This window comes from Papio anubis, chromosome 10 (assembly GCF_008728515.1).
Source record: "Papio anubis isolate 15944 chromosome 10, Panubis1.0, whole genome shotgun sequence".
NCBI classification, from domain to species: domain Eukaryota; kingdom Metazoa; phylum Chordata; class Mammalia; order Primates; family Cercopithecidae; genus Papio; species Papio anubis.
The window spans coordinates 70,308,974-70,435,900 of record NC_044985.1 but is presented as its reverse complement, the minus strand read 5'-3'; the positions used below and the strand labels follow the sequence as shown (position 1 = coordinate 70,435,900).

Genomic DNA, 126,927 nt, shown 5'->3' with positions numbered 1-126,927 from the left:
ATCTGGTTGTTTAAAAGTGTGGCAACTCCCTTCTCTCTCTCGCTTGCTCCCTCTCCTATCGTGTGACACTCTGGCTCCCTTTCACCATCCACCATGATTGTAAGCTTCCTAAGGTCTCACCAGAGCAGGTGCCGGCACCACAGTTCCATCGTACAGCCAGCAGAACTGACCCAAAGTAAACCGCTTTTCTTTATGTCACTGGGCTGACATAAAGAAAATGGACTGACACAATAACCATAAATAAAATAACAATAGGCATTTTGCATATATTATCTCATTATATCTTCAGATCATCTCTACAAATTAGCTCTCATTATCCTATTTAGCAAATGGAAACACCGGAGATCAGAGAGGCTCCGTGTCTTGCCAGAGGCTACATTTACAGTATGTGACTTTACCTTTCTGCACCGTTTGAGACTTCTGCTGTGAGTTTATATTGCTTTTTTAGTGATTTTTAAACAAAAATATGGTATGTGGACCACATAATTTTGGGGAAAATAGACACTAAAGTGAGGCCACTCACACTAAGCATCATTTTCCATCAGGACTTTCTTTCCCTGGTCTGTGTGAGGCAGGAGCCCTTGGGGGAGGGGCTCCAGAGCTGAAGGCAGCAAGCTTCCATTAGTCTCATCAAGCTGTTTTTATTGCAATCTCTTCCAAGTTACCTCTGCTCCTGGAGAGAAGAAAGGAGAAAATGGAAATGGCTCCAAAAACCTGACTGGTGGATGAGAAGTAAAGGAACACTGCCAGGATTTCTGTCATCCTGCCTTGGGGTAGCCAAGTTATTTTTAATATAGTAGAAGCAGATCTTCTGGAGGCAAAGCCAGTGGGTCATGGACCCCAGTAGAGGGTGGACCTCAACTCTTTCACTACTATGGACTGTTTCAAGAGATAAGTGTTGTCAATCAAGAGTATTTAAATGGTTTTTAAGTGCTTCATTATTTGTGTAGTTTATGCTTAATTTCTGTGCAATATAAAAAGCCATATTATCCGATGCAATTGGGGCTAGTACTTGGCAAATGAAAAACATTAATCAAGAGACCAAAGTCAATACATCCTAAATATATCTTAAACCACCTATTTTACCCGAGATAAATAAATATATATTCGTTCACGAATCTTTTGATGTAGGGCCAAGAATTTTTCTTTGAGTATTCAACCACATCCTAGAGTCGGAAGTCATAAACCACAATTATGATACACCACTATAATTTGCAGGTTTAGTTTAAGTGGAAGTTCTCAAAGACCCTTGCCACACAATCAGAGTGCCAAGTCATTCTATGTTCATTCTATGTTAAGTTGTAAGGAACTCTTACAACTTAAAACGAAATAACAAACAACACAACAATATTTAAAATGGGCCAAGGACTTGAATAGTCATTATTTTCAAAGAAGATATAAAATGGCCAATAAGCACATGAAAAAATGCTGAACATCAACAGTCATTAGGAAAATGCAAATCAATCACAATGAAATACAACTTTACACTCATTAGGATGGCTATAATTTTTTTTAATGGAAAACACGTGTTGGCAAGGATGTGGAGAAATTGGAACCCTCACACATTGCTGGTGGAAATGTAAACTGGTGCAGCTGCTGTGGAAAACAATTTGGCAGTTCCTCAAAAACTAGACTAAAATTAAGGGTTATATAGCAGGGAAGAAATGGAACTATGTGTTGGAAAATGGGGATTAGGGAAGAATAAGGAAGAGAAGTTGGTCAACAGGAAGCAGGTGGTTGGTTAGGCAATCATGACAAGTAAGAGGTCTGAAATCTCATTGTCCAGATGCCATGATCTGTTACGTTTCAGTTCCTTGATACTCTCTGGGAGGCCTGCTGGTGCTTTCCTGAGAAAGGAACTCAGATAACACAAATGTAAATTTTTCAAGTTTTAAGACTGGTAGGGTCAATTTCTATGTTTATTAAAAATAAACCATAAATATCAGTTCTATGGGACAACTGACCTCGTTTCAGTAGACATAAAAATACCCCCCAAAGATGTACATGAGGTAATTCATAGAAGCTGTGAATATGTTACCTTACACATAGTTGGACTTTAAAATCCAAAGTGCCTTAAAAGGATTTGTCAGCAATGTAAAACTAATTTATCATTCAATACATGATAAAGTAATGAAGTTTATCCAGTGACAAGACTGCATGCAACTAGGAGAGGATAGAGAATTGGTAGGGAGAAGAGCTGGATTTGGAGAATTAAAAGTGAGAAGATGGGATTATTTCTGTATGGTAAATAAACCAGATTCTCAGTTCTGTCATTGAATCACTGCTATACTGCAGCTGCTTTAGGGTTCCCTTGAAAGGCTAGGGCTGTCCATTGGAAATAAGTAAAATTAATTACTAGTATGTCATCTCTATTTGTTGGGAATCATTAAATACTTGTGGAATGATTGAGAGAAGACCTTTCTGGTTCAGTTTGTGCTGGTAATTTAGCACCACATGGTGGTGAAGTGGTTGGTTCTGGTTTAATAGTCAAGGTGCAAGTCAGAAAGTCAAAATTGGTATTACAAAATAGGAAATTTACTTATTTAATACTTTTTTTCCTTTTTGTTTCCTCACTAAAGTATACTGAAAAATTCAAAATTACTGATTTGTCTCCAGAAGAGGTGATAATATCCCTGAATTTTAAAGATGTTTATGTCACTTATAATCTCAAAAACAACTTTATCTGCATTGTTCAAAGATGAAAAAAAGTATAAGCCACCAGAATTTTCTATGAAAAATTTACCATGTACCATACACAAGATCGAAAATAATTTCTATTACTCTGGTGAAGAGCATAATTCTCCAAATTGAAAACTACTAATAATAATGTAGATCAGTTGACACTTTTTGAATAACTTAGTGGTAACTAATTAATATTCTGAATACAGGATTAACTAAAAAGTAACCCCTAAAGACTCCATTTTAACACCTAATATCTGAGAAAGGAAGTAAAATAACTTTGAGATTAATTACTTTGAAACAAAGTAGGCATTTTTAAATAATGTGAAGGTAAATTACTATGTAATGACCAAAGTCGAAACCTAAATACTACTTTTATTAAAACTGATTATATATTTGTCATGCTTCAGGAAAATGGGGTTGACAAGGAAATGGTATGAAAGGGACCATAGCCAAATAACTTTCTAGGAAAGTCAGAACACTTTAGAGAGTGAATAAAACATTACTTGGAAAAATATTGTTGTTGCACCAATTGATATTCAGGCATTGCAACGTATTCACTAGATAACAGCAATTCTATTTTATGAGCTATGTTTAGTAATCTAGGTAATGTTGCACAGCAGAAAGCATCCTGGACCAGGAATTTGAATGTGTAAGCATTAGTCCCAATCCTGCTAGTAACTGCCTTGGCCAAGTAATGAATTCTCTGGGCATTGTTAACATTAAGAAGGGGTGGAGTCAAACTTCTAACTTATGACTTTTAGGAGTTTGACCTTGATGTGCCTAAAAGTTGTCCTGTTTAGGGTTCACTGAGCTTCCAGAATTGTAGGTTGCTATTTTTTTAATCAAATTTGGAATTTTTGACTTCAAATAATTTGTCTGCCCCATTCTTTCTCTGAGACTGTTTTCCCACCTAGTTAGGTTGTCCCACGAGTCATTGAGGCTATTAATTATTTTTTCTTTTTTTTCTGCTCTGTGCTTCAGTTTGGATAAATTCTGTGTATCTAAATTCATTGATCTTTTATTCTATGCTACCCCACTCTATTTTGATCCCCCCTCCAATGGATTTCTGATTTCAGATATTACTTTTAATCCTAAAATATTCATTCAAGTGTATTTAATTGGTTTCCCAATCTTTCCTGAAATGCCCATCTCTTCATCCATAATATTCATGTTTTCCTATAGACTTTTGAGGATTTTCATCATAGTTATTTAAAGTCATGTCAGCTATGGGTACACAAAGGCATACAGAATGGACCCTGGAGATTCAGAAGTGGGGAGGGTGAGAGGGAGTGAAGGATAGCAAACTACACATTGGGTATGATGTACACTGCTCGGGTGAAGTGTACACTCATATCTCAGACCTTGCCACTATACAATTCATCCATGTAACCAAAAACCACTTGTACACCAAAAGCTATTGAAATAAAAACAAACTGAAAGATAAAATGTTTTTAAATATAAAAATAACAAAATTAAAGTCATGTCTGCTAAATTGTTTGTGGGTCTGTTTCTATTGACTGATTTTTCTCAAAACTCTGGGTTATATTTTCTCACATTTTCCCATTTCTTCCCATTCTTCCCCACCCTCCTCCCCTCCACAACATTGTGAATGATACATTGCAGAGTCTCTAAGTTGTGTCATCTTCCCCTGAAAGTAAGTCTTTACCAGCAGTCAGTTAAATTACAAGTGTATCATAAACTTGGGGAAGCTTGGTTTTATGGTTTGGTAGGGTGGGCCTGTTTTGGCTTTGCCCTTCATCCTAGGGTGAATTAATTAATCTTTGGATGTACTACTTATTCCTAAGGCATAGATCCAATGGGGTTTCAATGGAAAGATAGGTTTTTCCAAGCCCTGTAACTGAGTAAGACTTCAACTTCCATCTCTTGTTTCTCGTGCAGTGGACAGTAGTAGCTGGAATAACTGCCCTGTTCTTTCAGCTCTCCCTCTGTTGTTTTCCTCTGGGCCCCTTATAGCCTCACTCAGTGCTGGGTTCAGCCAAGGATTTGAGGGAAATATTTCCCACCTCCCACGCTGTGGCTGCTTCCTTTCGTGGAATTTTCTCCTCAATTTCTAGCCATAGTGGCAGTCTCATCATTCCAGGAAAGAAAGACAGCTTTCTGTTGTATTCTATCCGCACCATAGGGAGTAACTTCAGGGGAAAGTGTAGCTGCCTTCTTTAACAGTTAAATCCCCTTCAATTTCTGCCTGCTTTCAGTAACTTCAATGTCTTCAAAGGATTGTTTTCCACTGTATTTTGTTCAGAATTTATCATTGTTACCTGACAAAGCTATCCTGCCATTATTGAAATTAGAAACCTCTATTAAACTTTAAATGCCTATGGTTCTGTTCTTGGTCACTAAAATTATTTGTAATCTTTTTTTCTAATCAAGCATATCAAAGTATTATGATACCTGTCATCAAGTTGCTTTGTTTACAAGAAAGTTTTTAATTAAAAAAAATTTTTTTTGTAGACATGGGGGGTCTGTCTTGCCCAGACTGGTCTAGAACTCCTGGCCTCAAGCAAACCTCCTACCTTGGCCTCCCAAAATGTCAAGATTACAGACATGAGCCGCTGTGCCCAGCTGGTTGCCTTGTTTTTAGATCTAGCTTATGTACAAGTAACAGACTGAACAAATGCAAAGGGTATTTGGGGTATAACCTAGCCAAAGAGTGTTTGGTATGGTAAACTCAGCAGGTAATTCTGACCCATTCATGATTTCAGCAGGCTCTTCATCAGGAGTTACAAACTCAAATTCCTACAATGGCTAGGCAAATGAGTAATGAGAACTTGGTCTCATGAAATAAACAGAAGTCTCTCTAGGATTTATGGTAACCCCAAAATTGCTTGACCATCTTAGTGCAGACCTTGCTCGGTTCCAACGCTGTATTCAAGCAAGAACACAGGCTCCTATCCTCAAGAATACTGCAGCTCTTAGAATTCAGAATATCTGTCTTTGGGGTATTCATAATACATTAATGGTGCCAACTAGTTCATTTATTTTTAAAATACTTTGAGGCCAAACAAAACATCAGGCCACTGTTTTCAACTTGTGATTTTGCTCCTGATCCCAGATACTCCCTGGGATTGTGCTACCTCATCTCTTGATGCTAATTCTGACCCTCCTTCTCCCAATATGTTCTAGATCTGCTTTCCTTCTTTCCTTATCCACATCATTTCATTTAAAATGTATTTTGTCCCTTAATGTATAAAACTGCTCAAGTATTTTCCATCTGGAAAATGAACTTTCCTACTTTTGCTTTCACCTCAAACTACAGCCCTTTCTCTTCCTTTCTAAGCCAAGCCAAGCCTAATGCCTATCCATTGCTTGACCCACTGGAATCTGGGTTTAGTGCTTGACCACGCCACTGAAATGGCTCTCTGTAAGGTCACCAATAACCTACTCTTCTTCATTCATCTTACTTCATTTCCCTATGGTCTTGTGTCACAGTCTTTCTTGACTTTCTTTTTATTTCTATAGCCAATCCTCGCGGCTCCTGGCCATCCCATCCTCCTTTCAAATGTAAAAATTCAGTGCACTGCCTTCTTCCTGTCTCCTTACTTTACACATTTCTCCTGAACCGTCTCATCCAATCTCATCCATTAACTTCTACTAATACCTATATTATTTCTCTGGCTTTGATCTTTCTCCTGAATACCAAGGCTTATGTTTACAAGAACCTGCTGGAAATTTCCATCTAGATATGCCATAAGTACCTCAAATGTAATGTACCTTTTCCGCTCCTAAACTCTCTGCTCTTCCCTAAATCTCTGCCCCTTTGCTCCTATTTCCTGTCTCAATTCTTAGTCCAGCCAATCACCTAACCCAGAAACCTATGGATTCTACATCATACATTATCCTAAGTGTCTCCTTTCTATTCCCAATTGTTACTAGCCTGGTTTATTTAAGCCCTTATCACCTCTTTTTGGCAGTAGTATGAAAATATTGCCAGCCATCATTCTATCTTCTAGTATGTTAATATACTAATATATGTAAGTACTTTGCGTATATTTAATATTTCCAAAGATAACACTACATAATGAGGTAGATATCATGATGTCTATTATAAAGGGTATAATAAAAAGGTATGGAGGGTCTAGGTGGTTTGTGCAAGGAAAGACACTACTGTAGAACACATTAAGAGAGAACAACCCGGGGGCATAAATCTCTACCACATGCTAGTGTGAGAGCTTAATCACTCTCTGAGCTGATTTTCAAATCAGTAAAATGGGTATCAATATAGTATCTATAATATTAGCTGTTATGATATAAATTATTCATAATAAATAGACGTATCACCAAAGCAAAAAAACAAAGAAAGCTACTTCCTAGAAATAAGTGGTATAATTTCTCTTTCTAAAATGCATACGGTTCTGTCACTTTTTGCCAACATGGCTGCTGGTGGTTGAATTTTATCATATTTCAGGCCTGTTCAAAAATGTTTCTTCATATGGTTTGGCTGTGTCCCCACCCAAAATCTTGTCTCAAATTGTAATTCCCATAATCCCCACATGTCAAGGAAGAGACCAGATGGAGGTAATTGAATCATGGGGGCAGTTTCCCCCATGCTGTTCTCTTAATAGTGAGTTCTCACGAGATCCAATGGTTTATAAGTGTTTGGTAGTTCCTCCTGCATTCATTCTCCTTCATGCTGCCTTGTGAAGAAAGTGCCTTGTTTCCCCTTTGCCTTTAGCCATGATTATGTTTCTGGAGGCCTCCCCAGCCATGCTGAACTGTGAGTCAATTAAACCTCTCTCCTTTATAAATTACCCAGTTTCAGGCAGTTCTTTATAGCAGTGTGAAACAGACTAATACAACTCTCTATAATGGCTTTCTTCATTAATGATTTATCACCATGATAAGGTTCAAAGAATGTTTAAAATTAATCTGGGAAAAGAGAATTCCATGGTTCAAAATTTTCTTCTTGGACCAATCAAGTGAATGATGGACGAGACTTACTGGATAAGCACTTAACATATGCCTTTGATAACCCCTTTTCTGGCATTTTCACAAAATCCTCACAAATTGACCCTCTGTGGACCAAGATACTCCCACAGAGGGTAAACTTGCAAGTGACTGGGAAGAGCTTTGAACTCAAGTGGTTTGAACAGTTTTCAAAATGATTTCAGGCAGGATGTGGTGGCTCACGCCTGTAATCCCAAAACTCTGGGAGGCCAAGGCAGGTGGATCACTTGAGCTCAGGAGTTTGAGACCAGCCTGGACAACATGGCAAGAACCCGTCTCAAAATAATAAAATCATTTCATTTGTGTTATCTCATTTGATCCTTAAGAGCAACTAGTAAGTCAGGCAGGACAGAAAGGCTCTGCCCATTTTCTAATTCTCACACTCAAAATACTTCCATGTGTAGGTGCTGTACATTTTACATCTTAATTACAGCCAAAATATCAAGTATAGTGGTCAGGATAGGGGTAGTTATGACTTGCTGGTCCAGGGGAACTATCACATCTAACTAAGCATATAATGTTAGAAGCAAGGACAGTGGTTACTTTTGCAGGGCAGGGGTGAGATATGATTAGAAAGAGACAGAAGGGGGCTTCTGGATGCTGGCAATACTCTTATTTCATTTCCATAGGAATTTATGGTGGTGTATTATGCTACTTCAGTGTAATTTCCCAAGCATCTCAAAACTTAATTTTCTTCTTGGTACTTTTCATTTATGAAAATAGGTATTTTCATACTAGAATTGCATATGTATATTGCAATTGCATATATGCAATGGCATATATACACTATAATTAAAAATTATAAAAGAAAGATGTAAATGTGCATTTTAAAAGCAATCTGATAATGTACAAATAATAAAGGTTAGCATAATGAATTTAGAAATGTTTGTTTAGAAATAAAATAATTCTTGTATTTCAGGCAGATCCATATTTGCCTTTCTAAGGATGGCTTTTAATGTGGTACATTTTGCCCTTTTTGTGTTTCTTTTCCTCAAATAATTGACATTCAAGATTTGAAGTTTTAGAGAAAGTTACCTCTCTGAGGTCATCCTTTTAGCTCATCATTGCTAGCTCATGTAATTAAAAAACAAAACCACATCATAGAAAGGATAAACCCCATACACAAAAGTGGCACCATATGCTTATGTTTATTGTACAGTCACAAGTTACATGTTGGAAATAAAGCAGAACACTGCACCAGTTTTCACTAACTCAAATTAAGTTAGCAAATGACAAATTTTAGAACAGATTCATTTTCTGTCTCACCCAATGTGGGTGACCACAAACATATTTACTTTCTATGTTATTAGGTAGCAAATTAATTTGATACACTACACAGCTTCCAAGTTACCTCAGGATATTTCAAAGTGTTTCAAAACTAGTAAAGAATAATTCATTTCCAGCCTGAAATACAATGCAGAATGGACCATTTAGGGGTAAATAACCTCACTTAATCGCTCTTTCCTGCTAACAAAAATAATACAAATATTTGTTTATATTAGGCTTACTACATTAATGACAACTTTGAGATTAACTAGATTTGGTTACATTGTTATATTGCACTTGAGAAAAATGACAAAAAACATCAAAGATTCAGTACCTCTCCCAAGAAGTTCATTATATATCAGAAATTACAATGAAATATAAGCATATATTGCATGCTGCATATTTCTATTGCTCAAACCAGTCAACCAACAAACTAAAAGGAATAATCTCCGAAACACTGAGTATTAAGTAATTTCATCTACCTTTTTTGATCCTACAATCATGTTTCAAATTTTAGGTGTTTTTCTTTAAATTAGTCATCAAAGTACTATATATACCAGCTATCCAAGAATACAAACAAGGTGATACTGAGATGGGTAGTGGCTGCACACAGGTATTCCAAGAACGACTCATTCTTCTCCACCAAGCTCATCATTACATTTTGCAACTTAGGAAGTTCTACCAACTTAGGAATTCTGTTTGCCTTACAAAAATCACTAATCTATTATATATACAATGCTTTTATCACACAAATCTCTCCTTTAGGGTCATGATTCACTATCAAAAATCTTTCACAGCCCTCTTAAGCCAGTAAAGTCTCTTTTACTAACACTTGAGTTTTCTTTATGGAAACGTAAGTGTTAATGAGAATTAACCACGAATAAGTAGTTTAATAACACAGGTAGAATGATGGCAATAATATTTTGACTAATTGTTTTACCTTTCAGATTCAGAATTACAGTGATAATCGTTAAGGGAAAAGAGAAAGAGAAAAAATGATTCACATGTATTTTTCTCAAAATATCAATTTTGAAATAAATACCTACATAAAAATCAAAATCAGTATATTTCTTAACAATGTCAAATGTTTTCAATATCTTCTAGTTCATTTATATGCTTTCTTAAAACTGAATCAGATTGTAAGAATTTTATACTTCAAAATGGATTTTTATTCTCAATAAATCATAAATACAGTAGTATTTCAAATGTTTGAGAAATTTAAAGTTTTCATAGGGCAAGTTTTTGATATTTAATCATGATAAAAAGAATCCCAACATTTTCTTCAGAAAGTAGGCTTTCAAATTACACTTTTCCATATTTTTGTAGATATATAAATGTTCATTTTTTGAAGGAAAATCTATGCTATTATACAAAACTATATTTCATAAAGGTAATTTAAGAAATCATGTTAATTTCCAAATTACAGCATCCTTCAATATCCAATACAAGATTATTTTCAAGATAGATGCCATAAAATGAATAGATGGCACAAAAGCAAATCCTAACACATTTGTCAAAGAGTGACTTTCTATCCAACATATTTTCAGAAATGACTGTTACTAGGTGGTAAAACTGTTAAGGTAAAATTTGTTATAGACTAACTTACTGATTGGTGGCAGGCAACACTTGGCCCTAGGATAAAAATATTTTTCTTAAAAAAATTTAAATTTATTGGTAATAAAAATATTTACTGCATGTGATTAAGCTTTTTCAAGCTACTAATACAAATCTATACTTCAAGACCCATTACTTTTGAAATTCACTAAAGCTAAATAGAGAGTCTTGTCTACAGTCCTACCTTGTATACCTCAACTAAATGTGCTCCTATTTTATGAATATTTTCTTAAGATTAGCTCAGTCATTTCTGCAGGAAATTATGAGATATGGCAAGATAAATTTCAATTATTTTTAAAACACAGCAAAATAGTCAATTATTTAAGGGAAATATTTATCATTACCTAATGAGGACAGCAGTTAAAGAGCTATTAAACTCTCTATTTCTAATGCACAACATGATGTAATTGCACAAAAATAGGTATAACTGATCAGCATCCCCAGGCCTTGAGGAACTGTGAATAAATCATATATTCCTCTAGAAGGTTCACCACTCTACAGAGCCATATAAAACTACAACTTTCTACCTATGTGGCTTTTATTAAAAATTCTAGAAAAGTAATTTATACTAACAAACTTCAGAAAGCTTTAAAAGGTTTTCAATAACTTGAACTGCTTATAAAAATTTTTTTAGAAGTTATTCTGATAGCTAAGACTGATTTTACACATTACCTTGCTTAAACAGGGGTAATATTCCTGTAACATTATGCTATTGCAAGAAGTAAATCAGTGAGTCACCTTAAGAGTTTTTATTCCAAGCATTACTCATAAAGTTGGGGTAAGGGGTCCAGGTTCCTGTCAACTGTAAGGATTCCTCATTGATATTGACCCATTCTCAGTAACAGTTTTGGAAATATAAGGAAAAATACATGAATAGGGGGAAAATAAATTAATACTAACTAAAAACTCTGCTCTACTCTAAGAATGTACTACTTACTATAAGCATAAGCAACTATCTCAAAGGACTACATAGTATTTTAATAAAAATGCTTTTTTTATACTGTAAATAGCCAGACTAAAACAATGGAATAAATATGCTTTGAAAATAATTTCCAACTCCATATGGCTTTAAGCATTATGATATTCAGTTGAAATTAAACAATTACACAAAAGAGGCATTTGTGATTATGGAACTAATTTTTAGCATAGGTTGGCTTGAAGGATTTGACATAAAATTTATACAAGTTAAAATGTAATAAAATATTGTGGATTTAATATAAACAAAAGTGTTACAGGATCTACCCAATTTTCATATTAAGACAAAATATTGTACCTTTGTTATTAAAAGCAAGAATTTTGATGGTATCATGTATATGTTTATAAAGTTCCACGATATAAGGGATTAAAAAAATCTAAGTTCATGCAGTTATAAAGTCTTTAGTATCCTGAAAAGTAAACTGTAGTGTAATATGTATTAACATTAAGTACCTATACAAAAGACATGATTGCTGAGGTCCAAATTTGGACTGCTTTAAAACAACAACAACAACAACAAATGAAATTCAATACATTAAATCAGAAACAGTAACTGAAGGAGGTACTATTTTATATAAAGTAGTAAATCAGGCACTGTCTGTCTTATATACATTGAATAAAAACTATCCCTTGAAATTTTATTATTTAAATACCTAAAAACACAAGTCACTCTATGTTATTAAATGTATGTCTGAACTTCTTTATCAGGAGAAGGTTGACAAATATAATTCTCATGTCGTGGTGAATGCCAATTAGCACTATCAGCAGTAAAGCCTTGGATTTTTACTCCTCATGAAGAAAGTTTAAATCTATAATAAAGTTGCTAATTCTAGTGGGTCAAGATGTAGTATAACTTAAAAACTGCAGTTAAGTTTCTGAGTTTCCTTCACCATTTTCATGAGGTTGAAGTTGTTCCCTTTCTTGTTCCTCTTGAGGTGGCCGGACCCGTTTAAAAAAGCCCATCTGTCAGTTGAAGAAAAACCGTTATTACTGTCACATCAGTGTAGAATACGAAAAGTATTTTCTGAGTGACTATATTGCCACTAAGAAAATTTAAATTGTATTTCATAGAATTTATCTTCCCTCAAATAATAAGTAATGCTCATCAAGCATCATTCATTACAGGTCCCTTTCTTCCTTCCCTTACTTTTCATTCTTCTTTTCCTTCTGCCCTTTCCCTTTTCTTCTGTTTTCTCTCTCTCCTTCTTTGTCTCTTTCTAAGTTTGTTACTTACCCTGTACATTACAAATACCAAAACAGCCAGTAGCAACAATCCTGCAAGAACTGCTAAAATGATCACCCACACAGGCACAGGCATGGGTGCTGGCTGAATGCCCCAGGTGACATTAGTGGTAACCTATCGAGGAATAAAGATATTAGTTTTAAAAACAGTGCATTGACTTAATCAACAAATATCTGAGAAAATATTATATTTTATTTTAATGGAATTCACAGTATATTCTTTTCCTGCATATGATAATTTAGTGATTTCACATTTGGTATCAAGAGCATGCACATACACACATGAAACTCCCAATGACAGGTTGACTTCTGATTGCATCTGAAATGCAATCTTTTTTTTTTTTTTTTAGACAGTCTTGCCCTGTATGTAGCCCAAGCTGGAATGCAGGGGCATGAACTCGGCTCACTGCAACCTCCACCTTCTGAATTCAAGTGATTCTCATGCTTCAGCCTCCCCAGTAGCTGGAATTACAGGCATGCACCACCATACCCAGCTAATTTTTCTGTATTTTTCGTAGCGAAGGGGTTTCACCATGTTGGTCAGGCTGGTCTTGAACTCCTGGCCTCAAATGATCCACCTGTCTCAGCCTCCCAAAGTGCTGGGATTACAGGTGTGAGGCACCACCCCCAGCTTGAAATGATTTTTAAATAATCCAATCCAGTTTATCACGTGCTGATCCCATTTTTACTCCTTAAATATCTCCAAAATGCCTCACTTGTTGCAGTTAATTTCCAACTTTCTAACTTTGTAAAGGAAAATTCCTAAAATTTCCCCAATATAATGTAGTATATACTAAGAAATTTCTTACACTGGACAAGATGCTAAACTGAAAGGTCTAGCTTTAATCATTCCAAGGTAGGGGAGTAAAATGATAATATTAAACTAGGTAATAATGCTATCATGTAATTTCATCAGTTTAAATTATTAAAAGAGTTAAGCTGTCATTTTTTTAAAAACAAAATAAAAGCAGGTACAGCATTTGAATTGAGTACATTTACTGTATTCACCTAAACCAATGACTTACCAATGTGGAGTTGGTGATATCCTCAATTGGAAGATTTTTATAAGGAAACTCTATGACATTAAATGAAGCAGATGACTTCAGAGAATAGGAATGATTCTGATTTTCTTTCTGTTTGGAAATAACAATTAGATGATTTTCCAGATATCAGGCCTTTTATATTTCTTTGAAAACATTGGGTATGTTTGCTAAATGCTGCACCTGTCTACTTACATTCATAAAGGTCTCAGTCCACAGTAATGACTTTACGTACAAGATTGCACTCTTTCCTCTGTCTAATCTTCCAACTTGGCAGACAATCTTCAAGCACTGAGCGACTCCACAACCCTGCCAAAACAAATCCTTCACTTATAAGCAAAGGTCATTCTATCATCTCTTCAACATTTGAAAATTCACCATTTTTTTTTCTTTTTGTGTGATGGTCAAAGAGATTATCCAGATTCTTTTGTCTTGTAAATAGATAGGCTAATAGTTGAGTCTATGAATGCTTTTTATTGTGAAGGGGTTGGTATGTTTCTTTTCTTTTCTCTTTTTTTGCCACACATGTAGTTCCTTGTAAATGAAAGGGTTGGTTTTAATGTGATTTGTTATAGAAGGATAAGATCCATAATATTAAAAGATTCATTCTATGACTAGAACTCAATATTCTTTAGGCAAACTCAGAACATGGTGATATTTGTAAGATATAAAAACCAGATCTCAACATCCCTGTGGAAAAGAAAACAGAATTTTTAATGGGTATTCCATGGAGGGCCTACAAAAATCAAATCACATGCTGATGGCCTCTGACGCATTTAATGTTGTAATCAGTAACTTCAAGATTGACAGGCAAAAGAAATAAATATTCAATACCTTCTATATGCTTCTATACACTGTATTAGACATATCACATGTACACACCCCACGACAATGCCGCCCAGTAGTGATACCATTTGCTGATGATCAAGAATAGAAAAGAGTTTCCTTGACCTGATAAAGGGCATTGATAAAAAGCCCACAGCTAACATCATACTTCATACTTCTTTTTCCCTAAGGTCACAAATAAGAAAATAGAAATCAAGTCATTTCTACTCAATATTGTACATAATGTTCTAGCCAGTGCAATTAAGAAAAATTAAGGCCAGGTACGGTGGCTCACTCCTGTAATCCAAGCACTTTGAGAGGCTGAAGCAGGCATATCGCTGCAGGTCAGGAGTTCGAGACCAGCCTGGCCAACATGGTGAAACCCCACCTCTACTCAAAATACAAAAATTAGCCAGGTGTGACGGTGGGCATCTGTAATCCCAGCTACTTGGGAGGCTGAGGCAGGAAAATCACTTGAACCTGGGAGGCAGAAGTTGCAGTAAGCTGAGATCATGCCACTGCACTCCAGCCTGGGTGACAAAGCTAGACTCTTTATCAAAAAAATAAAAATAAAAATAAAAGTAAAAGGTATCCAGATTAGAAATGACAAAGTAAAGCTATCTCTTTGTAGATGACGGGATCTTACATATAGAAAACACTAAATAATCCATATTAAAACAATTTACGCTAAAAAAACAAGTACAGAAAAGGTACAGAACACAAGATCAATATGCAAATATAAGCCATATTTCAGTATACTATCAATAAGAAATCCAAAAAAGAAATTAAGAAAACAGCATTGAGGTCAAGAGCAGTGGCTCACACCTGTAACTCCAACACTTTCGGAAACCAAGGTGGGAAGGTCACTTGAGGCCAGTAGTTCAAGACCAGCCTAAGCAACATAGTGAGATCCTATCTCTACAAAAATGAAATTTAAAAATTAGCCAGGGGTGGTGGGTACACTTATAGTCCTAGCTACTCAGGAGGCTGAGGCAGGAGGATTGCTTGAGTCCAAGAGTTCAAGGTTGCAGTAAGCTATAACTATGCCACTGTCCTCCAGCACAGGTGACAGAATAAGACCCTGTCTCTAAAAAATAAAAATAAAAATAGGCTGGATGTGGTGGCTCATACCTGTAATTCCAGAACTTTGGGACGCCAAGGTGAGTGGATCACCTGAGGTCAGGAGTTCGAGACCAGACTGACCAACATGGTGAAACCCATCTCTACTAAAAAATACAAAAAATTAGCCAGGCCTGGTGGTGAGCGCCTGTAATCCCAGCTACTCGGTAGGCTGAGGCAGAAGAACTGCTTGAGCCTGGGAGGCGGAGGTTGCAGTGAGTCGAGATCATGCCATTGGACTCCAGCCTGGACAACAAGAGCAAAAACTCCTTCTCAAAAATAATAATAAATAATAATAAAATAAAAGAGCATTGAAAAGAATACACAGAAATCATGTAACCAAGGATGTGCAAGACAAGTACACTAAAAATGACAAAATATTGTTGAAAAAATTGTAGAATAAATAAAAAGAAAGACATACCATGTTCATGAACTGAAATATGTAATGTTAAGATACTCCCCAAATTGAGACAGGCTCAAGAAAATTGCTACCAAAATTCCAACTACCTTGTTTGCAGAAATGGACAAGCTGATCCTAAAATCCATAAGGAATCACAAGGGACTCTAAATAACCAAAATAATCTTAAAAGGAAGAAAATGTATTCATATTTCTCTATTTCAAAACCTGAACTCCAGAGCTACAGTAATCAAAACAATACTTGTATTAAGGATATACATATAGGTCAACTGAACAGAATTGAACATCTAGAAATAAACCCATATATTTATAATCAATTCATCTCCAACAAGACTGCCAAGACCATTTAAGGGGAAAGAATAATTTCTTCAACAAATGATGCTGAGACAAACAGATAGCCACATACAAAAGAATAAATCTGGACCCCTACCTCACACCATACACAAAAATTAACTCCAAATGAATCAGGGATGTAAATGTAAGAGCTGTAAGTGTAAAACTTATAAAACCAAAAAAGCCTAGGTATAAATCTTCATGGCCTGTATTGAGCAATGGTTTCAAAAATATGACAACAAAAATACAAGCAACAAAAGAAGACACAGATAAATTGAACTTCAGATTTAAAAATTTTTGGGCATTAAAGGACACCATCAAGAAATTAAAAAGACAATTCACACAGAATGAAACAAAACCTGTGTAATCATAAATCTAATGAAGGTAGTATCCAGAATATATACAGAACTCTTTGCAACTCAACAATAAAAGGCAAACAACTCAATTTAAAAATGGGCAAAAAATTTGAATAGGTATTTGTCTAAAAAAGATATACAAATGAAAAGATGCTGAATATCATCAGTCAATAGGGAAATGCATATCAAAACCACAATGAGTTACCTCTTCACACCAACCAGGATATCCTGATTATAAAAATTTTAAAACAAACAAAACCAGAAAATAATAAGTGTTGACAAAGATGTGGAGAAAATAGGACCCTCATATATTGCTGGCTGGGATTGTAAAATGCTGCAGCAACTTTGGAAAATAGTTTGGCAGTTCCTCAAAAAGTTAAGCATAGAGTTTCCATATGACCTAGCAATTACACTCTTATGTTTATTCTCAATAAAACTGAAAAACATGTTTACATGGAAATTTATGCACGAATGTTCATAGCAACACTATTCAAAATACACAAAAAGTAGAAATAATCGAAATGTTGATCAACTGATGAATGGATAAACAAAAGGTGGTATGTCCACACAATGGAGTATTATTCAGGCATAAAAATGAAGTACTAAGGCATGCCACAACATAGATCTTGAAAACATGCTATGTGAAAGAAGGCTAGACACAAAAGGCCACATGTTGTATGATACTACATTTATGAAATGTCCAGAATAGGCAAATCAGTAGGAATGCAGGTTAGTGGTCACCAGGGGCTGATGATAGGGGAGGATGGATAAACTGCTTAATGGGTACAGCATTTCTTTTTGGGGTGACAAAAATGTTTACAATTATAGTGGTAATGGTGGTTCAATGTTGTAATTATACTAAAAAACACCAAATTATACACTTTAAAATCATTAAACCGGTTAATTTTATGTAAGCTTTGTCTCAATTTAAAAAAAGCAGATTCTGAAAGAGGACAGAAAGTGCAAGATCAAAAGTGGGGTTGGGAGGTAGAAGGCAGTTTCTATTTCCCATGGGTTGGTCAGGGAATTCCTCTGACATAAGTTTACTTTTAAGGACATGAGAAGGATATGGGAAAATAAGCTACAAGGATATCTGGACAAAGAATTTCAGGCAGATGGAAGAGCAATTTCAAAGCACTGAGGAATAAACATGCTTGGGGCTATCTGCTCAATGAAGAGCAAGGTGGAAAATTTGAGAAACAGAATAGTAAGGAGAGGAGATGCAAGCAGAGAGGCAGGAAGGGCCTGTTAATGTTGGGCTTAAAGGTCATTGTAGCCTCTTGCTTTCTCATTGAGTTAGACGGGAAGGCACTGGAGTGACACAACCTGACCTGTATTTAAAATGATCACTGTGGCTTCTATGGCATACAAAGTATAGTGGGGAGAAAGGCAGAAATACAGAGGCCAACCAGGAGTTTGGCAATAGTACAATTGAGAAGGGAAAGTAGCCTGGGTTAGGTTGTGTTAGTGATGAAACTAGTGAGAAGGGGCCAGATTCCAGGCATTTTGAAAGTAAATATTGATACAATTTGTTGAAATACAAGACGTGAGATTTGAGATAAAGAGAGGAGTCAAGCATGAGGTCCAGGTGTTAGAGAATGTAGCTGATATTTACTAAAATTAACTAAGAACTTTATGGAAAGAGCAGACTTGGGAAAACCCAAGGGTATATATTGAGAATTAAGTTTGAGATTCCTATTAGATATTTAAAAGCAGTTTCTAGTAAGCAGTTGGATATTGGAATCTGAAGTTCAATGCAGAAGATCACACTGGAAATATAAATCAAAGGCATCTATACCAGATGGTATTTACAGCCATGAGAGTCAATAGAAGGAAGTGATTAAGTGAACGAAAGTCACTAGGCAGTTGAACTGGATGAGAACTAACAAGAACCACAGAATTTGGTGTTGTAAAAGTAACCAGTGATCACTATTAAACATAAGCAGTGCTGGGCCTGGTGGTTCATGCCTGTCATCCCAGCACTTTAGAAGGCTGAGGTGGGCAGATTGCTTGAGCTCAGGAATTCGAGACCAGCCTGGGCAATATGGTGAAACCTCATCTCAACAAAAAATACAAAAATTAGCTGGGCATGGTGGTGAGCACCTGTAGTCCCAGCTATTTGGGGGACTGAGAGGGAAGGATTGCTTGAGCCTGGGAGGTCAAGGCCTCAGTGAGCTGTGTTTGTGTCATTGCACTCCAGCCTGGGTGATAAAGTGAGGCTCTGTCTCAAAAAACAAACAAACAAAAAACACTATACCAGGTTCTCTACTAGAGATTTGGAGATTTGTTGATTAAAAGAAAAAAAAAAGCAATCGCCTTTAAAAACATTATAGCCATTATATAGGCTAACTCAACAAAGGTTAATCAAATGCTAATTATTATTCCAATGTATTTTTGTTGGGACCTTCTGGATTTTTTAGTATCGTACTAAAGCCTCAGAGATTAGGAGGAGGCCAAGAAAGAGGACAGTTAAAGAACTAGAGTAGGAAAATTAAGTTGGGACATAAACTAGTTCTATTAGCCATCTACAAAAATAGATCATTTGAAGAAAATATGGCATTAATCTGACTAGGAAAAAGGAAAGTAAGAGGAATGCATGGTATAAAAATAAATGTAGTTGTTCAAGCACAGCTGTTGTTATTTTTGAAATGTTCTTTGGCGTCAGTTCTATAGTCACATATTTTTAAATGTCTATAGTGCACGTACTTGAAATGGCACTTACCAAAGTGTGAATATCTCCTTCACTGAGGGCAAGATCCCGCTTAGTGATGATATGGTCCCGCTCACCTTGCCCAGCAACTGTGTCATTCTTTTCAGATGCTTGCAAAGATGAAATCTAATGCAATCACATTAACAAAATGGTGGTAAATGATAATGAAAAACATTTTATATCAGCATTTTGATATAAACTCTTAGATACGAATAAAAAATAGTGAATGAGCCGGGCGCGGTGGCTCACGCCTGTAATCCCAGTACTTTGGGAGGCCGAGGTGGGCGGATCACAAGGTCAGGAGATTGAGACCACGGTGAAACCCCGTCTCTACTAAAAATACAAAAAATAGCCGGGCGCGGTTGTGGGCGCCTGTAGTCCCAGCTACTCAGGAGGCTGAGGCAGGAGAATGGCGTGAACCCGGGAGGCGAAGCTTGCAGTGAGCCCAGATCGCGCCACTGCACTCCAGCCTGGCGGACACAGCGAGACTCCGTCTCGGAAAAAAAAAAAAAAAAATAGTGAATGAAAATTTAGTATGATAGAATATTTACCACTCTGTATATGGTGAGCAGTAAGGACAGAAAATAAAGATTAGTCTTTAATATGTACCAAAAAGGTTAGCTCTCCCTAACCATTATTTTCAGCCCTTGCTTACCTCGAGGTAACACACAGAAATGGCCTGAAATTCTACAGTACATTTGTGATGTCAATCATGGGTATATTTTTTATTTTGTTTCTTTACCTTTCCTTAGACCATACTGTATAATTGTTTCTAGTAAAAATCTATGGAGATGACTATATCCAAAAGTCAAAAGAATCATGAGTAAAACGGTAAAGCTTATCCCAAAGTAGCAATTTTAACAACAAAACACCCTTGATGTGATATTACGCCCTGAACAAACAACAATGTGATGGAGCCAAGGTCAAACTGAGTCCCTGAAGGACATCTCATGAGGCTCAGTAAGCACTCCATGAAGATACGGTTCACTAGGACGTCACAGAATTAATTCTTACCCATTATACAAATGAACTTATCCTGAGTGTACTGCTGATGAACTACACAATTTTTTGCAGAGTGGGTTTTATATTAAAATAGTTGTTTTATTTTATGAATTTCTTTTATAGGTTTAGAAAGAAGGCAATGAAATATCATTATAATGAAGAGCTGCTATTAAGCACATTACCTTAATTCTCAAAGGGTTGATCTCCATATCTGAAGTGCAGTTCATTGGTCCATCAATATCATAATGAAGGATATACAACAGAGTGTTATTGTTGTATTTATAAGGCCACTGAAGATGGAGCATTGCCTTGCTGAATGAACTTGGACCATTGTTTCTCAGCTAAGGAGAAAAAAGAAAATGTATCTACACCTTGGGCAAAAATCTATTCCATAATCCTTCCCCTACATCAACTTTAGAAATCATGTTAGCAATAGGTTATGAACAACAGCACAGTTTCCACAGTTAACCTCTAATTACAATGTGGCTATTTTTATGCAAAAATTATCAAACTCAACATTTGTCTCTAACACAGAGTAATATGTGTCAGGATAAAAATATAAACAAGGTTGGGCACAGTGGCTCACACCTGTAATCCCAGCACTTTGGGAGGCCGAGGCGGGCAGATCCCTTGAGGTCAGGAGTTCATGCCCAGCCTGGCCAACATGGTGAAACCCCATCGGTGAAACCCTGTCTCCACTAAAAATACAAAAATTAGCCAGGCATGGTGGTGCACACGTGTAATCCCAGCAACTCGGGAAGCTGAGGCAGGAGAACTGTCTGAACCCAGGAGGCAGAGCTTGCAGTGAGCTAAGATCGGGCCACTGCACTCTAGCCTGGGCAACAGAGCAAGACTCCGCCTCAAAAAAAAAAAAAAAATATATATATATATATATATATATGTATAAACAAAAGGTGAAATATTAAAAAGTTATTAATGAAGGATGACAAAGAAAATTTTCTTCTATAGAAATACAGTTTTGATTATTTGCCATAGGTATTTTCATTTTTAGCCAGAACTACAAAATGCCCATGAGAAAGTACCAGTGACTTATTTCTTTTATTCAAGTAGAACAATTGATTTTAAACAACAAATTATATAAACTGCTTTATTTAAACAAAGCTATTTGTCAAATAAAAATGAATTTATGAAAAAGGAAAATATTCAAACAAATCTCTGACACATAATTAACCAACGTAGAGTTTACATAAAAATTACATAGAATTTTTTTTTTTTAAGTAGCTTAGTTGTTCCTCTCTTCGTTGGCTCGTTCACTAGGTTTGGGTAAAATCCAACAACTGCAAACCTCATAGATGTGCTGAACAACTGGCCCAACGTCTTCTTCAGTCTCAGGGTTCTCCTTGTGCTCCCAGTTTGGAATCGGAAGAAAGATATGATCAGGACTCGAGACTCTAAACAATGACCAAAGAAAACCTACCATGAATATCAAAATGATATAGTCAGTCCATTTTCAAAAGTGCCCTGTATTCATTACTCAAGTGAATAAAATTAGATCTAATTTTTAAAAATACTTCAAGAGAAAACTAATGAACACATACATGCACAAAAACTGCTCTTATGAAATGTACATGTAACAGGTGAATTGATAATTTGTGTAAAAGTTCAATAAACTTATTTTGTGCATGTTGTTGCCATGTTTTGTTCCTTTTGAGGATCACCCAGTATTGGGGATTTGGAACATACCTAGGATTTTATTTCTACAGGAGCTAATGCCCTAGTAAAACCACCACTAAACATGTAGTGTCTACTGTCCAGAAGAGGCTAAGGCCTGATAGTTACCTTTAAAAAGCAATCATGAGAATGAGATACTCAACTAAGTATTCATACTGACCCTCTTATCTCAACTGCAGCTAAAACAGCAAGGTCAACTTTGTGAGATACAACTGGGCTTACTTTGTCAAATAGATTTGAGCTGAAAAAGAAAAAAAAAAATACTTAAAACTGAATTAGGCATAACCACCAAAAACATACAGAGGCAAATCCAGTGAAACCAAAAATTAACAAAAGAAACAAGTGTAAAGCTTATACCTCAAAATAGTTATTTTCATTAACATTTAATTCCAAGAAGATGAACGTTTTATTTCTGGATTTTAAATTTCGTTTTACAAACTCAAACTTGACAATAAAGTTATTCTTATAACGTAAATATTGATTTTAAAATGCTATAATCAAGCAATAAAATTTAATCTGTGCTATTCTATATTTAAAATATATTACATAGTATATTTACAACAAATAATATTTATTTGATAGTTATAAGTGAATATAAGTTGTTTTCATACCTTTGGATCTGTAAGTCAAATTTCACAGAAGTATCCATCTCTGACTGCTGGTGCACACTGAAACGAAGACCAGCTAAGAGCTGAAGGAGAGAGGAAAAGATAGTAATGTTAGTCAATGTCTAATTAGCAAAATTTCAAATCCAATGTCTAAATAAAAAATAATGTTCTAAAATGGGGTTTTTCTGAGCTTACAATAAAACTGAACAAAGATAATTAAATCTTATTTTCTATCAAATCTGTTTTACTTAATATACCTGGGCCAATCCATAAGACAGCCTATTTAACAATTATTAATCATAATTATACCTCCTTATAATACTATCTTTCTAAAAAATGCAAAAGTAAATGTTTGTTGATCCAGTGAAAGTCTAGCAACTAGGTGCAATGATTTGATAACAGGAAGCTAACAACCAAAGTATGTGCTGTGTTCATAGCCCAGAAAAGAAGAAATGGATGATTTACTAGAGTAAGAGAACCTGGCTAAAGAAGGCATGAGTAGGGCCACAACCAGAATTTCTCCATACACTTCTCATAACACTCCCAACACCAAATATCCTAACTCCTGCAGGCAGAAAATTGGTAGATTTTAAATAAAACAACTGAACCACCAGGTACAAAAAAGGCTTCTTGGGGATCAATGACACATAAAAACAGTACTTCCTGGATACTGCCTCCCACTCCACAAAGTCTGGAGTTGGCTACCTGGAATAAGCAGAAACTATATAATAACCAGAAAGCTAGAGAGAATGAGAATATGAGAAAATAAAAGGCATGCTCATTGTTAATAAAACATGTAATACATGTGAAAAATTGAACTTAGGGTAATTTGTTTAAGTTCTCTTCCCTAAGATACCGTACATCTAGAAATAATAATGACTTGTAATAGAAGACATACTAAAGAAACATGGAATACTTAGAACTATATTACTACATATCTTCAAAGTACCCGTATCAATATGTCATTAATTAAATTCTATTGAAAAAGTCACACAGCATATACTGCCATTTTGTCCTTGCTACTAGGAATTCTACAAGGTATATTTTGTTTACTTTTTAGAGGATTTGGAAAGTGAGCCATTGGCTGCTGCTTTTCAAGCTCCTGGGCACCCTGCTCTACCATCTGAAGGGGAGCCTTATTCAACTAACCTTTGCTTTGATCCTCTGTGTGGGGCCTGTGATGGAATCTAGCTCACCTAGGATTGACAGTCTTAGTAGTTGCCAGAGTAGCTTTTCAGGATCCATTAAGGCATCAGTGAAAAGAGCAAAATTATTATTTCAGTCCTTAGTTTAAACCATGTTCTCATCCATTTACTAAAGTGAAGGAGGCGTACAGAGCAGCTGATTGCAAACCATGTAAGAGCACAACCAATTGTTTCGTATCTTAGTTAAAACTAAGCAAAACTCTGCTAATCATTTAACTGTTATATCGAAACCAATTTAAGGACATTGTTTTGAAGTGCTTATTTTTAAAAATTACTATGAGCCCAGAGAACAATATGCTTTTCTATTTGCTGGGGAGAAAAAATCTGTTTAATTAAATTGTCTTACTTGAGTTCCAGCCTTCATTGGGTTTCCAAGGTCACATACCACCTGGCGAGTTTGGTTTTCTGTCTTAAATGCACAGGAAAGTCTTGCTAAGGCCTTTGATAGACAAAGAAAAAGGATACAAAAGGAAATAAAATATCATGCAGTTGGGTATTTCAGTTTCTTGTCCTAAGCAAATAAATCTAGTTGAGCAAACCAGGAGGTAAGGAAAAAGCCAGAATTGGGTACAATTGCCACATGGAAATGCAGAAGTGTTTCTAAAAGATCCCTAGAGGGCTACCATACATAACCATAAAGCCTCTGACAAATAAACTGATGGACAGGCTTAGACACTTTATCTATCTAACCTCGTTTCCAGGCACTTAGCTTGCAATTCTAAAAATGTCATATCAATGCATTATGCAAAGTATTAGGCTTAAAAGGAATTATGTAAGAGAGGCACTCCATTGTCTAGCAATTTAGCCTTAGGTAGAATAGCTAAGCTTGTGCTTCACTAAATAGGGGAGCAACTCATTAATGTTAATAAGATCTGTGAGTGCATTTCGATTTTTAAAGAGGCAGTCTGCTTACTTCACTGTTTCGGACAACCCCGATGAAATCAGCCTGCAGTGGAATGGAAACGATGAGCTCAGCTTCATAGGCACCTTCTCCTTGATTCTGAGCCTTAACAATCAATGTCAGAGGGTTGTCATCCCCAATATAGATCTTCTTTTGATCACTACAAGTTAACAATACAAATCCAGACTAAGAAAAAAAGACTAGATGGGGAAAGTATGACTGTTCAAAGAAACAAGAGTTAAATACACAGCACCAACACGTTCAACAGTGTCTCAAGATATTTTAAGACTACTTCACAGCTTGATATAAAACAGTAAATAGCACACTGGGTGCAAATCCAATGTTCTCTCAGTAAAAATAAACATTGATGCCACTAATAGATCACTATCATTCATATCTATTACTGAAGTGAATTATATGTACTTTGTAATTCCCCAATATTTTTCTAAAAGCTAAATTAATCATGTGTCATAATTCTCACAATATTCTTTATAATTCACATACCATACAAAATGGTAAGGATATTCCTTGAGTTCAAAGTATATTTGCAATGAAATGTATCTTTAAAATGATACAATATTACTTTGTGATATTACCCAACGTTGAATGCCTGTCAACCTAGGCAACTAGTGAAAACACAGTAGATATTTTCTTTAGAAGCTCAATATTGATAGCTTTAGTATTACAGAAACTCACGCATTACCCTCCAGTATAACTAATTCTCGTTAAAATATGTTAGTTCTTTGAATAGAAAAATGTACCCTTCCATTTAAATTTCTTACTACATTATTTATTATTTCAAGCAAAACTTACCTATCTACAAAAACTTCCAGTTTGGGTTTACAGACATTGTCTTCACCACAGTCAAGTAGAATGTGAGCCTAGAAAAAAACATTTTATTTTTCTACATGAAAAATACCAATGCAGGCGGCATAAGCAGTGTTTATCAATATCTATGTGGTTATACACGTATGTACACATGTACATATTTTCATGTACTCATCAGCTTGTTTGTATACCTTAATGCAAAAGAGACCATGGCCACTTATTTTTAAACAGGTCAGTGTAGCCAGTCAAGAATGAGAAAGAAGAAAAAGATTCATAGGATATAACACAGTTCCTTGGAACCTTTCAGTTCTATCTCAAATTAAGCTGTTATCATCTTTGAATGAGGACTGGTGTAAAAGAGAAAGTAATAGTCAAGAAATGAGGGTTCATTTTTACTCTGCTGCTAGCTAAGTTGTGAGATGTCGGGCAAAATAGACTCCCTTCTAGAGTTTCTCATTATGGACTGTGCCTCCACCAATATCATGGAAATAGGGCTGCAGAGGATAAAAGAATAAGGAGCTGTACGTATTCAGCAGACAGGCAGAGAGACGAAGGGGCAAAAGAAACTAGATAAAATGAGTCCAGCATTGCATGGTCATTTGGAAAAAGATGAAGGAAAAGGAGCTTGAAGCATTATAGCTAGCCAATCAGGGTAGGTGAAAAAAGCAAAGACCTGAACTTTTTTCCCTTCTAGATCTGGCCAGAAGAATGTTCCAGCTAGAGCAAAATGGAAAAACCCAAAAGAGAGAAACACTGGGAAAAAAGCAGAGGAGCTGGGTAGGATGTGAAAGAAGAAACATAAAAATTAAGAGAAGAATGGAAAATAAAGATGAGGCCATTTTTGCTTCAAGCACAGAAGTAGACAAAAAGAAGAGAGAAAAAGATTTAAAGGAAAAGAAAAACAGAGTCCCTCAAAAAAAGGATGATGATTGATGATGATTGTACACTTCCAAGTAACAAGGAATGTCTGGAATTAAGGCTTCAACATACACATTTTGGGGGAACACAGTTCAGCCCTTAGCAATATTTAAAATATTGTCATTTTTACATAGAATCGCTTAAAATTATCAGTGGAATATTTTGCATTCTATTTCTTACTGTCTTCAAAATCCAGAATGTATTATATACTTTCAGCATATCTGAATTCAAATACTTAAGTTTTATTAGAAATTTTTTTATATTTAGAATTCATATAATTCACAGTTGAAAAAGTAGATTCAAATACTCAAGTTGTTCTAAAGATACTAAAAGTTTTGCAGTAAGAGAATTAAGCATCAGCTTTTAACATTAAATTAATTAAAATTAAATAAAATTTTAAAATCAGTTCCTCAGTGACACCAAGCCCATTTCAAGTGCTCAGAAGCCACATGAGGTTTGCAAGTGGCTGTACATTGGATAGAGATTCTTAACTGTCGTTTTAATTTGAAGGAAACACAAAAATATATGTGAATTAATTCATTTACCTAGATATATGCAGTTGCTATAAGCCTTTTTCAAAAAGGACCATTAGAAGAACTATATGGTGATTCTTTACATCATGCCAAATATAAATCAAGGCTTGATTAGATTATATCAGGAAGAAAGTGTGGACTTTGCAGATAACAAATTAACTAGTGATAAGGTATGTATGTATAACATGCCCAGTTAGAATGTTAGATGAGTATCTTAAGTTTGCAATGAGACATATGTATAAAATATTAATGAAACTGTAATATAGAGATACTTGGCTAACATCACTCTATAGGGGAAGAAAAGGATTTAGCTGGCATTGAAGCAGCTATAGTATTAAAATATGCTGTCAGGAAAGATAGTTTCAGAAATGGAAAAGCAATGTCTTCCATGCTCAGACAACCAAATCTCTACAGTTATATATATTATATCTTGCACAAAGTAAGAAATTAATATGTATTTGAGGCCGGGCATGGTGGCTCATGCCTGTAATTTCAGCACTTTGGGAGGCCAAGCCAGGTGGATCATGAGGTCAGGAGATCAAGACTGTCCTGGTCAACATGGTGAAATCCCGTCTCTACTAAAATACAAAAAATTAGCTGGGTGTGGTGGTGGGTGCCTGTAGTCCCAGCTACTCAGGAGGCTGAGGCAGGTGAATCGCCTGAACACGGGAGGCGGAGGCTGCAGTGAGCCAAAATTGCGCCACTGCACTCCAGCCTGGCAACAGAGCAAGACTTCACCTCAAAAAAAAAAAAAAAAGGACTTAATGTGTATTTGAATCAAAAACATGAGAGGAAAAAAAACCCAACTCTTTCTGCAGAAAACACTAAATCTCTAACACCAAAGGATCAGGGAGCAGAAAGGGAAACACTAGAACTGCACTGTCCAATATAGTAGCTACTTGCAAGCCTCATGTGGCTTCTGAGCACTTGAAATGGGCTTGATGTCACTGAGCAATTGATTTTTAAATTTTATTTAATTTTAATTAATTTAATGTTAAAAGCTGATGCTTAATTCTCTTACTGCAAAACTTTTAGTATCTTTAGAACAACTTGAGTATTTGAATCTACTTTTTCAACTGTTAATTACATGAATTCTAAATACAAAAAAATTTCTAATAAAACCTAAGTATTTGAATTTAGATGTGTTAAAAGTGTATAACACACTCTGGATTTTGAAGACAGTAAGAAATAGAATGCAAAATATTCCACTGATAATTTTTAAGCGATTCTATGTAAAAATGACAATATTTTAAATATTGTTAAGGGCTGAACTGTGTACCCCCAAAATATATATGTTGAAGCCTTAATCCCCAGTATCTCAGAATGGAACTGTATTTGGCAATATAGTCTTTCAAGAGATTATTAAGTTAAAATATCTTTAGGGTGGACCCTAATCCAATGACTGATGCTTAAAAAGAGATTAGGACACAGACACACACATGAAAGGAAGACCATGTGAAGACACAAGAAGGTGACTGGTGACCATCTACAAGCCAAGAAGAGAGGCCTCAGAAGAAATTAGCCCTGCTGACTCTTGATCTCAGACTTCTAGGCTCCAAAATTAGGAGAGAATAAATTTCTGTTGTTTAAGCCACCCATTCTGTGGTACTTTGTTATGACAACCCTAGTAAACTAATACAGATATATTTTTAAAATAAATTTCACCTATACGTTTTCTACCTTTTAAAAAATGTTGCTAACCAGCAAATTAAAAATTACAAATTTAAAATTACAATTAAAACTTTATATTTCTATTTGACAGCAAAAAGAGAGTGCAGAGAAGAGTTTGTAATGTAACCAGCGAAATGAAGGATCCGTTTTAGAGAAAAGGAAATGATAAAAATGGTGGAGTAATTAACATAAAAACAAGAGTGAATAACAAAGCTAAGCATGTAGAAAGAAACATACCTAAAAATTAATATGTCACTGATGGAACAAATGTAGGACACAGAGAAGATCAAAAAAAATTTTTTTTCAAACAACGAAGAATGAGAATAGGTAGGAAAAAAAGGAAGTCAAATATTACTGCAGTTATTTTTGCCCTCCAAGAGGTTTCAAAAGTTAGCCTACTTGATTAGCCGGTTTTAACACGGTATTGGCATTAAAGAGATTGGATGGGGAGTTTGGAAAACTAATCAGAAGTAGTGATAACAATGATAATAAAAGATTTCTAAAAAATTATAAAACTATAAACAGAAAATAACCATAACCCATATATGAAAGCACATTATATAAAGGGACAAGTAACAATTAACTTTTAAAGAAAGTATAATACTGAATGACAGACATTAAGAGGCTCAGGTGGTCATTATTAAACTATTAATCAACATAATATGGTACATTCAATAAAAATAAAAAATGTAAAGAATATAAACACAGAAGTATGGTTATAAGTTCTGTGTTAATGAATACTAGAAAATGGCACATATACCACGATTATTAATGTACAGAATGAAACTGTTAAAATATAAAAATTAGAAAAGACTTTTAAAAATATTTTAATTTGCCTTTTGTTACCGTCACATATAGTAATGTCAAATTACAAAAACAGAAAACAAACCAAAAAAAAAGAGCTTATGGGATCTTAGAAAGACAAAAAAAAAAAAAAATGACAACCTAAAAATTTAGGGCAAAGAGTTCTATGAAAGAAGAAATATTAATGTAAAAACACGAATATGTAATTTAAAAAGGAGAAATAGTAATTAGAATTAACAATATTTAAATACATTATACATAAGATTTTCTAAAACTAGAATACCACCTATCAAATTTTGTTGCTTTCTTTGGTTTTCTGAAAAGAATTATTTATTTACTATATATGCACTTTTTAAAATTAAAATATCAAAGATAACATAGACATCAAATATCTTTAGCGAAATACTAAAATATGTAAACAAACTGGCACATTGCTGTTCTCCTTGAATTATTTTCCTATTTCACGTATATGAAATGTGATCCTGTCTTTCTCTGTATATCTATGTTAAGTGGCTTTAAATATCTCTGACTTGAAAATTCCGATTCCCAAAAAAATAAAAAGAAAAAAGAAAAAAAAATAGAAAATTCAGATTCCTAACCTTCTGACTTTGACTAAACATCTATCAACATAATAAAGGAAATTTCCTCTAATATTTAATAACATGAATTGTAAAGAAAAATCACAAAATATCACATTAGTGGTAAATTGAGTACAGTACCTGTCGACTAATGTTAGCAGGCGTGAACTGGTTAAGAATGGGTTGCAAGCCTGTTGTATCAGCAGCTGTTCTATAATCCAACCAATATTCCATAAAAATGGTAATTGGAGTGAGTTTGTCTCTAAATTCAGATTCATCCTAGAAATAGAAAGGCTTTGAATTAATGATAACATCAACTTAAATTATCTGGAGAAATCCGTAAGTGCACATTACAAAGCCAGCTGTATTCATCCCTGAGCCTTCAATTCTAACAAAATTATCTGGAAAATTATACTTATGTAGAAATAGAATATCCAAAAGATTATCCTTATCAAGTGAGAACGTTTACTCAATTTTTGTTTTACAATGTACTATTTGATTCACACGAAAGTAGGAGACATGTTAACATGAGCACTCACACACACCCAACATAATAAGAACATTATTGATACTGCTTAAGCTACCCAAATACTTCTTTCTCTTCCTCCCTCTGCATTCCTTCTCAATAGGATCACACGTAGGCTTCTGTGACTTGCTTTCTGTCCTACACTCTCATTAAGATCCATCCATTCTATTGCATGTAGCCTACGTTAATTTTGTAGTGTTGAGTACTATTTCGTCATGTAAATATACCACAATTCATTTATCCATTCTGTCGAAGGCTATTTTTATTGTTTATGGGTTATGTTTTTGCTATTACAGAAATTGCTGTGATTATTCTTACACATAGTGACAAGTATATTTGTCAGCTCCATAGTAACACATCATTTTCCAAAGTCTTCAAAACAATTCACACTGCCGTCAGCAAGGTATAAGAATTCTTAATTCACATCTTGGCCAATTAATAGGTATTCGCGGACTTTGTTTAAATGTAAGATTCTATTTCTTCATAGCCATAACTTGGGATATTTGTCTTACTTCTTAAATCATGAAGTTTTTAAAATTTAATCTCAAACCTTTTTTGTACTTAAGACAGTCACGTTTCTTCTTTAATCTATTCATGTGGCAAATTACATTTTTAGACTTAATATTAACCCACTCTAGGATAAACAATAAGCCCAACTTGGTTTATGTATCTTTTTTTACAAACTGCTAAGACTTATTTGCTTATAATGTCTTAGTAATCTTACATCTATTGTAACATTAGAATGAAATTCTCCCTTCTGGTACTATTTTTGACCAGTCCAGGAAACAATTACACTAGTTTCACAGATTGACTTTGAAATATTTTGTTTTTTTATTCTTTCAAAGAGCTATATAAAATTGAGAAATCTTATTCTTGAATGTTTGGTAGATATTGCCTATAAAACTATCTGGGCTTTGTTGTTTTGTAAAGATTAACTGCCAATTCTATTTGTTAAGTGTTCAGAGGATTATTCAGGTTTTCTGTTTCTTCTTATGAGAGTTGCATTGTTTTACTAAGAATTTTCATGTTTTGTCTAAAAGTTTTCCTATGTACTAGCCCAAGGTTATTCATAATATTCTGTTAATTCCTCCCTTATCTGTAATGCCCCACTTCAATTCTTAAATTTGTGGTGTTTTCTTCTTACTTTCATTTTTTCTTAACTTTCATTTAAATTAAATAGCATTTAAGGCTACACATTTATCTTTGTATTCTACTGTTGTGATAGCCTATACATTTTGATATGTTATATTTTCATTGTAATATAGTTGCAAGTAAATTTCCATTATGATCTTGTTTTTGACCCATAAGTTATTTAAAAATCATACTTCCCAATTCCCAGTTGATCTTTTTGTTATAGATTTCTAACCACTGCACTGTAATGGCATGTATTCTATAAAATTACTTTTTCAAATCTGTTTAGACTTCCTTTATGGCCTATGCATGGTCAGTTTTTATATTCTTTAATTATTAGGTGTAGATTCTATATAAGTCTGTTAAATCAAGTTCATTAATTATGTTGTTGTCTAAATATTTACTGATATTTTTGTCTTGTTTTGTTTTTTTCCTTTAAATAAAATAGAGTCTCACCCAGGCTGGTCTCAAACTCTTGGCCTCAAGGGATCTTCCTGCTTTGGCCTCCCAAAGTGCCAGGATTATAAGCTTGAGCCACTGTGCCCAGCCCCTTTATTTCTTTAAACATTTTATACAAATTTGTACTCTGTAACTGGACTTTGCGGGTCTAAAATCTGATGCTTCTTCTAGTGGCTTCTTTGTGTGTGTGTGTGTGTGTGTGTTTAATGAATTCATATTTCATCAAACTTAACCTGTGGAAATCCTGGGGCCCATACTGGATAGCTCCCCTTCAGCAAGGTTTTACATTTGGCTCTTGCTGGAATCAGGACGCACCTCTGTCGTAAGAACACTCAGCCTTATATATATGTTGGAATTCCTGTGCTGGTGTCTGCAATTACCACCTGCCCTCTCCTTCAGCTTCATCCTTTGCCAGCAACTCTGGCTCATATATTTGCTTATAATCCACAATTCAGATTTTTGCAACTGGAGTTTTTTAGTTGATTGATTATTTTTTTGGACCCTGATGATTTCTTTTACTGTCTTGAAAGTCCAGTTGCATTTAACAAATATGTTTTTCATAATTTGTTCAGTAGTATTGTTGTGGAAAGGCCATTTGGAATATCCAATCTGCCAGAAGTAGAAGTCCATCATTCAGGTTTGACACTTTACAAAGCTAAATTTCCTTTGTGTATTTTTCTGTTTTTCCTTTTGATCTAACACTAATTTACAGAAAGTGAAAATCATTTAGATAAAAAAGAAAAACTAATGACTGAAAAGGAAAAACAAGCTAGCAGAAAAGTTATCTCTTACCCGCAGATACGCTATCAATTCCTCACACTGCATCAGTCCCCCCCTTGAAATAGTCATGTTCTTGGAGTGACTTGGGGACCTGCTGTAGAGAAACAGTGCTCGTCGAATTGCTCCCTTTTGCTTGAGTTTATCCAAAAGAAGTTCCACCTGGAAATCTACGTAAACCAAAGGATTTATAACCAACATATTCTTTATGGACACCTATCTATTCTACTCTAGAGTTTTCATGTAAACAGAGATCTTTATTCCTTAAGAAGTAAATTGTTTCTAATTAATTTAAAATGTCATTACATTATAATGAGACTATAACATATTAATTCTGAAAAAAATTTAATAATAATTATTTCCCTAAAGTAATGTCATAACTAATTCCCCCAAAAATGATAGTAGTAAGCCAATTATCAGACAGGAGAAATGCTATCATTTAATTTAAGCTGAGAGGAGGAAATCCAGAGGATGAAACATGTGAATTAAGACTTCCACCATAAATTCAAGTAGCAAGAGTCTTGCTGATTTTGATTAAGAAGTATTTGCTCATATGTACTCATACCATCATATTAAACACTATGATGAATGAACAGTGTGCCCCACTTGAAACTCCTGCTTCCAGTGAAGCTATCATATCAAATTGTCAGATGAATACGCCTTCAGGAAGCAAGTGATCAAACAGAGTTAAATACATCAAGAATCATTGTAAAACAGGTATGTAGCAATTAGGGTTACTGCCTTGTAAGATTCAGTTCTTTAAGTAGTTTCTTAAGAGAGTGCAAATCTTTAAAACCAGAAGTCACGTTGCTAGTTTCTCTAAAAGTTGACCATTTCAAATTTGGGTGAACACCCGGGGTTATTTTGCTTCATGTTCTGCTCTACTTGGCCACATTGTCCTCCACGCTCTTTCTCAACCACTGAGCATATCTCCTGCTTCAGGCCTGCTGAAACTGCTAGTTCCTCTGTGTCAAACACTCCTCCACACATCCCAAAGCTCCCTCATTTCCGTCAGGTCTCTACTGAAAAGTTGTCTCCTAGGGAGACCTTGCTTGGCTGCCCTGTGTAAACTTTTACACACAAACACACACCCAACAGTTTCAGTTTCTTCTCTGCTTTATTATTATTCTTTACCACTTGCCATTAACATATTGACAAACCTTTGCAATAATTATTTAACACTACTATCTTCTCTCAGGACCACATCAACCATTTTAGGAAAAGAAGAGTAGAGTTTGCTGTGTGAATTAACTGCATGACCAAAACTTTTTCTCCTCCTTCTCACTATTTCTAAACCACCTCTACTCCTGAGATTGCTGGGGGCTGCCCCAAGACATAAAACACAGACTTCTCAGCAGATCATCTACTTACAAACATAACATTCATGCCTCCCCAGAGTTCATTACCTCACATTTGTAACTGCTTAAACTTCCAAAGGTCATGTTTCCCATTTTGTGGGCTATTTAGCTCATAATGTCCATAAATAAGTGTATTAGTTTTGAATTAGCTTAAGAGTTACCAAAGAATATAATAATTATGTTGAAATCTTAAATGCCTTTAAACATAAACATTCAAATAAAAAATTATAACAATTCAAGTAACTATTTGAATATCCTAAAATATTTTTTAAGTGCTGTGTATGCAGTATCATTAAAATAATATTATTTTTCATAGAACACTTACTAAGTTTTCTGGGAAGTACTCCTTTGCCATCTGCCTTTAAGCAGAACCTAACATTAAAGCTGTGGAAAAATAAAAAACATACATAAATCCTATAATTCAGTTTAGACATATTTTTTATCATCCACATCTAATATTTCTAATACATAGTTTGTATTGTGAAGCCTTACATCTTTCTTCATGTCTTAGTATTATTCTAAAAACATGAAACTCTATACACTAACCTAACTCATCCTTCAGTAATTTAAGCACACTTCCTTTCATGGTACCTTGATGAGAAAAAGAGAAAGAATGTCCTAACTTCCTCTCAAGCTTATAGAACCTGTTGATAAATCTAAAGGCGGGAAATGACAGTTCAGATTTTTATTTATTTATTTATTTATTTTGAGTCAGAGTCTCACTCTGTTGCCCAGGCTGGAGTGCAGTGGCACGATCTCAGTTCACTGCAACCTCTGCCTCCTGAGTTCAAGCAATTATCCTGCCTTAGCCTCGCGAGTAGCTAGGATTACAGGCATGCACCACCACACCCGGCTAATTTTTGTATTTTTAGTAGAGATGGGGTTTCACATTAGCCAGGCTGGTCTCAAACTCCTGACCTCAGGTGATTTGCCAGCCTGGGTCTCCCAAAGTACTGGGATTACAGGCATGAGCTACAGTGCCTAGCCGACAGTTTAGATTTTAAAAATTGTCCCGTTGATAAAAGGACCCACTAAAGCTTTCTTTAATTAGCAATCTTCTTTACAGCAGTGTTCTTCACATTTATTAGCAGGTTTTGAAATCGGTTGAATGAGTTGTGTTCAGCATCTTAAGAAAATTTTTTTTTTTTTTGAGACTCAGTGGCGCAATCTCGACTCACTGCAAGCTCGCCTCCTGGGTTCACACCATTCTCCTGCCTCAGTCTCCCATGTAGGTGGGAGTACAGGCGCCCACCATGGCACCCGGCTAATTTTTTGTATTTTTAGTAGAGACGGGGTTTCACTGTGTTAGCCAGGATGGTCTCGATCTCCTGACCTCGTGATCCGCCCGTCTCGGCCTCCCAAAGTGCTGCGATTACAGGCATGAGCCACTGCGCCCGGCAAGAAAAAATTTTTAATAAATAAAACTGATTTAGGTATCGAAGGTAAGTATGATTTTCTGAAATGCTTGATTTAATAACTTTTATGTGTTTATAATGCAAAATGTTATTTCTTACTATGTGCCATACTCAAAAATCATATGATGTTACTGCTCTAGTTAGTGCATTTGAAGCCTTCGAATTACTAACATAATTAGAAGCAGATTATTGGCAACTTCGCAGAGGTATGCAGGGTAGAAAAGCAGAAAAACTTACAGCAAAATCTTGAAAACAACTTCACTGCCAATCAATAAAAATGAAGAGCAAATATTACTGAATTTTTAATGTAATCCAATTAAAGAAATGAAAATTTCAAAACTGTAATAACTATAACAATAATTCAAAAATATTAAAAAACAAATTCAGGAAAAATATCTTTAATTGGCTCTTTTGATGTAAAATTTTTCTAGGTACCAATCATTTCCTCCTTGATCATAAGTTCTCTGCAACTTTTCTGTGTAAGTAAGGAACATAAATAGTGTTTCCCAAAGTGGGAACTCATGAGTGACTACTCATGGTGATTTTGGTAGTATATGGGTCAAGATTTTTCATTAGTTTTATATTTATATTGATATGTATGAGAAAGATACTCGTTTCTACATTTTGCTTTTAAGTACTGTGAGGTAAAGCATGAGACAACTTTAAAAATATCTATAATGGGCCGGGCGCCGTGGCTCAAGCCTGTCATCCCAGCACTTTGGGAGGCCAAGACGGGCAGATCATGAGGTCAGGAGATCGAGACCATCATGGCTAACACAGTGAAACCCCGTCTATACTAAAATACAAAAAACTAGCCAGGTGAGGTGGCGGGCGCCTGTAGCCCCAGCTACTCGGGAGGCTGAGGCAGGAGAATGGCGTGAACCCGGGAGGCGGAGCTTGCAGTGAGCTGAGATCCGGCCACTGCACTCTAGCCTGGGTGACAGAGCGAGACTCCATCTCAAAAAAAAAAAAAAAAAAAAAAAAAAAAAAAAAAAAAATATATATATATATAAAATGAAAACAGAGCAAAAATTACTGAAGTAGCATACAAATGACAAAGATGAGAGAAAGAATGGAGTAGAGAAGAATTCAGACATTTAACTTATGAAAAAATATTATGTTTTTCTTTGGAAATTAGTAAAGGAATAAGCAGAAAATATACTAGAGCAAAATAATTTTTTTCAAACAGCTGCTGTTCACAGATATTAAATCTGAAAAACAAGATATCTTTTAAAAATTTAAGTGTTCATGGGCCTGTTTGGAATTACATATAAATGAACTGAGATCTTATTAGCTTTTCTTTCTTTTTGAAAATATTCATTGACCATGCATAATTCTTTAAAAATTAATTTCATACTAATTTACAGAGTATCTTTACAGCTCTTTTTTGGAGCACTATTTCTATAATCCAATTTATAACATGAAAATAGAGTATAAGGCCAGGTGCAATGGCTCACGCCTATAATCCTAGCACTTTAGGAGACTGAGGCAGGATGACTGCTTGAGCACAGCAGTCTTTGAGACCAATCTGAGCAATATAGGGAGACCCCATCTCTACAAAAAATTTAAAACATTAGCTGGGTATGGTGCCACACGCCTGTAGTACCAGCTACTAGAGAGGCCAAGGTGGAAGGATCACTTAAGCCTGGGAAGTCGAGGCTACAGTGAGCTGTGGTTGTGCCACTGCACTCCGGTCGGGGCAACAGAGGCAGACCTTGCTTCAAATAAAAAAGAATAGAAAAAACAGTATACTCACAGAAACTGTTTTAGCAATATTTCAACCCTAGCACCTTCACTTTTCAATTGTTCTTACAATGCTTGAACAATAATCACAATAATAACTATTATTAAACAAATACCCTTACCAGGAAACTTTGAGAGCTGTTCCAGGCAGTGAGCAGGTTTTATTGTCTTGATTTAAAATGCTAGGGTACACTTCAAGACCAGCATTTACAGTGATAACTGGTCTGGCCCTAGTGGGGGAAAAAAAGAAGATGAAGAAAAAAGTTATTTATAAAGTTAGGTTGATCCAAATATTTTTGGTTCATATTCACTACATATATAGTACAATGTCTACTAAAAGTATTGTCTGTAATAGTAAAAGGAACAGGAACAACATAACTGTAGGTGATCAAATGTCTCAGTTGCCCAGAACTGTCCTAATTTTAGCACAGAAACTCCTGCATCCTGAGAAATTGCTCAGTTCCAGGCAAAGTGGGACAATGGCTGACCTATATGAATTCAGTCACTAAAGCAGGATGGCTAAATAAGTTGTGAGATATCTACCAAATTCACTGCACTACCATGGAGAAAATGAGTGCAATGACCTCTAAGACATAACCAACATATAGTTTTAGTGAGAGAGAAAAAAAAAAAACACCCCAAAATGTACAAAGGATGTCTACTGATATACATACATACATACATAATATGATTTTTTAATGCATAGAATATTTCTAATAGAAGAAACAAATAAATTATTAGCTGGTGTGAGGGAAAACATTTTTTAATATACCCTTCTTGTACTGTTTGCATTTTTACCACATACATTATATAATTAACAGCAATTTAAAAAACTAAAAACAATAAATTAAAATAAATACAGTTTTCCTGAGTTCAGATACACAGGTTGAAATCCTATACAAAGATACAGCTGGCTCAAGTCAATCAATGTGCCTGTCTCAAAATGATAAATCTCTGAAATCTGTTAAGTATTGTATAGTTACAATTACTATAGTATATAGTTATTGTATAGTATACAATTAAATTGACCCATCACAAACTCTACACAGCACTAATGTTAATATTCCTGCCATTTATAAACTCAGATCATAGATATGTAAACATCTTAACTACCTGGGATGCCAACTGATATTCTAAGTCATGAGGAACTGATGAAATACAGAGAATAACTGGGGATATATAAGAAATTGGGAAATAGAAATATATAAATTCATACATATTGCTCTAATAAAAATATTCATTTCGGGTTTCATTAGATACTAACCTTGTGGTCAGAGAATACCAAGACATAAGCATGAGCTTAATTTCCTGCTTCTTATAGGAAAATGTAAACCCAGACAATTTTTAGAGAGATTAAAACTACAGGAGAATACCTTTGAACATAATTTAAAAGACAAAGAACGGGCGAGCATAGTGGCTCACACCTGTAATCCCAGCACTTTGGGAGGCTGAGGTGGGTGGATCACTTGAGGCTAGGAGGTCAAGACCAGCCCAGGCAACATGGCAAGACCCTGTCTCTACCAAAAATACATAAAATTAGCCAGGTGTTGTGGCGCATGCCTGTAGTCCCAGCTCCTCGGGAAGCTGAGGCATGAGAATCACTAGGACCTGGGAGGCAAAGGTTGCATTGAGCCAAGATTGCACCACTGTACTCCAGACTGGGCAAAAAAAAAAAAAAGAAAAAAAGACAGACGTTCTAGTGTTCAACAGCACCACAGATTGGCTATAGTTAACAATAATTTATTGTACATTTCAAAATAGCTGGCTGGGCATAGTGGCTCATGACAGTAATCACAGCACTTTGGGAGGTTGAGGTGGGTGGATCACTTCAGGCTAGGAGTTCAGGACCAGTTTGGCCAACATGGCAAAACCCTGTCTCTACTAAAATTACAAAAATTAGCCGGTGTGGTGGCATGTGCCTGTAACCCCAGCTACTTGGGAGGTCGAGGCATGAGAATGGCTTGAACCCAGGGCACAGAGGTTCCACGGAGCCGAGATGGTCCCATTGCAACGAAACTCTGTCTCCAAAGAAAAGAAAAAATCAAAATAGCTACAAGAGAGGCTAGAAGAGAGGATTCTGAATGTTTCCAACACAAATAAATGATAAATGTTTGAGATGATGAATATCCTAATTACTCTGATTTGATCATTACATTGTATGAATGTATCAAAATATCACATGTACCCCATAAATATGTGCAATTATTACGTATCAATAAAAATAATACTATTTGCCTGCAGCAAATCATGAATAGAAAGAACAAATTTTATCATTATTTCAAGAAAATTAAACTAAAATTCAAACACTGACAGTTAAAAAACGTTCAAATAATTCAGAATATTCCTATATTACAGGATACAGAAAATGCTCACCTGTATAAGATAGCTCGATCTACACCAAAAGCTCCTACAATTAAGTCTTAAGAAAGAGTGGAAAAACATGTTAATAATGATAATAGTTTTTAAAATGTATATACCATTCTATAAAATTTTCAATGAACATAAAAAGGCTTGAACATATTCTCAAAACTATTCATTAAGAGGTTGTAAGATATCATATAAAAGGCTAAAATATATGAAAACTGTAAACAAACTACCATCAGTGGAAAATGCTTATTATAAAGTAGACTTTCATCTAGGTGGAGATAAATCTTTTAAATGAATATTTAGTAAAAAGTAGCAACGATAAGCATACACCTGCCAAACATACATACTGCCAAAGGAAAAAGCTTTATAGATGCCTGTGGATTTTACAATCTTATTATAAAATTTCTTTTCTATTTCCTATATATATTATATATGTATATACATATAAATATAAAATATGATAGCAGCACTCAAATCAGCAAGAATGAAACGCATTAGTTTTCATATGCCACTGGTTCAACTGGTTCACAGTTCAGGAAAAGAAAAATGAGAGCTCTATCTCACAGTATACCCAAGCTAAATTCGAGGAAGTCTTTTCTAAACAGAAAAGCACATGAAAAAAAAAAAACATAAAAACAGAGAGATTTGATTACATAAAAGTTTAAAACTTTAAGCTCAAAATGCAAATGTGACAAACTAGAAAATACATACAAGCGTTAAGGAGTTAATATTCGTAACATTTAAGTTACTGTGAAAATTTAAAAAAAAATGAATGAATGAAAGAAAAACAAAATACCATCCCAGTAGCAAAGAAGAAAAAAAGACACAAAAAGGAAATTCACAGAAGTAAATATGTATATACACAAATAACAACATGAGGTTGATTCTTAACTATACATTAGATTATTAGTAAAAATAATCATTTTTATTTGCGTATAGTGAAGAACCAACCTCATGGCCGAGCATGGTGACTCATGCCTGTAATCCCAGCACTTTGGGAGGCTGAGGCAGGCAGATCACGAGGTCAGGAGTTGGAGACCAGCCTGACTAAGACCAGCCTGATCAACAAGGTGAAACTCCATCACTACTAAAAATACAAAAATTAGCCAGGTGTGGTGGCGCCTGCCTGTAATCCCAGCTACTCAGGAGGCTGAGGCAGAAGAATCGCTTGAACCCGGGCGGTGAAGTTTACAGTGAGCAGAGATCACACCACTGCACTCCAGCCTGGGTGACAGAGCGAGACTTAGTTTCAAAAAAAAAAAAAAGAATCAAACGCATGCCTTATTTCTAGAATCACAAACTGTTAGTTAAAATACCCAGTCCACCTGTTATACAGTTAAAAATTATTTTAAAAGAGGCACAAGTGTGGGAAAACAATGACTCATTGACTGCTGGTGAGTGCTTTAAAAAGTTGACAAAAACCTTCCTGTGGAGGGAGTGGGATGGTAACTTGACCATGTGTATTAACAACCTTAAAAAAAGAAGTGCACAAACTTGACACAGTGATTCTTGAATTTGTCCTAATGACATAATCAGAGATATGCAAAAGAATTATAAAGAAAGATAAAAATGCCACAAAATAAGGTAAATAAGATACGATACAGCTATCTGTTACAAAGGGAAACAAAATTCATGTTTTAGAAGAATAATAAAGAAATGTTCCTGAAACGTTGAATAAAACACACTATAAACAGCATATAAAACCATGATTTCCTTTTTAAAAAAATCTGTGTGACTGCATAGGAAAAAAATTAAAAAGATATGCTTTGATGTATTTTCTAAAAGTTCTATAATAAATATATTGCATTTATAACAAAAAAACTCTAAAATAATATTAATTTATGAGAATCAACTTCATGTCTTATTTCTGGAAACAGACCAACATACTTGTATATTGAGCTCGTATTAAGTGTTTCAACACAAAGGTCATCTAAATTTTCTACACTGTATTTCATTTAAAGAAAAGATCTATTTTGATCCTAGATACATTTATAATGCTTCAAAGTGTATAAGAACCAGAAAAAGGTCTTGCTTGCTCTATTGGACCCATGCAGGGGGCAACTTGGGCAAACTGCCTTTCTCAGTCTCTTTTTACATTCAGAAATGGTATAATAATGAGCTACAAAAATGAGCTTAAATTAACTCATGTATTAATTCCCAGCACTTTGGGAGGCCACGGCAGGTGGATCGCTTGAGCTCATGAGTTTGAGACCAGCCTGGGCAACATGGCAAAAACCACTCTTTGCAAACCATACAAAAAGTAGCCAGGCATGGTGGTGCGTGCCTGTAGTCCCAGCTACTCAGGAGGCTGAGGTGGGAGGATGGCTTCAGCCTAGAAGGTGGAGGCTGTAATGAGCCAAGATTATGCCACTGTACTCCAGCCTGGGCAACAGAGCCACACCTTGTCTTAAAAAAAAAAAAAAAAAAAAATCACAACTATTAGTCAAGTACATAAATTCTACATAATTAAAAAAATAAAAAAGATAGGTAACATTAAAACAGCTTAGAATGAGCATTTAGCTTTTGTTTATAGCTTCTGTAATACTCTTCTCTGACATTTCATTAAAGACTACAGGAGAAACTCAGAGTGTACTGTATACACTCCCAGGAAAGAGAGCTGACTTTTATTCATATCCTCTTAGGTGATGGGAATGATGCCTTGAATATTTTAGAGGTTTGATCAACACATGAAATACTGAATTGCAATAATGTATAATATAAATCAAGAACAGTAACTAATACTATTTGCTATTAGGACTGAAAAATCTAAGGGCTCTATGTGTTGATAAGAAAGCACCTGGATATCCATTTTTGTCTATATCTGTGGCTCCTTTCATTGAATAGCCAAAGCTTGGTGGCATGCTTCGAGCAGCCCACTGCCCTTCAAGGATTTGAGATGGGACTGCGTTCAAGCCAGTTGATCTTCCATTGAAGATATAAACAATTCCTTTTTTATCTTCACCCCCATATGGAGCAGCAATTGCAATATCTGTGGGGAAAAAGAGGAGGGGGAAGGAGCATGACAGAAGTAAGCAGGAGGAAAAGAAAGGGAAGAATGAGGAAGGAACGAGAGAAGAGGGGGAAGAGGGCAAGGATGAAGAGAAAAATGTTTCAGTACTTGTAATTATTTGTACAGATCTTAATATTTATAGAACCCATTTATCATGATAAATATTAATTCGAAGTTCAGTAGGGTACTCTTTATCCACAAGCAATAATCTAATTCAAGGAAACTCAAGCAAAACTGTACAGAAAAGACATTAATTTAGAGCCAGATGATCTGGCTTTGACCTTAAACAAATCACTTAAACTTTCTGGACCACAAATGCTTCCTCGTTAAAACTAGGAGGTAGGGGATGGGAGAAGGACACATCAAAAGATTCATCTAAAGTTTATTTTCACTCTCAAAATTCTAGTTAATTTTTTTACGGATGGTATTGTTTTTTCTGAACAGAAGCCTATCTGCTCAGAAATTTGAAAGTTGTGATTTCATCTTGATCTTGCTCAACTTACACTGAAAGAAGATAAATGAATAACATTTTAAAGCTTTAAAAAACCCCAAGCACCAAATGATCTTTTCTACCTCTAAAATATATTACCAATCTGCCCACTTCTCTCTGCTGCTGCTGCCACCCTACACAAGTCATTGCCGTATTTTGCTTTTAAACAGCCTTTTAAGAAGCCTCCCACTTCTACCCTTGCCTCTATAACTTTCTCTTCTAAAGGGCCAAATATTCACCATATCATGTCACACTCATCCCCTTCTTAAAATCCTTCAATTAGTTCCCAAAGCATTTAGAGTAAGTTCTAAACCCTACCTGGTATTCCCATTATTTACTATGCAAATCTCATTCTTCTCCCCATCCCCACCCCCACATCATCCAGTTTTTTACCCTTATTTACTCTTCCCAGCAATCCTGGCCTTTTTTTCTGTTTCTTAAACACCCCAAGCTAGTTGCCAACTATGGACTTATATTTGCTGTTCTCTCTGCCTTAACAGCTTTTGCTCCAGAGCTTTTACAAATCTATTCCTTCTATTTGTCCCAATGATAGATCAATGTCATTGACATTAGATCAAATGTCATTCTGTCAGCAAGCTATTCCCTAGCTACCCTACGCAGCAGTGCGCCACCCCTCTCAACCCCCTACTTTCTCTATCACCCTCTCTATCCCAAAACTTATTATATTACCTTGCCTTCTAAAAAAATTCACCATCTTTATCACTATCTGGATTTCCCCATTGTTTACTTATTCAATGACCACACAAAATAAGTAAGCTATAGAACATAAGCTTCATGAGACCAAGGACATGTCGTATCTTGCCTATCACAGACTCTAAGTACCAGCCATAACAAATTGCCTCAATTTCCTTAATGTACACGAGCTGTCTCACAGCTCCTTAATAAGCCATGCCTCACTGTCTCATGGCTCCTCTGAAACATCGATAATAAGGTACCTTGATAACTCATCCTTTATATGAGACCATTAAGCCTGGGATCTCAAACACTGATGATCACATTGAGGTGCCTTTTTTTTTTTTTTAACACATATATGCTGTCCCCATTGGATATTGAGTTGCTGAGTTTCTTAAAGACATGAGTAGACTCTGATTTATGCTCATTTTTACCACCTAGAAGAGTGCCTGGCCTGCAGTAAATACCAACTAAGAATTTGTTATCCTTAAAAATGAGTACCTCAGTTACGTAAAAGTATTCTTTTTATCCTTTTTTAAGCCTTAAAAGGTAAGTTGGCCGGGTGCAGTGGCTCACACCTGTAATCCCAGCACTTTGGGAGGCCAAGGCAGGTGAGTCACGAGGTCAAGAGATCAAGACCATCCTGGCCAACATGGTGAAACTCCATCTCTACTAAAAATACAAAAATTAGCCAAGCGTGGTGGTTGGTGCCTGTAGTCCCAGCTACTCAGGAGGCTTAGGCAAGGGAATTGCTTGAACCCAGGAGGTGGAGGTTGCAGTGAGCCGAGATGGTGCCACTGCACTCCAGCCTAGCGACAGAGCGAGACTCTGTCTAAAAAAACAAAACAAAACAAAAAAAAACAAAGATAAGCATAACTTCTATACTGACATATGCATTAATAAAGTATTTATTAAAACAGGCTGGCCATGGTAGCTCATGCTTTAATCCTATCACCTTTGGAGGCCGAGGCAGGCAGATTGCTTAAGCCCAGGAGTTTGAGACCAGCTTTGGCAACATGGCAAAGCCCCATCTCTACAAAAAATACAAAAATTAGCCATGCATGGAGGTGCACACTGGTAGTCCCAGCTACTTGGGAGGGTGAGGTAGGAGAACTGCTTGAGCCTGGGAGGTCGAGTCTGCAGTGAGCTGTGATCGTACCACTGCACTCCAGCTTGGGTGACAGAGGAAGACCCTGTCTCAATAAATAATAAAAATATAAAGTATTCGTTAAAATATAATTTTCCAACAAAAGATGGCTCCAATGTTGAGTGATTGTTTAATAAAAATTATCTGCAACTTTCTAAACCCTTCATTATTTTATACATGTTAATCATCTTCTCTCTTCACTATCATCTGTTGAGTCTGGAAGATCCTATACTTTCACACAATCAGTTTCTTCCTTTGATCATTTTAGTTGCTCTTTCCTGTTTTTCTTTATTTCCTCTGCTTTTCCTGGAAGAGTACTGATCAAAACTGCACATAATTACCTTTGGGCTATATAAAATTTTGGAACATAACTTTATTGTTTTGTTCTCAATATCCCTCTTGATGATGCCTAGAGTGCGGGTAGGTGGAAAGATAGGAATATAGGAATACAGGAGCAATGACACTTAATGTCTTCATGTGTGAACAACAACAAAAGATCTAACTTATAACTAATAGAACATATATATGCATAATGTAACTATATTTACACATATGTATTAAATACTACACATAAATACAGCTCAGATAATTTTTCACTAAAGACATTATCATTCACAGTCTACTGTTTGGTACAGTAAGACCCAAGGAGAAACCCTGGGAGACCATGATCATCCTCTATGGTATCTATCTATATTTTACCCCTTTGTAAAATCATTGTAAAACTTCACATTTTTTAAGCTGTTGTCTATATTTGTTGTACTGACAGATAATACATTATAACAAAAACTTAGAAAGCTGGAAGAGATGTTGGCTAGATCATGATAATGAGAAAACTTTCTTTAAAGTAACTGGAATAACATCAAGACAAGGTGACAGCAAATATGACCAGGCTTCCCAGAAAACCTGGGCGACAGAGGCTCAGCTACATAGCAAAGAATTCATTAACTTTATTCATGGTGGAACCTCAAACTTAGCCCTGTGTTTCCTATGTAGTTTTTGTTATGATTAAGTAATGATTTGGTCTGTTCTATAGTGTTCTTTTCACATTTTATTATGAACTTCATACCGTAGCTCCATTTGATTTATGCTAAGTTCTCTTGGCGGTAAAAATCTTCAAGCCTCTATTTTAGGTAGCAAATGTACCTTTGAGTAGATGTTCCATACCACTGAAACTTCTATGGTTGGCCAGGCACAGTGGCTCACATCTGTAATTCCAGCACTTCGTGCTGCTGAGGCAGGAGGATCACATGAGCTCAGGAGATAGAGACCAGCCTGGGTAATATGGCAAGACCTCAGCTCTACTAAAAATCAAAAAAATTAGCAGGGCATGGTGGTAGGAGCCTGTAGTCCCAGCTACTCAGGAGGCCAAAGTGGGAGGATCTCTTGACCCTGGGAGGTCGAAGCTGCAGTGAGCCATGATTGCACCACTGCATTCTAGCCTGGGTGACAGTGAGATGCTGCCTCAAAAATAAAAACAAAATAAAAAAATAAAAAAGAGAAAGATTAGCATCTAGGGTTAATCTTCCAGATGACACTTCTAGTAAATGATATCACCTACCCACAAGACAGGTGTGAAATCTTGAGGGCAAACAACATTTACCTTTCCACTATTATTTGAGACATACAACAAGTCATCTGTATTTTTAAAGTTTTCTTCTTAATGTATACCTTTCCTTTAAGTTTTAAGGAGGCATATGCTTACTATACTGTTGATTACACAAACTAGTTCAACTATCCATTCTGTGGTCTCTAGAAAGGTTTTTAATAGATTTTTTAAAAAAATTCTTGGTAATTTGTAACCAATATTTCATGTTTCTGAAAAGAGTTCTAAAGTAAAAGCAAACTTTCCTTTTTAAAGATATCGACAACTATTAAAATGGTACTATTATAAAAGAATAGGCTTATACTTTCAATATGCCACCATGAAGGGAGATATAACATCCCTCAGAACATTTTGGACAGCTACAACAAAGTTATGGCTTTAAAATTATTAATGGGAAATCATATCTTTGAGGTATGCATTAGTCAGCATTGCCTTGACAATGTGCCTAGAAGCATTTTTTTAACACTTGTAGCCAAATGAACAGAAGAGGGCACTGCTGCTAAGCAGGATGCAGAAACACATGAAGCCACCAGCTAGCAGGAGGTGCCAGGGGAATGAAGGTTCATTTCAGAAAGTAATCATTCTGACCTTCTAATTTGAGGCTGAGTGAATAATAACTCATGAGAGTCAATTTTTGAAATCTTTGCTCTGATTTTTAAAGAAAAATAGCAATCTGTCTTTAAATTTGGTGTGTTACTCACTGACACACAATCCACCTTTCCAGGAAGGAGATTTGCTTGTGTAGACTCCTACAGATGGAGTTACAGGACTTTTCCAGGGGGACACAGATAATCAGGGACCTGCAGCTGCTAAACTTTGATCTTACCATTGAAACCATCCTGGTCCAGATCTCCCAAAGGAGCGATGGCACTGCCAAACCGTGCAAAGACCTCAAACCCATTCAGCTTTGTTGTCTGGAAGTCTCCTGAAGCTCTCTGTAGAGACACTGAGACCTGCCCCACCTCCTGGAGTTTGCCATCAGAGCCACGATCCATGAAGAGAGGTGCTCCAATAAACACATCTGCATAACTAAAAGAACAGAATCTTCTCACCAAAGCAAGATCACATTTCATATCTTAGTAGGCATTTTCTTTCTTATTACAACTCACTTTTCCTCTTTCTGCATCTCTCACACCCACAGTGAAACACAAAATGATTACCAGAGCACCCATTTCAAATTCAAACCTTCCTTTAATTCTTTTAAGAAACTATGAGTAATTCATACAATTATTTGTTCATGTTATAAAAGCTACTGAAAAAAACAGAACATACACAGAGGTTTTCTTTTTTTTTTCTATTTTATTTTATTTTATTTTATTTTTGAGACGGATCTCATTCTGTCTCCCAGGCTGGAGTGCAGTGGCGTGATCTCGGCTCACTGCAAGCTCCGCCTCTTGGATTCATGCCATTCTCCTGCCTCAGCCTCCAGAGTAGCTGGGACTACAGGCGCCTGCCACCACGCCCAGCTAAATTTTTGTATTCCTAGTACAGACGGGGTTTCACTGTGTTAGCCAGGATGGTCTCGATCTCCTGACCTTGTGATCCGTCCACCCTGGCCTCCCAAAGTGCTGGGATTACAGGCATGAGCCACCACACCCGGCCACAAACATAGAGGTTTTCTAGAATTCATGATTAAGGTTGCTTCAAATTGTTTCCTTAAACAAAAAGATTAGCAGAAAAGGAATACAAAAACAGCAGAAAAAAATGTTTAGTTTGAGTAAAGTATTCATAAACATGAGAAGATAACTTTCTGGAAACATTTTTTTAAACTTACTCATCTCCATTAATGTCAGTGGCAGCTACAGAAAACCCGAAATATGCAGCCATCTGGATGAAAAGATGAAAATGAAATGTTTATATTTCATTCAATTAGTTTAGACAATTAACATTTGTAAGATATGTACCAAATAGAAAGGGTTATTTTTTTTCTCTGCATATAGTGCTTCAATCTAAATGTCTTGTCTTTTGTTTATTCTACCAACACAATGACAATCAGGTAATGAGGCTTGTTGTTTTCCTAGACACAATATATTCCTAGGACACAATATATTACATGTATATCATTCCAGTGTTGTTGACATATGACATTTAAGTCTAAGGACTATCAATTCTCCTTGGGCCTACCCTATTATCTCCCTTTCTCTCCATTTCCCAAAACATATCAGACACAAGCACACTAACAAAGATATATAGTCACAGACAAATGTTGTGATTGAACCCAACAAGTTTTATATGGATGCCTATGTCATGAGGTTAATAAATAATTATTCATAATAGATAATAATTGGCTCCCCTATGTGAAACTACTACTACTGTTTAAAAATTACTATTTGGAAAGATATTGAAAGGAGCTCATTTTTGTGTCATACCTCTATCGATTACTTGCCACATGGTTTTGCTTTTGAATTACACACAGTACAAATGTGTTTGGGTCTATTATGAGCTTATAATGCACAGGGAGCAGAAATGTCCTTTTCCCTACCACAGGACACCACTGGCTTTCATAGGGTGAGCAGCTTAGCTGTAAATAAATGTGAAAAAGGAAAGCTCTAAAGAGAGCTCAAAGTGCAAAACAAAACTAAAAGAGATGACAGATTAAATACAAAGTAAGGTGAAAAATGAGTCAACAAACCAAACAAGGAAAGTTAGCAATGCTTCTCAAATTTGATTGGCTCAGCTATCAAGAGAGAATGATAAGGGAGATTCCTACATTATCTATTTTGGGTTGATACAGTGTAATTGGGAAAATGAAAGGTGTGTTCTGTTTTAAATGACAAGATCAAAGCTGATGAAATAAAACATACTGTGCTTGGGGTACAAGGTTGATGTGCTGACTAGAGTGTAACAGAATAATATTCATGGGCCTTAGTGACCTACAGTGTTTGGCTTGGAAGTGTAAAGAAAGGATGGCATTTACTGAGACACATTTTGTCCCGGGCACTATGATTCAAATGTTTTCTTTTGATTCTCACAACTGTCCCATGAGGAAGTTGCCAGCATCCCTATTTTTATAAATAAGGAACCAAATTTTCAGCAGCAAATACCTTATCCAATGCAATAACAGACTGAGCATGGAAAACCCAGGTTTGTACCCATATAAAAGCCAAGTTTCCCACTCCTCCCTAGTCACCCCCACTTCCCAACAGTAGAAGAAGAATAAAGCAAGTATCACTGACTGCATGCAGTAGGATCCAGACTCATACATAGTCACCAGACAGGAGAAGCTGCTTGAGCTGGAGAAGTCACAACTGAACAAAGGGAACACCCCTGCAGCAACCCTAACTGCCTGTCAACTGCAGGGCTCCCCAGGTTGTGCCTCAATCCTGACTGCCACAGAAATGGGAAGAGGTTTCTGGGGACCATGAGTCTAGTCAGTCATCCTATCAATCCTATCCCAAAGCCCAACAATCTCAAGTGAACAAAAAGGCTTGGATCCCAGATCTGCAAGCTTTGAGAAAGATTTTTCTCTACCTACTGTTTACATTTTTCTTCATCATTACCAACTTATGGTATAATTATCTGAGACATACAACAGAGAATATTATAAAATGCCTGAACTTGCAGAGAATGTCTAATACTTAAAAAGCACTAGCATTTTTTAGCTGAGAAATATCTTATTTCATGTAGTACAAATGAAGTTCACTTGTAATATCTATAATACATACCTGTGCCATGCTTTCTGTTGCATCTAATAAAATTATAAGGCATAGATCATCCTTAGAAAAGAATTTAATGTTACCAGTAAAGAAAAAGAAAGTCTTTGTGGTTTTGTGTGTATGTGATTTTGTATTTCCTAAAAAAACAAAAAGGCAGACAAAAACAAGCCAAAATATCCAAATTACTTTGGCTAAAGCAAAGATGAAATATGTAAAGCCCATCTTATATGTAGAATATTGAATGTTATGGAATCATTAAATCATTCTGATACTGCCAAAGAAAGTTTTAAGACATTAGGAAACTCTGATAATAAAATATTGAGTGAAAAAGGCAAGACAAAATGAAAAATACAGAGTAAACCAATTTTTGTTTATACACACACACACACACACTCAAAAGAAAAATGATAATAGTTTGACCAAAATGATAAGAGTTGGATGAATTATCTATTTGATGAGATTATAGTTCACTTTTACACTTTTATATTTCACAAATCTACTCCAATGAGTACATACGGCCTTTATAGTGGGAGAGGGCGATCATATTCTGGAAGCATACCTGATCGCCAGTAAAATTGTATATGGAGGACATGTTCTTCCCATCATAAATATAAACCTGTGAAGGAAAAACAGAAATATATGAAATCTAGTAAAATAGAAGATAACTTAGAGATTTTTTAAAAAATACCTTTTAACTGTCCTACCATTCCCAAAGTCCTTGCTGCTCTTGGAACTCCTGAAACAAAGTCTGAAACAAAAAAACAAATTATTCATTTTTTAAGACAACACTGGAAGTTGCAGACAAGAAGTGACTATGTCAGCAAGCTTTAAGTTTTACTACTTCAGTTCAAAACAAACAATCGATTTAGAAAAACTGGTACTCTGTAATAAATAGCCCAGCATATTTAAACTATAAAATCAAAATTTACCAAATACAAATTCTTGAAGGCTCTCAAACATATGCAAATAAGCCTTCAAGTCATTTGTAATACTGTTAAACAAGAATAGACAAGATAAAGTAACCTAAGAACAAAGAAAAACTAAATGTACAGTAATGAAAAATAATACAGAGCAAACTGAAGTGGGGTAGATATGGCCGTGGCACAGAAATGTGATCAAAATCTGGTAAAGTCTGTGATTCCGAAATGCAGCTCTGAAGGAAGATGGATGGACAATGAGAGGATGGGATAATAACAGTACAGAGATGGCCCAGAAGGCAACAAAGGATGCCTAACGAAAGAAGAAACTAAGCCTCTCCCAGAGGAATGAATTTGCTGAAGGCAAGGAGGAAAACGCTAAAGAAATGACTAACAGTGTTGGGGGCTAAAAAGCAGCAGAAAGGAAAGGCACTGAAGCCAAGTGTAGCCATCTCAATTTCAGCAGCCACTAGAAGAAGTTTAGCACAGACCTAGCCTGGACTCTCGCCAGTGTGCCAACATCTCTCTCATTTCTTCTGTTACATTCCATAACAATGGTTTAAAACTGCTTAAAATTTTCTTTTTTTCTTTTTTTTGAGACAGGGTCTCGGCTCTGTCACCCAGGCTGGAGTGCAGTGGCAGGTGCAATCACAGTTCATGGCGGCTTCAACCTCCTTGGGCTCTGGCGATCCTCCCACCTCAGCCTCCTGAGTATCTGGACACTGGTGTGCATCACTGCCCCCAGTTAATTTTTGTATTTTTTCTAGAGGCTTGATTTTGCCATGTTGTCCAGACTGTTCTCGAATTCCAGGGCTCAAGGGATTCACTCGCCTTGGCCTCCCAAAGTGCTGAGATTACAGGCTTGAGCCACAGCACCCAGCCGCTCAAACTGCTTAAAATTTTCTTTTTTTTTTTTTTGAGACAGGGTCTCGGCTCTGTCACCCAGGCTGGAGTACAGTGGCAGGCGCAATCACAGCTCATGGCAGCTTCAACGTCCCTGGGCTCTGGCGATCCTCCCACCTCAGCCTCCTGAATATCTGGACACTGGTATGCGTCACCGTGCCCAGCTAATTTTTGTATTTTTTCTAGAGGCTGGATTTTGCCATGTTGTCCAGACTATTCTCGAGCTCCAGGGCTCAAGGGATCCACTCGCCTTGGCCTCCCAAAGTGCTGAGATTACAGGCTTGAGCCACAGCACCCAGCCGCTCAAACTGTTCAAAAATTTCAATGCCACATGTTTCAAATGCTTAATCTAATTTTTTTAAAGATTATAGTTCGAGAACTTCATACCATCTATGCCATCACCATTGAAATCTCCGACAGCCACAGAGTAACCTAAACAGGAAACCAAAGGGGAGAAGCGTCAGGACAAGGAAGTTATCTTCAGCAGGCTTGTTGAGTAAGCATTCCTTGAAAATATTTTCAAGAAACTCCTTTAATTATGTAATATTTTGTCCCCTAGTCATAACAGATTCATATGTATATGACACATAAATTTTAAATGAAACAACTCAGTTAAATACTCAAATAGGCTATTGTTATTATAAAACTACAATTGTCTTATTAACTTTACAAAGGAGTCTGTTAAAAATGGCAAATTTACAATTCATCAAAAAGAAGCAACAAATAAATTCTCTCAGCAAGTACTATTTCTGTCATATATGACTTGTTTTAATATATCAGAAAGAAATTTAAAGAGAGAACACATGTTAATAAGTCCTAAAGACCAAAACTTTTATTTAACATCATGAATAAAACTTCAGGAGTTCGAATGCCTCCATTTGAATCTCTGAACAGCAAGTTACAAGCGAATGACTTTGGGCAAGTTATTTTGCATCTCAGTGCCTTGGTGTTTTCACCTACAAAATGAGAATAATACAATATGCTTGACTTGTGAGGATTAAATGAGCGAATACAAATCAAGTCACCTTGAGGAATGCCCAGAACACAGTAAGCATATCTTAAAAGCTAGCTATTATTATTATCACTGCACAAATAATCGCTCTCTTCAATTTCAATTACTGAAATGTAACATAACCAAAGTACTCATTAACAATTTGAAATTGTATATTCTGTATGTTTTTAAAAATCCTAATCTATTTCACATAAAATATTTTTCTGCTTAGAAGACCATAAGCAGATAAAAGCAAATATACCACAATTCCAAAAATGAGTAAATGTTGGTTTTACCTACCCAAATAACTGTCATCAAAAATAGCTTGTGCAGTCCGAGTTGCTAATTGGTTATTATACTTGATGCTGTAAACATTGGGGTCATATTTAGATACGATTTCTGCCACTTGATCCGAAATAAGCTGACCTAAAAAGAAGTATATAGATGTGTATATATATATAAAATAAATAACCTTCGAATGGGATCTTTATGATTTTATGATGCAGATAATGTACCTGCATGAAAGAAAACAATATTAGATATTAGTGCTTCTAATTATTAGCCTTACATAATTCTCCTTGATCATACTCAATTTGAAAATGGATATTCTTAACTTAAAATTATTTCTGTTTAAGCCAGTACTTAAAATCAGTCTCCGTTAATAAAAATTTAAGAAAACAGGATTTGTCTTAAACCACTAGAAAGCAATGTTAAATATATGGAATAATGAAATCAAAGGCTATCACCCAACTAATCCATTAAAACATGAAAAATTTACTGACACAATACTGTTACCTTTATCATCAGAATGACTGCTTCAATTGATATCTTTTTAACTAGTAATTTAAACATCTTTAGGAAACAACCTGAATGGATGAGTTCACCTTTGTTCACAACCTTGTTGTTAAGTAGACAAGAAATCTAGATGACTAAACAAAAATCAGCTTGCCCTCCATGCCAAGAAAGGATAGCTGGTTTATTAAATGTTATCTCCACAATATGGATACAATAATCTCTTATCATTCCTGCTGTTTTAGAAAGAAATGTGTAACAGCTAACATTTTCAGTCCTGTTCCCATCTGTTCAGTCACAGAGATTGAATCTACAGGACAGAAACACTTTCTCTGTCTTTATCACTACTTTATCATCTGGGCTTAAGCAGTACCAAGAACATATGAAATTCAAAAAATATTTCCTGAATCGAAGAACAGAGGAAAATTCATTATTTCTTCTGAATAAAACATTATTCTTTTCCCCATTCTAACAACTACAATTCTGAGATCTGTGGAAAAATTCATTCTAACGTACTTATCCAGGGTGACATCTGCTGATTTTAATGTTATTAAAACAAAATACTATCTGCCAATTCACTGAGTCTGCTAGCTATATATTACATAAAACTTGTAATAAAATTTTAATAAATATATTAATAGTACCTCTCTGTCCTAATTTATTACTGTGTCCTAATTATTGCACATTCCTATTTATATTATTCTTATTTATGCAATACCTATGACATTAAAAAAAAATTCATACATGTTCACAGCTATAGCTCTTAAAAAGACAGAGTTAACAAGTAGTCCTAACTGAGAATCACAAAATTTAGTTTCCTTGACAGTTTTGCTTCCTAGGCATCCGCATCAGATACTTCCTTCCCCTCCACTGAATGACATAGTCAGCAATAAAGAAGAAAAATAAATCTGTATTTCTATACCTAACTAGAAAGTATTAATATCCCCTATTTTCTCATATGTACTTTAGAACTGCTATTTTTGTTGTAAAACAGTAAAACTCAATTATAATTTTTTAAATCATTTTATTTCCCAATAGATGTATAATCCATAGAAATTCCAATTTTTCAGTTTTGCTATGTTTTAGAAAGAGACAGGGATCACATTCTGATCCCTGTGATGCCTGAATTTTCTCTTTTTTTATTCCCTCCTTTGCCTTCTCTTTCAACATTTTACTTATTCCTATTTTTCATTCCTTCTTATTCTCCTTCCATTCTGTCATCCTCCAGCAAATCTCCTTCTTTAGCTTCCCTCTCCACAAGACAAAAGCAAGCATGAGTTTTTCTACAAAGAAGCAATTCAGGAAAGCATAGTGTAGAATACAAGAGTAAAATTTGAAACTTTCAAATCAATACAGTCAAAGGATTTCTAATTCTTCCAAACACTGACAATGCTTGAATATCAGAATGCTAATACAAAATAGTTCAACTTATAAATAGTACTTTTTAGCAGAAACTAAACATGTCAATATATTAATGAGATAAATAACTGTATATCTCTAATGATACACAAAGAAAGCAAATATTCAGTTATCTATTTTCAAACTGTCAGCAATAATCTGTTGTACATATATTCGAATGACAATTTAATTAGGCCTCCCAGAATGACTGAAGAATAATATAATAATGTATCTTTATATCAATGCCAGTTTAACATTTTTTAAAAACCTAATAAGATTCTCTAATTTTATTTTATTTTATATATATATTTTGAGACAGAGTGTCTCTCTGTTGCCCAGACTGGAGTACAGTGGTATGATCTTGGCTCACTACAACTTCCTTCTCCTGGGTTCAAGTGATTCTCTTGCCTCAGCCTCCTGAGTAGCTGGGATTACAGGCCCCCACCACCATGCCCAGCTAATATGTGTATTTTTAGTAGAGACAGGGTTTCACCATGTTGGCCAGGTTGGTCTCTAACTCCTGACCTCAGGTGATCGCCTACCTTGATCTCCCAAAGTGCGGGGATTACAGGCGTGGGCCACCACACCTGGCTTTATTTTTTAATTTTTTATTTTTTTGGCAGAGACAGGGTCTCACTTTGCTGCCCAGGCTGGTTGTGAACTCCTGGCTTCAAGTGAGCCTCCCGCCTCAGCTTCCCAAAGTGCTGGCATTACAGGCATGAGTCAGGGCACCCAGAAAAGATCTTCAATTTTTAGGAAGTCCACAAACACCTAGAGATCATTCTCAATATCAGTAATAAGAAAATAATCACTTAAATATCCTAATGAGCAACTTCAAAATACTTTCAAAACCTGCAACTTTTAGAATGCTACAGTTGGCCTATACAGATTGGTTTTGCACACTGCCTAATGATTGTTTCATGGCCCCTAGAGTATAGATATGAAGAAGTATATATCACACACAATAAAAATAAATTACTTAAAATTACTATATATATTTACTTTTAAAATATATTTAACATAAAAGTATGTATTTACTCTTTAAATATTTAGTTTATTTTCTTCTAGGAATATACACACATTTAATATATATGATATATGTTATATTCTTTTAAAAAACACTGTGTAAAATGGAGTGTTTGTATACTTTAATTGTATTTCCATTTCTTTCTTTAAAATAATTTGTAAAATGTCATAGGCATACAATAAGCCAGGTGAATCAGTGACACATAGTCAATAATTGTAATTTAAAAAATATTAACCTACCTTGCCAATAAAAGCTACCAGGACCACCAAGAAGTACTCTGTCAGCCTAGATGAAATCACACAACAAAAAGGTATATATTTAAAGAACAAGTATCTCTCAAAATAGAAATCAATGAAAAACATAAGATATATATGTATTTGTATATATGACTGACCAATACAGTAATGTATCTTTATATCACTACCAGGTTAATTAAGATGCTTTTTTTTTTTTTTCTCCCCCGTATAAACAAGGTCTTCCCTCACCTAGGCTGTTCTCAAACTCCTGGCTTTAAGCAATCTTCCCAGCTCAGTCTCTTAAAGTGTTGAGTCTTATATGTACCTGTCTATCTGTCTGTCTGTCTATCTATCTATCTAATCTATATTAAGGCAAACAAAATCATAAATCTCAAATTCATCTAACTCAGTTTCAGTGGTTTGCACTGTATCTTTTCTAAAACAAAATTTAAAAGAAAAGTTATAATGTATTCATTTAATATATGAAAATATACAACTTCTTGTGGATCTTGGCTGCTTCACATATTTGAAATGAGGTACTAATGCAATGTATTATCAGGTTACAATTTTTTAAAGTCACTTCTTAATTTTGTATATTAAATTTGTGACTACATATAGCAAATTTTCTTTCTATAATCACTGAAGAATTTTCTGCTAAAGGAAATACTTTTAGTGTCTCAGATCTAAACAGGAGTGAAGTTGAGAATAAAATTTTCAGGGTGTATTATACATATACAAATTATGCTTGCCTAGCATTTCTTACATTTAACTAACTAAAAGTGTCTAATTCTAGGTATATTGTGTTTGAGCACAATATTTTAGAAATCTCTTCTTGCTGGAGGTAAGATACATTTTTTTCCCCTCCAAATGTACATATAGCCCTTCCAAGTTTTCAACAGACAATCTTTTGCCTTGGCTATGTAAAAGACACTTCTAAGTCATCTGCCCTAAAAATACATCCTTTTCTCAGAAATGTGTTTAAGAAGGTGAACACCTAATTTAGCAATGACTTTCACAGTATGAGAGTACTTTTGGGGTTATGGTTGTATAGGCATAAATACAGAAAAGATGGACATTATATATTTTAAAAATATATAATACCTATTTGGAAATGTATCATACAAGTTTAAACCTAATATTTATTAATATACTTTATCTCCGGCTTACTTACATTCTGAATTTTGAGTAATATAGTATGAAATTTAGAGTATTAAAAACAAATTACCTAGTAAGGAGAGTTAACTATAATTATCAGTACCTAGTCTAGAAAAAAATTAATAAAATACAAATACAGATAAAATATAATTTGTTTTTAAAAATTGAGACGAGGTCTTGCTCTGTTGCTCAGGCTGGAATGCAGTGGCATGAACATGGCTCAATGCAGCCTCACTCACTGCAGTTCAAGCAATCTTCATGCCTTAGCCTCCCAAATAGCTGGGACCACAAGCACATGTCACCATGCCTGGCTAATTGTTAATTCTTTGTGGAGATGGTGTCCCACTATGTTGCACAGGCTGGTCTCCTGGGCTCAAGTGATCCTCCTACCTCAGCCTCCCAAAGTGCTGGGACTACTGGCATGAGCCACCGCACCCAGCCTACAAATTTTTAAAATAAGAAAAATGTTTTATTAGTTCTTATGCATCATATTATTTCAATTTCAGTTGTTTTCATACATTTAAGGCACTTCTCTTTGCTCACATTTCTAAGAAAGCCTACATATAAGCTTTCTAAGGAAGGGCTACACACAATCAATCAACATATTTTTTAGATTTCTCTAGAAAGAATACTCTCAATTTGATATTCAAAATGTGCATACTTCCCCACCATCAAAATAAATAAACACACAAAAGAAAAGTAAATAAAGAAAAGTACTTCAGAAAATTTACCTTTGAACATTTAAATGGAATTCTTATTTTCAGAAAATAGATTAAAAATATCAATTCTGAAGAGAATATTAATTTAGTTAAAAATATATAGAGCCCTGCCTATGAGATTTCTTACAATTATTACACATTACATAAGTGAAGTCAGCTTCACTTAGTGCCTATAGGCACATAATAGATGGCAAACATGCATGTTTTCCAGCTTTTATGTAACTCTAATTTTGTAATAAAGCTCTCATTAACAGCTTTTGTAAGAAAAACAATTTTAATTAAAAATATAGAACTTTAATATGCTATAAATTCATATAACTGGAAATGTTAATATTAAGTCATAATAGTTACCTATCATTTACTGAGGAGATTGTCTACTTTCCTCCATTCCCAGAGTGATGGGGGATGTCTCCCTATTTCAAATAAGCAATGTTTACTAGGGAGGGAATAATATAAGACAAAGAATGTCAAAATGAATGGATCGTTTTATTAACTGTTTTCATTAAAGAGGTAACAGCTGTAAAGGGGCTGAGCGACCAGTTTATTTTTAACCACAGTTTAGTCAGTAAGGTAGGTCTGAATCTCTTTCAGTCTTAAATGAGAACTTACTTTAGTAAAATCAATGCTGAATCCTCCTTGACAAAATCCCTGTCCATCAGCATCAATATCTTCTAAAATAAAAAGATTGGAAATATACACAAACCCAAAACAAAGAACACAAAACAAAACATGAGAAAACCTGGTATCACTAGAATCATAAGATAATGTACTATTTTCTGAGAGTGGTCATTCACTCGGGCACTTAGTTATTACCACATTCCAAGAGAGTGAGTATGCATGTTTATCAGCACCATTTACTCAGATATGGAAACAAAGATTAAATACCTGAACCAGTCACCAGAGAACAAAGAAACCAACTAAAATGATAAATTTCAAACCCTTTTTTTATCCACAATCCACAAAAAGATTATAATTTATATCACAACCCAACACACATTGTGTGTATAAAACATATAGAGACAACTTAAAATCTTACGAAACAATATTTGTATTATTGCATAGAATACACTCTAACATTTGCTATTTTATTTCATTCTATTTTTTTAGAAAAACTATTGCGGTTGTGACCTACTCCACTGATTCCATAAAACACTAACAAGTTGTGATCTGCAAGTTAAAAGTTCTGATCTGAAATTCCTTTCTTCCTATTACCCTAAGACCTTTGTTATTATTAATAGCAGCAAAGAGATACATACACACCTATACATTATAGCCAACAACAAAGATGAATAACATAGCTCAGAATTTCAGGAAATGGACAGACCAGAACTTAATGCTCTTCAAAAAGTAAAATATAAAGCTCTCCTCACACGTTTAGTATGGAGATCTAATTAAAGTAACCATCTTTTCATGACACTTTCGGGTATTTTCCAACCATAGTAGGCTCAATAGTTTTGCTCTCGTGTAGTTGTTCCCTTTTTAGTAGTTCTCACAGAAAGGGACTAATTCTGAGCAATTAGCCAATTAATTTAAATTAATTTAAATCATGAGCAATACAGTACCTAGAACACATGTAAGGATGAATCTGAACACTTCCCCCTTATTTTACTTTGAGGATAACAGAGAACAATGGAAAACACTATCCTTCAGTTATCAAAGATTTACTGTGGCCAATGTTACAAATACATTAAAAAGTTGTACTGTTACTTTATTTGCCACCCAAATACAGGAACCAAAAATATCTGTTTTCAGTCATAAGGACAAACTTCTAAGGACTTCTGCCAAATAATCCCATCAGAAATTTTGAACCCATTTTTAAAACCTGGAAACCGCCCAAAGATTACATATTTAATATCTAAATTTTTTTAAAGTTTTTTTTTTTTGTTTTGTTTTTTTTTTTTAAGAAAATAGCCTCAAGAGTATAATGCTAAACCAACGTAAATTTTTCTAACCAAAAGGGAGTGGGAAAATGTGGGGCTGGGGTTTCCAGCGTCCAGTGAATCAGACTAAGGATTTCTGCTCTAACCTCAAGTTAGAGCAAGTCAGCTATTTATTTCCTTTATTCAAGTTGCATCTGGGGAACTATTTCAAGCTATTTATAAAGACATCCTTTTTTTGATTATCATACTGTACAATTATCTGCTTTATTTGGTTTCCTAGAATATCCAGTTAAAAAGCATGACTGTCCCTTAAAATTTTCTTAACAGGTATATATTAAACTGAGTGCTTTTGCCAATTTAAAGACTTCATGTTGAATGTAAACTATTTTGGTGCAGGCTCTGGTACTTATTCCTGCAGATGGTTAACACTTCTCCCACTTGTTAGGTCTTGTAATGACATTACAAATAGTAATATTATTGATTCTGATAGTAAGATCAGCTAGGGTTTATTAAGCCTTTACTCTGAGTCAGGTATTATGCTAAAGCATTTTACATGACATTATCTTTTTTAAGTCTTTATACCAATCCTGTGAGAGATACTATTATTACTCAATAATTTGTACAGATAATGGAACTGATGCTTAGGGAAATTAGGTAACTTGACCATGGCCAACCAGCTAGTAAATAAGAGAGTGAGACTTGAACCCAGAGGTGCCTATACCACTACACTGCACTGTCTTAATAATATCTTTATCAATCCCTGAGTAATGACAAAGGGAAAGGAAAAGCCAACTAGAAATCATTACTGAGAAAAATCTATGTTCATATAATATTAGCATCAGAAGGCAGACAGAAGGAACAGAAGATTCAGTCTGATCATGGAGTTGAAAGGGTATTCGCATCATATGATTCGTGGCTAGGCAATTTAGAACAGAAGAACATCTGATCTACTGCATAATGTCCTTTGTCATTGCTCAGGAAATGATAAGCATATTGTTGATTTCAGACAGTGCAGTGTAGTGGTGTAGACACGCGTGGGGTCAGGTCTATACTCTTATTTACTAGCTGGTTGGCCATGGTGGAGTTACTTAATTTCCCTAAGTAACTTGGCTTTTTGTTTTTTGAGGTTGTTTTTTATGCTTTTGCTAAGAGTTGAGGTTTTATCATGCAGTTATGAAAAAGCTGAAAGCAAATGTAATCAGTAATAAGGTAAGTTAGTAACAGACAGTGAAATTCCTTATCCAGGATGTCCACATAAGTCAGGTTAAAAACAGAACAAACCAACTACCCAAACCACCAAAACAAACAAACAAAAAGAAAAAAACCAAAAGCAAACAAACAAATAAACAAAACAACCCACAATCTGCCACCAAGACAAGCAAAGTTACTAAGAAGTTAGCAATGTAGTCCCACAAAACTGACACCACCTCATAAAACCAATTATTGGTTTGCATAATTTACTGAAGTATGAAACAGATAAAAAAAACACTAAATTTATATCTCTGAAGTTCTTTGTGTGAATTGGTGTTTTACCAATGATGAAACAAAGGCCCAGAGTGGTTAGGTGAATTACCCACAGCTATAGGTGGATTGTCAGCAGAAAATCAGAATATAACCCAGGTTCTCAGACTTCCACTCCTAAGTCTTCTTCTCTGAACAAGATGCCCTTCATAATTTAGGCCTATAGGTGGTTTAATATTTCAAAGGTTGAATCAAAAAGCATGTACAATAATCAAGGGTTACTGAAAACGCCAGGCCTATTAGAAACAAAGGCATGCACTTTGCTTTTTTGTTTTTTGAGATTGTTCTTTAAGCTTCCCCTAAGATTTCAGGTTTTATTATTTAGATCAGGGTTCTGCAAACTTTTCCTGTAAAAAGCCGAACAGTAAATATTTTAGGCTCATAGTGTAGCAACTCAACTCTCAGAACTCTACTAGATCATTATAGATAACACATCAACAAATGGGTGTGGCTGTATTCCAATAAAACTTTATTCACAAAAAGAGGCCCACAAGCCACAGTTCATTGACCCGATTTGGATACCTTAGAAAATATAGCTTTAAATGACTTTATACTTTCTGTGCCTAAACCAAATAAGAGCATTCTGTGAACAAGGGAATCATCGTTAGAATGCATGTTTTCAGGAGATTTCCATGTATTCTTACATATCAGGAATTATTCAAACCTAGGTCATGAAAGCAGTAGGTATTCTTTATAGAAAAGCTGTGCTTAATACAGAAGCAACTGAAATGGAAAACATTTTCTATTGTGAATAATGTAGAGGAAAGGTTCTTTTGGAATAGACAAACTTAGGTTTAAATCCTCATTTGACCATTCAGAACTTCAACACTGACCTATTCTATATGTACCCTGAAAATAGTGAAAGTCAGTCATAACAGCTACTTCTCTACATGTACTTGATGCTCCAGAGTGGGTGGCTTGCTCCTTTTGTTTACTCCTGCTTCTTTGCACCTCTTTCTGCCCAGAATACCCCTACTCTCAACCCCATGAGATATGGAAATAAAATTGCTTCAACTATGTGAATCTCAGTTCCCACATGCATCAAATGAAAATAAGGGTGTATTGTGTGTGTGTGTACATCATATAAGTAATAAGTAACAAACCTGGCATACAATGGTTAACTCATTCTTCATAGCTATTAAATTATCTTCTCAAATAGGAACATTTTTGCAATAAAGAAATTAAAAATACAAATTTAATCTTCAGATTCTCTACATACTACCAAAGATGACAGTACCATAACCAAAATACCAACATAAAGATGGCAGTACAGATGGCATCCAAGCCCTGAGGATAAAGCCTCAATTTCCCTCATCCTGTGCAGTGTATGTTTTCTAACCTAATTTTTTCTCTTTCCTAACAAACAATACAGATTTGGGCAGGTATCACTCTTTTAATGTTCACTTCCCACTTATAATAGGTAGGATCAAAGTGTTGGGCTAAGAAAATAAGTGTTTATTGAAATAATCTGCAGTTTCCTGTAGGTTTAACTACTTAGAATTTGGAGGACAGAACAGTCCCTTTGACCTGGTGTCACATGTCACCTAACATGGACAAAACAAATATAGGAGTAAGAGTCTTACATGTTGTGCATTTGTTACTAATTTTCTCTAATAAACTATGTGGTGACCAGTGGAACACAAAAAATAATGGCCTTAGGGCTCTAGGCATAAACACTATACTACATTTCAGTAATCTATTTTTATGCTTCTGGTACAAGGAAGATCTAAAGTAGTAGCTAATTCAGCAAAGGGTAGCGGGACACAAAAGGATTGGAATCTCCAAAGAGAAGAGGATGTACAGATTTTGGAAAAGCATAATCAAAATTATAATTGCTTCAAGTCATCTTTAGTCATGATATTAATTCCTTTTGAAATTTCAAGTAATATTAGCAAAGAGCATAAAATCCTCTGGATCACCAAAAGGGGGTGGGCTTGGTAGCAGGTTAACAAAGAAACTCTGATTAAGAGCAGGAAAATTCAGAGTCAAGACTCCTGAGTTCGATGTTCATCTTCCTATATAAACTTTGGCTCTTTAAGACATAATATTTTTTACTTTCAACATCATTATTAGTATAAAGCAGGAGTTCTCAAACTTTGGTATCTATCAGAATTGCCTTGCAGAGTCTGTTAAAAATTCAGGTACCCAGGCCTGACCTAGAGCTACTGAATCAGAATCTTTAGTTGTAGGGTCCACATCTTCTCTGTTAGAGAAGCTCAACTGAGCATCTTTTGACTATTAGTCATCAAAAATACAGATTCTTAAAATCATATACGAATGAAGGAAGATGAAAATGAGTTCTTAGAAAAAGTAAGCCTGTTTACTTCACATTTGTAATCTCTTTACCTTAGTAGGATTGTTTTCATTTTGTTCTCATAATATGTCTATATGTTTTTATCACACACACACACACACACAGACACATGCACACTTTTTTTTTTAACAAACTAGGCTTCCTACCCCTCTTCTTAAAGGCTGGTACAATATCCTGTACATACGTGATCTGCATGGAGCATACTCAACAGTCTTTGTTCCATCTTGAAGAAAGCATGTTCCAACAGGCTCTCGCTCCTGTTTCAACTCAGTCCTCCAATGGTACAATGGGGCACAGGCCTAAAATCAAAGGTTTAGTCCATGACATAAAGATTTTTTAAAATTTAGTGTTTCAGATGCTTTATACTACTTCAGAATATAACACCACTTTCTCTTTTTTTGAGATGGGGTCCCAGTCTGTTGCCCAGGCTGGAGTGCAGTGACGTGATCATGGCTTACTGCAGCCTTGAACCTCTGAGCCCAAGTAATTGGCCTTACCCTCTTGAATAGAATGTGGCATGGGACCACATGTGAATGCCACCATGCCTGGCTAATTTTCTAAAATTTTTTGTAGAAACGGGGTCTCACTATGTTTCCCAGGCTGGTCTCTGACTGAACTCAAGCAATCCTCCTGCCTCAGCCTTCCAACATGCTAGTTGTAAGCTAACACACCCACCACACCTGGCCAACTTGCAAAGCATTCATAGAAATTAATCAAACCTATCCTATACCTTAAATTCCTTATCATAGTGGTAAATAAAGATTTTAAAAGAAGTCTTTGTCTCACATTACTCCGAAGGCCATATTTGTGGTCCAAATTTTTTTTCAAAATAGTTAGAAAAATTGTTATTTCAGGTAGTGTATTTCTTGACGTAATATGCTATGCTAAAGGTAGAGACCAAATTAGGTTTTGAACTAAGTAACACTCATGCATATGGAATATATCCCCTAAATTATACAGCAAATAATTTATTAAGAGAGCAAAAGAATGTGCAGTATTTACTTTATTTACTTTCCAAAAAAACTGACCTTTTTGTTTTCAGCATTCTAGATTGAAATAGCACGTAGAGTAGCAGAGTAATGAATGCTTTAACAGCATAGTAATCTACCAAATGTGTAACAATTTATTTAGTGAAAAAGGTTTAATTGGTTTTCTATAACACTTTTTGAAGCAAAGTGCGAACATAAGCACTGCAGAACATCAGTACTGACTTATTCTATATGTACCCTGAAAATAGTGAAAGTAGGTCATAGCAGCTACTTCTCTACATGTACTTGATGTTCCAGAGTGGGTAGCCTGCTCCTTTTGCTTACTCCTGCTTCTTTGCACCTCTTTCTACCTAGAATATCTCCACTCTTAACCCAATCCTTCACCTCCAATTGCCGAAATGTGGCACATCCTTTAAAGTCTGCTGAAACTTCACCTCCTAAGCAAATCCTTCCCTATGCAGCATAATTAGATGAAAAAATAAAGGTAATAATAAATACTATGTAAATAATTAAAATAGGCGGAGCGGTCTCTGAGGAAATTAAATTAAAGCTGAAATCTGAATGACAAAGGGCTAGCCAAGTAGAAATCATAAAGACAACTAATACAAGCAGAGGGAACACAAACACTAAGGTACTAACTGAAATGATTTGGAATGTGGAAGAAATAAAGACAAGCCTGGCTTTAGTATGTAAGATGGAGTGAGAGGAGGCCAAAGACATAGTCAGTGACTTGTTTTTGGAGATGTTTTTAAGACAGTATGAGCTTGTCATACTTATTCAGAGAGTGATAGAAAGCCACTTGACTGTTTTAATCAAGGTAAAATGCTCTGGTTCACTCTGGTCCTTCTTGCAGTTAGGGTAAGAGAAGCAGCAGCAGGATGAGAAGAGCCATTGCATTGGTCCAAGGAGGTAATGATGGTGGCTTGTTGCAGGGTAGAAATAGCGGACATGTAGATCTACTGATAAATGTGAGATATATTTTTGAGACAGATTGTGAGTGCTCACTAGTGAATAGGGTGGAAAGCCAGGCCTCCTAATAAACTGGGAAATATATATATATATACACACACACATATATATATATATATATATAAAATAGTTTTTTATTTGTTTTTCTTCTTTCATGGAAGGAAACAAGAGTCCTATTTTGGCCACGTTCATTTGGAAGCCAAATAGGTAGTCCGGAAATATGACTTCAAGGATCCAGGGAGAATTAAAAGCTAGAGATATAGATTTGGGGATTATACTTACAGCCAAAGGAGAGACTAGGAACCTCTAGGTAAAAGTTGTAGTTAGAAGAAGCAAAGGAAGCTAAATAGAGATCAAGGACACCTCAATATTTGGAAATTGAATGGAAGAGGAGCCATTAAAGGAGACTACAAAAGAGTAGCTAGTAAGATAGGAGAAAAACCAGGAAAATACAGTTCACAGAAACCAAGAGAAGAAAAATTTAGTTAAAAAAAAAAAAGGGATGTTGACCATTCTGAATAATGCTGAGAGTGCAAGAAAGATAAAAATAAATACCAGCAGAGAAAACAAAACATAATGGTATGTATGTATGTACATATGTATAAATGCTAGTGGATTTCAGTGACCTGAAAGTCAATGGTGACATAGGAAAGGGAATGTGAAGTAAAGAACTGGGATGGCTACCATAGAAAACATTTCAGAAAGTGTCTGAGAAGAAGAGCAGAGGAATGGACAGCGGCATAGGGGGAGATGAGGCGAAGGAAGGTCGTTACTTCTTTTTCTTTGTTCTGTATCCCACTTCAACATCATGTTGTATTTTCAAAGAGAGGAAGTGGCCGGGCTCGGTGGCTCACGCCTGTAATCCCAACACTTTGGGAGGCCGAGGTGGGCGGATCACCTGAGGTCAGTAGTTAGAGACCAGCCTGGTCAATATGGCGAAACCTTGTCTCTACTAAAAATACAAAAATTAGTCAGGCGTGGTGGCAGATGCCTGTAATCTCAGCTACTTGGGAGGCTGCAGCAGGAGAATTGCTTGACCCTGGGAGGCGGAGGTTGCAGTGAGCCGAGATAGCACCACTGCACTCCAGCCTGGGCGACAGAGCAAGACTCCATCTCGGGGAAAAAAAAAAAAAAAAAAAGGAGAGAGAAAGAGAGGAAGTATTAAAGCATTTGTTAACCAAAGCCACACTATTCCTATACTTGGCTGGGTGGAAATAAACTGATAGGAACTATCAAGTGGGGCAGGTAAAACAAAGTAGGAATGAGGGTGAAAAGAAGTGAAAGCCTGTTGAAGAAGGGCAAGAGAGATGGCCTCTTTGGACACAGTGGCCTTTGATCAGAGCAGTCTTATGTTGTTATACCCTGCACCCTTGAGCATACTGAATTTTACTATCAGCCTGAAAATATAAAACCTCCTGTGTCTCTACATAAACTGACTAAACTCACCTGTGAGTAAATATCCAGAAGACTTACCAAAATTTTATCTTGTTTCGACCTCACAGATGCTCCAAACCACTGGTGGGACTTAAATTCCAATGGATCATCCTTGGCATAATCTCTATTGCCTAAAAAAGAATATTGTGAGTAGTAAGACCCAAAATATAGTGTTCTTAATATAACAGTTTATTTTTATCCAGCCAGGTTGAGAAATAGTACACCTTTGATTAATCAAATACTCCACTGGTTATTTTTCTCATATACACTTTATATACATTAGAGACTTTCAACTAATCAGAAACATAGAATACACGATAACCCAGAAGTGCCTTGGTATTATTATTAGTCCCATTAATTATCATAATACACAATTGAAAAAGCAATTGTAAATAGTTTTCCAGTTGCTCAACTGTTAGATAATTAACTATTAAATAAATACATATGATCATCTATTCCCAGAAGTTCTTTCTGTGGGGCATAAAGATATTTATGAAAATTAAATGGTATGAAACACTTTTGTGTAAAATGCTATAAAAGACAAGACTGAGACCTGTGCCTGTGACATAACAATGCAAGAATTAGAATCCAGGAAACTTGATTTGGTTGGTAGAAAAAAGAGTTCAATATGGCACAATACAATCAAACACTTATTTTCATTACTTCAGTCCTCACTATTGAGAAAATTATTTCTGTACACTAAAACTCCAGTGTCAAAAACAAAATGATGCATTGGGATAGACCAAACATCACTATACTCTTAACAATACAAGTATACTTGCCTACAGCACACCTGGGATAGTACTCAAAAATGTCAATATCGTGGAAGACAAAATGAGTAGGAAACGCTTCTAGACTAAAAGAGACCACTAAGGCATGGCAACCAAATGTAAGATGTGATCTCTGATTGAATTTTATGTCCAAATAAGTTTTTTCGAAGTTACAAGGACTTTATTGGGATAAATGTGGAAATGTGAATTGTGAACTAGATAACAGGAATAATGTATAATTCAGCAACAATTACATTGTTACTATTAATATTACATTATTCATAATAATGATTCGTTTCTAATATGTGATGACTATATTGTAGTTACATAAGAAAATGTCCTAGTTTATAGGTGATACATGCTGAAGTATTTAGGGGTTAAGTGTAACAATGTCTGCAACAATGGGTGAAACTAGGTGAACAGTGTATTGTTCATTGTTCATTGTATTACTGAAATTCAAATTTTTACAGGTTTGAAAATTTTCAAAATAATATTTAAGACATAGTAATCAATAAGTACAAAATATATGTACAAGACCAATGGTACCTTCTCACCTTTTTAACACTTTATTGTATTTACTCTAACTATAAAAGTCTTATTCATTACAAAACAAACCAAAATATAAAACAAAGCTATATATAAAGATAAATGTAAATACCACAACCCCACTATAAAAAAATGACCACTGTTAACACATTACCATCTATCCTAAAGACTTGTTTCATGAATATATGCATGTTTTTATATGTAAAATAGATATTAAGTCAATATTTAAGATAACATTAAACTTATCATTATAACCCATAATAAGCCACTTATAAAGGCAGATCTATAATATCATTTTCATTGTTGTGTAGTATCCTATTATATAGCCACAGAATACTTTATTTAATCAATCCTCTACATCTCCCTCAATTTCAAATTTAGGAATATTTCTATTTTTGGAGGGCAGTAGTGTGATCACAGCTCACTGCAGCCTCAACCTCCTACGCTCAAGCGATCCTCCCACTTCAGCCTCTAGAGAAGCTGGGTCTACAGATGCATGCCGCCATGCCTGGCTAATTTTTGTTCTTTCTGTAGAAACAGGGTTTCATCATGTTGTCCAGGCTAGTCTTGACCACCTGAGCTCAAGGTCAACCTGCCTCAGCCTCCCAAACTGCTGAGATTACAGGTGTGAGCCACCATGCCTGGCTGATACACTTACTCTTATGTGAAATAATACTTTTATCCCTCATCCCCAGTCTCTGAAACAAGTCATGCTTATTCCCACCTGCAGGCATTTAGGTCTGAGGTCCTCTTGCCTAGAAACTTTATTCCCTCCACTCTGGATGCAAATCCTAACTGAAAATTTAGGTGTGTTTCTCTATTCATTATGCTAACCCATGATGAAATGGTAGTCTGCCTCTTATGGAAACATTTATTTAACACAAGAGATAATCATAGGAGCAAGCAATTATGGTAGAAAATAGTACAGGAACCCGTAGAGAGTTATAGGAAAGCGAGGGCACACAGTACAAGTGAGGAAATGTTTTCTGAGCCGAAAGAAAATCTTTTTTTTTAAGATAATTGTGAGTTGTTCACTGTAACTACAGAGAATGATCAGGAAGGGAGTGGTTATCAAGAGCCTTTTCTTCTTTTACTTTTTTTTTGAGATAGAGTCTTGCTCTGTCACCCACGCTGGAGTATAGTGGTGCAATGTCAGCTCACTGCAACCTCCGCCTCCCGGGTACAAGTGATTCTCCTGCCCCAGCCTGCCGAGTAGCTGGGATTACAGGCGCCCGCCACCACGCCCAGCTAATTTTTTGTACTCTCAGTAGAGACAACGTTTCACCATGTCGGCCAGGCTGGTCTTCAACTCGTGACCTCAGGTGATCTGCCCACCTCAGTCTCCCAAAGTGCTGGAATTGCAGGCATGAGCCACCTTGCCTGGCCAAGAGCCTTTTTTTCTTAATCGATACATAATAATTTTACATATTCAAGGGGTACATAGTGATGTTTCAATACATATAATCTATACTTATCAGGTCAGTGTAATCAGCATGTTCATCATCTTGAATATTTAGTACTTTTTTGTGTTGGGAACATTCGATTCCTTCCTTCTACCTATTTGAAATTAGATAATACATTATTTTTAACTATAATAATCCTACAGTGGTAGAAAACACTAGAACTTACTCCTCCTATCCAGTTGTAATTTTGCCGCCATTCTCCCTACCTTTCCCAGCCTCTAGTATCTTCTACATTTTACTTCTATGACATCAACTTTTTCTTAGCTTCCACCGATGAGTGAAAACACACAGTGTTTAATTTTCTGTTCCTGGCTTATTTCACTTAACATAATACCCTCCCGTTTCATGCATGTTGCCATAAATGACAGGACTTCATTCTTTTCATGGCTGAACACACACACACACACACACACACTACATTTTTCCACTGTATATACATATTCCTGAACACAGACAGGAATATATATACATTATATATATATAAAAAATAATGTATACACACACACATATATATGTACACACCATGTTTTATCTATTCATCTGTTGTTAAACACCTGAACTGATTCCATATCTTGGTGATTGTGTACAGTGGTTCCAATAAACACAGGACACAGATGTCTGTTTGACATACTGATTTCCTTTCCTTTGGATAAATACCTAGTAGTGGGATTGCCAGATGATATGGTATTTCATTTGTAGTTTTAGAAGAACCTCCGTACTGTACTCCATAGTAGCTGTAGTAATTTACATTCCCACTTTTGTCAAGAGCGTTTATGCCATGCTAAGAATGGGCTTTATGGGATTTTTGAGTTGCCTTCTATGCTAAGTATTTTTTCTCAATTATTATATTCCTGAAAAGTGAAACTTATTCTTTATTAATGGTTATCCAATCTCTCCCTACCACTTTGAAAATTTACCTCCATGAATGTTTTTCTTAACAAATGTTACTTCTCTTTAAACTTGTATACGGTGGCACAAGATGCTGCTGGGCACTGTCAAGCAGCATAGGCCTGCATAGCTACCATGTTCTGTTTCCTATTTCTTTAAAAAAATATCAAAAACATCCCTTGCCATAACAGTAATGGATATCTGTCTTTGAGGACATCAGGGTTAGCTTAAGCTAGAAAATTCATGCAAAATCGGTACGAATTTGACATATCTTTTTGGAAAGCAAAGTAGTCCAGTATAACTGGATATAATGCACTGGCATACATTGGCACCCAAAACTTAGTCAATGGTCTTCAAAAAGAAAAACATCACCCACTGCTTTCAATGCCTTCAGCTGCAACACAGTTACAACCTCATGTTACCATCTTTTTAAGAAGTTTGCTCATTAGGAAGTTTTTCTTTCCTAATCAAAATTGTTTTTCTGGAGACCAAGTCTTAAAATCCTTGACTCAACATTACATAGAAGCTTCACCCAGAGGAAGTGTAAACAGAGTGGGTGAAGAGAAAGCAAAAGAAAGCCTGCTCTCCAGACAAACGGACAAGAAGTTCATTCATGACCTGGCTGAAACTGGCAGCTACCCTGAGGCACATGAGTGAAGTAAATATTCTGAATCACAGCCCTGAAGTCAGCATTTAGAATGATGTTGAACCTCCTCAGATGGCCTGGACTATGCTGACACACTTGAAAAGGAAACAGGACACAGACAACCACAGAAACTCAAAGGCTGGAAGAAATGCTTTCGCAGGCAACAGCCAAAAGTACCAAGATTTCTGTCCATAATCACAAAAGCCATTGGAAGATTAGCTCTGTTCACCCAGATAAATAAAAAAGAAAAAAGAGTATCTCACACAATAAAATAATTTTATTTAATTATCTAAATAAATAAAAGTATTTAAATAACTTAAATCTTAAATATCATTTATTTAATAATCTTTAAATCTCTCTAATAAAGTTCAGAAGAAATTGCTCTGTATTATGTAAATTAACATACAGCTCTGTACTACCACTTTCAAAAATACAGAGGAAAATTTTGCTACAGAAACTTGAAATTAATAAGCAAGTAAATCACTAGAGACTTGAAAATTTCATGTCTGTTTTGCCAGGTTTTCAAACTTGTCATTTGCATTTTATCAAACTCCCATGACTGCATGCTTGAGGACAGAAGCAAATGAGAAAAGCAGATTGCCGTAGCTTTCGACTCTACTCCTTATTAGCAGCCAACTCTTTTCCCTGGTGTTTCCAAAGGCACTGTCAACACATTCGGCATTCGACTTGCTGAACAATTATGGGCAGTGCTTATTTTTAAGATACAATTACCTTCTTACCCTAAGCAAAATGTTTTGTTTCTTCTTTTCATACCAAAAGAACATCCCTTGGAACAAGATTATGTCACCTTTTTGTGAAAAGGCCAAAGTGAACAAGAATGCTAAAGCATTAGAAAAGCAAGAGAGTAAACTTCCATTTTGAAGCTAAATGTGGTTTTAGTCACTTGGCTCCTATTCATTACTATGACTTGTATGAATAATGAAATAATTCAGGTCTTTAACTTACTTTTTGCTAAAACAAATGAACAAAAAAAGTAAAAAGAAAAAAAAAGGCTATTAAAACAATACCACCCTGCATTCATAGACAATTCACAGACTTTCTTAAGCAGCTTTTTACTTTAAACATCACTTGCTTAGTTGTACTTCCTGTAACAAATTTGCTAGGAAAAAAATCTCCCAATAAAGCATGCTTATTTATTATGTAAAAATGGACAGGTTAGTGGAAGAAATCTCTTTGATTATCCATTTATTTATTTAAATAAACGATAAATCATGGGTACCTCCTATGTCTCTATGCTAGTAATATAGCATTAAATGAGACAGATAAGTCTTTGCTTTTGAAGGAGAAAAGTAATACATAATTATATAAAATATTTTCAGAGAGCCATAAATACCATAAGAGAAATTTGAGAGAAAATGATTTGGAGGTCAGACAACTACTGTTATCATGCATTTATTTGTAACTCAATGCTATTTTGAAATAATGTATTCCATTGATTCAGAGCTGCAAATATTCAGATACTAGTATGCCTAAAATCTGAATGTGTACAATAGTCAATGGTGATGTATTTATAATGGTGACACTTTTAGTATTTTTAGTAGTACATAAATAGTACATCAAAGGCACCTTTACATTCACAGTCAACTGATTTTTGACAAAGATGCCAATGCCAAGCAAATTCAGTGGCAAAGAAATAGTCTTTTCAACAAATGGTGCTGGTACAACTAGATACCCATATACAAAAAAATTAATTTGGAACCATACCTCAAACCGTACCAGAAAATTAACTCAACACAGATCACAGGCATCTTTAAATGTAAGAGCTAAAACTATATAACTCTTAAAATAAAACTAGGAAATAAATCTTCATGAACTCGAGTTAGGCAATGATTTAGAAAACCAACCGCATAGTGATAAAACAGTAGATATATCAGCCAATTAAAATTTAAAAATTTTGTGCTTCAAAAACACCATTTAAAAAGTAAAAAGGCAACCCTCAAAATTGGGGAAATTACTTGCTTATCAAATACTGGATAAAAAAAATTGTATCCTAAATAATATGAAAAAAAAAAAAAAAACTCCTACAACTCAGTAAGACAAACAACTAAATTAAAACTAAGCAAAGAATTTGAATAGATGTTTCTCCAAAGAAGAAATAACAGCCAGTAAGCTCAAGAAAAGATGTTCAACATTATTCATCATCAGGTAAATGCAAATCAAAACCACAATAAAATATGGCTTCACATTCATTAGGATGGTTATCATAATATAAAAAAGACAGAATATGAGTGTCCATACGGATATGGAGACACTGAAACCCTCATACATTTCTAATAGAAATGTAAAATGGTACAGCCACTTTTGAAAATAGTTTGACAGTTTTTAAAAAAGGTAAATGTAGATTACCATATGACGCAGCAATTCCACTCCTAACATCTATCCAAGAGAAAGGAAAACATATGTCCACACAAAGATTTGCACATGAATGTTCAGAGTAGCATTATTCGTAATAGCCAAGAAGCAGAAAACACTCAAATGTGCATCTACTGGTGTAAACAAAATGTTTATTCATTCAGTTGAATACTGTTAGGCATAAAAACGGAATGTAGCACTGATACATGCTATAATATGAATATCTATGTATCACATAATTCCGTTTATATAAAATATTCAAAACCAAAATATGTAGACACAGAAAGTAAATTAATAGCTGCTTAGGGCAGGAGGTACAAATGGGGACAGACTGATGTTGGACACATTTCTTTTTAAGGTAATGGAGATGCTGTGGAATTAGGCTGTAGTAATAGCTATAAAACTCTATAAATATAGTAAAAATTCATTGAATTAAACACTTAAAACAAGTCAATGTTGTGGTAAATTATATCTCAATAAAGCTGTTTTTAAAAATGACAAATTTGTCAGGAGAAAAAGTACCTGCGGCATTGAACAGAAATGTGTGTGTGTGTGTGTGTGTGTGTGTGTGTGTGTATGAAATGACTTTTTCAAAATTAATTAAAAATAGATGTGTCAGGAGAGTAATAGACCAAGAATAAAAATGAATAATATAATAGATCAAGAATGAAAATGGATAATAGAAAACAAAATTTAAAAACCCAGAAAGAGCTAATAAGCCTGTGAAAAAAGACTCAAGCTTACCAGAAATAACAGAAATGAATATTAAAATAAGACATATGTTTCACCTGTCAGGCAAAGGAAGATAGTATTAAATTTGGTTCAAATATTGCTTGTGTCAGTATTGTCCTATTTGGCAAAGATGTATCAGAAATCCTGAAACACACACTGCTATGACTTCTACGTTTATTTTTTAAAAATTAACTAAAAAAAATTTCGTAATACAAACTAAGACTAATAAGCACGTCAAAGGTTTGTTATAAAACAACAGCATGTCCAACAGAATAGGAGACAGAGTAAATAATAACTTTATGTATTTTGCATATTTACACACAGAAACACACACACACAGAATATACACAGGCCATAAGGCACATGCACAAATACACACACAAAAGTATATCCTATGGCCACTGGCTTCCTGAGTGGTGAGATTTAAGTAGGTCTGGTTTTCTCATATTTTCATCAATGGATGTGCATTATTTATAAAATGTTTTAAAGGTTTTTTTAAAAAGTAGTGTGGATAAGTATCCTTCAATCCTCATATACAAAAGCTTAGTTTGACGCTCCCACATCCCCTCTTAATTAACTTTATGTTTACATTTTCATCTCACACATGTAAAGGAGTTTTAGTTCATAAAATTCAAGAAAAATTTTAATTACACAAGCTCTTCTTTCTTTAAGCATTAACGTTCCTAGGAACCTCTTCCTTCTTTTTTTAAGCATTAACCTTCCTAGGAACCTCTATTCTATGTTATAGAATCAAACTATTAGAGTAGAATATTGCATAAAATAACTAATTAAAAAATAAAAATTCTAGATAACTACTGAAGACTAAAATGGTGGTTAATGATTTCGTTGATTTAGTAAGGAAATACAGTTTGTTAATTTATTTAAGAAACTCTGACAGACAATAGGTAGTGATAAGATATTAGAACAGTACTAATAATGAAAGGACAATTTGCTTTATAAACTTCCAAAGTGTCTTCAAATGTCTCTTCAAGCTTACCTGTACTGACTTAAAATGGTCAAGAGACCAAAGTCCCCAAATCCAAAGTGTTTGAAAAATAAATCATTTATATATACACAAAACTGAGTTCTGCAGCCATAATCCATGGACATGTCAAAGTGTTACTAATTTATATAAAACCATCCAGAAACATCTTTTACATAAAATAAGATACAGCTGTTTCCCACACATAAACAAAAAGAGTCAGAAAAGCAGAACCAGAAGAAAACAGGAATGAAGCTCATTTCACTGGGATTGGTATTCATTGAGTTAGTCAGTTATTACTACCACAGCCAATAAAGAATCAAAATCTCCCTCTTCTTCCATGAGCAATTCCGACGGTCCTGCTGGAGTGCAGCACAAAGAATACAGGCCTTTTGAAAACACTCACTGCTTTATCAATGCTGGTTTGTTTCCTTCTAGTCATGAGAAGGAAATGATCCTGAAAGCATCTAACATTTTAAGACAAAAACTCTTTACTGGGAATTAAAAAAAAAAAAAAAGCCAATCCTATGTTAAGTCCTAAAGAACGGGTTGAATCAGGTCAAAGTGAGCAGGGAAAGGAAGAGACTTTAAAAGAGCTTGTGAGTTTGGTTTCAGTAAAACGCAGAAAACATTAAAATACTGACTAACTGTATGACTGACAGTCAATTAGTAATAAATGAATTCGACTACAAGATTTCTAAAGTGCTTACCAGCTCTCTGTGTAATTCTGTAACGGAGTAACAGATTTTATCAGGAGAAACATTTTTATTTTTAAAAATTCCTTGGTATAAATTTGTTTTGTATTAACAAGGGAAGGGAAACTACTTTTCTTTTTAACTTTTTAGTGTACAGGACAGCTGCAACTGTAGAAATACCTAGACACAACTCTGGAAGACAGAAAATTCACCAATAGGAGGAAGTAAAACTTAAAGGAGGTTAGTTTAGGGTCTGCCTGAGTGTTTTAATTGCAACGAGATGGAAATTGTACTGCACAAGCTAGAAAACAGCTAAATGTTTTATGTTCTCTATTAAATACAAAACCTAGTTATACCCAGAAAATATTCCACAGCATTTTTCTTGACCATAGAACTGGCATAGCCAAGGTTTACTCTCAACCTACGGCCAGGCCCTTCTAGGAACAAATGGCAAGCATTACAGCAAGCTGTTTTGGGCAGGAAAAATAGTAATCTGACCTATGCCCTTCAGTATGACAGAAATAGTTAGTGGTAGCTGACATCCATTCACTGTATTTGGAATATAAAGGTAGGAGCTTCTCCTTTAAAAAAACAAACAAATAAAAAACAACAACCACCACAAAAAAAAACATACTTAACAAATAAGTAGGTAAGCCTGCATTTCTAAGCAAAAAGACTTTCATACGGTGGTGAAACATGGTTTCTTTTCTCAATGCACATTAGCAGTTTATCTTTTTGGGAGAAAAAAAACACACACACACACATATTACTAAGAAACATGGCCAAGGATCAGTCTATCAGTAACATCTGCTTCCCTAGAAAAGGAAAACATGTTATAAGAGGATTTTCTCAAATGTCACAATAACAGAAGTTAAAATGCAAACCAAGCTATAATCAATTTAAGAAATATCCACAATTATCTTTATTTCTTTCCTTTTCCATACTTATTTAGTTCCCTACAGTTCTAGTATGGGCACAACACAAACAATCCTTTCTTCACCTGTATAATGCTTTCTTGTTTACAAAGTATTGAAAGTAATGACAAGAATGGCAATTACTTTTGCACCAACCTAATGCCTTCATAGACATTGTTTTTAAAAAAAAAAAAAAAAATCAGATATGGGGTCTCATTATGTTGCCCAGGCTGGTCTCAAACTCCTGGACTCAAGCAATCCTCCTGCCTCCGCCTCCCGAAGTGCTGGGATTACAGGCATGAGCCACCAGGCCACCATGCTTGACTAATATTATCTCATTTGATCTACATGGCAACCCTGAGAGGTAGGTATTATGCTTATTTGACAAATGGGGAAATTGTGGATGGTGCTTGCCCAGGGTCACAGTTAATAGGCATCAGAGTCTGACTCTAAGCCTACATCTTCTAAATCTAGTTTGAATTCTTTATAACCAAAGCTGCCAAGGGAAAAAGAACAAGAGAGACAGCAATGCCTACTTATATAAGCATGGTTCTTGTCTTAGCATAGCTTGCAGTATAACCAATATCAGTTGTGGCTTACAGCTGTAATCCTAGCACTTTGGGAGGCTGAGATGGGAGGATCGCTTGAGGCCAGGAGTTTGAGACCAGGCTGGTCTAACATAGCAAGACCCCATCTCTCTTTTTTAAAGAAAAAAGAAAACAAATAATTAAAAAAGAAAATACATAAAAGGGCACCATGGTAGGCAGAATAATATCCCTGAGATATTCAACTTCTAATTCCCAGAAACTGACACATAAATATGTGACTTTACAAGGCAAAAAGGACTTTGCAGAAGTGATCAAATTAAGGACCTTGAAATAAGAGGTAAGTCTGGATTATCTGGGTGGACCCATTAAAATCACAAGGGTTGCGGGGGTGGGGGGCAGTAGGGTCAATGTTCAAGTAATACAGCATGAGAACGAACCCAGTAGCTATTGCTGGCTTTGAAGATAAGGGAAGGAACCACAAGACAAAGAATACGAATGGCTCTACCAGCTGGAAATGGAGAGGAAACAGTTTCTCACCTTGATTTAGCCCGGTGAATCCATTTTGGACATCTGACCTCCAGAACTAAAGATAACAAATTTGTTATCTTTGGTAACTTATGACAATAGAACAGGAAACTAATGTGGCCATGAAGGCAAAACAGATAACAGACTACATGAACAGTCTAGGCTTGCTACATGAATAGTCTCAATATTGTTTTGCATAGCAATCTATTACAGTTTGGAATAACTTTACTACTGAAAATACATAGATCATTAATCCCTAAACTAAATCATGCAATTAATCTTTTCTTCAGTTCTACTTTTCCACATCCACTTGTGAGTTTTCCACGTATCAATCATCTTAGACTAAAACAAAGAAATCATACCCCCAAATAACTGTTTCATTTTCACTAATTCTATAACATATCAAAGTTCACATTATTCTTTCAATTTAGGGGGAAAAACCTATTCCGTCATTATGAAGACCCTATTTAAAAATCTATAAATTATGAAGAGTCACTGGATGAAAAGGTTTAAAAATCCAAGAGGGCAACTGCTATTTCCAAAGCAAGTTGTAATATTTCAATCATTGCATAAACATATAAAATAAGAAAATTTTTAAAACATCTTAGTTGTGGCTTTGTTTATATATTCTATCAAGCAAATACGGCGGAAAAAGAAAAATAAAGATGACAAGCCAGAGTGAAGATCTTGAAAGAAAACTAACAGGGTAGCACATTTTGGAAATAAATTTTGCAAATCTAAATTTTGGACTAAGGTTTCCTTTCGCTCCTCAAGGCTCACTAAAGCACAGCCATTATTCAAAAATCAAAGCAGCAAGTAACTTTTCCATCCTGGATTGCACCTTCTACTAAATTAAACTTCGTATCATGAAACTCCACATTTTTTAAAGTCATGTCTATAATATTTTGAATATATGTATATGATAATATTCATTATTTCATGTAACTTCTATCATTTTACCAAAAAAGTGACTAGGAAAATTAATAAAATGGGTACTGAACGTATTAGTTCATCTGCAGTGTTCATGTGAAATTTACAAGGAACCAGAAATTCAAGATGTCCCTATGGAGCTCTAGATCCTTCTATCTCTAATATAATACTCTATATGCATTAAGATTTAAAGGTAAATTTATTTGGCTAGACCTTTAGAGTATATTTTTAAAAACTCATTTATATCTTTCCTCAGCTATTTCCAGTTTTATCCCTCATCATGCCCTCAACACCATAACCCCACCACCACACACGTATAACCCTTATGCCCACATACATATACATACATGTAGGACACATGGAATTACTCGATTTCCAGTCACTAACTTCTTTTACTAAGCATACACATACTGGTTTCTCAAGCTGTAACCCTCTTCGACATCTAAGGAATTTCATCTCATTTTTCATTAGCTAGCTCAAATGTCACCAACTAATCTAGGAAGCCTTCTTCAAAGTCCCCAGGCAAAGTTAGATACTTTCTAGTTATGCCTCCTTTATTTTGGTATGAATCTATTTGCATCTGCTGTTCAGAATTACAGTAAAATAACTTTTAGACTAGTCTCTCAAATATATTTTTGAAAGCCTCTCTCTTATCCCCAACTCAAACCACCAAAATCATGCTACAGGATAGGAAAGAAAGCACATCAAAAGTGTCCATCTGTCTTCTTTAAAAGCTAAAAAAGTTGTGTTATGATACCTTAAAAGCAAAATCCAGATTTTCTTAATTAGCTACTAGTGCATGTCTTAATGCATGTGACAAGTAACAGTTAAATGACCTTTATCTAGTATATAAATAGATAATTATATACTGTCTAATATCCAGGGACCTCACAGGTAAACACAAAGTAAAATTAGTTCATGAATTACTAATTAGCCCAACAGATAAATAGCGTTATTTGCAAAGGATGTTTCTTTCCCATTACCGTTTTCCAGTCAAAAGGAGAAAAAGGCACCCTCTTAATCCTATACCTTTTAGTTCCCTCTACAGCTCATAATCTTCTTAATCTTCTTAGTTGTGAAAGATAAGACAGGCTTTCCAGGTCTTTCACAGATATGAGACTTGGACTCACCCAAACAGACACTACTATAAAAGTTTTAAAACTCTAGCAAATGATGCAAAGTGGCATGATGGTTAAGAAATTATTCTCATGGTGCTATTCCACATTCAGCAACAGCAGTTCCAGCAACAATAAAATCCACCAGTTGTTCTTTTGTTAGCTTCTCTTGGTTCCTGCCTATTTTTTCAGATAACTGTGAAGTTATCAACATCCTTCCAATAAATTCTTGTTCTGTTAAATTTAGCTACAGTCTATTTCTATTACTTTTCATGAAGAGTCCAAAACTTGCATGCAACACACACACAGGCAACCCACCATAGGGAAATGGAATAAATGGTGAGTGGAAATAAATGTGTTCCCTGCCTTTAGATAGCTTATAGTCTACTCAGGGAAACAAACATACTATAACATCAGTAAGAAAAAAAAAAAAATCAACAAAAAATTCAGCTTAATAAAGAAAGGAAACTGTACTCAGTGCACTGAGACTACCAATACGGCAGAACCTGACCTAAAAGGCAAATGGGAGAGGAAAGGATCATTTTACAAAATATTACTTAATGCCAAGCATTTAGAGTATCTCCAAGCACTTTACTGTAAAATTGTTTTTTGTGATTCTAGAGCTAGCTGAGGTTTGTTCTTTTTTGTAGGAAGGAATATAGTTACTATTCTGTTTTTTCAAAGGAGAAACAGACTATACAGCAACTAGCCTAGAATATTTCATATAGTTACAAACTTCAAATGTTGATGTAACAATCATCTGGGGCTTCTTAAGTCTCAATTAAACTTTCAGACTCAGAAAACTACCAAAGGCCATATGCAGCACCAGTCTATTTACAAGGATGTAAGACAGAACCACAGCTTTCCAGCAGGACAGAACCAGACATACCTCTTTGGTGAGAATCCTTACATGAACTTTCCTATACAGCTGTCCACCCAGCTGTCCAGGGTACTTCTCTTTGCCCTGCCAGGTGACAGCTCAGATTTGAAGAAACAAAACCTGGTAGACACAGGAGTCATTCGGGCTTCAAATCCTCTTGTCCCCACAGAAATGACATCTTTTGCAACAACTCTATAGCCATAGCTTCCAGAGTCGCCACAAAACACATGCCAGTTTTAAATCACTATACTCAAGGAACCCCAAAGCTATGATAGCCCTATCAGGTACTTAGTCTATTTATACTTTCTCCCAATCCAAATGCAACTTAACATCTGGGGCCATTTTTAGCATAAGCAATGATACCTAGTCATTTAGTCACTCAGATACTCAGTAAGTCAGACTAGAAACTTAAAGGAAGACCAAACTGGCATGCAGAATAGAAAGTGGTTTTAATAACCATTTTCCAGCAGCTGATTATTGGTAATATTCCATGTTAATATCCCTATATGTGTTATTCAGTTTAGTTTCCAAGATGCTATGGTAACAAGCATCCCCCAAATCTCAAGTAGTTAAAAATAACAATAGTTTTTTTTTGGACACACACATATGAGTAAGAGTCTAATCTTTATGTCTTCCTTACTACAGGCCTCAGGTTGACAGAAGTTCTACCATTTAAACTATCACTACTCACTATGCCATCTGGGAAGCGGCAGAATAATGCCCCAGCTCTTAAACCCTGCCACCCAGAAATGACACAATTCTGCTCATGTTTTACGGGCCAGAAAAAGTCACATGGGCATACCAAAGTTCTTCCCAAAAGTTTAAAAAAATGTGAATAACGACAAAGTGTTGTAATGTCTCCCACATCATACAATTACAGCTAATTTTCTTGAGACTATTTCATAAAGTAAATTATTTCCCAAATATTAAAAACATGAGGACAGGGCACTTTTAAGCATTAAAATCTGTTCTGGGCTCAGAAACACAAGAAAGTAAATAAACTAACCAATTTATACTCTTCATGATCACCCCTGGAATGTATTATACAACGGAGAATGGCAGGTAATTTTCCCAAGGTAATGTTAGAAAAAAATGACAGAGGCTAGATTTGAGCCCATGTCTGTTTAACTACAAGGCCTATTCCTTTTCATGACACCATGAGGTATAACAAATAATGGAGAGATGAAAAAGAGTCAAAGAGGAAAGCCCACAATAGTATCAAGAAGTTTAGGAGGGATAAAAGGATGTGATCATGTCAAGCAGACAAAGAGCAGAAACTTTAAGGAGGGAATGGCCAATGGGGTGATTGTAAAAGAGCAGTCCAAAGAGATGAGGGACCATAACCATCCACTGAAGCCAGTAAATAGGCTGCTGCTAACAATCGCAGCTAGAATCACTGCTGGGTTGGGTTGGTGCCACAACCCAACAGTGATTCTATTGGGTTGAAGCATGGAAAGTGATGAAGACACAATATGTATTCAAAAATCATGGATGTAAAGGAAAGAAAAGAGAAAGATATGACTAAGAAAAGATACATCTCCAAGGGAAAACAGTTTTTGATTAGTTTTTCAGGTAAAAACACTTTAAACATACTTCAAAATTGGGGAAGAAAGGAAAAGGGAGAATGCAGCAGGGATACAGAAGCAAATGAAGGAATAGGGAGGGTCTCTAAGAAGGCAAAAGGGAGGAATAGCAACTTGAAACAGCTCATGTTTACTGAGCCATTCCAGTATGCCAATCCCTGTCCTAAGCATTTTAAAAGTCTTCACTTATATGTAAATTAACTCATTTGGTGTAATCCACACCTATGGAGCAGGTTGATGAGAATACTCTACTAGGGAGAAGAGGGTAACCTAATAGTAACCTGTATAACATCAACAGCTGGTAACTGGCAGAACCAGAGTTTGAGCCCCAGGGAGGTTGCCTTCAGAAACCCCACATATCTGCTCAGCCTCTGTCTCCCTTGAATAATAAAAAAGAGAAAAGACATTTGTATTGTAGAGATGCTTATATGTTTGGTCTAGGATGGGATGAAGAGTTCGTTGGGAGAGAGACATAAAGAAAGTTTAGCAGGATGCTATAAGCTATAAGCATTTCTTCCTTGAAACTCAATACAATATGGTTTAATGTGGCTGTTTTAGATATACATTTTCTTGACTGGGTTATTTAAATCTATGTTGTCCTCTTACATTCAAATAAACACCATTTGAATAAAAATACTAACGTAAAAAAATTAAGTCTTAATTTCTTTTCCACTGGGGAGGTCTCAGAAGTTATACAAAAGGATTACAGAAATATCATAAACAGGGACAAAAGATATACATATACATAAGAATATATGTATTATACATATAAATATATTTTATATATGTATGTACATCTATGACAACTAAAGGACTTTATTTATTTCCTTACTATACAAAAACTTCTTATCGTACATTCATCTCTTCAATTTATCGGGCACTAACTTGTGCCGGGCACCAGACAATGTTCTAGGCCCTGGAGTTTCAGCAATGAACAAAGATAAAAAACTGTCCTCATGGAACTTACATTCTAATTGAGGGAAAGAGACAGTCACTAAAAATAAATAAATAACATATAACAATGTAAGCACTACTGGGAAACATAGAGAAGAGGATGGAAGTACAAGGTGAGAAGGGGGAGTTGCAATTTTAAGTAAGATGGTCAGGGCATCACTGAGAAGATCATATTTGAGCCATTCTCAAAATGATGGTGAAGCAGATACTCAGTGAACATTTAGGGAAAGAATGTCCCGGCAGGAAACACAGCCCAGGTAAGGGTGAGGTGGGAAAGTGTCTACTGTTTATGAGGCACAGAACAGCACAGAGAATCAAAGGGAGGAAGCGGAGTGAGCTCATTGTTTTAATCCCCTGGTCATTTGGGGCTGGCTCTTGCCCTCTGAAAAAAGCCACAGCTCCTGTCACGTGGCTCTCTATACCTAGTATTCTGTTTTCAGATTCTGGTAACCACTGCCTTCAGGCCTAGAGGCCACATTTTAACTAGTGCTGATATACAATCAATCCCCAGGTACCTGCACAGTCCTCTGTAAATAGTCAAATTACCCCAATTTAAATGTGCCATCTCATTGCTGGCAGTGCCTTAATTAAAAAATCTAGGACAATAGTCCAGATGGGAGACAATGGAGCTTGGACCAGGATATTAGCAGTGGACTGATGAGAAACAGTTACATTTTGACCTACTGAAAGATGCAATGTCAAACATGGCTCCAGATTCTGGACTAAACACTGAAAGGATGGAGTGCCATAAACTGAGATTCATTTATTGAAATCACAAATTAATAGAAAATATGTACAAATATACTAAAAGTAGCTCACAGGAAAAGGGATACTGAAGGCTTACCAACAAATATGAAGACATTCAGTCTTACTAGTAATTAAAGAAATGCAAATTACCATAACAGATACTATTTCCTCCTACAAAACTGACAAAGATTTAAAAATACGGTAATAAATGAGGTTGCCATGGGTTTCAAAACATAACTGGAGGGGTGTAAACTTCTGTGAGGGAAAGTTTATAATACCTAACAAAACTTTAAATATACATATCCAAAGATCTCCTTTATCATACAGATATATTCCCATATTTGTACAAATACTTGTGTATAACATTTTCACTACAGCAGTGTTCATAATAAAAGACTGGAAATAATCGAAGTATCCACTAGTAGAACATATAATTTAAGCAAATAAGGTACAGATATACAATATAGTAGTATCAGTGATTTACAAAATATGAGGTAAATTCATATACCGATAAGGAAAGATCTACAAGAGATTTCTACTGTTAGAACAGTGCGGGGAGGCATCAGATTTTTGAGTTGCCTTTCCTTCAAGGATGCATACATGTATAGACATAAGAAAATTCTAGAAGGATAAATGAAATTGTTAAGAGTGATTGCCTCAGGCTGAGCACAGTAGGCCACACCTGTAGTCTCAGCACTTCGGGGAGGCTGAGCGGGGCAAACTGCTTGAGCTCAGATGTTTTGAGACCAGCCTGGGCAATATGGCAAAAACCCATCTCTTTAAAAAAAAAATACATAAAAACTAGCCGGGCTGGTGGCACACCTCTGTAGTCCCAACTCCTTGTGGGGCTGAGGTGGGAAGATCACTTGAGCCTGGGAGGCAGAGGCTGCAATGAGCCATGATCACACCACTGCACTCCAGCCCAAGTGACAGAGCGAGACCCTATCTCAAAAAAAAAAAACAACAAAAAAGTGATTGTCTCTGAGAAGACTGATGTGAGTGAATGTTTCATTGTACATGCTTTGAGACTGTTCAAAATTTGTTTTACCATGTGCATATATTATTTTCAATAAACAAAAAATTATCTGAAGCAATAAATTATCCTGCAATACACAAAAACCTATGGTGTTAAGTATAGAAACATCTGAACAGTTCGACCTATCAAAATCTAAACTGTGGTTTCGTTTTATTAGTTCTCATATTTTGTTAGACAATAAATGCCCTAAAACCATCATATTCTGAGTCACAGGTATTTCTCCATTTATGGTAAAATTGAGCCGTTTACAAACTCTTGGAGTTTTCCAAGTATTAGCCATATATGGAAAAATACAACAGAGTTTAATGTAGATAATTTCAAATGGAAAAAAAAAAAACCCAAAAGCATGTGCATGTGATCTGGTTCCCATTAATAGCTGGCTTAATGACTAACAATCATTTTGGCACTGATCACAATATCAAATGTAACAGTCCACATCATGATTCCTGTTTCACTGACATATTTCCCAGAATCAATATATTTTAGTACTGGCAGGAAATAACAATATGGAAAAAGGGATTAATTTTGTGTAGGTTTATCTTAAAGCACTCTGTCAAAGCCAGCAAATCAGAATCAATAAAAAATTTTGTAAGACTATTATACTAGAAGAATGTCACACTATTTCCTTAATGATTATCTAAGATTTCATAAATATAAATAAATATACCAATATAAATGTGTACAGAATTCTGCATATTTTATTTCACTGGTAAAAATGTAAAACTTATTTCTCATCTTCCACATGCTATTTTTCTCCTTGCTCCCACAATCCTGACACTGAAATTTGTCCCTAAGATAAAATTCTCCTGTTATCAGAACCATAACATATAATTTTCCCAACAAAGCCTTGATAAGTGTTGTTTACGGCACCTAAGTCTACTTGAATGCAAAAGATTCCTCAACTGCTTTTTTTTTTTTTTTTTCTTGAGATGGAGTCTCCCTCTGTCGTCCAGGCTGGAGTGCAGGGGCGTGATCTCAGCTCACTGTAACTTCCACCTCCCAGGTTCACGAGATTCTCTTACCTCAGCCTCCTTAGTAGCTGGGATTACAGACGTGCACCACACCCAGCTAATTTTTGTATTTTTAGTAGAGACAGGGTTTCAACATGTTGCTGAGGCTGGTCTGGAACTCCTGACCTTGTGATCCCCCCGCCTCAGCCTCCCAAAGTGCTGGGATTATAGGTGTGAGCCACCACGCCTGGCCTCCTCAACTGCTTTTTATAGCACAGCCCAACCTTGGATATATTCATGATCTGAGATTTGGTCTTTTACAATAATCAGTGAATCATGCTTCACTTTGGTTGACAGAGAAGCAGCAAAAAAGTCTTTCTGTGCCTATGAGCTCCCGATTCTCAGAAAAAGTAAAAAAAATCTTAATAGATTCATCCCAAATTTCTGTGGGTTGATACTATCAGTTTGTGGCAGAAGACATCTGAACCAAAGGAAATACAATGTAATTTTAATACTTTCATCTACCAAAAAAACTGTAGGAAAAAAATCATGAAATAAATCATTTGTCTTTACATAATTTTCCCTGTGGGTCTGAGGTGCATATATATATTATTGTATTAAATGGCTACATTTAAACCAATTGCTAAAAAAAAAAATCAAATGAAATCAATGAAAAGAAAATTGTGCATCAACATTTACCTGTTGCATCAAATTCAATCGGCTGGCACCGGCGGGTAGAAGACCAGTCACATTTGAGGACTTGCCCTCCTTCTACAATCCCAGGCTGGGTCGTGTTTGCTTTGGGAGCTCCCACGAGAAGAAACATCCGGCTAAAACACAAAAGGTGTAGACAAAAGTTTAAATGAAATAAAGCGTGAGCAATATCTTCTGATTTATGAGGAGCAACCATTCTCTTATCAACAAATATTTTTAAAACCATTTGCTATTCACTGAGAGCATAATCTCCATTATTCATTTGGTACTCTCTTGCATGCATACATAATTTGATATCGTTTATTTTCCTGATAACTTTATAAGGCAAGTTCAGGGTTATATTCATTTAGGAATTTATGCAGGTCAATCATACACTTTAAATATGTACAGTTTATTGTATGTCAAATATCTCAGTAAAGCTGTTAAAAATGTATGCTCCCTACAGGCAGGAAAGTTTTGTTTTGGTGTTCTGGTGTGTGCGCGTGTGTGTGTGTGCGTGAGCGTGTGAGAACTGCTATGCATTTTCTATATCCTGAAAGTTGAGCAAAAAATATAAATATATTCTAAATAAATTATTCCAAAGTATAATTATAAATATTATTTTTCCATTTAGAAAAAGTTATCTTGCATTAAAAATATTGCTGTAATTTTTATTTTATTCTACTTTTTTTTTTTTTTAAAGAGACAAGGTCTTGCTCTGTCACCTAGGCTGGAGTGCAATGGCACAATCATAACTCAGCTCAACTCCAACCTCCAACTCCTGGTTCAAGCAATCCTCCTGCGTCAGCCTCCTGAGTAGGTAGAACTACAGGCATATGCCACCATGCTCAGCTAATTTTTAAAAAAATTTTTTGTAGGGGTGGGGTCTCACTACATTGCCTAGGCTTAATTTTTTTAATAGCTAACTATTTAATAAAAAAATTTCTTATCGTAAGATTAATCAAATCAATTCTTGGTCAAAGATTAGGACCACTATTCAATTTCTTTGTCATTAAGGTAAAATAAACCAAAGACACAATAATCAGGAGTAAAATTTTTAATTCTAAAGAGATCTTTTCTTTTGTTGTTTTCTATTCCTTCATAAAAGACATGAATTGAGTGTTTCTTCTACATAAAGCAAGGTCCCGAGCACTAGAGATACCAGATGAATAAAACAACCTTGGTTCCTGGTTTGTTTGTTTTTTTTAATTTTTTCTTTGTTCGTTTGTTTTTTTTTGAGACAGTCTTGCTCTTGTCACCCACGCTAGAATGCAATGGCATGATCTTGGCTCACTGTATCCTCTGCCTCCCTGGTTCAAGTGATTCTCCTGTCTCAGTCTCCTGGGTAGCTGGGATTACAGGCACCCACCACCACGCCTGCCTAATTTTTATATTTTTAGTAGAGACGGGGTTTCACCATATTGTGGTCAGGCTGGTCTCGAACTCCTGACCTCCGCCTGCCTTGGCCTCCCAAAGTGCTGGGATTACAGGCGTGAGCCACTGTGCTCAGCTGGTTCCTGCTCTTAATGGAGGAATTATCTTAAATTCTCTTAGAGGCAAAGGCAAGAAACTGACAACAAACAAATTACTATTACAAGTCCTACCACGTAAGCAAAAAATTAGCTGAGAGAGATTTTTGGGAATAGGGAGGGGGGATCTTCTTTAGACAGAGCAGTTATCTCCAAGGATGAGAGGGGAAAGATTTCCTCTAGGTAAAGGGAAGTCTCTCTAAGGAAATCGTCTTTAAAGAATGGGGAAGAAAGTCCTCTTTTAGATAAAGTAGACTGAGAAGTTATTTCTAAGGAACTCACCACAACATTAAGATGCACAGGATCAGAAGGAGGGTGCCTAGGAGCATTTGTGTATTGAGGATGGAGGGGAGTGGGGAGTGGGGATGAGGGAAGTGGAATGAAAAGATGGAGGGAATACGCAAGGCAGAAGTAGAAAGACCCGGGCAAGAAAGAACCTTCAGGAGCTACGAAGAAACGTATGGCTGAAGGAGAGGGCAAGCCAGGAGTGGCACAAGATAAGGTCAAGGAACCTGGCAATAGCTAAGTCAAACCGGGCCTTTTGGCCATGGTTAAACTTTGTTTTATCCCAAGGTTCATTTGAAGACACCGAGTTTTTTAAGGAGAAGAATGAAATCATCTACTAAAGAAAACTAAATTTTATGCCTTATGGGGAAAGCGTTAAGGGAGAGGGAGAAAAAAAATGGAACAAGGAAAGCAAAGGGCTGACCACAACCCAGCGAGCAGGTGAGCATGATCTGCAGTAGGAGGGTGGGTGGAGAGATAGATGACAGACGGAAAAAAACATCTGGAGTAGAACAGCAATAGCTGGAGGCCTGAATATGACAGAAAAGACATTTAAGAATGCCACCTAGGTTTCCTTCTTGCATGCATCGATGGGAGAAAAGCCTAGAGAGCAGAGAAGCAGAAGGCAGATTAAGTACTTACAGGAGTTCAAGACTAGCCTAGGCAACATAGTAAGACCCCCATCTCTACAAAGAATAAAATAATTCACTGGGTGTGGTGGCATGCACCTGTAGTCCCAACTTTGGGGGTGGAGCTGGGGTCCTGAGACAGGAGGACGGCTTGAGTCCCCGACATTGAGGCTGAAGTGAGCTGTGATTACAAGTGCTAGAAAGTAAGCAAACAGCCTGGGTGAAACAGCGAGTCCCTGTCTCAAGAAATAAAATAAAATAAGTATTTAGAGAAAAACCATGAATTCTATTATCAATATGTTTGAGATATCTGTGAGTTATCCAACTGTAGTCTGAAACCCTGTCTGAGAGACAGTATGCTGTATCAGAACACAGATGGGGGAATTCAGCCAGGTAAAACAGGATACAGGTAGACAAAAACAATCCTAAAATGCTATCACCATAACAATTTTATTTCATTAAATACTAAGTCACTTAAATTACCCTGGCAAAGGAAACATTTACAATTGCTTTTCACCTTTTTGTGAAATTAGAACGAATGTACATCTTAAATATGGAATGTATTCATTTGAACTCTTAAAATCAATTTCTTATTCTGGGTAGTAGCTGCCAAATCTCATCTACACTAGACAAAAGCTGGCTGTACGAATTGCAGGGTTACAAAGAATCCCGTTTTCTGACACTTATCTTAAAAATCCACAAATTCAAAATAAAGATGTAACTCCCAACCAAACCACGCCCTGTTTAATAGAGCTTCATGCAGTCATATTTGGCATCAGTAAAAGACCAATGTTGGCTCTCTCCTATCACAGCAAAATGATTCCGGGTAGAAAATGAACTTAGTTTTCATTCAGCAAAAATCTTTTATAAGAAAAAAAGAGGTTGGGCACAGTGGCTCACGCCTGTAATCCCAACACTTTGGGCGGCTGAGGCAGGCGGATCACTTGAGGTCAGGAGTTCGAGACCAACATGGCAAAACCCCATCTTTACTAAAAATTTAAAAAAATTAGCCAGGCGTGGTGGCATGAGCCTGAAATCCCAGCTACTAAGGAGGCTGAGGCAGGAGAATCGCTTGAACCCAGGAGGTGGAGGTTGCAGTGAGCCAAGATGGCACCACTGCAGTCCAGCAGCCTGGGCAACAGAGGAAAACTCTGTCTCAAAAAAAAAAAGGCTACAAGTAAGAGAGTCCCCATCTCCCATACCTAAGAGAGCAGCTCATCATCAAAACCCCATTGGTTCTTTATCTAGAGCAGAGCTGGTTAACACAGTGAAACTTTGTGTGTGTGTGTGTATGTGTGTGTGTGTGTAAACTACAATATATAAATTTATTATATACACGATTTTTTAACAGGTCTAAAATTTGACCCCAAAATCACACAATTACCCCTTTTCATCAGAATTAAATTATTTTTGAGTGCATACTAGCGCAAAAGAACAGTTCAGGTAAGTTTGCTTTTCAGGGTCAATATCTTGAATAGTGCTTGCTTGGGTCATTGCCACAGTAGTCCTAAGGAGAGTAATATAAGCACAGGTATGTACACGTTCTTAAGTGTTGTGGATAATACCAGGTTCTAGGTCAGGATAGGAAAACTGGTTCTCAGGCTTTGCCTGGAAACCTACAAGCAAAAATCACTTCTGGATTGTCTTCAAATAGTACCTTACAGAAGTGGTTCCCAACTTTTTCTTCCCCAGACATAGAGGGGGATGCTTTCAGGATAAAACTGTCCAACTCAGATCATCAGGCATTAGATTCTCATAAGAAGCATGTAACCTAGATCCCTCGCATGCACACTTCACAACAGGGTTCACACAATAGTGTTTGCTCCTATGAGAATCTAATGCCACCGCTGATCTGACAGGAGGCAGAGCTCAGGTGGTAATGCTCACTTTCCTGCTGCTCGCTTCCTGCTGTGCAGCATGGTCCCTAACAGGCTGTGGGCCAGTACTCGTCCATGGCCCGAGGACTGGGGATCCCTGTCTTACAATATCTTTTATAATTTTTTGGTCAAAACTATTCTGCCTATCTTGTGATAAATTGCCTCTTTGAATGCAGGGTACTCTAATTCATCTTTTGAGCCTGCCACATAAGAACTCAAGAAAAGTTTAAATGGACAGTGGTGTAGCAAAGTCAATTCAATAGCTATGTCTCAATCTTAAAGTAGCCATATATAAATAAGTCATTTCCACTATGTCTGAACCCCTCAAAAATGCAGAAAGCATCTTCTATTAAACATCCAATTATTTAAATTACCCTTAAAACAATTTCCTTATGTAACATCTCTACTTAATTTTGGGTTTCAGATACTTTCTTTACTTGGCACTATAAGACAGAGAGAGCTGGAAAGTTATTAGAAGGCCTTCAACAAAGACAGAGAAAAAGAGCCCGGTAGGAGAGTTATCTGAATGAAAACAGCACTCTACTGGCAGCACATAGCTTGAGTTCCTTGGATAAGACCAGGAACAAGCCTGTTGCTTTTCATCAGGCTATTTGCACATTTTAGGCACGAAATGATGGTACTCAGGTGTACAAATATGGATGTTCATTAAGTTTTCCTAAGCATACCTTCATGTGCAGACTTGCACACTGGTGAAATGCCACAGAAATGGCAGAATAATATAAAAGGAATGTGTCAATATTTACATGCTAAATTTGTGAGGGAAAAAAGCAGAGGAATCAAGTTTTTCATCCAAAATGCCATCTCGATATGAAACTTATCATTAAGATATTTAAGTTTTTTAAGAGAACAATGAAGAGATGGAGAAAGCAAAATTATCTTAGACATATGTTAAAGTCTTACGAGGAAGTTGCATAGTGAAAAACAAATATTTGCATAGAAAACTGGATTCAAGGTGATAAAAGATGCTATATAAAAAAACTAAGGAATAAAAAGCAACACAGGCCAAGCGCGGTAGCTCACACCTGTAATCCTAGTACTTTGGGAGGCCCAGTCAGGCAGATCACTTGAGGTCAGGAGTTCAAAACCAGCCTGGCCAACATGGTGAAACTCCATCTCTAACAAAAATACAAAAATTAGCCAGAAATTGCTTGAATCCAGGAGGCAGAGGTTGCAGCAAGCCAAGATTGTGCCACTGCACTCCAGCCTGGGCAACAGAGTGAGACTCCACCTCAAAAAAAAAAGGAACACACACTACAAAAAACAAAGTTAATAAAATACTCTATAAAAATAATTGTTACTTGAATTTCATCTAAGAATGACTAATGAATGTGTACAACAGCTTAATTAGGGTAAAAAAACTGACAGACCAGAAAAAAAAAAAAAAGTTTGTGATCTAAGCAGCACTATCTAATGGAAACAGTTTGGAATTAAAATTTACAGACACTGCAAATCAACTGAAGGAGTAACTTTGAAACTCTGTTCCCTTTTCTATTGAATGGAGACAACAATGCCCACTATAATTACTTTAAAAACACATTTTCTGAAGGTGATAATAAATAAATGCAAACTTAGAAAATCTGAAATACCAGGAAAATACAAGAGGATGGTATTTAATTATCATCTTGGTCCTGAAAACAATTGATGTCATTAATAAGTTATTCCCTAAAAGAGTAGAAAATGTAAAACTTAAATTCTGTCTTTAAAAGGGCTTTTCTTTCCTCAGTTTTTTCAAAGGGCCATTAATGGTCAAGTGATTAACTCAAAGGAAGGAGAAAAAGAGAAAGAAGGGTAGAAAAATTGGCTTAAACATTTCTTATCAATAGTGGAGAGGTGGGGAGAATACACAGGGTGAGGCAAGGTTGACAAGAGTTTTCACTGATGAGCAGTGTAAATCTGAAGCTGAGTGACTTAATTTCTTATGCCTGCAACTCTCTCCTGATAGACTCCATTTCCCTCCAAAAAGTGTGTCCAAGAACATCATCAGAATCCCCATCCTCTACATTTTGTTTAATGACTGGAAACATTGCCATTAAATAACTCTCTGGGACTTCAAAATTAAGGTTTACATCCACGCCAAGAAGTGCTAAAATATAAAGGATTGAGTTTGGGAGAGGGGACAGAAAGATGGATGGAAAGGAGGAAAAGAGATAGAGGAAAAGAAAAAGAAAAGAAGGACAAGAGATAGAAAAAGAGAAAAGAGAGAGAGATAGGGAGGGAGAGGTATCAGAGGAGGAAGTGAGCGGGAGACAGACAAGAGGCTCAGAGGAACCAATCGGGAGGATGGCCTTTGGATGTACTCCCTATCCAAAGTGTACTTGAAGGGCAGTTGATTCAGGGAATGTGACCTTGACAACCAAGAAGGGGCAACCTGCCAAACAATGACAAGTCCATTTTTCAAACCCTCCAAATAAACTAACTTGTTTGTCTGCTTTCAGCACTGACCTTTCTAAGATAAAGCATGTTTAATATATTTAGCTGACTCTGAGTTGATCAATGAGCCTTCACCAAAAGGAACTTCTGAAAAACTATCATACATGTATACAGAAATAAATGTGTATGAAATAGTACTGAATGTTATTTCAAAGCTACAATTCCAGTTTCAGATTTGCTTTTCATTTTTTAAAAAATGCTTTTTTGAATCAAAAGAAAAACAAAAATGCCAGTTAACAACTACATGATGTAAAACAGAAGCAGTAACTACAATTTCCATATATTTTCCCTTGTCTTTCATAATGCTCTATAAAATGTTGTTATGTCCTTAATCAGAAGTAATCAATATAGGAATTGCTTTCTAAATAATAAAATTATAGTCTAATTTTATGTCCCCTAATATACATTTATATTATTTATGATGAGAAAAATCAACCAATATAGTCAGAGCTACTCTGAAGTTTATAAAAAATGAGCTGGCATCATTTTGTAAAGTGTTGTGAAAACAGTTAAAATGGTAAGAGTAGAAATGGTACATGAAGTTTTAAAAATACACACAGGTTGGGACAGATTGCAAGTGACCTTAATCCACGTTAAGCAGTTTGGACTTTCTTGCTGGCAACGGAAGCTTTATTATGAAAATTTTTGCAACAGAATACCAGGATGAAAAAGGATGTTACAGAAAGATAAAACAAATAGAAACAGATAAGATGTTCTGCAGGTTTAAGAGCCAAATGATGGGCAGAGGGATTGGGGAGGACCTGAGTGCCATGGACTACACTTGTCATAACTATACTGAAATAAGGAGTAGAAAGCAGAGATGGAATCAAGAAAACCTTTAAAAGGAAGAATTTCCAGGAGCTTCTGCCTGCTGACTAATCACTGACTGATATTAAGGTAGTGAAGTAGGAGAGACACAGAAAAATAGAACATGAGAGGGAGGAATATGAAATTATTTCCAAGGTTACAGAGGAAATGATGCCACCATTAATAGAAATAGAGGTGCAACTGACATCTCTTGGTGAAGAGTTCCTTCTTAGTTAAATTGAGTTAAGACAGGCTAGTCAATGAAAAATGATTTACAGGCCAGGCCACTGGAGTATCAAGTCAGAGATCTACTTTTAGATTTAAGATACAGCCAGGGCAGGAGTTTTACTTAAAAGGCTTTCAGATATTGCAAACATGAAGTTAGGACTGAGAACCATTGAAGGACCTTCTGCTTGTAAGACACACATCTACACATTGTCAACTGTAAGATAAGGCTCCATTAGTGTTTAATGGGGGAAAAGGCAAGAATCCAGTGTTATTCATCATAGCATTATTTTAAAATAAAGAAATACATAAAATGAGAACTGTATGACATATATTTGAAGACTTTTAAAATTGTTCAGTTATTTTCTTTAAAAATTCAATATCTGAATTTTAAAAAGTGGGATTTGAATTTTACACCGTCTTCGGATCCCTCCCTTTCTTACCCTCTACTCACACCAACCTACTCAAATAACTAGACTGCAAACTCTTCTGCCTCCGTTTCCTCCTAATCTGTAAGAATGAGTGTATCTGCTTCCCCTTACTTCCCCGCTGGTGGTGTGGGCTATAGAATGAAATGAGATACAAGTGCTTAGCAAATTATAAAACATGTTTACCAAAATAAGATGTCATCATTATAATTAAACCTAGGATGTAATTTTTAATTTTTCCAATTAGTCTCCGCAAGAAAAGTATGACTTTAATTATTGGCCTGCATACAGTCTTTAAATTTTAGTTTTACAAACATAGCATAAATGCTTACAGGGAAAAAAAAACAGAATGCAAATGCTTTATTTTTCATAATTTTGAAAATCACTATTTTTGGGAATTTTTACTTCAAACACGACTCATTTCTGGAGTGATTTTTTGAGGGGAGCCTTAACATTTTGCTTAGTACTTTATTTGTCCTTCCCTTTAATAAATACTCATTAACTTTCACAACAAAACTATGTAGATAATTCAATAATAATTTTCTATCAAGAGAAAAATTAGGCAGAAAATAATTCTACAGCTTCCCCAAGGTATGTGGACACCAAAACTGGAAAAAGCAACAGGAGTGGACGTCATAACCACTGCTCCTCATGAATCCTCCCGTCAGAAGAAAGGTGCTCTTTAATTGACAAATACTTTTTCATTATGTGGCTTTTCTTCTTTTAAAAGTTGATGGTAATACCAAATAACAATAAATGCAACTGGTAATATTGGAAATGGCATCCCATGTACCTTGGATTCCAACACTTGTTAAATTTAAAATGCCCTTTTAGAAAATTCAGCATAATTTTACATAAATTTTTGTTAAATCTGAAAAGCTCAGTGAGTAAAAACCTCTGTTCATACACATTTCATTTAAAAAAAAAAGAAAAAAAAAACTCAAGGTTGGTTTCCATTTTTTAAGTTACCTATACCTAGAGCCTCTCTAGTCTATCAGTAATAAAGTTGCTGATGAATATTTCAAAATATTATATGAAACCAAACCCAAGTTCAATTTCTCCTTATCATTAAAGGTCTATGAGTGAAGTCATGTAAACCTGTGAGGTCATAACATAGTCACTGATTATAATGAGTGGCCAAAGATTAGTCACCCTGGCTTGTAATCAGCAGTAGCAAATATCATGAATATTTCAACATTACTGCATTTTCCAAAGGAAAAAAAAAAAAAACAACACTTGAAGTTTATCAGCCTCTCATTTATCTTACACTAAACTTAGAGCATTGCTGAAGAATTAACAGTAACATTTGTAAAACACTGCCATTAACTTTAAAGTTTTTTGTTGTTTTGTGTTTTGTTTTTGTTTTTGATTTTGTTTGTTTTTGTTTCTGAGACAGTCTCTTCCTGCTGCCCAGGCCGGAGTGTAGTGGCACAATCTCCATTCGCTGCAACCTCCACCTTCCAAGCAATCCTCTCATCTCAGCCTCCCACAGAGCTGGGATTCCAGGTGTGCACCACCATGTCTGGTTAATTTTTGTATTAAGTATTTAAATGCTAATTTTTGACCGAAGACATATATTTTCAAAATCATTAGAATTTCTGTACAAATTAAATTTAAATTGAACCCTTGGGAGCAACTAAAATGTTCTGTCTCATAAAGGCATACACTTGAAAGTATCTGAAAACAAAAATGTTTAAAGATAACGTTTGGTATACACCCCTGTGGTTAAAAATAATAACTAAAAAGATAACGCTGACTAAAATGACTAAATGGAATGTGAAATTGGTAAATGTTGCCTAAATAATGATTATTTTTATCATGTTGGAAAATCTGTGCACCAGGTCTCACAGAAAGCACTGTAACTGCTAACAACAAATAAAACTAAGCTTGCTACATAAAATAATGTCTCCACTAACAAAGTTTCCACTAACTGCATCCAATCTGTATTGCTGTGAAGGTTGTTACCAAAATGAATGATACTCAGTAACATTCAGAAGAACACTAAGACTAAATTCTGCTGAATGTTCTAAACCAGTCATAGAAAAACGTTAAGACCACCCTCAAATTAGGCATGTATGTAGTGGAAGATGGTTCTATCCACGTACTAACCGTCAAAATTATCCTCCACTTCACCCCAAAGGGACATCTTATACAGAAAATATGCTAACAAAAATATGTTGTTACAATGTCTAAGCGTTTAGAAGGCACTCTAAGAACAGTTTCTCTCTTGAAAACAATATTTAAACATCATTAAAAAAACAAAAAACAAAAAAAAAAAACAGTGAACACTCATTAAAACAGTACTCCTAACGCTACCATGGGGGTGGGGTGGTGAGAATGATGTCAGCATTCAGTAAAGTGGGAGACAATTTCTAACACAATAATGACAATAACTGTTACAAATCCTGACGGCCCTTGCAACGCGAAACGTTGGCAACTTGAAAATATAACTGAATTATGAAATACTGCAATATTCAAATGACCTGCAGTGAGTGAAAACTCAGCAAACACCCTTGTTCCTTCTGAACAATGACCTAAATAGTGAATCACTATAAAAAGAACAGATGACACATTCAATTCATCTGTTCAACCTCAAATGTGCAAATGTCTGACAGTCCCAGAGATAAGACACAATGAATTCAATAGGACAGTATGGTCATTTTAAGTCATCAGAATGTCTGCAAAAGGAGTGAAGAGAAACAGAATCAGACAGAGGCGGAAAGAGTGGGGGAGGGCTTGTTTAGGGAGACTGAAAAGGACGGGCGTTAAGCCTGTAAAGCAGAAAAAGGCTACCAAGAAGCCTAACTGGTACAGGAGAAAAAGAAGTTCGGGGATGATATTGACCAAATCCTCGACGTTGGCACAGGAGGTGGGGAGTCCGGCAATACCAGCCTTTGTTGATTTCCCACTTTCCCCGATTTTTAAGCACAGGTCTGCTTTAAAACTCTCCCGCTGCCCCCAACCAATTTTAAGAGGTGAGGAGCGGGATGTAACTGGGTGATGGGTACCACGGGGAGTTCCTTTCCCCAAATATTTCCTCCACCCAGGACGTAAACCACTCTGAGGGGTAGGATGGGTGAGACAGACAGACGCCGGGATCTCTCGGAAATCAATCCCAATGAAGAAACGGGCTGGGTGGGTGCGCGCGGTGGGGGAGGGGGCCGGCTCCGGTTCCAAGTGCGGCCACTTACGAAGACGCGCTGGGCACGAAGAAATCCACGGCGAAGCCGAAGTAACTTCCCTCGGGGCCAGAGTACTCGGCGGGACTGTCCACGTCTAGGTTGAAGGCGCGGCACAGAGGTAGCAGGAGTCCCGAGAGAAGAAGCGGGAGGCCGCGGGGACCGAGGCGCAGCCGTCGCCGCGGCGGAGAAGCCATCGTGGAAGAGCGCGCGGGACGCCGAGCCGGGAGCGGTGGCCAACTCCCCCCGCCCCACCGAGGCGCCCAGTGCCAGCGGCCCGCCGCCTGCGCGCGCCCAAACTTGCCGGCCGCTCTCGGCTAGCCCGGGACAGCTCCGGGGCAGGCAGGAGGGCTGAGCTTCGGAGCGACCGCCAGGGACAAGGGGCGCAGAGCGCGCGGGGCGGGGACAGCAGCGCAGACGGCCCCTGGCTTCCCTCCGGCTCCGCCGCTTCTGAAGCTGGGGACTGCCGGGGTGAGCGCCGCACCTCGGGCCTGAGAGCCGCGGCTGCACTGGGAGGAGACCTGGGAGGAGGAGGAGCCGGCCCGGGAGGCTGTGTCGCGGAGCTGGAGGAGGAAGTGGGGGAGGAGAGGCGCCCTTCCACAGGGGAGAGCTCAGCGCACTTCCGTGAGTGCAGTCGCCGCCTGTCCCGAGACCCGGGAGTCTGTGCCGGGGTCCCCAGCTCCTGAGCCTGGGTCAGCGGCAGCGCTCCTGGACGAAGGCCTCAGGCTGAGCACTGGAGGAGGCGTGGGGGTGGGGGCGGGGAGACACGGTCCAGCGTCCCAATCCACCCGCGTCCACGGGAGAAGCAAGGGCAGTCCACGTTCCCTTGTCCCGTGCGACTTTTGTTTAAAAATGAGGAAAGCTTTTTATCAGCTTCTCGTGTTTCTGCTACTTAGTCTGGGAGGCTCTCACGAACGAAACTTTGTAATTAATGGTCGTTAATTACACTCCATCCCACAAACACTGAACTTAATTACAGATTTCCAGAAAGCCAGCATAGCCTCTTGCAAGTGAGGTGTGTAAAGCTTAACTTAGTAATCAAAGAAAGGATTGGCAGGGCAAAGAATTGGCAGTGATCGTTTTGAATCAAGTCAGAATAATCGAAGCCTTATTCCCAGTTTGTTAGCTGCCCTTGTATGATTTAGAAAAACTGATTTGTTGATTTAGGATGTTTGGATAGACATAATTTCAGAGCTGGAAAAGGACTGCACACCGGTGAAATAAGGCCCCTCGTGCTTGTTTGCCACTGCTGTGTTCCATCAAGCCTTGACCAAACTGGACTGAGAGAGGGCCTTGAGGACAGGAGCCTTAACCTTTTTCTTAGTATTCCTATTTTCTAGCACCTTGCCAAGCAGATAGTAATGGATCAATAAAATGTCGAATCAGTGAATAAATAGCAGACGAAATCAGCAAAGTGCCCAGAGAAGTGACTCTTACATATTTCAAGTGTTTCATGTGCTACAGAATCTGTTGAACAAGATAAAGGTTAAGTGCATTGTGTGGACTTTAACAATTTACAAGTAAGTACTGGAACAGTAATTTCTGTTTTCCCAAAGTATTAAAACTCAATCACAATATACATTAATAACTATCAAATAATCCTGTAAAAGGATGGAAGTGAAATGCCTAATTTGAATTTATAATATTTATTGGACCAGGTCCAGGTGCTCATGCTGGTAATCTCAGCACTTTGGGAGACTGAGGCAGGAGGATTGTTTGAGACCAGGAGTTCCAGGGGAACATAGGGAGACCTCATTTCCACAAAAATTTAAAAATTAGCTGGGAGTGTGGTGCATGCCTGTAGTCCTAGCTATGCCGGGGGTAAGGCAGGTAGATAGATTGCTTAGGCCCAGGAGTTCCAGGTTACAATGAGTCATGAGCCTGCCACTGCACTCCAGCCTGAGTGACAGAACAAGACCCTGTGTTAAAAAAAAAAAAAAAAAAAAGGCCGGGCGTGGTGACTCATGCCTGTAGTCCTAGCACTTTGGGAGGCTGAAGCAGGCAAATTGCCTGAGCTCAGGAGTTCGAGACCAGCCTGGGCAACACGGTGAAACCCCATCTCTACTAAAATACAAAAAATTAGCCAAGGGTGGCAGCATGTGCCTGCAGTCCCAGCTACTCAGGAGACTGAGGCAGGAGAATTGCTTGAACCCAGGAGGCGGAGGCTGCAGTGAGCTGAGATGGTGCCACTGCACTCCAGCCCAGGCCATAGAGTGAGATTCCATCTCAAAAAAAAAAAAATGTATTAAATATTTCCATTTTTTAATTTGACTAAAAGATATGCAGCAAAACCTTTGGCATGTTTTACAAGGCATGGTCTAGCATCTGCCTAAATTACTGATTGAGAGAGGAAATCCGACACAAATCCTTACACATAAATGCAAATATGTGTAAGGCGAGCTTATTTCTCACCTTCTTTCCTAATACACCAAAGAGGCTACGGATATGTATGCATAAACCCAAAGGGTCTTTTATGTCTTAAAAACATGAGAACCAGTCTACCTGGAAATCCATCCAGGTGAGGTAGACAGAAGAGTTTAAACTCTGGCTAGATCCAGTAAGTCTCCCACTCCTCAACTTCTGATTCCAGGACAGGGGTCCAACAGACCAGGGTGGAGTGAAGAAATGTGAGAGGACCAGGGAAAGGAAGAAGCCAACGAAATGACGACACATGTACACCCACCAAAACTTGAGTGAACAACACACCCCCAAATAGGTCTACAAATTACTGAAAGCACTTGTTCTTGAGCCATTCTTTATGAGTTTATTTTGAATGAGCAGTCTTGAAAATCAAGGAATTTGTTTTTTTAAAAAAGGCAAACAGGCCATGGACTATAGCTCATGCCTGTAATCCCAGCATTTTGGGAGGCCAAGGTAGGTGGATCACCTGAGGTCAGGAGATCAAGACCAGCTTGGCCAACACAGTGAAACCCCATCTCTACTAAAAATACAGAAATTAGCCAGGCGCAGTGGCTTACTCACACCTGTAATCCCAGCACTTTGGGAGGCCGAAGTGGGTGGATCACAAGGTCAGGGGTTCAAGACCAGCCTGGCCAAGATAGTGAAACCCTGTCTCTACTAAAAATACAAAAATTAGCTGGGTGCAGTGACAGACACCTGTAATCGCAGCTACTCAGGAGGCTGAGGCAGGAGAGTCACTTGAACCTGGGGAGTGGAGGTTGCAGTGAGCCAAGATCGCACCACTGCACTTTAGCCTGGATGACAGAATGAGACTCTGTCTCAGAAAAAAAGAAAAAAAAAAAAAAAAAAACAGGTGTGCTGGTGTGCTCCTGTAATCTCAGCTACTCAGGAGACTGAGGCAGGAGAATCGCTTGAACCCAGGAGGTGGAGGCTGCAGTAAGCTAAGATATTGTGGTATTGTGGGCCACTGCACTCCAGCCTGGGTGACAGAGCGAGAATTTGTCTAACAACAAAAAAAAGGAAACATACATTTCAATTAGGAAACTATGAAGCAGACTAACCCAGTGGCTTTAGAAACTTGGGGTTATAAATGCAGGCATGTCTTCGTGTGACCATACTTGAGCAGCCACTCACACAGTGCCTTGCAAATTGTATTATAGAACATGTCAATTCAGCTAATGCTGATTCAAAATCCACATTCCACCTGGTGCTATGTGCATGGGAGAGAGAAAAGAATGTTTTAGTCTATGAAAGAATGGTGATGCCCCTCCCCCACCCCATGACACTACTCTTTAAACTACATTATAACAGTTTTCCAACTTAAAAGGAGAACTTCTGTGTATACATTAAGTATTCATTGAATATAATCCTTTTCTTAGAAAATAAAATATTAGATAGTAGAAAGAATTTGTACTTTGAATTTTATCCTCTACTACCCTATACTTCAGTAAAAATATTGATTCCAGTGGTTTCTGTAAAATAAAGCGCCTGGATTCCATTCCTGGCTTTGCCAACTACCAGTTGTGTGACCCTGGGCAAATCAATCCAACCAGTCTGTGCCTCGGTTTTCTTATCTGTGAAAGGGAAAGGGAAATAATACTATGTCTATCTCAACAACAAAAGTTATTGTTGCCATTAGTACTTTTACGACTAATAGTTTACCATGGTAGCAATAGCAAATTTTTTTTTTTTTTTTTTTTGAGACGGAGTCTCACTCTGTCATCAGACTGGAGTGCAGTGATGCCATCTCAGCTCACTGCAACCTCGGCCTCTTGGGTTCAAGCAATTCTCCTGCTGTAAATTTTTATGACTATTATTACACTCTCTTAGTTCCCCTAGTGCCTATCCAACAGGTCTTCACGCAGCTCTGTCTCTGCAAACAAAGGAACTTAGTCCATAATTTAAGAGGAATTTCAAATTTTATCTCTCTCAAAGAACCTCTAAGGAGATTCAGATCATAACCCATGGGAACTTCAGAAATCTGCTGCTTCTACTCTCCATTTCTCTGGAGGCTTTAACCCACTAAACCCTGCCCTAGAATTTTTGTTGCTGTTTTTGTCTAACTCACTCCTGTCTCTCCTCTCTTGGCTGTTTATTAGGGAGATTGACTTGTTCTCTTTTCACCCCCATAACCACCTCCACTCCCAGTGCTGCCCTTTCCTATCTGATCTCTAACAGAAAAGATTCTGGCCAGCACTTCTGCTCTTTGGGTGAATGGGAAAGAAGAGAAGGCAGGCAGTAAACGTGCCACCTTTCTGGGCCATGTTTCCTAAACTACCCCTTCAATGCTAAGATTCCCCAAGTCTCAGTTCTTGAGTCACTGCATTTCTCCTCAGGGTGATCTTATGCATTGTCATGCTCTCAAGTCTCACTTCTTACCACCTCCCACCTCACAAAGGAGCCTTAGCCATATTAAATTATTTAACATTTCTCCAGAGTGCCATCTTTGCTCAAAGGGCTCCATCTTCCTGGGCAACATTAGTTCTCCCTGCAAACATTTTCCACAAGCTCCCATCCTTCTATTATATACAAACATACACAATGTCCTCAAAGTGGCTGTTTCCTACTCTTCTTTCATTGCTTGTATTAGGCATCATCCTGTCCCCTAGAAAGACTTCTCTTAGGAACCACACCCGATTGTCTTTGTATCCTTGGAGCTTACAGACCTTAGGAATTAATTCCATTGTCCAGGAACTTAATAACTAACATATCCCCACTGTTTTGCAGGGCTGAAGTGGGAGAATCACCTGAGCCCAGGAGATTGGGACCAACCTAGGCAGCATATCAGAACCCATGTCTCCTAGGAAGACTCACTGGGAACCATACCTTATTGTCTTTGTATTCTCGGAGCTTACAGGACCTTAGGAATTAATTCCATTGTCCAGAGACTTAATAATAACTAACATATTTCCAGTTCTTTGCAAGGTTGAAGTGGGAGGATCACCTGAGCCCAGGAGATTGAGACCAGCCTGGGCAGCATAGCAAGAACTCAATGACATTACTATATAAACTCAAGTATGAAGAGAAAGTTAATGAGTAGATTAAGAAAACATACATTGGCCAAGCAAGGAAGATCATGCCTGTAATCACAACACTCTAGGAAGCCATGGCAAGAGGATGGCATGAGGTCAGACGTTTGAGACCAACCAGGGCAACATAACGAGAGCCGATTTCTACAAACTTGGGAGGCTGAGGCAGGAGGATCACTTGAGCCCAGAAGCTTGAGGTTGTAGTGAACTGGGATCACACCACTGCACTCTAGTCTGGGCAATAGAGCAATACTCTGTCTGTCTCTTGCTATCTCTCTATACATATATGTATACATATACATATATATGTCATAAATATATATTAAAACTTATTGTTTCTACTAGAGTCAAACTTACATTGTAAATATCAAGTCATATTTCCTCCTGGAGTTATACATTTATTGAGCACCTTCCTTATGGTCCTATTTCCATAAGCCTCGTTTTTCATACTTATCTTTCAGAGTTTGTACAATCTATGATAGAAGATATATAAAACTGAGATTCAAAGCACCAAAATAGAAATCATGACCAGGTGCGTTGGCTCACACTTGTAATCCAGCCCTTTGGGAGGCCAAGGTGTGCAGGTCGCTTGAGCCAAGGAGTTTGAGACCAGCCTGGTCAATATGACAAATCCCCATCTCTACAAAAAATAAAAAAATTACCCAGATATGTTGCCATGTGCCTATAGGCCCCCCCCCCCCCCCCCCCGGAGTGTGAGCTGGATTTAGTGAACTGCTTTTAGTGAAGAGAATAAAGAGAAAGTGACTGTGGGAGTTTGTTGACTAGGGCATAAAAGGCACTGAAGCTTCCTTTTGTTCTCTCTTGGATAGGAAGCCAGCTGCCATGTTGTGAGGATACACAAGCTGCCTTATGGAGAAACCCACATGGTGAGGACCTGAGGTGTCCTCCCAACCGCAATGTGAACAAATAATTTTCAGACTGGATTCTGCTTCCCAATTAGGCCCTTAGATGATAGCAACTCCTGCCAGCCTATAAATCTCAAGTGAGACCCTGAGCCAGGACCATCCATCTAAGTAGCTCTTTAATTACTGACCCATGGAAACTGAGATAATGTTTGTTGTTTTGAGCCAATATAATTGGGGTGTAAAATTTGTTATTCAGCAATAGATAACTAATACAGTGAGTTTATAAAAGTAATTTGCTAAGGTCACAGAGCTAGGAAGTATTAGAGATGATCTAGCCAGTTTATAATAGCTAAGGTGACCATGCAATTTATGTTGAACTGAGGCGCTTTAGAGACTAATAGAAACACTAATAATAACTATATTGATAAACAGCTATACACTGGAACTCTCCAGGGCAAACTGGAGCATAGGATCATCCTAATTACATCCTATGCTCTCTATTGCTACACAATTCTGTTTTCAATGTAAATAAGTATATACAGTATGGCCTGTGCAACAATGTAAGTTTAGCACAAAGAAAGGATAATTCACTTATTCAGACAGAGACTGCTAGCTAGCTATCCGATATTCATTGTCTGCTTCTTGTTTGGTAATAAAACCCCTATACTGTGTGGTGGCAACAGTGGTCTAGCTAGAAAAAAAGAAACCATTTCCAGCTTCCTACAGATGAACAAGATATGCCAGTAGAAGTTGTCAGGTGGAGCTTATAGGAAATTTCTTTTAGGGGGGCTATCTTAACTATCACAAGGAACCTTTTTGTGCTTCAATTTCTGTGTAGCTGCTGCCTAAGACATGGATGTGATAGTCGGAGCTGCAGCAGCCACATTGTGAACATGAAGCCATACTTGGTAATATAGGTCATGACCTAAGAATTATGGAACAGAAAGTTTGTGTTTCTAGTAACCATGGACCCATCATAATGGTTTTGAACTGTAAACCTGTATTATGCAATGGAAAATATACCTTTATCTTTGTTAAGCTGTTATGACTTGGATTTTCAGTTATACCTTGACTAACCTAATCTTAACTGATATACTCACCTTAATTCCTCAGATTTAAATTTTGAGTGCCAGAAATTTTTATTCTTAACCTATTTGGACAAAAATTATTCTAAATATACTGACCACTCTAAAAAAGAAGAGTAGCTAAAAGAGAAACATTGTCAGGTAGTTTTTTTGATGATACAAGGTTATTATTATGTACAGAAAGATGTGTCAGTTCACTGTTTAGGGTCTTTAAAAGTTTATATGCCCCATGGAAGCTTCTCTAATTGTTGACATTAATAAAACAAGTATGAATTAAGTTATTGTGAGCAATACTCTAATTTTCAGATGGTCTGGTGCCATCACTAATTTTGTTCCTTCTGGAAGGTTTTCTAAAATCTCCACCCTTACTTCCTCTAAAGCTCGAAAACTAGTTAAAGATTTTCACCTTTCAGTCTTTATGGATATATTTGGATTTAATAGAAAACGATGATGTTCACTAAGATGTTAGATACAGAACTCTTAATTGCATAATAGCATTAGATTTAGCACATAGAAACAAAAAAAATTAAAGGTTTTATGCATTTCAGCATTTTGTGAAGCATAAAGGGTTCTACAATTGAATTTCTTTTCTTCTAAGTTTTGACTAAATTACTACTATGGAGATGGTTACATGAATTAATTCTATTCTTTAGTTATAAGAGAGTACTTAAGAAACTTTCTTATTCTGTCTAGTTGTTCTAACTATTTCAGTTTAGACTACCTTTATTATTAACAAAATTTCTAAACAGTACTTTAATGAAGTACTCTCTACACAGAATAAATCTTGTTCATACGTCAAGTATCTAGGATAAATATATGGGAGAAACTTCAAGGACAACCTAACAATATGACTGGCCTGAAATGCAATAGTAAAGAACATTTGTTAAGACATATGAAAACTAACGCTAGATGATCATTTGATAAGGATGTAATAAATATGTGTTGTCTACTATAACTTTCTGAAATGATGAAAATATTCCATATCTATATTGTCTGAATACTTGTATTACCCATATGTGGCTCTTGAGCTCTTACAATTGACTAGTATGATGGAAAAATTAAATTTCAACTTAAAAAATATTTTCATTGCCACATGTATCTAATGGCTTCCAAACTGGATAGCATAGTTAAAATTGGTATTGATGCAGAGGTTAAAGAATCAGATTTGATAGATTCTAAGGTCTCTTCTAACTTTATACTGCCATAGTTGCAAAAATAAATGGTAAAACTTTTTCTCCATTACTGCTCCACTCTGAACCAAATTTTTCTGTCTTTAATATTAGGAATTCATTTATTCATTAATTTAATCATCATAGAATTAGTGTGCCAAGTACAGTGGAAAAAAAAAAAAAGCTGCTCTGGCATCAACATTTTTGACCTTGCTTTTCCCTTTCACTGCCTTCAATATCTCTTCTCCTTTGGGACACAGGTCTCATTGTCAAATGTGATAGCAAGGTACCAGGCTATGGACACCAAACCCTAAATGCAGGGACTTCCAGATTCAGCAGATATTTCTCTGCTTGGAAGGAGCAAACCCACAAAAATATATGGGGTTATGCAGGAATAATAAGGACACTGAGTCAGATCAGATTGATTTTAATGTAAATAATGTGATGTTACTTGCACAGTGAGATTGCATGTGGGCTGTACATAATTCCCACTGTTGCCAGGATTCTTGCCAGTGTTCCAAGAATTCTCAAAGGGGCTTAAGCCAACATTAAGTTCCCAATCTCACTGGTACCTCACCTTCTGCATCTGGTTTGTTTACTCAACCTTGCACATACTTCATCCAAACTGAAAAATGGAATATCGCCCCTTTTACATTTATTCCACAAAGGAATCTGAATGCATGGTGGTTGCATGTAGTAGAATTCTGTAGAAAGTCTGATAGTGATGGTGGAGGGTAGTATTTGAGAGTAATGCAGTGGAGACCAGCTAACCACTTACAGTTGAATAGTAGACATATTTACAGCCCTCAGCCATTCCTACCATGGGAACATCGCATTGACTGTGTCTCCTTCTCAGCCTTCTGGCCTGCCATTGCGTTGTGTGCACTCCTTGCCACCAGACCTTCTTTTTTTTCCCTTGTCCTCATTCCTAGGCCCCTGTGTCTTCCTTCTGGGCCAAGGTCATGTCTAAATCTTTCTCAGATTTCGTACTGAGCAACTAAGACTTCTCTTTGTTTTGCCCTATTTTTTTCAGACCATGTTTGGGATGTACATTGCAAGTCTCAAAATTTTGAATGAAAAACTAAGTTGAAAATGTTCTTACTCTAAAAAGGATCTCGTTCCCGAGTTTGAAATACAATTTTCTTTTTCATATGACTATATATGCTATATAAGTATATATTGTTATGAGAAAAAGATGCCTCAGAGAGGACTTGGCCATTGTCATAAAATCAATAAAAGGTGTTACTGGGACTAGAATACAGGTCTCTTGAAAGGCATTTATCTTTCTATTATATTATCACCATAAACAATGTGAGTTAAATAAGATTTTATAAACATATCTGAGAATCTTAGAATTACTTACATATTATATCCAATAGGAAATCTTTCTTGACTACCAAAAATGGCATAACAAACATTTGAAAAATAAATCAAATAAAAATGAAAAATGCATAGGTAAAAAAGTGATTGAACATAGCTTGATGTACATATGTATTTTTAAATGGTATTTCACATAGGTACATTAGTTAAGAATGTACAGTAGCCAATACTTTGAAAATCCAGTGTTACATATAGGAAGCGGAAATTTTAACCAAAAAAAAAAGAGAGAGAAAATTTTTTCCTCTTGGAATTGAGTTAGAGAAGCAAGTAGATAATGATAATTATTTTGACAAAATTATGCCATGATCACAAACAATACCTTTTGAGGATGCCAGAAGATAGATTTACCAATGCTTATTGAATTAGAAAACCTTTACTGACTCAGTGCTACATACAAGATGCTATAGCATATTGTGGTACATCCTACAGCACTTTCAAGAATGAAGAGGCTGAGGCAGGTGGACTGCTAGAGGCCAGGAGCTGAAGACCAGCCTGGGCAACACAACGAGACTCAGTATCTACAAAAAATAAAGAAATGTTAGTCAGGAGTGGTGCCCCATGCCTGTAGTCCTAGCTACTCAGGAGACTTAAGCAGGAGCCCAAGAGTTTGAAGATGCAGTGAGCTATGATCATGTCACTGCACTCCAGCCTGGGCAACATAGTGAGAGCCTCTCTCTTTAAAAAAAAAAAAAAAAAAAAAGGAATGAAATGAAGTATTTGTCAGGACTCTTTCAATTACAAGTGACAATATCCCAGTTCATATTAGCTAAAGTGAAAGAGAGACTGGATTGATTCACATAACCCAGAAGTGCAGCGTTGGTTCTGACTTCAAACACAACACAATTCTTTTTCCAGCTCTGCTTTCTTCTTTATGTTGGCCTTACCCTCTCCGACTGCATCAGGCTGTACAGTTGACCAGGGAAAATAGTTATACGTCCTAGTTTAGCAATCCATAGATGATAAAGCTTCCCTCTTCTCAAGTAAGTATCTCAACTCAAGGGAATGATTTATATTGACTGTGTTTATAATAACTGCTCACCCCTGAACCAATCACTGTATTCAGAGAGTGAGATACTATGGTTGGCTACAGGTCAGGTGATAACTCCTGTGGGAAGAATGTGGCACAGCACTGTGGTCGATGAATGTTGTTATTACTTAAGATGGAGGAAGGGCAGTTCCACAAAGATAGAGATGTAACCAGGCATACAAATACAACATTTGGCTACTGCAGACTCGTAAGTAACATGTCCTGTCCTCAAGGAGTTTTCCACATATAACTCTTGGTACTTATGTAAGAGGAAAATAATTCCCACATGTGCCCCGACTTTTTTGTTTCAATATTAATCAGTTATCCTGATTATGAAACTTGAAAAATATTACCCTAGCCCTTCTTACTGTTAATTAAATCTGTTTTTGTTAGTTTTAAACCAAGTATGAAAATTATGTAATCATTGGCATAATATTTTTGTGGTTAAAATACAATGTTGGCTTAAAACTTTTTGTATTATAAATTATACATTTATCTTCAGATATTGCGGGAACTATGTCAGCTAACAAGCCATTTCTTCAGTTAACCCTACTTCTGTGGTTGGGATGATTTGAAAACTGTAAACCTTGCTACACCTTGGTTGGTACTGTATTTGGAGACAATGTATTTTAGCCTTGACAACAAAACTTACCATTATTTTTAGAGAAATTTCATTTGCTAGAAAGCATCATTTGTATTATTTTATACTCATGCTGCCTGGTGTATGGAGTGAAATTAAATGCCTGATGTTTCCATTACATATTTTTACTAAATGTGTCTCACATGCAATAGAGTGAAATACAGGTTTTATTGCATTAAGCTGCCAAGATCTCTGTGTTAATTTGATACTATAATACCGCCTAGTCAATCCTGAGGAATACGGATACATTAAATTACATGTAGGCATAATTTATAAACAAAAAGGATTCTCACGGTAATTATGAAATGTTATATATTTTCTCTTACTACAACATATATAATTTCTATTCTAGACAAAAACATACATATATTTGTGTGATACCTACAAATAACAGTTGATTTCACCTTTTTCCCAAGAAAAAGGGAAAACAATCCTTATTTAATGAGTATCAGAGTTCAAAATATTTCTTTGGTGAGTTCAGGCTCAGAAGAGTCAGAAGGGATCTACTATGCCAACTATCTGTACGTATCTCTTTATTTCAGCAACTAAAATTTCACAAATAACTTTTTAAAAAAATTCTGAGTAGAAGTTCTGTTACTATACTAGAAATGTGTGTTTTCACCACAAGTTCTTTCACTTTCACTGTAGCAAAAGAAATGCAGGTTGATCTCCCTAAATGTCCTTGGGAAGTGGCTACTATTGAGTTTTCTTGGGTTCTCCTCACCTCCTGAGGGTAAAAGAGAACCCCAGGAAGATTACATTTGAATCTTTCACCTGCCACTGAAAAGCAGCCATCTCAGAAATGTCAATATCACTTGTCTAATAATCAATCCTTCTCTTCAATTAAATAGCATTTCCTTCATGCTTTAACTCATTGGTTTTCAAACGTTTCTTAGCAGCGGAACCCTTCAAATGGCACACCAACTGAATTTACATATGTAAGACTAAGAAAAAGCAGGACCCAGACGCTGCCAGAGGACCACCGTCAAGTACACCTGAAAACTACAGCTTTCAACACTTCACACCACCTTTGTTTTATGATACACCTATTATGCTGTAGCTATGATGAGAGCATACAAATAAATAAAAGACTCAGTCATTTCCCTCAGGCACGTTCATTTTCATTTTTTTATAGTGGTTTCAGCATATTCACCTACAATTTATATGGTTCTCCACTCAAACCTCCCTGAGCATCTACCTTCCCTATTCTCCTCTCCCTTTCATAATGCTCAAAAACATCTGCACACTTTTTATCCCACTTCTGCCTCAACTCAGCTGCATTTTTGCTGTGTAGCCCATATCAAGACTTTAACCCATATCAGTCAAAGTCTCCACCAAGCCCATTTCCGCAGGGGACGGTGCTATTTTGCTCCCATTCAACCCCCTCTCCAATAATCCATATTAGATACGTGAGGAAGAATAGAAATAATCTTTTCAATTTCCATTTTATAATTAGATATATATAAACAAAAATGCTCTGTTGGTACCTGGGACACTACGTATGATGACGATGATACAAATGTGCACGTGCTCCAGTGGCATCATTTGCAGGAGCAATACACAGCTATATGGCCACCTACCTCAAGCCTCCTCTGTGCTGAAGAAAATCTTGCTAGGGGGTGTATCTCAAAAGGCGGTCTGAGGACCACTGCCATCCGGGGTCTTTGTACTAAAAGTGGGATGCCAGGCCTAGCTAAATCAGGATTTCTGGGGTGGAGATGATGAGACCTGATTTTTTTTTTTTTTTTAAGAACTTCTTTTGGGGAGTTTTAGTGAAACTAAACTTAGTGAAATTTGAGCATTCCATCTTTTTAGTTACCTATTGCTACATAGCAACTCTTCCCCCTGACAACCCCAGTAGCTTTAGACAATGATTTCTTATTTCTCATGATTCTGTGTAGGTTCACTAGTAGTTTCTGTTTTGGCATCTCCTGGGCTCACTCAAGCAGCATCATTCTGGTAAAGGTATGGCTAGACTGGAAGGTCCAAAATGGCCTCATACATGTATTTGGCAATGCTGCTGGCTGTTAGCAGCAGAGCATCTCAGTTCTTCTTGTGACCTCTCATCCTCCAGTCAGCTGAAGCTCCTCAGGGCAATGCTCCAAGACAGCAAAGGTGGAAGCTGCAAGCTTTCCTGAGGCCTAGGCTTGCTTGTGCAACATCATTTCTGCCACATTTTGTTGGGCCAGAGCAAGTGAGATGGCCAGACCAAGTTCAAAGCAGAGAAAAAATAGGTTTCATTTCTTGATAGATTCAGTCACAAAGCATTTTGTGACTGTATTTATTTTTCCTGTACACCATAGTTCTTAATACTTAGTCCCTTCTCCATCATGTCTGCAGGGATTGTTGTGTTTAGGAAACTTCTATGGTATGTTTTTTATGGGCTTTGCTTTGAAATGATAATTTCTATCTGTACTTGCTGGAAACAGGTTGTTTTGCTTTCTAGTCCTAAAACCAGGATTGTTAATATCATAGCTAATAGTCATTAAATATAAGGGTCCAACTTCAGTCGAAAAGATTCAGAAGCTCAAAAGAAAAAAAAAAAAAAGTTGGTATCTAACTTCCATTTTGGACCTACTGAAAAACAACTATGGGCTTATTTAAGAAAAAAATTATTAATACAACAGAATTGCACATATCCACAATTATTTTATTCAGGTTTTTCCCCCTCAAAACCTTTTCAAATATGAAAAAAATCAGAACTGGTTAAGTAAATTTAATTTCCTCTTCTACCAGGCTTGCAAAGGGAGAGCTTCCACCCAAGCCACACCTACATCTCTGCTCCAAGAATTTGCTAGTGTATACACAAGTTACATGGAATATTGAGAAAACTGATTTAAAACGTATTCTTGGAAAGTGGCCTCTGAGAGGACTTAACTAGCAGTTAATTCTTAAGAAAAATGCCAAACCCTGAGTGCAACCATGGGCAAGTCAGCTATCTCAGTCTTTCTCCTAAAGTGAGCAATGAATTTTATGCTCTGTACCTAACTGACTTCAGTCCATCTTTATTCTCTCTACCATTTTCATATTTAAATAAAACCTTTTGCTGTTTTCAAAAATCACTTTTTAGGATAAGCTCTGGTAAAAGAGGAAACCACGAAAATCTCATTTAATCAACTGAAAGAAAATATGCCATTAATTTGCCTGCTGCCTTCAGTTAAAGTGTTTGAATTCATTCTCCTGTATTTAACATTTGCTTATATATTTTTTTCCCCTTTTGGTTTATACTAAGGCAAAAGTTTGCCAAGAACTATGTCCTCCTGAGTCAGCAAGTAAATTTCCCACTTAGATGAGTCACCAGCCTGGCTTCCCTAAGTCAGAGTCCTGTGTCTGGACTGGATGAGAAACAACATTACAGGCAATCAGTCTAGACAGCTTAGGGGGCAGTCACTTGGCCATTTATGGTATCATTTCCTTTTTTTTTTTTTTTTTTTTTTTTTTAACTAAGAGAGCCTAGAGAGCAAAGAGAGGCTCCTGGGAATATATGCAGGGTTGCCAAATTTAGCAGATGAAAATACAGGATGTCCAGTTAAATTTGTATTTCAAATCAACAATGAATAGTTTTTTAGTATACATATGCCCTGTGCAATATTTGGAACATACTTTCACTAAAAATAAAAAAAATCACTTGTCTGAAATTCACATTTAATTGACTATCCTATATTTTATCTGGCAACCCTACATATATGGATCTCAACTCACAGCAATCACCTTTTATCATGCTACAGAATGTCACAGATGAAAGTCTTTTTTTCCTGAGTTTTAGAGAATGAAATTTGAGTTATTTTTCTTTCATCTTTTATTAACTAGGGAATTACTATCTAACATCTGAGAAAGAAAAAATGATTAGTGACAAGAATTCCTTAGAGCAGTGCTTCTCAGACAGTCATGTACATACAAACCAAACCACATGAGAACCTTGGAAAAATCCAGATTCTAATTCATCAGCCCGACGTGAGGCCTGACATTCTGCATCTGTAAAAAGCTCTCAGGTAATAGCAATGCTGCTGGTCCATGGACCATACTGGTCAGTAGCAAGGTTTTTAGTGTTTCTCAAATTTTGCTGTATATTAGAAAAATCTGGGGAGCTTTTAAAACTCTTGATGCCCAGGCTGCATCTCACCTATTAAAATCCAAATCTCTGGGAGTGGGAGCCAGGTGTCAGTATTTTTTTTTTTAAGCACCTCAGTTGTTTCCTATGCACAACCAATGTTAAGACCTGCTATCTTTGGCCAACCAGTTCACTGCAACACTGGTTAATATTTATCTTTATATCCTTAGTGGAAGGCAATCACTTAAAAAAAAAAAAAAAAAAGGAACTCTGGTTGTTACATAGTAACTGTAATCTTTGTTTTAATTTTTTTTTATTTTTAACTTTCATGGATACATAGTAGATATATATATTTATGGGGTAAGTAACTATAATCTCCAGAGGCTGAAATTGAAGGATCTCCACTGCAGTCTTTTCAGTGTGTCCACTTTCAGTTATGCTTTCTAAGCAATTGAGAAAAGCAATAGTTTTTTTTTTCTTTGCTTAAGCTCAGTGGCAAGAAAGCAATAGATTTTTATTATTTCAACTGTTATAATAAATATCTCTCACTAAATATTTTCCAAATTCAGAAATTTTATATCTGTGGCACCAAGATTGTTGGAAAGTACTTTTTCCATGATTCTAAAATCATTTATTTTTCTTAATGTTTCTAATAGAAACCTAATAGCCACCACCTCAGAGTTAGACTGGCTTGGAAAAGACTAGTTTTTATTGTCTGTTACTCTGGGAGGCTTGACTAGAGTCAAGGAATGTGGTTTACGGTAGAAAATCAAATCTTTAAGTCTTGTCGTTTTTCACATAAAGACATGTCGATAACATAAAAGTATGCTTTCAAAGCTACTGATATGAACATAACATATACAAAACACATACTTACACAAAATATAAAAAGAAATGTCTATAGAAGCCTTGTTTCTTAACCAAACACCTTCCTCATTTTTCCTCTAATTATTGTCACTTTGGTGCCATCCATTTTTTTACCATCTTCCCTAAATCACAATCTTCTTTTTGTAGTCTTGTTTAGACTGAGAAATGCCTTTAGGGTACCTTGTACTTTATGCTGGAGTGCTGTCCCATGGACTCTTTCTCTTTCTTTTCTTTTTTATTTATCTTGGTTTTTCTTTGTCCACTTCATTCATCATGTATTCTCTTTATTCGTGTGTGCCTAGCCTGCTCCCTCTATCTCTTCTCCGCTCAGTCCTGTACTTTTTTTTTTTTTTAAGTTTCTACATTGTTTGGGGGGTGTGTGTGTGTGCACGCACACCACCATGCCTGGATAATTTTTGTATTTTTGTGGAGATGGGGTTTTACCACATTGGCCAGGCTGATCTCGAACTCCTGGCCTCAAGTGATCCACTTGCTTTGGCCTCCCAGAGTGCTGGGATTACAGGCGTGAGCCACTGCGGTCGGCCAGTCTTCTACTTTAGTGTCCTAACAATCTAGAATCTGTGACCAGGTCTTTTACTTGACCTGTCCCCCTCACCAACTCCAGCAGCTGCTACCATGCCTTGGGAAAAAACCTTAAGGAGTCCACACATGCCCCTGATACTGGGTGGCAACATCAGCAGGTTGAAAGGTTGCCAGCTTGAAGAGGTGACTCAGAAGAGGGTGGGTGGCAAATTGTTTTGCAAACATTTAACTATGGGTCCTTTCTGTAGTGTGCCCTTTTGGAAAATTTTTGGCTTGGAGGTGAGCTAGGGCAAAGTGGAATGCATCTCTTATGCAACATGAGCCTCCCACAATGAGGAGGAAAAGTTAACCTTCACACAAAGTCAGCTGCCTAAAAATGTTTTTGTTCTAAATAATGGTAGTTTACCTTTCCTGCCATCATGGGAGGCTCATACACAGTTTCCATTTTATTTTATTTCATTTCATTTCATTTTGAGACAGAGTCTTGCTTTGTTGCCCAGGCTGGAGTGCAGTGACACAATCACTGCTCACTGCAGCCTCAACCTTCCAGGCTCAAGCGATTCTCCCATCTCAGCCTCTGGAGTAGCAGCTGGGACTACAGGCGCATGCCACCATGCCCATTATACGCAGTTTCTTAAAACTCGGAACAGTGTACAATATGGTGACAGAACAATAACTAAACTAATGTTTATTCAACATTGTAAATTTTTATATGCAATTAGACGTTTAAATCTTGAAAACAACCCCCATTTTAGAAAATGAGGGTTAGAGAATAATGAGTTGCCCATGGTCACACTGGTAATCAGGTGGTAAAGACAGAATGTGAATCCAAACAAATCGAGTTAGAGAGCTTAGCTGCTGTACATTTGAATATATCTAGGGCCTCCACTATGCTGTATTGCCTTTTATAGTTCTTTTGGAGAATAACAGGATTCTAAAGGACCCTGATTTTAGATATTAATGTTGATAAATGCATTAACTGTAGTAGTTTTCTCCAAGCTGATTAAAAATGTTATTTGAAGTGTTACACAAGCTTGATATTACATAAAGGTTAATCACAGTAAGAATTTTATTCCCCTTTCATATTCTTTTAGTCTTTCTGATTACTACAAAAGGCTCAGATTGGGCCGGGCACGGTGGCTCACGCCTTTAATCCTAGCACTTTGGGAGGCCAAAGTGGGTGGAACACCTGAGGTTGGGAGTTTGACACCAGCCTGAGCAACATGGAGAAACCCCGTCTCTACTAAAAATACAAAATTAGCCAGGTGTGGAGGCGCATGCCTCTAATCCCAGCTACTTGGGAGGCCAAGACAGGAGAATCACTTGAACCTGGGAGGTGGAGGGTGCAGTGAGCCAAGATCGTGCCATTGCACTCCAGCCTGGGCAATAAGAGTGAAAACTTCGCCTCAAGAAAAAAAAAAAAAAAAGGCTCAGATTGGTGCTAACTTGCGTTGGCAACTCTACTCATATTTGCTAATCTTTTAACAAAGAAAGGCAGGCCTTAGGCTGAGAAGTTCTGGTAGGCAAGAGTAACATTATTTTCTGTTCATTTCTAAGATTATTTTATATTTATGGCAAATGATTTTGGCTTGTTTATTTAGGCATGAATATATGTCCTCTTTAAATAAAGTTCACATGTATATACTTTTTAAAAAAGTACATGGTAGAGTTGACATGCAGATGTGTCAAAAATCATGCCGGTAATATGCCAATGGTTGCAGTCTAGACTACTTTAAACAACACAACAAGAACAAAACAAAAAGACTTTGCAGTCCTATTTCTACTAGCTGCATGAAAATGTTGGAATTAAGGAAGAAATAAACAATTTAATCCTGAAGAGAACAGAATATTAGCTGCCATTGAATTCTGTTCTAGGGCTTCTAGAGTATAAAACAATTACTCCTCATTCACTCCTGTGAGGCGTTATTATGTTGTAGAAAGAGCTGTTGACACAATTTCACAGGCTAAAGGTCGGATCCTAACTCTGCCACTGACTAACCCTAGGCAGGTTCTCATACATTCCTTGAATTCAGTTTCTCCATCAAGAAATAAATATAAATTAGTTTCTGGCCAGGCTCAGTGACTCATGCCTGTAATCCCAGCTCTCTGGAAGACTAAGATGGGCTGTTTGCTTAAGCCCAGGAGTTCAAGACTAGCCTGGGGAAACATGGCGAAAACCCTTCTCTACAGAAAATACAAAAATTAGCCAGCCATGGTGGTACACGCCTGTAGTCCCAGCTACTCTGGAGGCTGAAGTGAGAGGATTGCTTGAGCCCAGAAGGTCGTGGCTGTAGTGAGCTGTAACTGTGCCACTGCACTCCAGCCTGGGTGACAAAGTCAGACCCTGTCTCAAAAAACAACAACAACAACAACAACAACAACAAAACAAATTAAATAGTTTATTCTAGCCGTTTAGTCTATGATTCCACACTCAATGTATCCTCAATGGTTTGTACATTTTTTCCTAGTCACATCAGTATGGAATTGTGTGGGTTAAATCTCCTTTGACAACCTTCTCACTTAGAGTTAAAAAAAAAAAAAAAAAAAAAAAAACTGTACCTATTTCCATTTATTTGCCTTTCTTCCAAAGTGCTTACCTAGGAGAAGCTTTGTATAGGTTTTGAGAGAATATAAACAATGCTAATGCTTTATTTTGTAAAGCTTCTGTTTTGTTATCAAAAGCTATCAAATTTAAAGTCCTTGGGGGTGGGGTGAAAGTGCTGTTATAGGTCAGCTGCCCATTAAAACCTGCTTTTATTCTGGGAGAAGGTGAGACATTAACTTCCTTTACACCATTCAAAGAAACTAGCTTAAATTCCAAGGATGCCTGTGGCATTTACCCGACACTGCACTTCCCCATTGTGTTTGTTTGTTTGCTTTAACATTGGGCACAAAGTACAATTAATTACCACTGCTCACTGAACTAGAATATAATTATGGCCTGAAAGGATGACCAAACTGCTTTCTCTTGTTGAGTGACTATATCTGCAGAGACCCTTTTCCAGAGCTGCTTGAGTAAATGATCAGCTCAGCGCTATTGCTGAGCACAGCCTGGATAAATAGATGGCCCACTTTTAGTTAGTGTTCTTAAATTTTCCTGGATCTGGGCTTCACAAAAAGAAAAACTAAATTAGACAGTGAAAACACAAAAGCAGAAAACACGAGACCACAGGTTTCATTTGCTGTATAAGATCATTTAAAATCCTAGTTTCGTGGTTATTTTCTCTTTTTTTTTATTTTAATTTTTAACTTTTGGGGGTACCTGTGCAGGACGTGCAGGATTGTTACATAGGTAAACGTGTGCCATGGTGGTTTGCTGCACCTATCAACTCATCACCTAGGTATTAAGCCCAGCATCCATTAGCTATTTTTCCTAATGCTTTCCCTCCCCCCACCCCACCCCACCCCCTGAGAGGCCCCAGTGTTTGTTGTTCCCTTCCTTGGGTCTGTATGTTATCATTGCTTATTTCCTACAGATAAGCAAGAACATGTGGTGTTTGGTTTTCTGTTCCTGAGTTAGTTTGCTGAGGATAATGACTTCTAGCTCCATCCATGTTCCTGCAAAGGACATGATCTTGTTCCTTTTTATGACTGCATAGTATTCCGTGGTGTATATGTACCATATTTTCTTTATCCAGTCTATCATTGATGGGCATTTGAGTTGATTTCATGTCATTGCAATTGTGAATAGTGCTGCAATGAGCATACACATGCATGTATCTTTGTAATAGAATGATTTCTGTTCCTTTGGTTATATACCCCGTAATGGGACTGCTGAGTCAAATAGTATTTCTGGTTCTAGATGTCTGAGGAATCACCACACCATCTTCCACTATGGTTGAACTAATTTACACTCCCACCAGCAGTGTATAAGTGTTCTCTTTTCTCCACAACCTTGCCAGCATCTGTTATTTCCTGACTTTTTAATAATTACCATTCTGATGGCATGGGATAGTATCTCATTTGGTTTTGATTTGCATTTCTCTAATCATCAGTGATGTTTAGTTTTGTTTCTAAAAACCCTAGGAGAAAATCTAGGCAATGCCATTCAGGACATAGGAATGGGCAAAGATTTCATGATGAAATCACCCAAAGCAATCGCAACAAAAGCAAAAATTGACAAATGGGATCTAATTAAACTAAAGAGCTTCTGCGCAGCAAAAGAAACTATCATCAGAATGAACAGGCAACCTATAGAGTGGGAGAAAATTCTTGCAATCTATCCATCTGACAAAGTTCTAATATCCAGAATCTACAAGTAACTTAATCAAATTTTCAAGAAAAAAAAAACCCCATTAAAAAGTGGGTAAATGACATGAACAGACACTTCTCAAAAGAAGACATTCATGTAATTTTTTTCTCACATTTATTTAAAATTTTTTTTAATTTTCAATTTTCATGAGTACATAGTAGATGTATATACTTATGTGATATGTGAGATATTTTGATATAGGCATACAATATGTAATAATCACATCAGGACAAATAGGGTATTTATCCCCTCAATCATCTATCATTTCCTTGTATTATAATCATTCCAATTATACTCTCCTATAGTTATTTAAAAATGTATAATAAATTATTGTGGACTTTAGTGACCCTTTTGTGCTATCAAATACTAGACCTTATTAATTCTAACTATATTTTTGTACCCATTAACCATCCCCACTACCCCCACCATACACGCTATCCTTCCCAGCCTCTGGTAACCATCAATCTATCTCCATGAGTTCAATTTTTTTAATTTTTAGCTCCCAGAAATCAATGGAAACATGCAAAATTTGTCTTTCTGTGCCTGGATTAGTTCACTTAACATAATGTCCTCCAGTTCTGTTCATGTTGCTGCAAATGACGGGATCTTATTCTTTATTATGGCTGAATAGTACTCCATTGTGTATGTGCCTCATTTTCTTTATCTGCTTATCTATTGATGGACACTTAGGTTGCTTCCAAATCTTGGCTATTGTGAATAGTGCTTCAATAAACATGGGATTGCAGATATCTCTTCAATATATTTGCTTTCTTCTGTGTATATAGGTAGTAGTGAAATTGCTGGATCATATGGTATTTTATTTTTAGTTTTCTGAGGAACCTCTAAACTGTTCTCCATAGTGGCCGTGTTAATTTTCACCCCTACCAACAGTGTACAAGTGTCCTTTTTCTCCACATCCTCATCGGCCTCTTTTGGATAAAAGCCATTTTAACTGTGGTGAAATGATATCTCATTGTAGTTTTGCTTTTCATTTCTCTGATGATTAAAGATATTGAGCACCTCTTTATATACCTGTTTGCCATTTGTATGTCTTCTTTTGAGAAATGTCTATTTAGATGTCTTGTCTATTTTTAACGGAGTTATTAGATTTTTTCCCTACAGAGTTGTTTGAGCTCCTTATATATTCTGGTTATTAATTCCTGGAACGATGAGTAGTTTGCAAATATTTTTTCCCATTCTGTGTGTTTTCTCTTCACTTTATTCTGTCTTTTGCTGTGCAGAAGCTTTTCAACTTGATGTGATCCCACTTGCCCAATTGTGCTTTAGTTGCCTATATTTTGGGAGTATTACTCAAAAAATCTTTGCCCAGACCGATGTCCTGGAGACTCTCCCCAATGTTTTCTTTTAGTGGTTTTATAGTTTGAGGTCTTAGATTTAAGTCTTTAGGCCGGGCGTGGTGGCTTATGCCTGTAATCCCAGCATTTCGGGAGGCCAAGGCAGGTGGATCATTTGTGGTCAGGAGTTTGAAACCAGCCTGGCCAATATGGTGAAACACCATCTCTACTAAAAATACAAAAAAAATTAGCCAAGCGTGGTGGCGGGCACCTGTGATTCAGCTACTCGGGAGGCTGAGACAGGAGAATCACTTGAACCCAGAGGTGGAAGTTTCAGTGAGTCGAGATCGGGCCACTGTACTCCACCCTGGGTGACAGAGTGAGATGCCCTCTCAAAAAAAAAAAAAAAAAAAAAAAAAAAAAAAAAAAAAAAAAGATTTAAATCGTTAATCCATTTGGATTTGATTTTTATATGGTGAGAAATAGGGGTCTAGTTTAATTCTTCTGTATAAGGATATACAGTTTTTCCAGCACCATTTACTGAAGAGACTGTCCTTTCCCCAATGTATGTTCTTGGTACCTTTGTTGAAAATGAGATGAATGGACTTATTTCCGGGTTCTTTTTTTTCTCTATCCTGTTCCATTGGTCTGTATGTCTGCTACTACATCAGTCTTATGCTGTTTGGGTTGCTATGTAATATAATTTGAAGCCAGGTAATGTGATTCCTCCGGGTTTTGTTTTTTTGTTTTTTGTTTTTTTGTTTTTTTTTTTTTTGCTCAGAATGGCTTTGGCTATTCTGGGTCTTTTGTGGTTCCATATAAATTTTAGAATGATTTTTTCTATTTTTATGAAGACTATCATTGGTATTTTGATAGAGATTGCACTAAATCTGTAGATTGCTTTAGGTAGTATGGACATTTTCATAACATTGATTCTTCCAATTCATGAATGTGGAATATATTTCCAATTTTTATGGGTCCTCTTCAATTTCTTATGTCAATGTTTTATAGTTTTTATTGTAGAAATCTTTAACTTCTTTGGTTAAGTTTATTCTTAGGTATTTTATTTTATTTGTAGCTATTGTAAATGAGATTATTTTCTTGATTTGTTCTTCAGAATGTTTTCTGTTGGCATATAGAAATGCTACTGATTTTGGTATGTTGATTTTGTGCCCTGCAACTTTCCTAAATTTGTTTATCAAATTCTAATAGTTTTCGGTGGAGTCTTTAGGTTTTTCCAAATGTAAAGATCATATCATCTACAAACAAGGATAATTTGACTTCTTGCTTTCCAATTTGGATGCCCTTTATATCTTTCTCTTTTCTGATTGTTCCAGTTAGGACTTCCAGTTTTGAATAACAATGATGACAGTAAGCACTCTTTTCTTGTTCCAGATTTTAGAGGAAAAGCTTTTAATTTTTTCCCCAATTAGTATAATATTAGTTGTGGGTCTGTCATATACAGCTTTTTGTGTTGAAGTATCTTCTTCTATAACCAGTTTTTTGAGGGTTTTTATCATGAAGAGAAGTTGAATTTTATCAAATGCTTTTTCAGCATCAATGGAAATGATCATGTGATTTTTGCCCTTCATTCTGTTGATATGATGTATCACATTGATTGATTTGTATATGTCGAACCATCCTTGGATCCCTGGAATAAATCCCATTTGGTCATGATGAACCATCTTTTTTTAATGTGTTGTTGAATTCAGTTTGCTAGTATTTTCTGAGGATTTTTGCATTAATGTTCATAAAGATATTAGCTTGCAAGTTTCCTTTTTTGGTTGTGTGTTTGGTTTTGGTATCATGGTAACATTGACCTCATAAATGAATTTGGAAATATTCCCTCCTCCTCTATATTTCAGGATAGTTTGAGTAGTATCGGTATTAGTTCTTCTTTAAATGTTTGATAAAATTCAGCAGTGAAGCCACTGAATCCTGGACTTTTCTTTGCTAGGAAACTTTTATTACAGCTTCAATCTCATTACTTGTTATCGTTTTGTTCAGGTTTTGGATTTCTTTGTGGTTCAATATTGGTAGGTTGTGTGTGTCTAGAAATTTATCCATTTCTTTTAGGTTTTCCATTTCATTGGCATATAGTTGTTCATAGTAGCTTCTAATGATTCTTTGAATTTCTGCAGTATTAGTTGTAATATCTTCTTTTTCTTCTCTGAATTTATGTATTTGGGTCTTCTCTTTTTCTTAGTCTGGCTAAAGGTTTGTCAACTGTTTATCTTTTCAAAAAACCAACTGTTCACTTCGTTGGTATTTTCTATTGTTTTCTTCATTTCAATTTCATTTATTTCTGCTCTGATCTTTACTATTATTTTTCTTCTACTTTTAGGGTTTGGTTTGCTCTTGCATTTTTCATTCTTAAAGATGTATAATGAGGTTATTTGACATTTTTCTGCTTTATTGATGTGGGTGCTTATAGCTATAAACTTTCCTCTTAGTACTGCTTTCACTGTATCCCATAGGTTTTTGTATGCTTTGTTACCATTATCATTTTTTCAAGGAAAAAAAAAAAATTGAGACAGGATCTTGCCCATGCTGGAATGCAATAAGTGGCAAGATTATGGTTCACTGTGGTCTCACTCTCCTGAGCTCAAGTAATCCTCCCTCCCCAGCCTCCCGAGTAGCTGGGACTGCAGGAACAAACCAGCATGCCCACCTAATTTATTTTATTTTAGTAGAGATGAGGCCTCAGTATGTTGCCCAGCCTTCAAGAAATTTTTAAATTTCCTTCTTAATTTCTTCACTGACCCACTGATCATTTGGAAGCATATTGTTTAATTTCCATGTGTTTGTATAGTTTACCAAATATTGTTGTGGACTTCTAGTTTTATTTCATTGTGATATAAAATGTTTGATATAATTTCACTTTTTTAAATTTTTTAAGACCTGTTTTGTGACTTAAAGTATGGTCTATCCTTGAGGATGATCCATATGTTCAGGAGAAAAATGTGTATTCTGCAGCCGTTGGATGAAATGTTCTGTAAATATCTATTAGGTCCATTTCGTCTACAGTGCAGATTAAGTCCAATGATTCTTTGTTGATTTTCTGTCTGGATGATCTGTCCAATGTTAAAGTGAGGTGTTGAGGTCTTCAGCTATTATTGCATGGGCGTCATCTCTCTCTCTTAAGCTCTAATAATATGAGCTTTATATATCTGGGTGCTCCAGTGTTGGGTGCATATATATTTACAATTGTTATATCCTCTCGCTGAATCAACCCCTTTATCATTATTATAATACCTTGTCTCTTTTTATTTTTTGTGGCCTTTATCATGAAATCTATTTTGTCTTATATAAATTCAGTGACTCCTGCTCTTTTTTGGTTTCCATTTGCATGGAATATCTGTTTCCATCCCTTTATTTTCAATCTATTATGTTTTTATAGGTGGAGTACGTTTCTTTTGGCAACAGATCATTGAGTTTTGTTTTTTCATCCATTCAGCCACTCTATATCTTGTGACTGGAGAGTGTAGTCCATGTATATTAAATGTATTATTGATAAGTAAGACCTTACTGTTGCCATTTTGTTATTTGTTATTCAGTTGTTTTGTGGTCTTCTCTTCTTCCGTCTTTTGCTCTTTCCCATCTTCCTTTTGGCGAAGGTGAGTTTCTCTGTTGGTACATTTTAATTTCTTGCTTGGTATTTGTTGTATGTTTTTTGATTTGAGGTTATCATGAGGCTTGCAAATGTCTTATAACCCATTATTTTAACTGTTGACAACTTAACCTTGATTGTATAAACAAACAAAATAACAAGCAAAGAGAAAACACTTTACCTTTGTCCTCCCATTTTTAAACTTTTTGTTTTTTCTCTTTACATCTTATTATGTTATCTATGTATTTAACTGTTTTTGTAGTTATTATATTTTATAGGTTGATATTTGAGTCTTCCTACACAAGATATGAGCAGTTTATATATCACAATTACAGTGTTATATATTCTGTATTTGTCTGTAGGCTTACTGTTATCAGTGAGTGTTGTATCTTCAGATGATTTCTTACTGGTTGCTAATGTCTTGTTCTCTTTTCCTTCAGATTGAAGAACTTTCTTTAGCTTTTCTTATATAATAGGTCTGGTGTTGAGAAAATCCCTCAGCTTTTGTTTGTCTGTGAAAGTCTTTATTTCTCCTTTATGTCTGAAGCATATTTTTGCTGGATATAATAATCTAGAATAAAAGGTTTTTTTTTTTTTTTTGCCTTCAGCACTTTCAATATGTCATGCCACTCTCTCCTGGCCTGTAAGGTTTTCACTGAGAAGTGTGTTGCCACAAGTATTGGAGTTTTTTGGTACGTTATTTGATTCTTTTCTCTTGCTGCTTTTAAAATCCTTGTGTTTTTTGTTTGTTTGTTTGTTTTTGTGTTTTTGGTTTTTGTTTTTTTTTGTTTGTTTGTTTGTTTTTTGAGATGAGGTTTCACTCTTGTTGCTCAGGCTGGAGTGCAGTAGTGTGATCTTGGTTCACTGCAACCTCTGCCTCCCTGGTTCAAGTGATTTTCCTGCCTCAGTCTCTCAAGTGGCTGGGATTACAGGCACCTGCCACCATACCCAGCAATTTTTTGTATTTTTAGTAGAGATGGGATTTCACCATGTTGACCAGGCTGGTCTCAAACTCCTGACCTCAGGTGATCCACCTGCTTTGGCCTCCCAAAGTGCTGGATTACAGGCATGAGCCACCTTGCCCCGCCTAAAATCCTTTCTTTATCCTTGACCTTTGAGAGTATAATTATTAATTTTCTTAAGATAGTCCTATGTGGGTTAAATCTGTTTCATGTTCTACAACCTTCAGGTACTTGAATATTGATGTCTTTCTCTAGGTTCAGAATGTTCCCTCTTATTATTTATTTTAATAACTTTCTCATCTTGGGGTTTTCTCTCTACCTCCTCTCTTTATTATTGTTCTTTAGATTTGCTGTTTATATTATTTTCTGATCCTCTAGGCCTGCTTCATTCTTTTTTTATTCTTTTATTTCATTGTCCTCTGATCATTTCCTCCTTTTTTCTTTT

The 126,927-nt window shown here is 36.3% G+C and overlaps 1 protein-coding gene across 2 annotated transcripts; it reads right to left on the bottom strand.

Moving 5' to 3' along the window:
- Positions 1–8,776: 8,776 nt before the first annotated feature.
- Positions 8,777–100,800, bottom strand: ITGAV (integrin subunit alpha V). 2 transcript variants are annotated; one of them, XM_003907705.5, is made up of 30 exons: positions 99,298–100,800; positions 87,882–88,012; positions 67,945–68,036; positions 64,698–64,812; positions 59,408–59,469; positions 56,928–56,973; positions 53,772–53,897; positions 52,868–52,912; positions 51,365–51,408; positions 51,220–51,276; positions 48,779–48,831; positions 47,831–48,033; positions 42,859–43,050; positions 40,068–40,113; positions 37,817–37,924; positions 34,862–34,920; positions 33,194–33,348; positions 30,427–30,564; positions 25,767–25,834; positions 24,966–25,113; positions 24,399–24,491; positions 22,851–22,930; positions 22,400–22,480; positions 21,854–21,959; positions 20,730–20,888; positions 19,558–19,671; positions 13,980–14,093; positions 13,770–13,877; positions 12,737–12,859; positions 8,777–12,465 (listed from the first exon to the last, which is right to left on the bottom strand). In XM_003907705.5, the coding sequence occupies exons 1-30, from the start codon at positions 99,480–99,482 to the stop codon at positions 12,370–12,372; spliced, it is 3,147 nt and encodes a 1,048-aa protein (XP_003907754.1). In that variant the 5' UTR covers positions 99,483–100,800; the 3' UTR covers positions 8,777–12,369. The 2 variants fall into 2 exon arrangements, with proteins under 2 accessions (XP_003907754.1, XP_021779471.1); XM_021923779.2 differs by lacking the exons at positions 59,408–59,469; positions 87,882–88,012; positions 99,298–100,800 and having other exon boundaries at positions 67,945–68,035.
- Positions 100,801–126,927: the final 26,127 nt, after the last annotated feature.

Bases quoted from the DNA above. Each gene is read 5' to 3' on its own strand.
- ITGAV (XM_003907705.5), bottom strand. From the start codon at position 99,482: ATGGCTTCTCCGCCGCGGCGACGGCTGCGCCTCGGTCCCCGCGGCCTC. The intron at 25,114-25,766 runs GTAAGTTTTGCT...GTTAACTTGTAG, and splicing joins CTGGAAGTTTTTGTAGATAG to TGATCAAAAGAAGATCTATA. The intron at 14,094-19,557 runs GTAAGTGCCATT...TTGTTTTGGCAG, and splicing joins AAGGAGATATTCACACTTTG to GGTTGTGGAGTCGCTCAGTG.